Genomic DNA, 129,651 nt, shown 5'->3' with positions numbered 1-129,651 from the left:
CGTTTTCATTATTTATGCTTTGTAACCTGGAAACTGTCGTCTGTATTTCGTGATTTTTACGTATCAAATCAAACAGAGACTTCGGTAAATCAAACAGTTACGTTAACTGTTTACCTGCGCAAATTAAGCAAAATCTGATGTAGGAGTACTGAAATACAATTCATTCTATCGGTAATTCGGCATTATTTTTTGCGTAATGGTAGATTAATGCAATAGGTTTTTGTTGAGATGCTCGGCATTTTCTCTAGTTTATTCAGTTTAAATAGAGTTTGATATCGCTTACGGAAATATGTAGGTATATACATGTATATATATGATTCATTTCGAAAAAATAAATAGTGTTCTTTATTTGTTATACATGAAGTGCATGTTTCTTGTGTTTAATTGTTAACAATTTCTATTTACTAACCATTTTTGAGTGTTTGCTTCGAATTATAAGCAAGATACAGAGATTTGCTAACAATTCTATGTTTGTACACAGATCTTAAAAGCTAAAGATTAAATCAAAGTACTGATAGTACTGAAAAGCGCTAACCCAGCTTCTGTATGTATATAACAGATATATGTATATAGCATTTCAGCTTCTGTATACGCACTATATTTCCTCATCACTGCATGACAGTCCCTGCAATGATGTATGTAAGCCCAGTACATTAATTTCACAATAACCCGTAAATTAGATTCACAATAGCCCGTGCAGTTATGTGCATAAACCCCTGAAACTGGTTCCCTAACCAGTTTAAATGATGTATACTTTTGCTTAGAGGGGGCGGTTATTCGATGCACCGGAAGTTGAAGTCTAACGACAATAAAGGGCTGAGCTATGCTTAGCGCTTTAAAAAGTAAAAAAATTGTCAATATTTATTACGAAAATTTTCAAAATCTGTTCTTCCAGAAACCAACTTATTGAATTGTAAACTTAACCTTTTTAGCTCACCTGAGAATGCGGCCACAATGGGGGGTCGAAGTTTAACAAATGAATATATAGAGTAAATCTTTAGAAATCCTCTTCTCAGAAACTAATTGGCACGGAAAGCTGAAACTTGTGTGGAAGCATCCTCAGGTAGTGTAGATTCAAAGATGTGAAAATCATGACCCCTGGGGATAGGGTGGGGCCACAATGGAGGGTCGAAGTTTAACATATGAATATAAAAAGTAAATCTTTAAAAATCTTCTTCTCAGAAACTAATTGGCCAGGAAAGCTGACACTTGTGTGGATGCATCCTTATGTAGTGAAGATTCAAATTTGTGAAAATCATGACCCCCGGGGGTAGGTTTGGGCCACAATGGGAGATCGACGTTTTACATAGGAATATACACAGTTAATCTTTAAAATAAAAATCTTCTTCTCAGAAACTAATCAGCCAGGAAAGCTGACACTGGTGTGGATGCATCCACAGGTAGTGTAAATTCAAAGTTGTAAAAATCATGATCCCCGGGGGTAGGGTTGGGCCACAATTGGGGATCGAAGTTTAACATAGGAATATATACAGTAAATCTTTAAAAATATCTTCTTCTCAGTAACTAATTCGAAGGCAAAGCTGGAACTTGTGTGGAAGCATCCTCAGGTAGTGAAGATTCAAAGTTGTGAAAATCATGACCCCTGGGGTAGGTTGGGGCCACAATGGGGGATTGAAGTTAAACATATGATTATATACAGTAAATCTTTAAAAATCTTCTTCTCAGAAACTAATTAGCCAGGAAAGCTAAAACTTGTGTGGAAGCATCCTCAGTTAGTGTAGATTCAAATTTGTGAAAAGCATGACCCCTGGGGGTAGGTTTGGGCCACAATGGGAGGTCGATGTTTTATATAGGAATAAACAGAGTCATCTTTAAAAATCTTCTTCTCAGAAACTAATCAGCCAGGAAAGCTGGAACTTGTGTGAAAGCATCCTCAGGTAGTGTAGATTCAAAGTTGTGAAAATAATGATCCCCAGGGGTAGGGTGGGGCCACAATGGGGGGGGGGTCAAAGTTTAACAAAGGAATTTATAGGGTAAATCTTTAAAAATCTTCTCAGAAACTAATCAGCCAGATGATTCTTTATAATTGTTAAGACTTTGGCCCCAGGACAATTCTTTGGCCTCACGAGAAGGTTGAGAGTTTACTGTACGTTTATATCCCATATATAAACTATTGTTAGGGATCTTTTTGAGAACTGCAATACTCAACACATGATATGACTATAAAAACATCCTGTTAGAAAAGGGACTAATGATTATAAACATAAGAATATCCAGGGGAAAATGGATTTTATTTATACAGGATTTACATGAATTATTGTATATTGTCCAGATAGTTTGTATTATGACTCCATTGAGCTGATTTTATCATACCTATTGTTCCTCAGGTGAGCGATGTGGCCCATGGGCCTCTTGTTTTTATATAATCATTGAAATCTTTTCGTTTAGGGAAAGAAAATAACCGAGAGTTGTATTTTAGGTTGTTAAATTGAATGTGTAATTTTTTATCATATACATGTATATATATGTGCTTTATATTCTATGTATTTTTACATGCATTGTTGTCTGTAACACTTGTGTTATGCATAATCAAAACTAAATGAACTGTTAATGTTAGTCTTTCAACTTTTTAAAAATATTGTTAAAACTTTCTGAATATGCAGTGCTTTGACATTTCATGTGGTGATAACTTGCATTGAGAATAAAAAATATGAAAATGTAAAGCAACTTTACTACTATTCTTGAATAAAATATTTTACTAAATAAACTGTTTGAACTTGATGTTTTGCTTTTTAATACTATTGATTCTCGATGTAACTTAACCTATGCTGGAAGGTCAAATGAGTTTATGCATATGGCCATTTGTAATCTGGAGTCATTTTCCCCCAAAATATGTGATGTAACTATACAAACTTCACCTTTTTAGTGTAGACATTGTGTCCGGTCCATATGAGAGATGCATTTTTTTCTTATAGAGAAAATTCTTTAATAGTTTGATTCTCAAGAACTACATTGCTTCAGAATAAAGTTTTTATACAAAAATGTAACGAGCAGACCCTTCTAAATTTGTCATATTGTGAATCTTTATCTGAAGAAGAAATAATTGACAGAATGTGTATATAGAGTTCACGCAAAGAAAATGTGTTGCTAATAAACTAGAAGTAAGGGAGAGGTCTATTCCACAATAGTTGATTCCGTATAAAATGGGGGAGAAATTTAAATCAACATGTTTAGTATGATATCATGATGCAAATTCCTCCCCAGGAACTTTTTAAACACTAGATTGAAAAACATTACCCTTGCCTTTTGAACTGCCTGCTGACTGGTTTTTTTATTTGCCATTTTATAGACTACATGTATTTTAACCTACTGGGAAAAGAGGTATGTATAAAGATAAAGGAACTAAAAATGTCAACTTCACTTAGAGAACTTGAAGAATTGTGTACTTTAGTCTAAAGATGGCCGATCATTACTACTTAGTTATTTAGAATTTACCGTTCGCCCATTCCAACTATCACTTATTACTATCAACACAACATTTTTATTTGAGAGTTAAGAGAATGCATATCATATCAAATCAAATCAATAAAAAATGTATTAACAGTTTCCTTTAGATGAAGATCGAGCTTTGTATAAAGCTTTTTAAAAGCAACCAAATTTTAAAGTTTTCTGTTTTAGTTAGAAGTTAATAACTTAAAAATTCACATTCAAAATTTTATGAAGATCTGGTGAAAATTTTTTGACAACATTTGATTATTCAGCCTCTTTAAAGTGTAATTCGTACAAAACTCTTAACTTTTATTAATTATTAATCTATATACATCACACCAACTGTCAATATCAACCAGCAAGCATACAGACACACAACAAATGGGCGATTCTTTACCGGCAATTGCAATTCACTGCAGTGGTACATTATCATACATTGCAAAAATTTCACAACCTATTGTAAAGATAACTCTTTTTTTTTTCTTTTTTTTTTTTTTACAGTTTTCAGGATAGGGAATTTTTGTTCGCCAGATCAATTGTACATATATCAGAGATGTGCATGTTATTTTAATTTTGATAATTTCTGCAAAAAAAAAAAAACCAGCTGTTGAAATTTAAAATATTTTTTGGGCTAAATATTGCATATAGAGTACTCCATTTCTCTGGACAGGTATTGTTTATCAATTCAGGGATGACAAATGGTCCATGAATACTGTTCATTTAAAAGAAAACCCGGTTTACTGCCACACTGACAGCTTTTCTCTTGTTTAATATTTTTATGTAGCAATTTCAGGTCCAAACGTCATTTAAAAAAAAAACAAAAAACATGCAGATATATGTGATATTCAAAAATTCCAATCTGTTGTGTATATTATCAACAGGTACGTAGCATCGTTTTTGAAAAGGGGGAGGGTGGACTGACAACCCCGAAATTTAAAAAATAATAATCATACACTACAGATTAATCGTAAAGAAAAATATTTTATGGCTGGTTGTTATGCATTGTTGATTTTTCATATAATATAGGTCTGGGCAAAAATAAAGAGCTATAGCAAATATTGAGAACAAACATTCCGCGAAATCCTGAGACGTTTTGCTATTTTCTATAGCTATGGAGTATTTATAGTAAAATATATACAAACGGTTTTGGGTTGTTTTCCTTTAATAAATCAAATAGATCGATTTGCAAGCATTCAAATAATCTTTCATAAATTATTGGAAAATGGTCAAAATTTAATTTGTTATAAAAAGGCCATTGTAAATCATTACAACAAGTGGTACTAATCACATTTAAAGTTTTGTGGAACAAAATGAAATTGCAGGTATGACTTTGACTTTAGTACCCCGAACATACTTTTTGGAAATCGCAAACATTATTCGCTACCTTTTTTGAAGTATTCTAAAGCATCCATAATGCAAAATTACAACCCTGGGTGGGTTAAGTTAACATCTGATGGTTAAAGGTTGTAAAACGATACCAAGTTAAAGTCAAAATTTAAATATGTTGATATCCAACCTTCTCATATGGAAATACTTCTCAAGCCATTGTAGTTAATAGTACAATTATGTCTGAGTTTTCTACGTATGATATGGAAGTAATAAAACATGTTTTAGATTAATCAATTATTGCTTTTTAAACTTGTTAACGGGTAATTAATTATTTTTAATGATTAAGCATAAATTATTACAATAACTGAGCATTTCAGGAATGAACAAATTCTATTTACGTTTTAATTCTACGTTTTGCAATGGTATAGTCCTGTCGATTGCGTAAACTGTTATTTTATTGTATTTTATTCATAATAAAGAAAAGTGGTTTTTTTTAAAAAGTCCTGTACCAAATCATTATTGTTTTATACAGGCATTGTACCAAATTTTGTTATCTCCCCCCGATGAGAGAAGTATCCAGCCGGTTTCTAAATGAAAAAAACTTTTAAAGATAATATTATGGGTGGATCAGTATTGATTCTTACTGCATAACTTTGGACTTTTTTCAATTTTTCGACTCTTGTTAAAACAGTCCATAAAAGAAACGTATTTAATTAAAGACAGAATATTAAATAGGCATAATCCTTGGTACTCATTTTCAACAATATAACTCAGTATTAATTATATTTATATTAAACAGCGAAGTTTTTTTTACCATGCATGTAGGTCTTGCAGAATATGAAAATCTTCTTTTCAACGTACAGTTTTTCCAAAATAGATTCGGTCGGTTTTATGGCGCACAAAATTCACAAAGTTGAACTAAACATAGTTATAACCTATATAATAGTTTACGAACCGTAAACTTTAGCATTTATCTGTAAAATCATATTTAAGTATTTAACCGTTTTAAAATGTATAGTTTACGAAAGCAAACTTTTGTTTATTTGTCTGTACATAAATGTTAAAATAGGCTTTGCTGATAAATATTATAGATTTAGGTCTGTAAACTATTATTTACATACGTTAGTTGTTTGTTTCAAATCGTGAAATTTATGGAAAAATTATAAAATACAAACGAAAATTATATAATACAAATGGAAAATTAAAGAATACAAATTTAAGAATTATAGAATACAAATAAAAAATCATACAATACAAATGAATATTTATACAATACAAACGGAAAATTATACAATACAAATGAATATTTATACAAATCAAATGGAAAAGATCGAATATTGCAACGATGACATGCCATACGTATGAAATGGTTTGTTTGTTTTTTAGGGGGGGGGGTCAATGTTTGTGTGTGTGTGTTTAGGGCTTGTTTGTGTTTTTCTACATCTCTTATTCAAAATTTTATTCTTAATATTTCCTATCTTTTTAAATACTCTGTCAGAGTTATACCGCTTTACTACCTAGACTGATTGGAACGCAAGGTAGCGCTTTCCGGAACTTACCTGTGTCACGTGACTTAAACATTGATGGAGGAGATTTAGTTCGTTTACGAAAGTTTGTAATAAGTTTTGTCATGGATAACGTAAGTATCATTCACCTATGCATTATAAATTTAGGTAAAGCAATTATGTATTGAGATACCTGGCTTGGCAAGCAATCGTCAATAATAAAGTTTCGCAAAATCAAATCAACAAATAAAATAAAACCAGTCCTTGTCTATCAAAGTAAATATTTTATTGTGACATCCGAATTACTGTGCTGGTTGTTTCGTTAAAAGATATAAAAGAATACTAACGTTAAGATACAATATTGTTGCCTTGCATTTTTTCATAACATAATACTGTTGTAATTGGTATAAATGACAGACATCCAGTACTCGATTGCAACCTTGTACATGTTATGTACAGTCATGATTTAGCCATTGAACCTGTGGTTGGGTCCCCTCTCAAAATAACCACTCCCTCTCCCCCTCCAAACAGTCACACATGTGCCACTTTTTGCAGTATGTTCTTTAACGATGGTTAGAGAGTATTACTGCCCAATCAAATCTAAATTGTCTTTAATTAGGTAAAACAAATTACGAAGAAGGGTACAGATGAAAAAAACAATACAAATTATAGTTATAAGTTTTGTGTATGTTTGCAACCTGTACATGTATCCATTACATATATAAGAATGGTGTAATCTCCTTGCTGGTCAAATAAGTTTGAAAAAAATAAAGGCAAGCTGATGTACGTGTTTTTCAAAATGTGAGATAGCTAGTATAGGGAATGGCTGTTTTTGTTTGTAATAATATTCAATTCATTGGAATTTAGGATGCATGCAGACAAAATCATGTTCTTAAATTTTTAGATACTTTTTGGTTAATTTTTGATTATTAAATATATATATACCAGCTAGTATATATATTTGAGAGATATACTCATTAGTTTCAAAGACCATGCAAGGATTAATTGTTTGGCTCATTTGTTGAACAATTATAAGGATTAACAAGTTTTAAAGTTAATAAAAAAAAAGGTACATAGAATATTAAGGATCGAATTATGATTTTCAATAGATATAAAAAAGCTAGGGATAAGAGTCTGGCATATATGTAGACAAGCAACAAAGGCTATAATGATTATTTATATAAATAAATGTTGTGTATGTGTGGGCCAATGTACAGTAAGTATTTTAAATTTGCTTTTTTCAGAATTGTGTTCCATTGGAGATAGGTACTGCAAAATAGTGGAGGGCATTGCAAAAGTCTTAATTTAAAAAAATTTCATTGATTGAATAATGTTAATATCGATCCCATGTTCCAATGTTACCATTTGTCATCTTGGTATTAATTCTGAAGTTCCTTAGAAATGCATGTTTAAATAAATAAGACATATTTATTTCATAAACATTTTATGCATACATGTTGCTAATGAAACACGTCAATGTCATTGCTATTTCAAAGTTTGTTATGATTAAGAGATGGACTTATCGTGTCGGAGATCAAATAAATCTCCCAAATACAGTACATATATTCTTTAACCTCCATATTTTTTATGATTTGAAAGAGCATGATACTATATAATATGGCCTGTTATATTTTCATTCTTTTTACAAAATGATGAAATAATTAAATTTTATTGACACAGAAAGCTAAAATAATGTTGATAAATGTGTATAATTTTACTATCAGTAAATTCCAAAGGAATTGTGATAACACATGTATACTGTTTAAATTTTAACTTTGATCCCCTGTTTACCATGTTTATTGCTATATTCAGCCTCTTCAGCCCCCTAAATTATTGGATCTCAGTGTTTTACACCTTCATAAAAACATGAAATGTTTTCCCCATGATACAAGTAACATCAGACCCTATTTTTGTCGTGACAGGTAATGTCTTGTCATAGAGAGAAACAGAAGTGCCCTGAATAAGGATATTTAAATATTCGGGGGATATTTAATCAAGAAATTATCTAGTTAAATCCTCTGCGTTCTCTCTGAACAAATAAACCTCCAAGGTGGGGGGAACTTCTAGATGTGTTATAAGTAAACAAAGGAAATGTATCCAAAAAAAGGAAAAATCTGTTCCTGCCAACACAACATTACAATGATTTGGCTCAGTGATTTAGGTCTCATTTGCATAGGAATTGTTACACTAGCTGTGGTATGCATGTTTCATCAGTGCTATGTTTACCATTAGTAAGGGCCCCGGATCTTCAGGTGTTTAGATTGAGAAAGTACATGCGACAGACTTAATGAATGTGTTACTTTGAAAGATCAAGGAATATAGATTTTGTGTGAGCTTTGCATGGCGCGACAAAGGTAGAGTGTGTATATTTATGTATATGCAGCTATTTACTGGTATAGACACTGCATTCCAAGAAAATCTGATAAGAAGACGGTTTCTTTTTAACAAGGAGCACCTGCTGTGGGTGTATTATAGTGTTAATTGTGTAATTACTGAGGATATAATCATGTAACATTTTGATCTATGTGAGCTCGGCTGAGAGTTGATGTAAGATTACCGCTTGATGGACGGACCCTGATAGCTGATCCATAATCAAACGTCTTCAGTGCCTGGGGCTGTATACAGCAGGAGTTTGGTGTGACTAAGTTTTCTTTGCTCGACCAGGACAGAAAGTTCCTAATCTTAAATCCCGGTGTTTGTTTTTGTTACTTTTCCTGAAGAGATTTGCTATCCTTTGTTAATAGGATTTTTTTTAAAGACCTCGTTTCATTTCATTTGGTAAGTACATGTATGGAAAATTGGACGACAGAATTGAATTGTGGATTTAGACTGATTGAATATCTTTTTGACCTGTGCTGCTCAATTTGTGCAAGGTTTTTAGGGTGACAGATGTATCGTGTATGCTGCATGGGTTTTTCTGGCAAACACCATCATTGCATTAACAATAGGCCAAGCCTTGCATTTAAAATGGATAAGTGAAGTATTTCTTTGTCAGTAAGATGAGATCCCTCACATCCGTTGGTTTGGTATGGATTTATAAATTAGATTTTTGTACTTTTTCCTGTGGAGAGATTTATCTCCGATGCTTCATGTTGTGATTAAGGGAGAGAAAGAGACAACCTGAGCTAGGCATTCTCTCAGCAGTGTACTGATAGTGAGGCCACATGTTCAATATCTATGCAAACCAAATTAATGTTCGAAAGATGTGTTTCCACAACTGTCATTTCTATACTTTCAGGATTCTTGAAATTGTGTGTCCTCAAGTAATACAAGGAACAACAAACCATTTAAAGGTATGTAAATTAGTAATAATAACCTAACTTGTCTGGGTATATTTATTTGTTGGCATGAATTGATGTTTTTCTGTGTCCTAGTGTGAATGGATGATAGTGGCAAGATATTGTCTGTTTTTCCTGGCTAGGTTATACAACACAGCCCTGAGTGTGAAGTGACAGTCAGAATCTGTTAGAAACAGGCAATATTTGAAGTATGGATGGAGCTGTCTTTTGCAAGATGGCGATATTATGACATATACAAAGATCAGATTTCTCCACCCCCAGGCACCTATAGAACTAGACTGGGTGGTCATAAAGTCATCAGGGACAAACTGGGCCATCCCAGTGAAAATATTCATCAGGCAGTATTAGCCAATTTGTTTGTTTTGAGGGTTGACAGCTGGAGATTTGCTGGAGATTTTTATCTTTGGTGTTTGAGGAATCCATTGACCGGCTCTGTCTGTGTACTAAATGCCAGGGTCACTCTGTCCTCAGCGGCCACTAAACATGAGAGACCCTGACAAGAATTAATTGCAGTTCTGTCAAAATCACCCAAGTAAACACATTATGTGTCTGTTTCTTAACAAGCCTGGCTAACATGCTGTGTTTGTACACACACTGGACATATATGGCACTAATTAACGTGTTCACTTAATATGCATGTAGTTGTTGGGACATTATTTCCTAGGGGTGGGGTTGGGAGATGGTCTAGGCAGTGTAATCTTTGAACAGTGACATATATACTCTAATAAAAACAAAGAATTCAATATAATTACATGCCTATGTATATCCATCTTTACAGACATTCTTTCTTTTCTTCACTGATTCAGTTTATAGTTTCCATCATCAAAGATTTTTGATGGGAATTCACACTAACACTGGTTATTATGTTTGGGCCCTAGCCATTGTTATCAGGGTTTGGCAAGTTGTAGGGCCCCACATACCCTTTGATCCTTATCACCGATGTGTCAATATCAATATAATCAACTGTGAAAAGAATTGACCCACTGTGTTAAATCTCACCCGTAAAAAGTGATATAGGTCTCTTTTGTGTTGCTGGTATTTGACTGACTCTGTCTGTTAACACAGTGAGGTGTTAGAGCAGATAGTTGGGCTTGATACAGGAGGTTAAATGTTTATGGTGTCTTCTAAGGCCGAGATGTTAGGTGATGACTGTTGCCTATTTATGTTCACACTTAGCTGTAAGGTTACTTAAGGGTATACATACTATGTATAAAGCTATCTAAGTGCACTTTGATGTACCTGGTAAGTTGGCTACATGTATTTCCAGTATACATGTACATGTGGTATATATGTGAATTACTGATATGAACATGTATATATACAACAGTACCATACAAATTATACATGGTTGAAAATCATTTAATTTTCCACATGAGAAGAAATCCTGTTATTTTCTGGAAATTGTTGCATATATAACACATACACACACATCTCTAGATGGCTGAGGGGACTACAAGCATGACAAGTGTTTTAGTTGTGGTTGTAACGTTACAGCAGGGTCAGCCAACACTTGACTGGACGCAGTGCGGTCATGTATCAGGATGTGTGATCACATCCCAGGACGTCCCCCCAGGTTGTCAGCAGTCACATTAGATAAAACTCTGTCAAACCATGTCTTATATCTGAACTGCATACTTACTAGTCACTGGTGTGCATGTATTTAAATGTACTAACTGGATATTTGTTATGGCTTGATTACTTCTTGTGGTCTAGCTGCATCCCGGAGTTAAAAGTTTTTGTTGCTGTGACCGACAAAGCTTTTAAATTTTTGTTTTCATTTTGGGTATGTTGCCATTATTTTGCAGCTGCTTGAATTTGTTTGAAAAATACATAATGGAATCTGATTATTATAACATTTTTTTTGTGTGCAATTACTTCAGATATTCCTGTTTGCCTTTTTACTTCAGATATTCCTGTTTGTTTTGTTTTTTTATGATGCTTTAATTTACCCCAGACATCTTGTATCAGCTGCTGGAACTGGTAGATAAATCCAAAGTGTGCATGCATTCTCAGTATTATCAAAGTAAATGGAAGAAAATTCAGAGTTATCATGGAATCTTCTAAGATTTGGAATCATTTTATAGATTAGAGCACAATGCCTCTATTGTTTCTTGAATATTTTGACAATGGGTCATTTGAATGCAGTATATCAAGGGTATTAGAAATATTTACTGAAAATCATTTCAATTTCAATATATATATCCGTGAAAAATGTTTACAATTTTTGGCATAGTAAAAAAAGATCAACAATTTATGCATTATCCTCATAGCAATCTGGAGTAGTGTATGGGTTGTGCAATATTTTTATGTTTGTATCAGAATCATTACTGAGAGATCTTCTGTTACAAAGTTTATCCAGTTCTTTTGGAAAATTCCTGAACTTCAGCCGAAAAATTCCTAATGGAAAGTGCCTAATGAAATGTTTATTGTTTGTAAATATATTGATTTCAGTTACTTCTTGAAGTGGTGAACAAAAATTTGATAGTAATACTAGACTTGTAGTCGGCCTCATGTTTTGTATAACATGGTATCTTTTTACACCAGGATGGTAGAAATAGATATTGATTGTGTTTTTCCACTGTGCAGATCAGCTCATTATGCTGTACATATATATATGTGATGCAGGCATTCAAAATTAATAAACACCAGTACAGCAATATGTAATTATGTTGAATTATTATTTGTCAGTGAATAATGCAGAGATTTCTCATTTCAGATTCCATACCAGATGTAGAATTTGTGAGAAAAATAAAGGACTGAAGACTTAACAAGTATAAGGAGAGAAAAGTTGAAAAAAAAAAATGATAAGCAGCTTTCCACAGTGGACTACATCAGTCAATTTTTAAGGAAAACATCAGGTGTAATAATACAGCTGGAATGGAAAGCCCTGCTGGAGAGTGAAAGCGTCGGGAAGTGGGAGTTGCTATTCCAGCCATGATGGAATACAGGCGTTTATTTTAATCATTGAAAAAAAAATTTATCTTCTCCAAAACACATGTTGCACGCTTAAAAACAAGAGGAGGTTTGGAACAGGAATGATCTCTAGTTGGAAAAAAGTAGAGTTCTGAAAAGCAGACGTTTAGTGTTTTAATGTGATAAAGTGAGCCGATAGTGAATGGATATTTGTATGAAAATTTAATTCAGTGGAATTTAGGATGCACGTGGACCAGAATCGTGTTCTTTTTAGATATTTTTTAAATTTTTATCTGTGATGTGATGATCCTGAATGGAGCATATTGAATTATTAATGGGATGATTAGATTTTGATGAGCCACCTCTTAGTTACTTATGGATACATTAATATAGATGGGCATCAGAGAAATGTACTATATTTGTGGGGGAAATGTTATGTTGATGTATTGAGATTAAAAGAATTGTTGAAATAGTTCAAATAGCAGGAGCACCATGGCCAACCCTGAGCGTGTTCCTTTGGAAACTATAAGGAAAAGATCTGAAAGAGCAGTAGAGTACTACAGAAACTGTGTGGTCCCTGCTTACACAGGAAAAGGCTCTCCAGGCAAGCAAGGTTACGACTCCATGGAAAATATCAATGGAATATACACCTCACACAATGGTAATTCGGAGCAAGAGAGAGGGTCGAAAGGAGGTGTGACTTTCAATGATTCCTCAGGAACATCGAATAGCACTGTGAAACACAATGACAGTTTTACCCGTGGAGGCCACAGAGCCACATTTCATGGAGTTCATTCTTCTAAATGGAAATCTGGAAAATCTCGATCAAAAGAGAAATCTAAGTCTCCAGAATCGGACAGTGATAGTAAAAGAAATAGTCGAGGATTGAGTAGAAGTAATAGCAACCTGGAAATGGACAGCATTGACTTTGATGATGCGGCTGATTTTCATAATAGTTCCATGCGAAGGGATTATGGAAGTACATCGTCACTGGATGTACTTAGCAATAGTGGGGATACTAGCTTCTTTGCTATGATCAAAGACTATGGACCAAGAAATATAGACCAGAGAAGCCCTGCGCCTGCCCAAATGCATGAGTTTCTGAGGGGTAGGATTGACAGTAACAAGGACAGGGTTGGAGCCCGGAGTGAGAGGTTTACGAATGGATCGCCTGTTGTGGATAAAGGAGGTGGAGATGAGCTGGACGGAAGTCCAAGATCAAAGAGCATGAAAGTCAAAAGCGGAAAAGAACGGAAAACAAGGTCAAAGTCCATAACTAACGACTCCAGATCAGGAAACATTCTGAACAAAATCCGAGGGAAGCAAGAAGGAGAAATTAGTACAAAAATGACAGACTCTATCAATTCTGACATCAATGTAGAGGAGAGACTGAGGAAAAAGGCATTTGTACATTATGATTGTCAAAGTTTGGGTTTTGATGCACAGACTGTGATAAATAAAAAGTCTGAGGCAAATGTGTCTAAAAATACCTCAACTGGTGCATCTGCAGCATCTGGTCAAGTGCGAAGCAGTATGGCAAGAGAAAAAGACACTCCAGACATTTCCGCTGACACAGATGACGGTGATGGCAAATCCAACGCACTTCTTTTATCGTGTCCGTTCTTTAGAAACGAACTAGGTGGTGAGGAGGAAAGAACTATCAGTTCGGGTCGAACCGCAACCAACAAATCATCCAACAGAAACAATAACAATACTCTCCCAGGAACTAGTGCAATAACACTTACAAGGTCCCCCGCATGTTGTGGACTGTCCATCTTAGATTCTCTCCCCACCCCCACAGGGCTCATCCTCTCCCATGTGGTGTTACACAGGGGCCATGTTATTGAGTATGTTGACCATGGAGCCAGCTACTACCGACATTTCTTCTATGGATATGGTAGGTTCATGTTGCCATCAGAATATCAAAATGTGTTCTTCGATACATATATATATATGTAGTGAAGTGCTCATCTTTGCTAACCAAGGGTATGATTCATTTACTCTCATCTAAGCAATAAAATTAACAAAACATACACTGGGCTAGGATATTTGTAAGCATTTAACAGCATGTCATTTTTAAAAACAAAGAATATTTGGTCATCTCTTTGAAATTTGTAATCAGAGAGAGAGAGAGAGAGGGAGAGGAGAGAGAGGGTAGTGTTGTATGCTTAGCAAAATGGACAATTAATGTGTGTTGTACATATTTGCAATTGTCAGCACCAAACACCTACTCTCCCGTACTGATGTCTAAACATGTGGGTGACATGCAAAGAATGTTTCTTTACATAAATGCGTCATGCAAATGTTGTAAAGCGGTGATGAATGAAGTATTTGGGGTCTTTTTCATGTCCAATTTAGAGAACAATACTGTTCATTAATGAAAGCCACACATCACGCCCTGTTTGAGGCGGGTTTTATGAAGTACATGTAGGCAGGTATAATGTTTCTCACCTGGGCCTTTTATTTCATTCATAAACCGTGATAACCACCAGCTCCTGGTGTCGTTAATATAGCGTTAATATAGTGAACAGCCTGATCTGAGCAGAGATAAAATTCACAATATCAAACTGTTTTACATGCAACTATGTGAAAATACCTACAATCTGACATGCAATATATATGTAAATCTGTGATACTTATTGCTGTAGAAGCATTTAGTGAAAGTACTACAGTGTAGGAAAAAATTCTTAAAGCATCTGAACTACTGGATTCTTTGGGGGGTATATTATACTAATATTCCTCTGCTGTAGGTTGGATGTATATATATGAAAAACACAAAACTCCCTGCTCAGACAGAATTGCCTGTTTTTTAAGTAAACACTGATGCCGTATTTTTTCCACCTGTTTGTCAGACTCCGATGGGGAGGGGCAGACAACTTGTAGGGGGGCACCTGCTGATCTAATTATAGTAACAGTCTTGAAGCGTGTGCTTACTGTATGTTACACCAAGTTCAAGGACAAATTTATTGACAACATCATGTAATCTGTACATTTTTTTACAGCAATAAATACACAATTATGATTTATATCCTGTAGTTAATGTGAGTACCGGTAATTTATTTTTTGAATTGCCATTTATTGGGGAAATCAGATCTATGTAGATTTGATATATGCAGTAATGCACAATAGGTGTCTTCAGGTAGACAGATTCAATCGATAGTAAGTACAAAATATGTGAGGAATGCCAGAGATGTGACACATCTGCTGCTCAGAGAGTCAGGCCACACTATAAATCCATTAGCTTCCACAAAATGGAGAAGAGAGTGCCTTGATCTGAAGCATTAGCTTAGTAAAAAATCATGAAGGGGAAAAAATCTTGGGATTGAATATTCTCCTTATTTTTAGGGGAGTTGACAAACGTGTGAATGCTGTACAGTGTACATGTACTTGTTTACTTGAGAGAATACTGATAAAAATAAAAAATATTTATTGGAAGAATATTAACAGTCCATTTTTTTTTTAAGTTTGAATCTTCCTATTCTTTGCTAATACTGCAGTATTGTTGTTTACTTTCTTAAAAACCATGTTTTTGTGCAGTGTGTAAATTGACAAATCACCTGAAATATCTAGATGACAAGTTACAAGTTCATTTGAAAGGGCCATATCATTGTTAACAGTCAAACTGATTGATTGAAGTTGTACTTTTACATTATTAAAGAGCCATCAGCATTTCTTCAATTTCCCCCTAGCCATGCCCTGGTACAGCTGATCTAATTTTGTGATCAATTAATATAAAAATTGTCAGTAAACATAAAAATGAATGAAAGTAGTTTTCAAGCTTGATTCAAGGTGGTCCACCCTTTTACATTTATTTAAGGAACTATTCTTAATCATCTACAAAATTTGGATTTTGGGTTTATTTTGAATGAAATTTGTGAGCTGAAAATTAATGGTGATGCTAGATCAGAATGTCATTAAACATATTAAAAAAAGTAATGAATTTTATCTGAAAATTTTCACATGAATGATGAATTACCGGGAATTACTACAACAAAAACCTTCTTCAGATCAGGTGACCTAGATGTCGCAAGCATTGACTGGGGAAATGGTTATCATGTTTATTGTGTCAAAACCACATATTCAAAATTAAACAGTGTACCGGTAGTACCATATTATATTCTCGAAGATCAATCTAGTTAACAACAGAATTCTATTCAGTCCAAGCATTTCGGAAGTGAATAATCAAACTATTTTACAAATACTTTATCATGGGATATAGAAATGTGTCATATTTTCTTTTATAATGCCATGCTATGACACATCACCTATCTTAACCCAATAATAGAAAACCTTGTCCCCTATTAAGTTACTAACAGTCCTTGGTTTCACAATTTTTAGAGTAATTCTACATTTTTCTTTAAGGTTTCCTTATTCTTGTCCATTCGTGATCTCATAAATGTATCTTAGTATTTTGGTACCAGCATCACAGTATGTGTAAATTTACTGTTATTAACTTATTGTAGAAAAACTATTTCTTCTCTCTCAAACACTGTCTCAGACCAAGAGGAAATTTTAATCAAGGTTACTGGAATACAGTGAAATACAAATATGTACATGCCAAGTATGTACATGTAAGTAGGTTGAGTTTTACTCAATACCTAGCAATCTGGCAGATATCTTAGCCAGAGACTTCATCAGAAGAATGTGAGGTGTATTTTATTAGCCCACCAAACAGCTTATGTACACGATAACCCCACAAAGACATTTCTGGTAGGATATATTTACATCCAGTTTATGAGGTTGAAACTAAGGTGAACATTTCAGAGAGAAAAGGAAATTAAGCTAGTTAACTTATTTTTTAGACTTCAAACCTGGAATTCCAAGGAAAAAATTATAATGTATGGCATCTTTATACTGGTATATTTTCTTTTCTTTTTTTATAGTTTACATAAAAGTTTATGTTTATATAGGTCAATGTCATATTGCCAAATTATGAATCAACATTATTGTTATTTATAGTGTCAATACTCATTCAATGACAGCTTTTAATTGTTGTCAATTAACCATGAGATTAAGCAGTTTAAATTTGCCTTATTAGTAATTTTGTTTTCAAACATTTACACACATTACTTCGTATTAGTTATTACATGTACAATGCACTATTTTAAAAAGGGCATTAAAACCTAGCTAGCTTTAATAGTTCTACATGTCAAGCAGACAGATTTCTAAGTCGTAGCTCAAGACAAACACAATGGAAAGGGATTAAGTTCATTCAAGAACAACTGTTTTCTATGACACAATGCTGATCACAAGGCTTTTGGGAGACAAGGCTTGTGAAGGGCCCCAATACAAATCAACCGCAATCACAAATGAAAGATCAGGGGCTATCAGATTAATACACAATCTCTGACACTGGACAATCCCCCAACAAAAATGTCTTTCATTCATAACTAGCCATTAAGGACTTTTAGTGAATTTTAAGGATTTTCTCCTTTCTTTTTGTAATATACATGTGTGTGGGTACTATCAAAATACTTGTGTGACTTTCTTCAGGCAATAGTTGTGCCCTACTACCGGTATTTACAGGTGTAGATGAAATCCCAATTTAAATATTTATACTATATCTGATTCTCAAGTGATAGAACTATAAATTCCAGCATATCAAGGGATCATATAGACTTATTGCATAATACTGAGATAAGGAAGACATTTTTCTTAAATTTTAAGAGTGAAATGTTTTTTGTAAGTACATGTATCAACAGTAGTATATAGTTATTGCCTTTTTTTTGGGGGGGGGGGGGAGGTAACAAAAGAATATTGTTTCAAGTCATGATATATTTTTATTACCAGGGTATTGAGGTAATATAGGATACAGATTATATTAGTCAGGATAACATTGTCAATTAACACAAAGAACAAAATGATACCATGAACAACACAAACAAATTAAGACATTTGTTCTTGTCATTGTAGACCACCAGAATTACTTTGGAATTGATGATGCCCTGGGTCCTGTGGCCATCAGCATCAGGAAGGAGAAGGTGGATGATCGCGAAAACAACCTTGGAAGGGCAGATTATGGATTCAACCAATTCAGAGTCATTGTTAGAACTAGCGAAGTAAGAAACAAATTCAACGAACCAGTAAATACAATTCGTTTCTAATAAATCCCTACTACAGTGTTAAATTTCTTGAAGCCTTTTTATTTTTCTGCGAGATTTAATTCTTGTGACTGATTTCACAGCTCACCACGCTGCGCGGCGTCATCTTGGAGGAAGCCATTCCTGCCGCTGCCAGTAGACTCGGTGGCTCCCGCACCACCACCGTCAAGGACGTGATTGAATATGTGTGCCCCGACCTCCAGACATCCTGTCTGAAGCTAGCCTCGTCCAATCAGAAAACCCTGGACCAACTCCTTAAAGTTGACCAACAGGGGGTAGGTTCAATTCCTGCAACCACTAAATACATACAATTTATTATATCAAGGACTTTGAAACTTAGTTGGAAACAAAAAAAAACTATAAAACACATAAGTGGTTGTAGTACACTAATCTCTTTTTCAAAGTGAAAAGATGCATTGATTTAGTGCATCCAGACTGAATGGATACATTTCCAAAATAGTTCTTGCAGATTAATGCATTGTAAACATACTACATGTATTGATGCCTTCATGAATTTTTATAGGTGAATCAGACATACAAAGTTGGCATCATGTATTGCAAGGCTAACCAGTCCTCAGAAGAAGACATGTATAATAATGGTGAGTTCTGCTCTGCAAACATGAAGTGCACTCATTTAGTTGTTTATATGCATAGAAATATGTAGTGCAATCTGAGTACTTTGGAATGATTACAATTCGTGGGGGCCAATTTTCGTGTATTGCTTTAGTTTTACAGGTCCGTGGGGACGTAATTTCGTGTATTCTATTAACCTACAAAGGGAGATATGACTTTATAACCCTAATTTAATAATTGGTGGGAGGTGTTAACTCATGGATGAGAGGTACCCACGAATTCCATGAAAATTAAGCAACCACGAAATCTAATGATTCCACAGTAAGCAAGATAATAGTATTCTGATAGTGTTTCTACATTGTTTATTTATCATCTATTTTCACAAACAATTTAAGCCAGTTAAATAATGTAGAGAATCAGCTAGTCTATTTCCTGGTTGTTCTATAGTTATGAACAGAAAGCAATTATCTCTGTCCCTTGCAAGCTTCTGCTGCCTATGACAGGATGTACACTACAGTGACTACATTGGACTTATTGACACAGTCCTCTCAATTATTAGATTGATTACTGAGCAGTTTGTTCCATAATTAGATTGGCTGATTAGAATTAGTGACCTCTGGAGATTTCTGTGTTTGTTTCATGTCCTTTGTCTCTTTCTATTGCTCTCTGTTGCTCTGCCATCTGTACTCCCAGTGAACAAGCCCCTCGATCTTTCCTTGTGTCACTGACAACAAGCAGGTGCTTGGAAGCAGTCCCCGCCTAAAACAATATTTCTGTTCTGTTTAAACCTTCTCTGTCATAAACCCTGTAATTTGGAAGTGACAAATAATATCATTAATATCCTACTTGGTATTTAGCCTATTTTCTCCCCCCGAAATTGCAGTTTTTATCTAATTTTTGAAAGGCGTGCAGGGATACTTCTCCTGACTGAGAAATTCAATGCCCTTTAATGATGGGTTTAGTGAAGCATGAAATGGCCAGTGTTTTGTCAAGTGATGGGTTGTCCTAATTGCCCAGAGGTACTTTTCAGCGATCTATGATGAATACACCCTGATGTGTTTACTGATAGAAACATGAAACACAGATGTTAATAATTGATTTTATAGTTTTCATTTCAAATTACAAAACCCTGTTTCTCCATTATTGTTAGCCCATTTTGATTAAAGATTATTTTACAAGAAAGTTATATATTCATTGAATTAATATTATTTTAACATCATATTTGAGTATTTCAACAAATTTCCTTTAAGTTGTCTATTATCCAAAATACCTTACAAAACTTATCTGTAATTTTTATGTTAAACAAAGAGAAAAAAGATAACTTTTAAAGATATGGCTTGGGAATGGGCAAAATTGCATATTGAACATTTCTGAACTGCATAAGGAAATCGTTAGTACAATGCATCATTATCTAGAGTAAAGTGCTACTTAAGCATTATGCCTTGTTTGCATGTCTTCCCTCATTTTTCAAACCATTAGAGTATTATATCAATAGCTGTTGTAGGCTTCAAGTCTACTTTATGCCTTTATCATAAAGGGATAGTGATCTTGTCTAACCATTTGCTTCATGGAATAGTATAGAATCTTGAGTCATATGAATATATGTACAAGAAGCAATCTGGCATTCTTTACGTCATATAACGTTCGAGTTTTGAAGGAATATATCTTTTAGCTGGCGTATTTGTACAGGCTTTTTAAATTAATGAATGTGAATCATATTTGTCAATGTGAATCATATTTGTCAATGTGAATGATATTTGTCAATGTAGACATGTACCTAAGAGAAAAAGACTAGATTTATAAGGATATAGGTGAGGGAAGGGAGCTAGTGCATCCTTTTCAACTTAGCTATGCCCCATTGGCTTGTATGATGAATTGGTAATGTGCGATTATTTCTTGAGAGGAAATTTCCCTCAGCAGTTCAGGGTCTGTTACAGAGATAAAGATGCCTTTACAGATCTTTACAGATCTTACTTCTTCAAAAATAAGAAAATAATGGAGTTTTTGCAGACAAGAGGAAAAGTACCCTAATGAAAATGGATTAAGTCGGTAGATGTGATACTTAAAACTATAGATAGATAAGACGTTAGATATACACTCAACATACGATCCTGTTGGTAATCTATTATTTTAATCATTTAGTGTTGGGCCTCTGTAGGAATAAAGTCTGTATCAATTATGGGTTTGAGGCATGACTGAAAGGTCAAATATTTTATGCTTTTCAAGACCTTGCTATGAAATTCTAAGTTCTAAACAGATATGTTCTTTCATTGTGCCAGTGTCTGGCTGTTTTCCAATTGATGCTGATGATTATGTATTCTTTATGAAAAGTTCTTGCTCAAAGCATCCCAAGAAAATAAGACAAGTTATCTATTTAGATAGCATTACATAATCACACTACTTCCAATTTTGCCACATTTTTCGAATGTCTTTGCTATTCTTTGTGTTTGTATGTTGTGAAGCCAAATATCCCCATAGAGAAATGAATCATTCAAAGACTGAAATTCCTCAGAACATTCAATCCTTCCCTGTGTTATTAATAAGATTTTTATCCTCAAGATCTTTGAGGTGGCTTATCAGATAATTGAGGTAATTATAAGGCTATTCTCAAAGCAACAGTTATTAAATGAGTCTGTACTTTGCCAAGATTTGAGGAATTAGCTCCCTTTGGTGAGGTTTCTCTGGGCTTATTTTGATTAGGCCAGGCTTGTTGTTAAACAAACTTTTATGAGACATTTTTCCTCAGCATTCAGAACAATAAAAGCCACATGTCTGACTTGAGAGATGGCCACACAGCCTTTGAATTCAAAACTATTTCATACATCAAATTCATTAAGATTTTTTTTTTCAGAACACTCTGGACCAGCATTTGAGGAGTTTTTGAGCTGTATTGGACAGAAAGTTAGACTAAAAGGTTTTGAGAAATACAGAGCACAACTTGATAATAAAAGTAAGCAGTGCTGTTTGCTAAACTGTAACTCATACTTTACATCTATTAAATATATTTTGTAGCTTAATTATTAACAGTATCTATCTTTGTCATTTCTCACTACCATAATTAAGTCAGAGCAAAGAATGGCCGAATGGCCAATAAATACCTGTACATCTAAGCTATAATTAGCACAACAAAAGTGATGTATATGATATTAACATTGACCTGGCATTATGTTGTGAAAAAGTACTAAAGTACAGATTGATTGCCGTTTATCCTTCAGCTGACTCCACTGGTCAACAGTCGGTGTACACCACCTTTAACAACTGTGAAATCATGTTCCATGTGTCCACTATGCTGCCTTATACTCCCAACAACACCCAACAGGTATCTGTCAATTTTTGATATGAAAAATAAGACAGGATTCATCACAATTATACAGAGAATACACAGAAAACAGAATGTTGACAATTTATACAGAGTAGTGTGCTGTTCATTTGTTAGCCTTATCATTCACATTGTTTTCATATTTGAGTGCAGTTTAATATATTGTACCCATGTTATTACAGTTACTACGCAAGCGACACATCGGGAATGATATTGTAACCATAGTCTTTCAAGAGCCGGGTGCTCTGCCATTCACACCCAAAACCGTTCGATCCCAGTTTCAGCATGTCTTCATCATTGTCAAGGTCCATAATCCATGCACAGATAATGTTCACTACAGGTGGGTTATTTATAATGGCTACTTGTTTTGTGTAACTTGTAACTTTAAAGAACCAAAAAATTAGAGGCGTAATTCTTGTATATGTTTGTACATTAAATATTTTAAGAAAGTGTTGATTGATAAACTAATACAGATATACAATTTTCAATAATGGCTGAAATGTGGTTCTCTTTACAGTATTGCTGTCACAAGATCAAAAGATGTCCCTCCATTTGGTCCCCATATCCCTGAGAATGCCATGTTTCCAAGATCAGACCAATTTGCTGAATTTCTTCTTGCCAAAAGTAACTGCTATTTCACCTGGTTTGATGCAGAAAAAATTTCCAACAAACGTGATAGAATTACAAATTGACTAATAAGGTGTCTGACATATTTTAATTTATTTTTCCTCATTTGTAGTAATCAATGCCGAAAATGCAGCTCACAGATGTGAAAAGTTTATTGCTATGGCAACTCGCACCAGAACCGAATACCTCAAAGATCTGGCTCAGAACCATGTCACAACAACAACATTAGACTCTGGTTCAAAACTTAGTATGTTGAAAAACTATGTCTTATGATTTTTATACTATTTCAACACCCTTTCTTCATATTTCACTACTTTACCTATCTCTTTCACTGAATTCAAAATTTCCCCTCACCCAAGAAAAAACAAAACAATAGCCAAAAAAGAAAACAATAAGCAGGTATGACATGTATTAGTATTGATGTTTACCTGTAGGTAAATTTTCCCTTGGAAGTGGTCGAAAGAAAGACAAGGCGAAACAGAAGGTTGTTCCTGATATGTATGCATCAGGTGCCATTGTTTGGAATGTACGGGTATGTCAAAGTTTATAACTTCTATGCAAAATTTTTATGGGTTCTTATGGATAAAAAAAACTTTTTGCTCTATGAAAATTGCAGAAGATTGTATTAAAAACTACAGAGGATTCCGTGAAATTTATAATTTACCTGCCTTAATGTTGATTACAGGTGGAGGACTTTGGGTCAGGGTCCCAGGTAGAGGCTGCGTTGGCGATCTCTTCGGAAGTGCTGGTCATTCAGGAGGAAAGTTCCAAGAGTGTCATCTTCACCGTTCACTGTGGGGCCATAATAGGCTGGACAGCTACAGCTAACAGGTTCAACATTTATTATGCATTTGTATTTATTCAAATTTGAATTAAAAAGTTAATCGGAAAGTTCTTAAAGGCAGGGTTTTCTGCTTGCAAATATATTTATTGATTAAATGTGGCTGAAAGGTGCAACATTGCACATTACTGGTAGTTATTTCTTGATATTGATTTTGAAAATTATTGATGATAATTTCAAAATGATAAGGATTTCTGCCTCCAGATGTGTTTATGTATAAATCTTTTGGCTTTTGTTTTTCAGCATTAAGATTTTTTTTAATCAAGAGGAGAGTATTTTGATCCGTCCCCTGAGTGGAGAGATGGAGGAGACGGACGAGATCTGTCAGAGGCTCCGGGCAGTTACGCCAGGCTGTCCTGTAAGAATCAAATTGAATTTGAAATCCAGCTAATCATAACATCATTTTTATCCATCCATTGAAGGAATGTCATGAATAGGAAAGAAATCATACTAATGTGTATTTTAAATAATAAAGACAATATGGTTCAATGAAATTTCTACTTCTAGTCTGAAGAGAAAACCTTGAGAAGAAACGGCATGGGTCAGTTGGGCTTCCACATTAATGGTGATGCCATAGTGACTGATGTGGAGAAGAACAGCTTTGCCCATGAAGTGGGGCTCCTGAAAGGGAGCCGCCTGGTGGAGATCTGTAAGGTGGCCTCCATCAATCTGAGCCATGAGGACATGGTGGATTTACTGCGAACCTCACAGACTGTCAAAGTTACTCTCATACCACCTCTTGAAGATGGGACTCCTAGGTAGGCCATTTTCATTCCTGTGTTAGTTTTTTTGTTTCGTTTTTGTTTTTGGATTTGATGAAAATTTCACTAAGATTAAGTGGTTTTCTATTTCATTGAAACACCATGCATTTTGATACATTCTTATATTTACTAATGAAATCATACATATGTCTCACAAATTCTAAAAACATGTTAAGAAGCTTAGTATGTAGACCATTGAAGTATGCCCTTGAGATTTGTTTACAATTTAACATGCGGATGAGAAAGATTGGGAAGGTGATGTGGTTGAACTTGTTGATGTGAAGATATGATGTGAAATTTCTAATGTGATCTTTCTTTTTCTTTTTTTATCCTATTCATCCATCATCAGTAGTGTAGCTAGAATGCACAGTTAATATTCTTTTTTTATTATGAAAAATTCAATCATTTCATTATTTTTTTTTTATCAATTTTTAAAATAATGTATACAAATGCACAAAGGATTTCTTTGTAGAGTAGATGATATTAACTCTTCATAAATTTTTTTTCCCCATTTTATCTTTGAAGTTCATCTCATCCATCAACATAGTTCACTATGCATGCTGGTACAAATGCCATAGAATCATCAAGTCATCATTAACCATATTTATTTTGTACAAGCCATCATTCATATATTCCACAATATTATGTATTTCATGTCATGTGTTGTGTGTCAGAGAGATGTTGACCTTTAACCTCTGAGTTTGGAGGTTTTGAGATGCGATGAATTCTGTGTGCACAGGGTTGTGTATTTGGTATTGATTGCTTTTGGCAGGGGTGTCACCACATTACTCACTAACTGCAGATATACGTCATTAAATACCCTCAAGGCGGCCTGCAAGGCCACGCAAAATGTCCAACAGAGGCAAAAGGAGGCTTTGATGGGTCAGAAGTCTGTCCCTCTTGGATCACTGAACGGTTCCCATCACAGTCTATGTAAGACTTCCTCGGATTCCTCTGAGTATTCATACCAAAGACATCAGACAGACGTAAACACATCAATGGAGACGCTGAGTATGGAGTTCTTGCGCACTGAGTTTGCCAGTATATTCGCAGGTTCCAATGAGAACCTGTATTCACCTGAAGAGCAGCCATCTCAGCTGTCGAGCAGCTCCAGTGAGCAGTCGTTCCATTTGCGAGACTCGTTGAACTCGAACTCGAGTCTGAGAATTGATATCCGAGACTCGAGGTTGTCCTCAAGCTCCAGTGAGTTTACCACAAGCCCCACCCAGAAGGATCCCCCCAGAGCTGAATCCCCGAGTCACAGGGGGTCTCAGACCCTCCCTCACCACAGAAAGCCTTCAACCCCCACTAGGTACCAGTTTATCTGCATGCTATGTCTGCTTAGTGGCTGTGGGACTAAGAACTCTTGCATGATCATTAATTTGCATGCTTTGTTAACCATCTTGCTTGCATGTTTAGATTTCTAACCATGGCCTTTTAATTTTTTTCGAGATTTCTCTTGCAGCCATTCTGATTTTATTTTACAGCATCTTTTCTTCCAACATTGGTTTTCAGTTATATTTCATTTTACTCCATTTCATTTTCATTTATGAATGCCTTATCAAAATCCTCCTTTTGTTCTTTTGTGTAAATGTTGACCATAGGATAGACTAGCTATGACTGTGTTAATAGGTCTTAGATGGTGACAATGGCTTCATTTTAGGTTTGTTTTGGTTATCATTATACCTAGCATTTTCTAAAGCTATTAAATTATGGGAATGAATTTTCTTTTGCTCATTAAAATTTTTCTCTAGCTATTGTATAGAATGCACATTTAAGTGGACAGGGGGTATTTCATTTTTAATTTGATTTTGAAAAAAAAAAAATCATTTATGAAAAGAGGACGTAATTTATATTTTTTAAAGATATGTATTATTTTATTCTCTGAACTGTTCACTACCTTGTAATTTTCTTGTTTATTGGAAATATCTCCACTTGTAAGACCCAGGCATGATATGCTAACATTTCCACAACTTAATATCACTGAGAAAAATTTTACCACCACAGAACATAATTAATATGCCGAATGGCATAACTTTATGTATCCCCATTAAGACTTTAACTTAATATAGATCATGACTCACAGAGAATATTGAGTACAATTTAAAATTTAATAAGTACTGCAGTCACAAAAACAAACTTTTAATATGTATTCTTCGCTTTCAATACACGTGTGAGTTTCATGGTATATTGGACTATGTAATAAACTGTGTGTATGGTTAATTGCTTATAGGGGAGAAGTACAGTCTCCTGGGAAGAGCCTCCTTCCGGGTTATCGCCCCCTGGCTACATCTAGTCTCCAGAGAGGGGCCGGACTCCATCACGCCTACACGGACACTGCCCTCTCCTCTAAGGGCTCCAGTATGTATGATGAGGGCTACACCTCACGTCCCACGGACAGTCTGAGATCAGACGACGGGAAGCACGAGAGGTCGGGCTCCAGAGACTCGAGGGACAGTGGGGACTACCAGTATCTCAGTGGGGGTAAGGGATACAACCTTCATATAATATATGTGTAATAGTAATAGTTGAAGTGACTAACAGTATCTCAGGGAAGGTAGGGACTCTGACCTTGATAGAATATCTATATATAAGGATCAGATTCAGGATTACCAATACCTCAGTGGAGGTAGGGATGCTGACCTGTATAGAATGTATGTGTTTAAGTAGTAGGAAGTACCACTATCTTAGTGGTTTTAGGGACACTGACCTTTGGTGATAATTGTATGTAACAGTAGTTATTATACCCCCGCAAACGAAGTTTAGGGGGGTATATTGGTTTCACCCTGTCCGTCTGTCCGTCTGTCTGTCCGTCCGTCTGTCCGTCTGTCCGTCTGTCTGTAGACGCAACTTTGTCCCCCCTATAGAATTTTTTATTACTGCATGGAACAGTTTGAAAATTTGTACATATGTTGAACACCATCTGAAGATGTGCACCTGCAATTTTTTTTAAGATCAGACAAGATTTAATGATTTTATGACAGTTTTCATTTTCCTTATTCTATATATTGTATAGTAATGTTGAAAAGTAAGGGAGGTAATCCTTACAGATTTTATTAATTAATTAATAGAAAACACTCTAAAATATATTTATATAAATACATCCAGATGGAGTTTTTTGTCTTTATGTCTTAATTTATAAAAAAAAAAATATTTTTTATAAGTATTCTATCAACTGACAATGCAAAGTTTTTGTTTGTCAATGATAAATTCTTAGGAGCTAATGAGAACATCAAAGACAAGTGTGGCTGAATTCATTTGTCCCAAGGGAGCCATTATCTGAGCCATGGTTCAGATGGAGCATGTGTTTAGAGGAAATTGATAATCTGTAAAATGGGTGATGGTTTTGGGGCTATTTTAAAACTGTTTCATGTAAACCAAAAGGTCTATCATTATAAGGAAATAAATAATATAATTATTAATAAAGAAGTTAAACTATTTTTAGAGGTTGTTTAAATTTATTTGTCAAGTAATTTGATGAAGTGACCCTATTGGGCATTAATTTAAATGAAATTCAAAATTACTGATATGATTGTAGTGTTTTGGCAATTTTAAAATTGTTTGTAATATTAAATTTTCTTTTTTACATAGTATGGTAATTATGGTAATGTTTTGGGAGTTTATTAAATTTAACAAGCTCATCAAAGAAAATCATAGTCCTATGGGATCAATTTTCTGATATGGAGTTCAATTGTGCCATAGGAGAAAGTGAGGAAAATTTGAAACAACTAATTGCATCTGTCAAGACTCTTATTAGAAAGATATTGAAAGTTTTATCAACAGAAGAGCATTGCTTGGCTACCGGTATTTCTATTCACTGCAAAGGGAGGGGTTATTGTCATTTTGTTGGTTTTTCTTTAAATCAATTAAATGAAAAAAATATATCATCAAATACATACATTTGTAAATGTATTACTGTTATAGATATGTATTTACAGTGAAATTCTGACAATTTTGATTTTAATTTTTCTTTGTTAACTATTTTTTTTTTTTTTTACAATTCTAGAATTTTTTTTGGTATGTGTTCCAAACCTTAATTATTATTCAATTCAATTATTTGTCCCATTTGAAATTAGCCTAGCGGGGGTATTAGTCCCATTAGGACAGTTCTAGTTGGGACTGCCAGTATCTCGGTCCATAGTATGGACTATGATGTTTATGGTATTTATGTGTAACAGGGCTACCAGTATCTAGATCATTTGTAGAATGAATGTTTTGTGAAAGTACTGTAGATTCCTTATTTTACGCAAGTACTAAAGAACTGCGTACACTAACGCTCGTTTCCCGCCTACATTTTACATCCAAATATTTTGGAATTTCTGTCAGATATTCAAAAACTAAGTTTTCTACTAAAAAGTATAATCAAATCCTAATCAATTTTAAACAAAAGAAAATTTGTAATCAAATTATTTATTCTTAAACAAAAGTTTTGCTAACGCAAAGTCTTAAAAAAATTTCATTGAAATCGGTCTCTATGAGTGAGGAAAATATTATTTAGCGGCCAATATGTGCATAAAAACTTAATTTATAAAGCAAAATTCTTTTTTTGGAATGTATTTTGGTCTGTAGACATAAAATGACTTTTAGTTAGGCGGCTAGACAATGCTATCGTTCGCAGTCCTTTTGGATTCAACCGTACATTTTGTATCAAATCGTGAAAGTATAAAATTGTGAACACCAATTTTATCATAGTTTCATTTGATTAATGACAAATAAAAGCGAGATTTTGAAATCAGCAAGATGTCCACGATTTTATGTGGATATTAATTCTTTGCTTTTAATTAGAAATCTACAGTAATGGGGACAATTGGTATCTCAGTGGAAGTAGGAACACTGACCTTTGTGATGTACATGTAACTGTAACATTGACAATGATGGTAGTAGTACATGTTATAGTGACTTCCAAAATCTCAAGTGGAAATAGGTGTACCAACTTGCACTTACTTTGATAGTATGCATAATATTTATATGGAAAAATCAGGCTATGGATAATTCACTTACGCTGTAGTTTTAGATCAGGGAGTACAGTGCTTAGACTTGGATACATTATCAACTATCCCCATAGTTAATTTCAATCTTTTTCCTCTTGGAGGAGAAAAGGTATGAAATGACAGTGGAATATTTTCTATAAGTATTTCAAAGATGAGCTGGTATGATATGTATTAATGTGCATTTACAGGCTGATTTGTGGTAAAAGTAATGATGCATCAATCCATATTTATTTAGACAATAAATGCATAGTATCTTAGCAAGTATATTTTCTGCACCAGGTTGTAGCATTTATAGATATAATAATGAGAATATGATAAGATTTTTCTGTTTAATTAGATTATGCTTGAATGAACAAGGTTCTAGTGTCTCTGCTCAGAGTATGATTATGGAATGACTATATGCAAAAATCATGCATTTCAAGGGCCCGTGACACTGTTGACAAAGTCTGCCAAAGTTAAATGGCCTGCTTCTTAAGGTTTAATTACCATAATGTCGTGAATCATAACAGTGTCAAGTTCTACCATTTGGATCGCATTAGAACCATGCATTGATAGTAGTGACAAGCTGTTTGATGCTGAATATTAAAAAAATGCTTGCCTCCTTTTAAGCTCTGAAAATGTTGGTATGTTGCAAGCAATCAAGTAACTGAGGCATAGAGAGTAAATGTTGCAGATCAGTCTAGGGTTAAGAATTCCAGTGGGCTCTAACTGCTCTTATAATGGACAGAAAATGGAAAGCTTTTTAAAATTCATTTCAAGTATAATTGAAAACCCTTGTTTAAACTTCTGTAGCTGTATAGAAGGGAATGTTCATTTGGCCCGATTTTGAGTCACCTATTTTTAGAATTGTGTAAAGAAATTTCTTGATCCCATGACTGATAAGAATGAATTAGTTCAATTAACAATCATGAGTAGTTAAGAGTATACATGTACATGGTCAATGTGAAGCGAGTTGGATTGATTGTGTGTTTTGTGTGAGTTAGGGGTTTACTTTGTTGTGCTTATAAATAGCTAAGGGAATATGGCTATAGAACATGCAGTGATTTAATTACAGAAAAATTTATGAATATTAAAACTTTGCACCACAGCTTTTCACACGTCGAACAAATGTCTAGCTGTCGGTACAGGCTGTATATATTTTTGGTAGGCAGTGTGTGTGTGTATCATTTGAGCCTGCCTACTGTTCTGCAGAGGTTAATGGGGATATTGACATTTCTGGCATTGTTTTATGATAAGGCACCAACTTTAAAGAATCTTAGTGGGGATAAATCTTGATTGGATTATGTTCCGCCAAGCAAGTAATTTCCGTTTTTCTTCTTATCAGGTCAAACATCTCTGTTTTGTGGATTGTTGATTTATTTTCCATATGTTTTAGACAGCATGTAGAGTTTTGTGCAAACTTTGGAATTGTTGTTGGAATAACTTTACCACATTTTCAGGTTGTGTTGGATGTAGTATACAAATTGTTCTTAAAATTCTTGGCTTAGTGTTTTATTATGTTATGTAAATCATGACATATACAGCTTTCAAGAGTGTGATAATTTCGTTTTTGTTTTTCAGCTCCAAGACCTTGGAGTAGCACTCGTGCTACATACAATCAGGTAAGCACTATTTTGAGAATCACTTGCAGTATCTGTTCCCAAAATAATGGCGAGTACTGTTATGTTAAATCAATCCACCACATAAGATCAAGTGTTGTAAATTGTTAAAAAATCTTCAATGAAAATTCTTGACATTAAAAATATTTGACATGTCATTTGTTTTAATACAATAATTTTAAGGACATTTTTGCCTGTCTGTATCTACAGATAAGGAGACAGGACCCTGCTAATTCCAGTGGAGACTCTGGATCTTACGGCAGTGCTGTCCATCAGTCGGAAAGTGTTCCTTCAGGGATGTCCACCACACAGTCCAGTAACTTCTCATCACGGAAATACTCTGCCCCAGGGGGAGACTACTCTGCCGTCCAGCATGGCAACATCTCACTGGAATTAATGAAACAGACTCAGAACTCTAAGTACTTGTTAAGTCAGGGTCAGGATGTGGTGGGGGTCAAGAGTACCAGTTCTAGTGTGAATCTCAGTGACACTTCATTCTCTAGTGGATCATCTCATAACTCAGGAGCATTGCCAGGACAACGGGGTTACCATAGCAACAGCTCCAGAGGTAGGTCATTTTCATGCCCTTTGTAAAGTAAGGATAACAAATTTAATGCGATCTTTTACCAAAAATATAACATATTAGACAGTGTTTTGATTGATATTAGTATGCTTATTAATCTCATTAATTATCAGTTATGTAGAACTTGTAAGAATCATTGGAGAAAATTCCTCATCAAAAAAAATTCAGTGAAACAATCATTTAACTAATTGATTTGCTGGGAACAATTTAGTTGATTTATTTTTTCTTTTAATCAGATGATTTAACTAATGTTGGTAAGAAGCGAGCTGATCCGACCTCTGCTAACAATAAAGGTCGGCCCGGGGGTCACAGAAGGACGCACCTGTCAGAGATCTCTCCCCTCAGCAGTGAAAATGGCAGTCCAAGATCATCCCAAAAGTAGGTTGTCCAGACTGCATGATTGTTTAGTTCTTTGTTGTCTTGACACACTTTTGTGAAACATACAAAGTCCTGTTACTCTAAACTAGAAATCCTGTGGGTCAGATGTATTCAAAATTTTTATGGTGCAATATTTTTTTCCACTGGCATTCATTTAAATCTCTTTATGTGTTATAAATTTCGGTTCAAAATTAAAGAGTAGACTCTTGTTTCACGAAATATTGTTTATAACTCCCACAGTCCTTGTTGATTCTAAAGTTCTGAAATTTATCAACAAAACTTGCAAAAGTCTTGGAGTATTATTTTCACATTCCTTTCATATTTGATTCCGAAAAAAAAAATAATTGAGGCAGAGATGTCAGAAACAAATAAAAAATAGTGGTAGCTTGATTATAGGATGTAAATAGAGTTTGTCAGGTGAAATACAGGAGATATTTTTAGGCTCATACATTGAGCAGATCTTTAGACTTGATACACTGCAGCCAAGAAAGATGAGATGCATTGGCAATTTCCCCAGAAACAAGCTTGTGAAATTCGCTAAAGAGGAAAAGATTAAGTAGTCCATAAATATATGTACCTGATATGTATTAAAATAACAATTAAAAGTAGTCAGGGTTTTTTTTAACATTTAGAATTCAAATGTTAAAATATGCATAACTGTCAACCTTGTCAGCTAGATTATTCACAAAAAATATTACCGGTAAAGTCTGGGTTGGATCGTTTTATGATATGAGGAAGTTAAAATTGGAAATGTAAAGGTTTAAATCCTTTTAGACAATACACATAATTATAAACTGGTATTTTGTTTTAGTATTTTTAATAAATTCTTCAATATAAGTTGCGTTTGATTTGTTGTGACTAGATATAATTAGATTAATAAAATATCAAGTCATTTGCTTTAAAATTTGGGCATCATATGCATCTGTTTGATGGCTTTAAAGCAGATAAGGTTTGATGATAAAAATCTAAAAAGTGTGTAATTTAAACTAGTGATATATTATTCAAACTGATGTATGATGATCATGAATCTATTTTGCGTGTCATGTTCTAAACCTCAGTTTTATCCAACATGCTTTAATTCAAGTGCTACACTATATCAATAGTGCCTGTTTGGGAGGGTAACAGTTGAAATTGACACTCCAAGAAAGCCATTGTCAACCAACGCATTGCGTCGGTTGACAATGGTTTTTGAGGTGTGTCAATATCAACTGTTGCCATCCCAAACAGGCACTATTTATTTTATTATACTGAATGTCTTTATTTTAAAGAAAATTTACCGGTACTGCTTTTAAATTTTTTGATGTGAATTCTACAGCGTACCATACGCGCATCATTTACATGCATGTAACAATTCGTTGTGTTACTGATTGCCAAGTGTGTTGCTATTGCTAAGGGTAATAGAACGTATTATAAACTGCGTGTAAACCAATCAGATTTCAGTTTCTAACATGAAAGTATAATAAAAGTAATTATTGTACAGTGCTAAACCATAAAGTTGTCCATTAAGATTTTGAAATATTGTATGTGACCTCAGATTAAAAAAGAATTTCTCAGATATTCTTTTAAATGAATTTTTGTTCATCTTGATTTTATTAATAGGTTTGGCTTAGGAAAATGCAATCAAATTGAAATTAAAATGCAATTTACCTATTTATGGAAACTCAGTAGGAAATGAATTGTGTTCTGTCATGAAAGTCTAGTTTTTATTATCCATATGAATTTAATTTTATTTATGATCTTGTATAGAAACCTAAGTGGAATGTCATCAGAGGAATCATTAAATAGTCGCCTCCGCCCAGGTGTGCATGGCAAGCACTCAAAATCCCAGTCCAATGAATTTCAAGAGGACCTCAAACGCTTGATTGACATGGACATAAAAAACAGTGACCTCAGAGGAATTTTGGTAAGAAAAACCCTTAAAAAAATGCATTTCTGATTTAGCTGTTGCAGTTAGAAATTAGAGGCAATAAAAATTGTGACAGATTTCTTTTCCCACCTTAACTGAGTAACACTGAGAATGTGAGGTTGATACAGAATAGTTATCTTTAAAATTGAAGATGGGAGGTTCTGCTTGACAAGATATAGGTTGAGTTGTTAATTGTTTTTATGTATGAAGCATAAATGAGCAAATATATATGTGTAAGCTTATCTAGTTTTGTACTACACGGTATCTATACTGATGGCGATAAAGATGAATGAGATCTGGATGGCTTGTAAAAAGATAGACCGGTCCATGTCATTAGCTGTTTAATCATCACTGACATTTCACAGTCTGGCAGTGATAAGAGATATTGCTTACACCACAATCATGTTTTAAGAATGTGACTTCAATTTAGCAGGCCAACTCCACCACGGAGCGACCAGGCTTTTACCTCAAAAGGACAATGTCTGATGAGAGTATCCACAGTCAGAAGGGGGCCACCGTATCCCCCTCCAGGGACGCTACGATGGCTGACCTCATTTTCTCCACAGCCCCTCCCGTCCCCGCCCTCCCCAAAGAAGTACTGGGGGATGCTAGGTATGTTGTGTTATGCACCTGTATGACTACATTTTTAATTTAAAAATTAAATAAGGTTTAAATGATGCACATGAAAATTTAACCAGCCATGTTATTAATATTTTTTTATATATTCAAATAACATCAAGTTACTACTTGTATTCCCATTGTCAGACAGTATTTTTTTTAAAAACATATTTTTTCTAATGACCATGTTTACTGTCAGGCAATAATTAGAGAATGCACAAACAATTTGATCTGGCTGAATAGATAATTAATGATGTAATGATATTGTTAAACGATATTTTTAGATGTATTAATATTTTAACATCATAACTAAATTCAGTAAAATTTTTGGCTGTGTACCAGTGAGGAAGTGTTTTACCTGAAGCTAAAAGGAAATTAATCTGTATTTCTCAGGACAATGTAAAACTGATTTCATTTGTCAATTGTCTAAAAAAAATTATTGTAAAGTGTTCAACATTTTTATTGCCATGTTGTCAACGACCTCCTACCTTTACAGGTTGTCGCCACGAGCCATGTTAGACAGTGCAATGGCTGCCAAAGCCCGCCAGGTACTGAGTCGTAACGCAGCTGCATCCCAACCCAAGACAACCCCCCAGCAGCAGAACCCTGTCCCCCTCCCCGAGTCTGCTGCCAGTCTCGACTGGTCAAACTTGGTCAACGTAGCCACAAAGGCCATTGAAAGTAAGTAGACAGCCTCTGTTAACTTTGATTTATTTTTATGTAGATGCCTTATATTCTATGATTTTCTTTGTAATTTAAATAAAGCTTAGGTTATTAAATACAAGTATTTTACATCTGAAGACAGGATGATAGCAAGTACATTAAATGTGTTCTTCTTGAAATGGTCAGTACCATGAATAACCTGCATTGCCCCCATACTGATTTGTGTTTTGAATTGATTTGGTTGTTTTTATCAAGTTAGAAAAAACTCAAGGTTATAGCATATATATTGTTACTTCATACATTTAGATATTGCTGCAAATTGTGCTGAACTACTGAAATGTCATTTAGAAATTAGATCAAGTTACTTGACATTGATAGAATTTCTGACATTGAATTGGGTAGTGAAGAAAGAGGTTGAGAATTAATATTTTTGTAAATTAGTTTCTGAATTAAGATTTAAACATAACTATTGTATGTGTTATTCTCCATTCTTGATCCAACCCAGGTTAAGGTAGACATCCATTTATGTTAAACCTAAGTAAGCTAAGACTAATGGGAAGTTGTTTATTTGAGCAAAAAATTAATGCACCAAAATGGCTGAAAGCCTAAATATACTGCAAGTTAATATATAAATTGTATTTGAGAGCAATTCATTAGATTGCACAACAACCACATTTGATATATATAGATTGCTTTTTCAAGGTCTGTTAGGTTTGCACATAACAATCAGTTATCTCTCTCCATCACTGATGTCTCAGGTGTGGCACACGATACAGATGATGTTAGAGCTCTTAATGAAATAATCAATATCTAGTTAGACAGAGTACAATAGAAATAGGTGATGATGTCTGCTAGAAGGGGTAAGTCTAGTACTGAGTTTGAAAGGTTCTGAAACTGAAGTCTTTATGCATTATCAGGAATCTATGCATTGTATCAAAAGATATGATAAGTACTAAAGGGGTAATAAGATGAGTGGATGCCATTACTTGTCTTTAATTCTTATGCAACAGTAATCATCTCGGGAGAAAAAAAAAATCAATATATGTTAAGCTGTCGTCACACAGTGTTTGTATATGTTTTATTTCTTGGTGACTTGTCCTTTATCGGTATCCCTGCATTTTTGTCTGTAGGTACTGACAACACTAAAGCTCCGGGTCCATCTGTAAGGGATCCAAAGGACAGAGCTCTGCCCCCAGAACCAAGTAAAACTGGAGTCAGCAGAACTACTACTGGTAGTAGCTATACAAAACCTCCAACGAGTCAATCTCAGGGGTAAGCTGTCAATTGTTGCAGATGCGCACCTTTTCAATTTGTCGTCAGATTTGGTAAAATGAAAAACTTTAAAATCGCAATGTTAATAGTAATCTTGACCCTTGTTTTGATAGATCTGTGTGGAGGTCAACTGTATCCAATCCTCAACAGAGAATCCAGGAGCTGGAGGCTAAAGTAGAACAGCTGGAGATAGATCTAGATAAGGTACAGTAGATATTGAGGGATAGGAAGTGTCATGTACACTGTACATGTAAATGTACCGGTACATGTATACTCAATTAGGTACTTCACAACACTGAGCTCACCTTAATTCTTTTTTTTTTCGCTTTTAGGAAAGAAAAGAAAATGCAGATTTGGAGGCAGAAGTTCAGTCTTTGAGGAGAGATAACATTCGTCTCCAGGAGGAGTCCCAGACTGCTGCAGCTCAGCTTCGGAAGTTTACAGAGTGGTTTTTCCAGACAATAGATAGGCAGTGATCATCTGTGACTAAGCATTGCTCTGAAAAGGGAAATCACTCTGTAAAATGCCAGTGAAGTTCTTCAGTGATATTTTATGTGATAATGTTTTGTTATGAAGTTTTGAAATCCATGACTCATTGAGATACTTGCAGTTTGTATCCCATTGTGATCAAATGTGTTTTCCAACAAGAGAGGAGCATTACTGTTTCTTGAGTGTTCATTTATATTAATCATGTACAACCAGTTTGTTGGATCTTTTATTGTGGTGCATCAATTCTGAATATCCCCTTGTTTTGTATTATTAGTTTATCCTATATGAATAGTTAATAGAGATTCACCAGTAGCTGGTGGTTTGTTGACATTTCTTAAGCATTACTGTTGAATACTCTTATTGTGGTATCACTTTGTTAATGAAATTAAATTATTTCTGATTTGATCAATATCATATATTGCATATCACAGATGGCGAATTTAGATTCACTTACATATAAATGGTTGTGCACTGCAAGTGATATTTTGTAATGAAGCAAAAACCAAATTTTGCTCTCCATATTAAAGATATTTGTAATATTTACATTTTTTGTGAATGTACATTTTAAAAAGTCTTTGTATTGATTGAAAAAAGTTTCACTCGAGGTAATTTTTTATTCGTCGGGTCATTATTCCTCTAAACTTTAAAAAAAATATGATTTGTGTAGAGTTACTTTTGTCAATTCGTACACGACTAATTTCTATGTTTTAATTATGAAATGTCTATCAGTATTTTCAATGTATCCAATGAAACACACCATCAAGAAATACCCAGGTTACGATTTGTAAATAATAACGAAATATCTAGTCAGCTGATTATCACCAATTCATTGTGGACTACTGTTTCACATTTTACGTATATTTATGATGATTTCACCACTATAGTCTTGTGATGCTTGCACAAGTGTGCACCATTCCATGTCACCACATTACAAGTGTCCTTCCAAAACATGTCAACCATTTCTCTTGTACTATATAGCCATATTTATTTTCATTTTTAAATATGTTTTATCATGTACGGTATCTATATTTTGTATATATATATATTATGTAAATGTTTATCTCCTTAAAAAGAAAAAATTATAATAAATTATTATGATAAAAACATTTATACATTGATCTGTTTTATTTTTGTGGATAAAGGTGAGCTTAATTTAAAGATTCGTATATAACTGTGAGGAAGATGAATTTTCATATTGATACATTTTTAACCGGGTTTTCCAACGGAAAAATCCGGTTATTAAAATGGTGAAAATGGCGGGCGGGCGGGCGGCTGCCAAAAGGGTACCCTCATTGTACGGGTAACTCCTCCTACAGTTTTCAAGATAGGAAGTTGTTCTTTTGCAGATCAATTGTACATATATCAGAGGTGTGCATATTGCTAGGATTTTGATTTCCGATAATTTATTGAAAAAATACCAGCTTTTGAACTTAGTCATTTTTTTTGGCAAAATGTTGCATATAGGGTACCCTCATTGTACGGATGACTCCTCCTACAGTTCTCAAGATAGGAAGTTATTATACCCCCGCAAACGAAGTTTAGGGGGGTATATTGGTTTCACCCTGTCCGTCTGTCCGTCTGTCCGTCTGTCTGTCCGTCCGTCTGTCTGTAGACGCAACTTTGTCCCCCCTATAGAATTTTTTATTACTGCATGGAACAGTTTGAAAATTTGTACATATGTTGAACACCATCTGAAGATGTGCACCTGCAATTTTTTTTAAGATCAGACAAGATTTAATGATTTTATGACAGTTTTCATTTTCCTTATTCTATATATTGTACACTAATGTTGAAAAGTAAGGGAGGTAATCATTACAGATTTTATTGATTAATTAATAGAAAACACTCTAAAATATATTTATATAAATACATCCAGATGGAGTTTTTTGTCTTTATGTCTTAATTAATAAAAAAAAAATTATTTTTTATAAGTATTCTATCAACTGACAATGCAAAGTTTTTGTTTGTCAATGATAAATTCTTAGGAGCTAATGAGAACATCAAAGACAAGTGTGGCTGAATTCATTCGTCCCAAGGGAGCCATTATCTGAGCCATGGCTCAGATGGAGCATGTGTTTAGGGGAAATTGATAATCTGTAAAATGGGTGATGGTTTTGAGGCTATTTTAAAACTGTTTCATGTAAACCAAAAGGTCTATCATTATAAGGAAATAAATAATATAATTATTAATAAAGAAGTTAAACTATTTTTAGCGGTTGTTTAAATTTATTTGTCAAGTAATTTTATGAAGTGACCCTATTGGGCATCAATTTAAATGAAATTCAAAATTACTGATATGATTGTAGTGTTTTGGCAATTTTAAAATTGTTTGTAATATTGAATTTTCTTTTTTACATATTTTTACATAGTATGGTAATTATGGTAATGTTTTGGGAGTTTATTAAACTTAACAAGCTCACCAAAGAAAATCATAGTCCTATGGGATCAATTTTCTGATATGGAGTTCAATTGTGCCATAGGAGAAAGTGAGGAAAATTTGAAACAACTAATTGCATCTGTCAAGACTCTTATTAGAAAGATATTGAAAGTTTTATCAACAGAAGAGCATTGCTTGGCTACCGGTATTTCTATTCACTGCAAAGGGAGGGGTTATTGTCATTTTGTTGGTTTTTCTTTAAATCAATTAAATTAAAAAAAAAAATATCATCAAATACATACATTTGTAAATGTATTACTGTTATAGATATGTATTTACAGTGAAATTCTGACAATTTTGATTTTAATTTTTCTTTGTTAACTATTTTTTTTTTTTTTTTACAATTCTAGAATTTTTTTTTTGTATGTGTTCCAAACCTTAATTATTATTCAATTCAATTATTTGTCCCATTTGAAATTAGCCTAGCGGGGGTATTAGTCCCATTAGGACAGTTCTAGTTCTTTTGCAGATCAATTGTACATATATCAGAGGTGTGCATATTGCTAGGATTTTGATTTCCGATAATTTATCGAAAAAATACCAGCTTTTGAACTTCAAGTCATTTTTTGGCAAAATGTTGCATATACATGTAGGGTACTCCATTTCACTGGATAAGGGTTGACATGGATTATGGATACAGTTTACATAAAAGAAAACCCGGTTTGCTGTCACATTGACAGCTTTTCACTTGTTTATCTTGTCTGTCATAAAATGAAATTATTCTTCAAGTAGAAATTTGAATATCACAGCAGATAATGAAAATATCAATTGAAATTGCTTGTACCGTTTTAAGTTTTTTTTCTCAAACTCTTGGAAGACGTCGAGGAAGTGAGATTTGTCTGTATCTTCCTTGATTTCATTAAAATATTTGTGGACATCAATATTTTAATTATTAATCTTGTAAAAATAAACACTTTCAAGGATACATTAATTTGTATCCAATCAATACAATATGTTGCATTTTAATGAAAATTATTATGATTAAAGTTCATCGATCAACCCAATGAAAATATCCAGGAAAGTACCGGTAGCTTTTTTATGAATTTTCATGAATCCACAGTAAACAGTGCAGTTAATCCTAACTGTGATCAGGGCTGAAATAAATTGTTTGTATGGAATTGCCTCCCAACTCATTGAAATATCCACTGTTGATAAAAAAAAAATTTTGATTTTTATTTTTGACCGATTTCTTGCTTGAAAAAAAATTTCCCTCCCCCCTGGGCCCCCCAAATACCAGGTAGCAATTCCAAACAAACATTTTTTTTTAAGGATGGCCCAGTATTGAGTGATTTAATTAGTACTCTAAGAATGCTCTCAGATTAAAGATTTTCTCATGATAGCTAAAGTACAGCATAGAAAAGGGAAGGGTCATGTTTGTATACCAGTATACATGTATTCCGGCATCTACTCCTGCCAGTCCTGGAATCGTATTCAACACCCATACCCTAGAATTGACTATTTTTCACACCGGATTTAATGGGTTTATTTTTTTTTTTCACAACAAACAGGACAATTCTTGTCTTAACCTAGTCTATATGTTGAAATTAATGGAAACTATTTCTTTTTTTTTGGGGGGGGGGGGGGGGGGTTGGCTTAATTTAATGGCCTTTGTTCGTTTTGATCAGCAGATTTATGAAGAATATAATGAAATATTTATTCCAGTGTGTGGAGGTTATAGTTTTCTACCAGGTTTTGTATTCCACCATTCAATTTTAGCTTGGTCATAGCTGCTCAGGTGAGCAATTAGACCCTAGGCAATTGTTTTTTTGCATTGAAATTAGAGTTATCTTTCCTTTTCGTGATCTTCAATTTAAGAGGCAAAATAAACCAATGGTAAATACACAGACAGACAAACAGCTGTTACTTTTATAGTGCCTTTGTTCACCAAAGCCTAGAATGTAATTGTCATTAACATAATATCTTAAGTTTTGATTTATTTATTTTTCAAAAGAAACCCCCGTCCGCGCCGATAACAAAAGCAAGATAGATCTCCGGAGAGCCAAGGGTCGTAAGCAGGTCATGTGATGTTTATGTTATTGAACTATAAACAAGGATAAAGATTTGGTGTCATTCACGTAAATCTCGTGGAAGGCGCAGAACTTTTTTGAAAACTGTTAGCAGGTATGTTCATTACCTTACTTGTAAGTAATGTCGTTTTTGCGTGATAGATAACAATGAAAACTTTATATATTGAATTGCTGCATAAACATATTTTTGGATTTTTTTTGGGGGGGGGGGTCAGGGGAGGGGAAAAGATTGTTTTGTGTGATTATATTCTACATGAAATTGCTTTAAAGTAATCTGCGCTTTACATGGTACATGTAATAAAGGTATATGTATGATGAATAAGAATTGCACTGTGAGCACTTCGAGTCTACATGCAATAGAATTAAATTTCTTATCACTGTTCTGTCAGCTTAAATAACAAGTTTATACACATGAACAACAAGCAGCTAAAGTTATGCATGAGAAAGAATTTCTAGATATGGATAATAAAGGTCTGTCTCATAAAGATTGGGTGAAGAAGTCAGTCCAAAATTCAGAGGTTATAAAACTGTCATAAAGTATTATTTAGTATTATATTATATGCTTATTCTCTTTTGAGAAGTGGACAGGCATAGCCTACATCCACTTCTCTTCGCAAGCCCTCATATTTTGCGGTCATACTAAAACACGCCTGCCGACGCCTGCCGGGGAAAACACGCCTGCCGAGAGAAAACCACACGCCTGCCGTTTACCTGATGGATTATTTTAATATTTTCTTTGATATTTTATTTAACTTAACTAAATTAAGTATCATAATAACAAAAAGTTGACTTTATATTGATTATTTAGCACAAAATTAGCAAAAATGTTCAATGTTGGTAAAGACAGATAACTCGTACGTAGAATTCATACGCCTGCCGAGGAAATCTAGACGCCTGCCGTTTATTTGATGGATTATTATACTTTTTTCTTTGATATTTTATTTCTTTTAACTAAATAGATGATAATAGAAATCAAAAGTTGATTTTATATTAATTAATTAACACAAAATAAGTAAAAATCGAGTAAGCTGATAGCTCTTGCGAAGAAATCATACGCCTGCCAAGAAAATGTATACGCCTGCCGTTTATTTAATGGATTATTTTGATTTTTTCTTTGATATTTTAGTTTACTTAGCTTCATAAACGATAATAGAAATAAACACTTGACTTTAAATTCGTTAATTAACACAAAATTGGTAAAAATATGTAAAATAGATAACTCTTACGCAGAATGCATACGCCTGCCGAGAAAATCTATACGCCTGCCGTTTATCTGATAATTTTTTTTTTTGGATATTTTATGTTTCCTTACTAAATACATGATCAAAGAAATAAAAGGTTATTTTGTATTCGCTGTTTAATGAAAAATATTATTAAAAATGTTCAAAGTCTGTAAAGAAGACAAAGAGTTCTTACCCTGCTTACGCCTGCCGAGACACTGAGTTGTAAGCCTGCTGATTTAATCATTTATCCATGTCTTTTATTTTTATTTCTTGAAAAACTTCAGCTTTTTACATAGTTATCGTTATTATACCGTATTAGTGTTTTCATACCCTTATTCTTTTGTTGCAATTAATAAAAGATATATTACAAACTCAAATCAGGGACATATGTATTGTTATATACATGTACATAACTTTTGTATGTCTCTGCTCGAATTTTAAGATTAAAGATGGTCTCTAGTTTTTCGAAGAACCCTTAAAATATGCATGTATTTTACGTAAAATCAAAATATTTTATGTTATATATTCATACGATCTAAAAGTGGTGTCTGAAATAAGAAGGAAAGTATACTGATGTGAATATATTTAATTAATGCACTGTTATACTAAGTTCAGAAATACGTATGGAGTCAAACTGTAAATACTGTGTTGGGTGAGCATGTAAATACAAAATTCAAGACATGTAATGGAAATTAATATTTACACCAACTCAATCAATTCAAAAGATGCAATTCGACTATTTCATTTCTTTAGAGAACTGGACTGGCATAACCTTTATCCGTGTATGAGGGCTATATAATGTATTTCTTAAACAAACAGGCTAGCGTACTTAAATTGTGTAAACATTCCAGATTTTATAAATATTTATGTACCTAAATTATTAATTCTAGTAAATGTATATGGGGAAAGGTTAGACTTTTTAAGCAAAGTGCATTTACATTTTCGTACACAATTAGTTCTGTACAATGTTTGTAACTGTTTACATCTTAAAAACTTTTTCATCTCAAGACTTTCACTGCCTTGTTCACCAAACTATATCTAAATCTCTAGATTCTGATTCTGTTTCGCTGCGTTTTTAAAATCAAATATTTACATGTACAGGACATTCATAAGCCTGTAGCAAAATTTTACATTGCATGATATCAGTGTAGCGGATAATTATTCCATTCAAGGGAAAGAGGGGTATGGGGGTATCAGTTTGAATACTTAAAAAAACCCGTCTTTTTCTAACAAGAAAATCTAACATAGACTCAATCATACCCCACTATAGACTTTTGAAACCCAATACACGCTTAACCTTCCAGTGATGACTTATTCTGTTCGTAGAAGAAAAAAAGCAGACTTATAGAGCATGCAATTACCAAATCAAAGCAGAACTCTGTAGGTTGATTCAATATTCAACACAATCAATATACTGGTATAATTATTGCAGCTACATGTTCAGTAAATGCTTTATTTTGAGGCTATCATTCAGTATTAAGTTCGTTTAATTTTCTCAAGCTGATGAAAATGTGATCGGGTTATGGTCTCAGTTTTTAATGGAGAAAAAAAAGAACCCTGGTTTAACGTTGTAAAGTGATTCAAATCATGTCAATATTCTTGGTTATAAGCCTGGACTGTCTCGTAAATAATAATGAATGATAATTTCCCCTACAAAATAAGTTTTGTTTTTCTGTATATTTTATAAGCTTCTCGAGATATATAGTAACACAAATATTTCAATGTTTTCGGTTATGAATGGACTATACACGTTTTATGAAGAGACGTAAGTCTGACCAATTAAAAACTGTTAGCTTATTAATCAGAAATGGTTTTTTTTATTAAGTGCTTGTACATGATATATACATATATAAGGATAAAATAGTATTATTCTTCAATTTCATATAGATACATAAAAAATACAAATATAAGAGTCAGAAACCATGATATGGCGACCTTGCTCTATCAATTGGAATATAATTAAAGTGGACTACAAGGTTTTAATAATACTTTTGGGTTAATAATTAGGTGTAAATTCAAAGGCTATACATAGTATCCTAAGACATACTTAGGTAGATCAACTCGTTCATAACTATTTTTCTCAGTCACCTAAAACACATGAGAGAGAGAGAGAGAGAGAGAGAGAGAGAGAGAGAGAGAGAGAGAGAGAGAGAGAGAGAGAGAGAGAGAGAGAGAGAGAGAGAGAGAGAGAGAGAGAGAGAGAGAGAGAGAAGGGGGCTTGTGTACAAGGTGTGTGCTTCATGGTCATCTTCCAATATACAGGTAGGTAAGGTCTATTGTTTCTTAAGAGACAAAGACCCGTCCAATTCACACAGAATACACAAGAAACTAACACGTGTATGTATATACACACTCACGTGTATCAATCAGTAGAGCAACGATCATTAGTTATCTTTGGATATGTAGCCCCAACCCCGATTCGCCCAAAATATTATAGCAAAGAACATAATGAGTAAATTATTTTGTTATTCGTACATGATTTGTAATAAAATGAGATAAAAATACATCAATCTGTATGTGCATGTTCAGATTGTGGTCCAGTTTTTTCATTTACAAAACTGTGAGTGTAACCGTTTGAGGGGTAGTGAAGTGAATGATATTGTAAACCGTATGGTATGATTATATACATTGAAGAATCAATAATTACGAATGCATGCATTATTCTTTCTAAACTAATCCTCTAAAATCTTGACAAGGTAGAAAAATAAACCTAAATCATGAAAATCCTAATCCGTAGGGGGGGGGGGGCTATTATACCTGTGACGTGACTCCAACATCTCAATATTCCAATATTTCCATCTTTTAATTGTTAATTTCGCAAAAATTCTCTTTTTTGCGAGAAAAAGTGGGGGGGGGGGGGGGAGGGGGGGCTGTGAACCCTCTAATGATGCTTTGTTCCCATTGGTTAGATCTAACTTAGCAAAAAAAGGGGGGGGGGGGGGCTCAGCCCCCCCCCCCCCCCTAGCCCCCCCCCTCCCTCCCCCGGTTCCGACGCCTATGTATAGGAAACCACTGGTATCACGATTTCTGTTGGTTTACATTTTTAAAACACGATTTTTTATCCAGTATTTAGAAAATCTTTAAACAGGATTGGTCTATAGACCATACTTGATCGTGGAACAGTATCATAGATCGGTCCTTGTGATCAGTAAGCTGTCGTAGATTAGGATATTTCAATATCAATGTTCTTGCTAACAATAACAATGTTAGTATTACTCATTAACATCCATCAAATATTTATATCAGTCACCATTCATTAATTTTTGGGGGGTAGATCTAAGAATTTTTTTTTGGCTTTGTAAATGATTTACACTCATTCTTTTCATTAATGGATTTACTCGGGGGGGGAGGTGGGTAGAGTTACCCCCCCCCCCCCCGGTAAAACTCAAATTTCTTGCGGAAGTGGGGGTGATGGAGTCCCCACCTCCCTTGGAAATTTTTTTTATTACATACTAGTAAAATCACCAAAAATTTGCCTCGACACCCCCCCCCCCGTACAAACCTAAATGCTACCCCCCCCCCCCCCCCCCCCGGGAAAAAAATATACTGGATGCACACATTTTAATATCATTGAAATCTAATTGTTATGTCTTTATTCATTTACTTGGTAAAGTTAAATGAAATATGAAATATTGTTTGAAAATACAAAATTATCAATTTTTGCGTTAGGCGAAAAGTTATGATATTGATTAATAGTATCCCTCTTTACAACACAGAAAGTTTTATTTCATTCTTATTCTATGATCATGTACACAGCTGACTGAGGAAAAAAATTAATGAAAAAAATAATATCATGCAATAATATAGGTATTCGACAAGCGTAAAAGCCTACATATGTATGTTCCTTGGGCGTTTCGTATCTATAGACGTGTTGATAAATCTTACCCTGTATTTCTATCATAATAAGCTTCTGTGACAGGCGTAATTGAATCAAAATATTAAATTCTAATAGAAAACAAACCTTTGTCAGTCAAACTTAAAAGGGATGACATACATATTATATCATACTCGTATCACCCGACTTCATATAATATGATGAATCAATAGCAGCAATAAGTAAAGTTCTGAGCATAATTATAAGGCAAAATGTTAGTCTATATATAGCATAAATTAGTTTATACAAATAAAAATGACATAAATAAAATGGCAAGCGTGCATATTAAATCGACAGTCGTAAGATTTCTACATAAGAGTTTTCCCTTTATTTTTAAGCCCTTCGCAATTTTTTCCTTTTTATCTATATTTAGTACAGTAAAATAAAATACTAACGTAAGAAAAATATTAAATCATCTTCAGGTAAACGGCAGGCGTATGGATCCGCGTATATTTACCCCCACGGTTTTTCTCATGTTGTGTTAATTAAAAAATGTGGTAAATTTTTAATTAATCTGATCATTTATCAAGTTAGAAAACATTAATATAAAAAAAAAATATTTAAAATCATCCACCAGGTAAAGCGGCAGGCGTGTACTCTTCTCGGCGGGCGTATGCATTCTGCGTAAGAGTTATCTACTTTCCCGATTTTCACTAATTTTGTGTTAATTGATGAATTTAAAGTCAAGTTTTTATTTCTATTATCGTTTATTAAGCTAAGTAAACTAAAATATCAAAGAAAAAATCAAAATAATCCATTAAATAAACGGCAGGCGTATACATTTTCTTGGCAGGCGTATGATTTCTTCGCAAGAGCTATCAGCTTACTCGATTTTTACTTATTTTGTGTTAATTAATTAATATAAAATCAACTTTTGATTTCTATTATCATCTATTTAGTTAAAAGAAATAAAATATCAAAGAAAAAAGTATAATAATCCATCAAATAAACGGCAGGCGTCTAGATTTCCTCGGCAGGCGTATGAATTCTACGTACGAGTTATCTGTCTTTACCAACATTGAACATTTTTGCTAATTTTGTGCTAAATAATCAATATAAAGTCAACTTTTTGTTATTATGATACTTAATTTAGTTAAGTTAAATAAAATATCAAAGAAAATATTAAAATAATCCATCAGGTAAACGGCAGGCGTGTGGTTTTCTCTCGGCAGGCGTGTTTTCCCCGGCAGGCGTCGGCAGGCGTGTTTTAGTATGACCGCAAAATATGAGGGCTTGCGAAGAGAAGTGGATGTAGGCTATGCCTGTCCACTTCTCAAAAGAGAATATTATATGCTTAGCTGCTATTGGTTTTTTTTCCAGATATCAGGTTGATATGATGGACTTTTGTCAAATGTTGGCCATTTTTCTCTTTTGCCTGATGAGCATGTAAGTAAAATATGACATTGCATATATATATGTTCCATGCATGCCAGATGTTCTTTACAAGCCAGTATATATTGAAATTGTCAATAAAGCAATAAACTGAACAATAATAACTATTTGCTTTGAACATGCAATATTTTGAATTGGAAAAGCTGGATTTAACTTGTAAATTGATGACTACATTAATTTTGATTGATAAATCCATAATTAATTTCAATCTGGACTGAAAATGATTTATTGGATGTAATTTCAAAGTAACTTTCTTTTTGTTTCAGATGTTCTGCAAAGGACTGGAACTATTTCACATTTGCCCAGCAGTGGCCAATAGCTGTATGCGCAGAGGTACATCATACAACTCTTTTATGTATTACACTGAAACCATTTATTGTTACATACATCATTTGGCTTTCACTTTAAAAATAGGATGAGAATTCTTAATTTGAATACCAAAGAAACTAGAATACATGTACAATTATCCCCTTTGTGGTTTTAAAGTACTAGTAAGAAGTTTTTGATACCCCCCCCCCCCTTCCAGTGAAGATAAAAATGAAAGAGAATCTTTTATCATTTTCCTCCTACTTTTTTATTTTATTTTATTCACTTGTGTTTCGTTGTTTAATTTATAACAATTGTTGACAAACTAAAAGAATGCATGGAGAATGACTGGTGATGCAAGGAGACTTTATATTACAGTGTAACCTTAGTAATACAGAAAATGACAAGCCAATCAAGATATATGATTTGATGTAATCATAATTAAGTAACAATAATCTAGCTAATAAAGATATTGCATCAGAATATGACTAAATTGATGCTTAAATAGCAAAAATATAGTAGGAAAATTAATAAATAGTACACCTCAAACTTGCTTTTTAATTCAATATCTTTTCTTTTTTTTTATTTTGGCAGCACAAATCATGCTTCATACCAGATTCTGTAGTGGGATGGGGGATACATGGTTTATGGTAAGTACATTTATATAGGTAGTAGTAGTGTTCTGAAGCTTGTATATTTGGGTGAGAGAGAGTTATTTCCATGCAAGTGTATTCATACAGTGATTATGGAATTGAATATGAAAAAAACCATGGGGAGAGGAATCATTATCAGTTGCACTTTTAAAAACATGTCAGAAAATGTGTGAAGTAATCTCTCTCTCTCTCTCTCTCTCTCTCTCTCTCTTATCAGCAGTTTACTCTGATTTAAGTTTCTACATGAATAAATGTGCATTGTATTTATTAAATGATAGGCAGAAATTCTTCCCTAGAGATATCATGATTTGATAATAGTGTACTAGTAATCTCTGTTGTACAGAAACTGTTGTTACATAAATAAACATACTTCTTAAGTTAAAATGTTCAGAGCATGTCTACTTTCATATATGTTACAATGTTGTATTTATAAAGTGTTGAAAGGAGACAGATAAGGTTCACTGTGAAGTGTTCTTAGTCTTTGTACTTAGTACAATATACAGGGATGTTGATCGCTTGCCAACACTTGAGGCTAAATGATACATGTACTTTGTCTAAGTACCTAATTTGTTGTTCACAGTTCAAACTAAACCAGTTAGATAAGTCTCAAGTAAACAGGAGTCAAATGTATCAGGAAATTTTTTATGATCTGTTATCTAAATTTAAAAAAAGGAAGTTATTAATGCCGTTAATAATTTTCTCTGTAAATGAGAAAAAAAAACCCTCACCTTTATTTATTATTTTTTTTTTTTTGATAAGGTTGGGGGAGGGTTGTTACATTGTGAGGCCTACAAAAAAAAAAATTTATCCTCATTAAACTATTTAATTTAACTACTGAGGATTAAATTTTCTGGTCCATTAAGAATATGGGATACTGTGTTAGTTGATGTACACCATTCCCATTCCCCCTTCCACACGAATAACTGGGACTGGCACTTTATGCATATACATACAAGTACAGATTTTCATATTTTGTCACAAGTATGTACTTTCAGTTTCACACTTAGCTCAACCTTCTCAGATTTCCATTCTGTCTCCTTTCATATGTTTTTTCATCTTTATGTATATTGTATTTCATTTTGAACTGTGTTCTGATTTTAACCCAGATTTAGTAAATCTTACTCTAGTGGATGTGTGATTAAATCAAGTGGATGTGTGATTAAATCAAATTGAATTTAAATATGGCAAAAAGGAGCCATATTGTAATACACATGTAGGTTGTCCTACAGATTTTCCAATCAAATTTTGCTTGACTGACGTAAAACTTGGTACACTGGTAAGCCATAGAGAGTAAGTGACCTCCATTGATTTTGAGGTTATGAGATCAAGGGTAAAATGTCAACTTTGCAGAATGTTCATCAACCTGTAGAGTCATGCAGACTAAGTTTTTTCTATTGTCAAAAACTTTATATCTTTTTAGTCTATAGATATCAAAACTTAGTACACAGATATCAAGTCTTCCAAAGTGTTGATTTGCAGGTCATGAGGGCAAAGGTCAAGGGTAAACTTCTCTAGACACAGGAAAATATTTTTGCACAATATCTTTTAAACCCTTTGCCCCACAGACTTCATATCTGGTGGGTATCCTGTTAAGATGAAATTACCCCAAGGCCAATTGATTTGCGCAGTTTAATTATGAGATCAGGTCATTAGAGTATATTGGTCTCCAAATTATTTTTGTATTTTGTTTGTGTCATAGATATCAAACTCGAATTGGTGCACTGGTTATCAATAAATATATATTTGGAACTACAATTTAAGAGTATTTTGATTGGCCAATTATTTGCGAAAACCTTGGAGATATAATCGTCAGCTCGATATCTTAATAATCCTTTGCATATTAGCCCAGTGCCCATTTGATGAAGTTTATACAAGTAATTTTCAATTTTGTCCCAAGGGTTGCATGTGCTTTTTTTTAGGACTTTTTTTTTATCCTTTCAGGCCATCATCAGACACTGAATCAAAAGGACCAGAGAACTGCAATGGATCATGGCCTTTTGATATCAATAATGTGATGGTGAGTTAAGAATCATTATCATTCTCTTGTTTCAAAGATGATATTGTTAGAATGACAAGAATGTAAAGGTATGTTGTAGTGATCCACCTGCATGCAGACATGAATAAAGAGAAACCATTTCAATTTTCTTTCTGGTTGGTTTTATTACTTACCCAGCTGTATAGCTAAATATACATATTCCAGTAATAGGTACCATACTTACCGTTACAAGTTTTAATTTAGAGGACATTAAGTTTAGTAGTTTGTGAGGTAGTTTTTACTGAAACTGCTTCATAACCATAGGATAAGAAATTTGATAGGGATACATGATGTATTTGTATAAATTCAACCTATACTAGAAAGAGAACGTGCATGCAGTTTTGTAGTATTCATAATGAAGTTCAAAGTAATCTATAGGTGTCTAAATAACAGTTGTTGTAATTTTTTTTCAAATTTCAGCCACTGGTACCAGAGTTGAAGAAGTATTGGCCAAATCTATATCCAGATACCAAAGCAAACAGTTTCTGGTAGGTTTTAAAGCCATAAAAAGGACTAAAGTTTTAATATATATAATTATAATGACAGAAATTGAGTAAATGTATATAAAATTCTTAATTGGTTTAGATTAGGATTTTGCATGAGTATTGAATTGAATCAAGTTAATATTCTTTTCTTAGAATAAAGAAAACCTTTGTCTTGTAGGGAACATGAATGGAGTAAACATGGCACTTGTGCTACCTCCCTCCCTGCTACCTCCAACGAACTGAAATACTTTGGCATGGGACTCAAGCTGCATGCAAAGTACAACATTTCAAGGTAAGATAGAAAATAAACGAGCTTAGTTACTGGTAGTTTAACTGGATTATGTTGATCTTTCGTATTAATATTGCCATGCTAACTGTTCTTGTGCAAAAATTTTCTTGATTTTTAAGGATTCTTGTGAATCAAGGGATTTTACCCAGTAAAACAGCAGGATATATGGTAAGTAGACATTTTGATTATGAATACAGCACATCTGTCCAACCTTAAAGTTTCAAATCCAACTCCAAGCAAAATATTTTATTTTTGTCCAGGTTATAATGAGATAGCCCAAGTATTATGTAGTCATTGTGTTAACTGACATTAACTTGTCAATCATAACAGTTTTCAGAATATTTTGCTGTCTTTGCTAACATTATACACTATACATTTGCTGTGTGTAACACCCTTACATTGATAACTTCAAATAAGTCATTCAAATGTACGTACTCTAAATCAGTTTACACTTTTACAATTAAAATGTATTAAGATTCTGATTTGATGAAGTAAAACTTCTGATTTGTTTTCAGATCAACGAAACAGAGGCAGCAGTGAAGAGGGAACTGGGGGTGGATGCAGTGATCGAGTGTGTCTATGACAAGGTAAATGTATGTGAACATCATAGCTGGAAACACCTTGTCAGATTCACTGGCCTCTCTTTATACAAGATCTCTGTACATGTGTAATGTTAAAGAAAGTCACCACATTTCAGTTTAATGATTTTGACCCTTCTGTCAGTCAGTCATTCCGTCCATCAGTCCTGTTTTTTGTTAGCGCAACTCCTCTTTAAAAACAGCTGCACGGAATTTCCAAAAACTTTGTAGGTATCTAGAATACAGTGTGTTCAAGAGTTATGCTCTTTATCAAATTATTTTGTGTACTGGTATTTAATGCATACCCTGCCATTCATTATGTGTATCATTGTCAAGTAAAAGGAAAGAGTGGGGAATATGTGAGCTTGCTCATTTTTTCTCTCATTTAATGGGCTTTTGGACACGTTTACTTGAAACCCAGTGGTGAGAATTTTTTTAAATTAATGTTTTTAAAAGATTAATGGCAAGTTCAAAATGTTGTTGAAAATTTTACATCTAACCCACCAGGAAGTTTCAAATTCCATTGTATATAGATAGGCTCTTGAGGACAATTTTGATGGCATTTTCTACTGCACGTCCAACTTGAAACTTCAACGAAACAGAATCATATTTGCTTACGTGTGACTTGCCACTTTTGTTTGAGACGTCCGCAAATCATGTTTTGAAATACATGTGCTTATGTCTTGTATTCAATTTTCAGGAAAAAACAAAGAAGCAACTACTGTATGAAATATCCATCTGTCTCACCAAGGAATTTGAATTGATTTCCTGCAACAAAAAGGAAGTCTCAGAGACCACGTGCCCGAGGAAGGAACCGTTCTTCTACCCTCCTGTCCATGATAACTTCCCCCAGATTGACATCTCCGTAATCTGATTGGCATATCTACCTTTTTGTGTTCATTGCAACTCGAAGATCTGATAATTTCTTACCTGTGATAGCAGCCAGCACCTGATGCATGCACTCTGTATGTATCACTGCAATAATATAACTGCTCAAGTGTTCTATCATTTTCATTTTTGGAAACTAATTTGTACGATAATTTTCTTTTGGGTGTACTGGATATATTATTTTCTCACCTTTAAAACCAAATTGTTTGTGTAAATAATATTTGATATTAGTTTAATTTTGAAAATGTCTTTTAGTTTTTGAAGGACTTTGCAATTTATTAGCAATATTTTTAATATGATGTATATGATTGTGCCCATGTGTGACAATATTTACACTGTATTATAATGTATATAGAGTTGGTGCATAGATATTAATCTTATGAAAAAAATTACTCGGTACCTTGAAATAATGTTTAACTATTTATCTACATACACTGATATTATTTGATATTTACAATAAACTAAATTAAATCATATATTATTTCATCCAATTGACAAGTGTATACTATACATGTATTTTATGAAAATTCCATAATTTAACAGCATTGTCTAATTTCTTAAAGAATTACTTAGTACCTAATGTATGATTATTTTGTGTATTATATTCCAGGGGGGTTAAAGCTGCAGAAAAATTTATGTTGACATACATTTAGTGTTGTTGTGTTAAGTTGTACTCAAGATGATTGATGGAAGAGTTTTGAGTTATTAAATTTCCAAGAAGGATTAATTAGTTAAGTTATTGTTAATGTTAAGCACATTTTACAATTAATTAACATGGTATGTGTACTGATGTTTATCTCAGGGCATTAATATCATGACTGTTAAACCCCCAATCAATTCATTTATGTCATATCATTTTGAATTTCTGAATGAAAAATCTTTAAAAAAAGAAGAAAATTTTGTTGTTTTTTCTAAACAGCTCAAGCTGCAAAACGGAAGGTTATTCTATAAACCAAACATACTGCATAGAAACATGAAAATATTTTTGTGATTGAGAGCTACTGTGACTGTTTCCACATCGAGTTTGATTTTCTGCTGATCTGAGAAAATATATTTAGGTGTAGTGAGCCACCCTCAGATACCATAACTAAATATCAATGATACAGAGCCAGGTTTGTAACTTTGTAAATCATATTCCAATTCTATTGACCTGAGCAGCAATTGCCATCTGAAATTACAGAACTAGTAATTTGGTGCAAGATGTGACAAAGGCTTAAGAAAGACAAAAGTCTACAAATTTAGAAAACAAATTTTGGTCTTTTTACATCACCTTTAATCAAGCACATGAAAAATAAATATTGCCTATAAATAATTTAAACCTGCAATAGATTACAAATTAACTCTCAAGATTTTTGGTTAAAATTGATATACATTAATGTTGAGTATTTATTCTCATTAAATTTCAGCTTCTTGTCTTATTTTTTCCATTTTAAGTGGCAGCAGTGCCACCATCTCCTCGCAAACTTCCAGTTCAGCGCGCATGCACTCGGCAGCTTTGTGATGCCTCTTACAATAGTCTATAATATACTGGTAACATGCCTCAGTTTTCTTGATGTTGTCCAGCCTCTCTCTTACATTTAATGGTAGAATCTTTGAATATAGTCTTCCCATGCAGAACCAGGCTACAAGTATCGGCCTGGTATCAAGTTCTGGGTATTCATCTGGAAGATCTGGTTTGTTGTCCTTGAAAGAATCAATATATGCTTGGTATTTTTGAATGCTCTGAAGAGCCAAGCTGTTAATCTTCTTTATTGCATGGATTGAAGGTTGTCCCCCCTCTTCCTTCAAAATCATGTATTTAATGTCCATTATTCCACTGTAAATTTCTGCCAATTCATAAATTAGCTGGCGGACTATCAGCAAATAATGCTGAGGGTTTAGTTCATTGCACACCTCCAACAACATGTCTGCTCTTCTCTTGTGCATCTTGCACTGACGATCCAGATTAAGTTCAAAGAATGCCAGAAGCTTAAAAGCTTTGCTGTGATCTTGAACAAGCTCTATATAATCTGTACATCGGCCATCAAATACATAAAACTCTTTTGCTCCACTTATCCAAGTTTGCACTCGTAAGAACACATTCCTTGCTTCTTCAAAATCTCGAACTGGTTTGCAAGTGATTTGCTCTTCACGTGAAGTAACTTCAAGGTTAAATTTCTCAAATTCTTTTTCAGATTCATCAGGATCTAAGGGAGTATCTTCCTCTGTTGCTTTTAAGAGGCGATCTTTAGAGAACTCCAGCAATGCAAGTCCATACTTGGCCCAACATCTCTGTATGTCTGCTTTACCCTGTTGAACTTTTTCCTTTTCATCTTCTGAAACATTTTCGTTTTCACTAAATTGTATCTCCTGCAAAAAAAAAAAAAATATTATAAAAAATGCAGATTATATGCTGTAAAGTTATACACTTTTCTCAATAGGCAGGCAGTTTAAGAAAAAATTTATACATCTGCAATATTCTATACTGTAAACCAACATGATAAGTTTACTACTTCTTTTTGTGATTGTGATTATTGTGATTTGGCTACCGATAAAATGATTCAATGACCAATTTTCATGATATCAAGGCAATGTTTAGAATTTTAAGAATTAAGATGTGTTTATTACATGGAATTCGGTTTGTTGTTACACAAATATAAATTATATATCTTTCCATTTTTTAATATACCATGCGTAAGATCAACTGACAGTGACAGTTTTGAAAAAATTAATGTTAATATCCGAAAACCAAAAAACATTGATAATTGATAAGTATTCTTAAACCATCACCTCAAATATAACCTCTGCACATGCTAGACAATGCCGAGCCTGAGGATATTCATCTTTTGTTACAAAATATTGAGAGAGTGTTGCAGCATTTATTGCCCAATCTAATGGAGTGTATTTGTGGGCATCCAGCTGTCTCTGTAAGGTTTTATGACAGCATAGGGCAGATTTCTCACTCTCGTCTAGCTTTGCATAAACCTGAGCCATATAGTACAGGGTATGGGTGTAGGAGTTTTCAAAGTTTGCATTTCTCAGATGCTCTAACTTTTCTTTTTCATCTTCAGCAGATTTCAAATATTCAGCCACAAACTTAGGTGGTCCGTCAACTTCTTTTTTATATTGGAAGTAGAGTTCTTCAGCTTTCAGCAAATAAGAAAGGGCTTTTTCAGGATTCCTTCTCCCAAACCACAGTATTCCTAGGTTGTTTAAGGCATGCAAATATATGTCAGCAGCGTTTTTGTCAAGTTTGTATTTTTCAGTACACTCTATAACTTTTATTAGGTATTCCTCTCCTGAATGCAGTTCTTCTGTGTCGATGTAGTTAACGCCTAGTCTCAGATCAATGACACAGTCAAGAAATACAAGTTCCTGGTCTTGTTCTCGAAACTTCTCTAGGTGGGGTTTTAGCTTTTCTTTAACTTCCAAGAGAATTTCTCTAGATCTATATTTCGATCTAAATGGGTCATCTTCTGGATCATCTTTTGAATCTTCGTCTGAGAGACGCATTGCCTCTTTAAACTTTTCATATCCTTCTTCCTCGAGAAAACGTTTCCACTCGGACGCCATATTGACTCATTACAGACTCGGAGTTCATAATTTTACCGAAGATAAATTATGAAAATATCCCGGCATTTTTGGGGCATTTGATGACCAAATTATGAAAAACTTTAAATGAAAAATATTTTAAGATATCAAAACTCAATGCATTTGATAGAAACGTTTATATTTTTTGAAGGATGACGTCATATTCACTGCAGACATGTAAACATTTTTGTACATGACTTGGAAACCATAAAACTAAAAGTATTGGATTAAATAAAGATCATAATGTCTAAAGGGTAAGAATGTTGAAATTATGATAATCCCATATTGGTAAGCATTGTTGATGAAAATGTTGTTTATCTGTACGTTGTTTTCGAGGACAATGTTTTTCATCCTCAACTTTTCATCTTGAGGAAATTCGGAAAGAATCTTTCATTTAGAAAACTGACATCAATCATCAGACTCTTTCTTTCAACAGATTTGGCGAAAGACTTCTATGGGACGTAGCTATTGACCAAGCCCAAGAAACGGGTATGTTTTATTTAAACTATAAAAAGACAACCAGAAATTAATGTAGAATGTATACAGTATATGTTATAATCTAAAAAAAAAAATAAAAGGTTGACAAATTTGACATATATGATTTTGTGACATTTAAATTACTTTGCTGGTGGTGTACTAGTAAAGCATTATTGATAGAGTACCTCACTAGAGGTTCAGCAGGTCCAGTACAATCTCTTGATTTAGCTATATAGCTTGAAAAAGCTATATAGCTTTATAAAGCTATTCAAAATAGCTTAATAAAGCTATTTATATGCAGTTTTTTAAGAAAATATTTATTGTAAGAAATGGACGAAAAATCGCAATTAACTCGCCACTCATATTTGCGCCATTGACCATTATAAACTTGACCCAAATTAAAGATAGATTTAACACTGCAGCTTTTAAACACTTTAAAGCAAAAAATATATTTCCATTGTTTGGGTAACTGTTCACCACTTTGTTTGCAATGAGGCGTGGATAAGTATGATTTCTTCTCCTTGTGATAAATTATTACCAATCAATTATCTTGTTCACCATAACTGGCCTCCTTTATATTTCATTCAAGAAGTAACTGTGTGGTCATGAATCAGTTGCCCCAAATCTTTTAGTGCAAAGTCTCTTAAGGAGATGCAAACTTATGAGTAATCTTTACATGCATTGTTTTCAGAACAGTTCAAAGTTGAAAATTATCACTGCAATTAAATGCGATTTTTTATACATACTGAAAAAATTACACATTTAAGAAAAATGTATGACAAAATAGCTAAATGAAGCTACTCTGAATAGCTTAATAAAGCTATTTTAGCTTATTCAAGCTATATAGCTAAATCTGGAGATTGTACTGGACCTGTTCAGGGGCCTGCCTCTCTGGTTTAAACATTGTTTGGTCTTTCATTATTTCTCCCAAACCTTAACCATGTTAATATTTAATGCAACACGTAACTAATTCCATAAACTAACTGCCATAGAACAATAATTTTACAGATGATGGACCAAAAAGCGAAGATGCAGCTCTTTTTTTTATTGGAAGTAAAAATTCAGTAAGTGCATCCAGGCAATATTTGTTTGGTAATATATTCCAAAAACTTCTGGCGTTTCATCATCTGACTACGAATTAAGAGTCAATATATATGTCAAGGAATAATATCAATTTTATTAATTTTATCATACTAATATTTTTAGAGTTTATCAGCTAGATCTTTATAAAAACAATATGCATGGCCATTTTATATGTTTGTGCATTGAGCTAAACATTAATAATTGACCAAATCTAAAAGTCCCAAGTGCATTTGTCTTGCAAAATAATTCAAAATTGAGACACACTGTATTCATTATAATACACATAAAGAAAACATTCTTAAAAAAGAAAGAAGATTAATAGCATTACATATTCTTTGTACCGGTAATCATTGTTGGCTTTTCATGTTTTATATTTTAAGATTTTTCTTCTTTTTATTTTAGGGAAAAACATCAATAATTCTGAGGTTTTTGGACAGGTATAAAGAACATACATGTATTCAGTTGCCTAAAAAATACGAAAACCTAGTATATTACTGTAAACCAACTCTAGATCTTGTTTGTGATTTATGGGATTCTGATTTTTGGTGTCTAATTTTTTGGCTAGAAAAAAAAAACAAAAAATGCTGCAACGATACTCTTACAAACCTTGCGAACATTTCTCTCACTTGAATAAAAGTTGGTTTTATCACAGTATCTTAAAAAGTTTCTTAAATTTTGAAAGATTTATTATATAATACAGAACCATATTTTAACACCCCTAGTATTGTTAACCAAAAAAATATAGCCTAATCATTGTTATCAAGCTTGTCACAATGTTATAACTGATCTGATTGGATGATTTCTGAACTGTTTCAGAGATGAAGCACCAAAACCTACTGTAGCATTGGAATACACATTTGGTAGGAGAGCCAAAGGTCATAATATTGTAAGTTTTTGTCATTAAAGTCTTTTGTTCTACATTCAAGGTTAAAGAATAAATTAAGGCATATGTTGACCAACTACATTGTACATGTTTCATTTATTCGTGTATTTGTGTAATATGGTGTTTTAATTTTCCCTCTAAACTTGCATAATTTGCATGTTATGCTGTGATCATTCCATTTATGCTAATTACTGCAGCAGTCATTTCCTCTTAACTTCCCCAAAAGATTGTATAAAATCTTGATATTTTTGATACATAGGCTAAAGATGTTGGTCATATTTGGGAACTAGGAGGAGGCACTTGGCTGTCTAAGCTGATGGAAGTACCACTGAATCCAGACACATTACAGTATGTAGAAAGAAATTCATTTCTTTTATAGCAGCACTTATGATCGATGGAGCAATCTATAAATTTCAACTGCCAAATTACAGAGACTTCTAGCATGTAAACTCTTCATATATAAACACAAACATTGACTATTAAAGTTACCATAATTCTGAATTCAGGAAAAATTGCTGTGAATGCACTTAATTCAGTTATCATATTTGTGTACCTTGCCCACTGTTGCTTGTCATCCTTGCATATGATTAAAGCAAATTTGCCTGCAAGACACTAATTTATGATAATTACACTAAACGGTTGAAAAGTAAGATTACCGTAATAATTATTGTGCTAATTCATCAATTTACCATATCATCTGATTAGTCTTCTTGTGTTTCACACTTTCAGACATACCACACTAGCCATTGTTGTAGATTTGTCCAAACCCTCGGAGATCTGGTTTACCCTGGAGACCCTGCTAGCAGCGGCCAAGGCGAGGGTAGAGAACATTCTGACAGAGATGAAGCAGGAGTACCCCGGACTGAAGGAGAAATTACACAAGAAAGCTTGGGAGAGAGTAGGGGAGGAACACTCAGTAAGCATAACAGATTGCATTCAGAGACTTCAAATGTTAAACTTTTAGCTATACATTTACATGTACTAGTTATATTTAGTGTACTGTGAATTTGTATTTATAGTTTCAGCACACAGTTCTGACTTCTTTTTCATACTTATATGTTGATTTCTTTATGATTCAGTGATGATGAAATGAACCTTGAAATAGATCTTTGTGTAGCACCGACTAGATGAAAAACTAAACTGAACATTTTGTTTAACTCTCTGTAGGACAAGGCAATGATAGACCCTTTCCTCATTCCGTTGATAATCATTGGAGGAAAATATGATGTGTTCCAAGTAAGTTCTGAGTTCAAAGCTAGGGAACATGGGTTTTCTTTTCTAGATGAGTGAAATGATTTTTTTCTGCTCTCCTTTGAAAAAAGGGGGACTACTTGTTTTGGTTTGCTTACATGATTAGACCAAATATCTCTCTATCCTGAGAAGCATTAGTCTTCAATAGTATGCTTGTATCTTTACCTGATAGAGATCAAAATTAACTTTGTGGTTGGCATGGCTTGCTGATAACATTTTTTTTTACTGCCATATATTACATTCCATATTTTAACCTGTTCTTTTGCAACTTTAAATTTAGATTGCCTGCAAAGATATTGAAAAATACAATTTCTCGAACTGAACAAGTGCAAGTAGAAATCTGTCCCGGAAGAAATTGTCTAAACTTCCTGTAATAAGTCTTTTATATTCATTGTCGTTTTAGGACTTTGATTCTGAAAAGAGAAAGGTTATATGCAAGACTCTAAGATTCATTGCTCACACAAATGGCGCAACATTACAGGTAATTAGAGATTTTATATATTTTTTATTTAACTTATTTTATTCAATGGTAAGAGAATGGAAAATTTTCATACTTTTCTGTTTTATTAACAGTTCTGTGGACTTAAACAAGAGCAGCTTGTAATGAGGATGAGAGGTCTTATCAGCCACCATTTGTTTGGGACGACCATGGGGTAAAGAAAGAAAATCATCAAAATAACTTACAATTTGCAAAAATAATTCCTACTCCCCACATCCTTACCCCCACCCTGGCTAGCCTAAAAGAATTCTATCTTTGTTTCAGAATATAATGTGAATGCCATAAAAACATATTCTTCTTTATTTGAATAATTTGTAACAGTTTTTAAAAATTTGTAAATTTTAATGTTACAGAAAATCTCTCCAAGTGGATCACAATAAACCTCTAATGGTGGCAGCAGGCCATGACTCCTTACAACAAATAGGTGGGTGTCTGGTTCTATCTGTGTTACTTTGTACCTGTGGGAATGGGAAAAAAATTTAAAAAGAGCTTTTTTTTTTCTTTTACTGTTTGTCATAAATTCAAAGTTAATTTATGGAAAGACAATTAAGAGCATATATACCGGTACATGTACCATAAATACATGTATTAGAAATGATATGAATGTTAGTCAGGTGCCAGTTCATATTGACGTAAATACTTTTCTGCATATTTAGTTTGATTGTGCATCTGTTCCACTTAATACACACATGTATTTTTATTTTTTTACATTTATGGTTTATTTGTACTCTAGCTAGCTGAGAAATATTTATGCAAGCATATGTATATATGTAGATCATGTAATGTACATGTATTTGTAACATAATTATGATTGTTCTAGGCACTCCTCCTTTATCAGAACAAGACATTGGTAGAGTCCATGCAAAGTAAGTGTTTCCTGTCCAATAGAAGTTTGATCCTGTCTAAAAATACAGGTTCAAAGTAATAACATGCGCTTCCATAATCTTTGTCTTCGGATTCCATGCTACATTGATTAAAAGCTGTTCTGTACAATAGGGTGTTTCATACATTCTCCATACAAACTCGAATCTTTGATATAATCTAGGAAAAAAATGGAAAATACATTAAATTTTATGAACTGTATTACCAGCTACTGTATACAAGGTAATTTTCGCCCCGTGTAATTTTCGCCCTTCTACACTTCAAACAGTTTCGCCATGTCTTGAATTTGCCCAGACACAGTTGGTTTTGATAGAAATAATTGACACAATGGAATTCGCCCAGTCTTAAATTCGCCCAATGACAACAAAGGTGAAAGGGGCAAAAACAAAACGGGGGCGAATATTTCCCTGTATACATTATGTTAAAGGGACCTAGACATGATTTGGGATGAAAAATTTTATTTTAAATTTAATGTATAAAATTGTTCACTTGTGTGTTTTGAATGATTTACCAAAATTTCAAAAATAGAAGTTTTAAAGTCACAAGGGAGATACAGAGGAAAGAAGTCTGTGTTATGTAAACAAAGCTCGAGTCTTATATTTCTTTACAAATAATGTAAAGTAAAGAAAAAACCCATTTCTTTGACAAAATAACTTGTGGTGTTTATGTTGTTTAAAACAATATAAACTGATTCAACGTGACCATAAATAATTTTATCAACAACAAAAAACAACATTAGATTGAAACTTATACCAATACAACACATGTGTAAACAATAACAGGGCTAGAGCTTTGTTTACAAAACAAAGAATTCTAACCTCTGTAACTCGCTTGTAACTCGATATTTGACTTTCAAATTTTTAAAAACATATATATTGACCATTTTGGACATTAAAAGTGAAAAAATAAATTTTTAAAAATTTGAGCTCAAATCGTGTCCAAGTTCCTTTAAGTTTACAGATGTTAACTCATTCCACTCTGCATATTAAGTATTTCATACTTAAATGAAATATTTTATATGGTATATAGCATAATATGTAAATTTCATGTTGGCAGACATATAAAAGAGTATATATATTTAAGCCTGGTACTACTGTACATGTATAAATTAAAGTGAAGTTTTTCTTAACATGTCTGTTGTTTTTTGACAGGAACCCCATGCAGTTGTGGAAACATGCATTTACAGGATTTTTCCCACAAGATGTAAGTTTATGTAATTTCTTATTTTTTCATAAATGTATTTAAGTTTTGTAAGCACTTTTATGTATATTTAAAATAATAATTTTTGCTCACAAGAACATGCATTGTACGGTACCTCGCACATGTATATAAATAATGCTGATGTTTTATTTCCTGTACACAGGACATATCAAATCCTGCCCTGGTTGATGACCCCTCCAAGGATCCCCAGTATCAGGAGGCGGCCATCGATTCACTCAGATCTCAAAAAGATGAGGTATGTGACACAAAATGGACAACAGAACAAATTTCTTACAGAGATTTATGATGGGAAATGTTGACATCTTTTCTCCATTCGAATGTCATACGGGATACCTTGCACAATATTTTGATGTTAACATCCGGGTACTTCCCGCAGACTCCTTTATTTTTAGCTGTGTATTAAAACTTAAAGCAATATGAGCTGCAATTTTCATGATAAAATTTTTTTAACAAATATGTTATTTTCTACTAAAATGACAAAAATATCATGCTTTTTAAATTTACTTTCCTAAAATTTTTGTGAAAAGGGCCGTTAAAGAGCCTTAATTGGAGCGAAATTAATTAATTGAATTATTGTCGTCCTGTACAAAAATTGATTTGCTATATGTTCCTTAGAAGAGATATCTTTCCTCTGACAAAAATTATGATTTTTCCAACCTTATTTATCATAAAAGTTTAAGTTACATGCAGTCTTAGCATACTAGCAGGTTTTTACAGCAATATAACATTCTGAAAAATACAGCTCATATTGCTTTAAAAAGGTAGATGGGGAGCATTTCAAATGGAATTTTTCATACTTTTGAATGAACATTGTTTGAACCCAGGTATTTATGATTATTGAGTACAGTAGTTAAGTAAAATGTGAATCGAGGATATCTTGGGACAGAATATAATTAGAAATTTTGCTTTATTACCATTTTCATAAAATTCTGTATTTTTTGTGAATGTAGGAATTGGAGAGATATCGCAGGTTGTGTGAAAGAAGAAGTAAAGAGGCCCAGAGAGCTGCCCAGACAGCGTACTGATTAATCACTCTGGTAAATGTCTATTCATACTTTCAATGTCAAGGTTTTTGCAATTCTTGGCAATTTAATACATTGCATGACACAAGTACATAACTGTCATATAGTTAGAATTGATTAAAGATAAACTCAGATACCGTATATCCTGTATTTTTTGTGATGATCTAATTTTCGCTTTATTCGCAATGTCGTTTAAATCGCAAATTATTGAATATACAGAAATAATATTCTGCATTATTTTCATTTAGAAACTTTTTAAATCGCAAAAAATGACTGGCGCAAATTAATTTTAAAATGCTACACATTTTCCCCATTCGCAAATTTTGTGAAACGCAAAAAAAAATGGATATACGGTATGCACACCTAAATTTCAAATGCTGAAAACATGTTTATTATTTTTGACATTTCTACAAAATGATTACTGTGTAATTATAAGGAAAAAAGGAGCTGAGGATTTATTTATTCTTTGAAAAATAAGGATTGAATAACTAAAACTATTTTATTAATGTGAAGCAAACTTAGATATATTTCTGATGGTAATTTTTTTTTCTTTTATTCACAGAACTTGTTGATTACAGAGTCTAGAAAATCCACTCATCGTCAGATGCTGGACACCTGCATAAACCAATTTTTAATTCAAATACTAGTATACTGCCTCAGACTGATCAGTGAAACAGAGAACTTATGTGAAATTAGACCATCACATGTTCTTTCTCATAGTCGAATCCGTCCTTTTTTCAAAGACTTGTTTTATCTACTTGTACATTGTATATTTATATTGATATGTAGCTATTTGCAGTTTGCAAATAAATTCTCTAAATCAGAAAATAATCAATTGTTTATAGATTGGAAATTTTACAAATGAAGGTACTTGCACATTTCATTTGTCATCTTTGAGTTGATTAGGGTATAATATTAATTTTCATTCACTGTGTATTTTCACCTTTATTTCTTAAGCAAACCAATTGTAATTCACAGCTTTGTATAAACTAACAAAACTGAAATTCACACAATGTCATCCAGTTTTAAACTTTTATCAATTGGTCAAAACCTTTAGCAACCTTAGGAAAATCACGGACTGCACGAAATAATCACGATGATGCCAGACTGAAATTCCCATATAAGACGCCTTGGCTATTTCTTTTATCTAACCAACTTACTTTTACCTACTATTAATGATTACCGTAATTCAATAATTTATTGCAAGAAACAATAACATGCTATCTTTGACGATTTATGTGGACTATGATGGTAGAGTTCATTGTAGAAAAAAATTGTATAACTTGCTAACTCAGATTAAGCATTCTTCTCTGCAGTGTCGCTACCTTCAGTGATTCATGTGGGTTAAGAAGGTGGGGACATTGCAGAAGAAATAGCGGCTTATGTAAATTTTTTCTGCAATGACCGCTACTTTCATAACCCGCATGGATATTTATCATCAAAGAAACCATTTTATTGTTAATTTTCACATTCCGTTACCATATTCATTCTTATTTTTGTGAATTTAAAGAGGTACAATCGATTAAACAATTGAAATCAATTCAATTTGATATCTTGGCTGAATTTTTCCCCTATCGCTTACCCCCCCCCCCCCCCCTTACACTCCTGATTTGTTCCCATTTCGCCTTAACTTTGATAAAATTTGGTATTGACTCGTTTTGCCTTACTATTCATTCTCATCTATCCCGTTTAGTGTAGAAACCTGTGTCATTAGAGGAAAGAATTCAAACTTGTAAAATTTTTAAGTAATATAACCAAAATTGCCCCCCCCCCACCCACCCTTTCGGAAAAATTCTATGGATCCACGCTTGTGTTAACATCAGAATTTAATGCATCACGCTATCTTCATTCTTCTCCTTTTTGATTTTTTTGCGATCCGAAAGGATAAATAAGGCTGATTTCAAGTTGCATTTTCCAGATATTTTATTTCAATTTGATCAGATCAATGAATTTAGGTCAGCTATTAAAAAAATAAATGAACAACTTAAATTTTGCATCAGTGAGTTCTCCATTTAAATTGGTGAACAAAGTCTACCCCCTCTACAGGTAAGATATAGGTAGCATATAAAACAAGAAAGTGTATCGGTATAGTAGTTCAGATTCTCTGTGAAATATTTTGTTAATAAATGTGACACCAATTTATTCGTCGTCTCATTAGAAACGCCCTGTTTTAAAAAACTAACTATTGAAAATGATTTATTGATCAAATAATCAGACAAATTATTCTAAATTATAAGTATATTTGTACATGACACAAGGGCTATTCTCATGTCTCGGCACTAAAAATCGTGTGTATGCGGAAAGAAACAAAATCCTTGACATTGTGGAGAAGACCATGCAAAAGCCGTCCATTCTCTTAATTTCCTGTAACCTATTTAACCTCTACCAGGATGTGAAGTTAAATTGGTATTCTTTAAGTATAAAGCATATCTATTCAACTCGTTGTCGATCGAACCAATACATTTGGTTTTTGTTTTTCCTCTTCCCAATCAACCTTGTACAGTTGTACTACTAGTGTGTCTCCTCAATTATTCTCACACTGGTCTTCCTCCTCTAATGGTTATTCAGAATTGACGTATTACCCCTCTAAAGCCCCTTTCACAAATTCGCGCACGAGCACTTTACAGTACTTTGCGAACTGGATGTTTTTGCTTCGCACGAGCTATCGCACACGTTGCACGATCTCTCGCATTAATCGATGCATGCGTTTTAATTTGTGGTCGCATCAAGTCTCCTTAAAATATTGGACATGCATGCACACTATTCAGACGCAACCAAATGCGATCGAAATTATTGCAATGCAACGCACAAACATTTATAGTACGAACTTTTTACAAAGTTTTGTGTACTCGCAAGAGCGATGTACGATTTTTAAGGATCGTAAGATAAATTGCAGCTGTTTATGCGTGTGTTGTGCGACCATGAGACTGTTACTCAACGAGTCGCATGTAATCTTGCAATGATTAGCTATCATTGCAGGATTTATTGGTTTCAGTTTCCAAGGTTTGATACAAGTATATACTAGATACGGGGTTTATTTCGCTCCTTGGTATTTTCGCTTAGAACTACTTACGGTTATGGCTCGTCCTAAATTCGCCCCAACATGCATGTATATGTTGTGTTAAAAGAGAGATAATATGAGACATTGGAGTTCGCCAGATCTTAATCCCTTAACTGCAAAATAGATCGAGCGAAATGAGCAAAAATATAACGGGGTCCAAATAATTCCCCATCTTCGCTAGCCAAGGATCCGCACCGCTTCTCACAAACCTTTGGGTCCGTGAGGAGCGGTGCGGATCAGAAACCGTTGGCTAGCGAAGGCGATAGTTCCCTTATACAGTATTCACTGTATTTATAAGCATATCTGTTTCGGGCCACAATAGACCTTGATTTTGGCTATTGCTTTTGTCATCTTCTTGGGCGGTATCCTCTCTTGCATACAACTATTTCTACTGAAGAGCGTCGGGAACTGGCGGTATATGTACCCCGTCTGACTCCTACGAGAATTCGTACAATGAAATGCATGATCGAACGAGCGCCGCTCGCCCTATCGCAGTGGCGCACGTTCAATCGTCCGATCATCTGGTCATTCGTGCGATCCTATCACATTATCTTACGACACTCGCTTTCATTGTACAACAGACATTCGCATATAGACGCTAGATAAATCGCAATTAAGATATTCAATGTATTTACATCGAACAAAGGTCGCTCTGAATCGTGCGTCGAGTTTCGTACTAGTACTTTTTCATATGCGATTATTTTTGCATATATAGGTTACGAACCACATCTATTTTCTTCGTCGCTTCTGTTCGCGCGCCAATATTGAAAGGGGCTTAAAAGAACAGCCAAATCGTGCAGTCCGTGATTTTTCTTAGGTTGATGAAGATTTCTACCAATCGATAAACGGGGCGTGTATATAGATTTCAGTCTTCTTAGTTTTGAAAGAGCTATGAACTACAATTCAGTTTTCGTAAGAAATAGAGAGAATCATACTTAATTGGTCGATGTAAATATATTTTTTTAAAACACCACTTTACAATTACTCTCCTCTTTTCTGTGGCATAGTATTGACATGAAGCTTTATCGGTTTCACAAAACACATTTGGTCTGAAATGTAAAAAAACATTAATAATAATTTTAGTATATCCCTTTTCTTTTAGCTCACATGAACCAAATGTTGAAGTGAACTTTTCTGAACACCTGTTGCCCGTCGTCCGTCCGTACTTCCGTATATCATTCCGTCCGTCTGTCTGTCTTTAAACTTTTCACGTTTTTGACTCCTCTAGAACAATTAAGCCAAATTTAAGAAAACTTCTGTAGTACAAGGCATCCGTATGAGAAGGGGATTCTCAATTGTTAAAACAAAGGACAAACTCCTGCTTAAAGGGGAGATTATTGCAAATCAGTGAAAATACGGTGTGTGTGTGTGTGTGCGCGTCTTAAAAAATCTTCTTTCGAACCACTGCACCAGATATGCCATTACTTAAAGACTAAAACTTTCAAATACGTTCAAAGTTCAACAAAAAAAATATATAGAGAAGACATCATATTATTTTCTTCTTGATAAGAACTACTATGCTACAATTTGTGAGATTACTACGCAAGCAATGTTAATTCTAAATTGTAAAAATCCTGACCCCCAGACCAATACTTCGGGGTTCAAAGTTCAACATGTCGATATATAGAGACAACATGTTTTTAAAAAATCTTATTCTAAAGAAAAATTATGCTACAGTTTGTGAGATTAAGTGCAAGCATCCTAAGATAAAGAATATATTTTTTTTTATATCAGAAAATACGCAGAAATATAATATTATAATAATAACCTTCAAATAAAAAAGACAAATTTTAAACAAGAAATTGGGCTCAGTAGAGCGATTTTCTTAAAGTCAGGGAAGTATAATTGATTATGTAAAATGTCTTAATTTTCTGATATCAGAAAATATATTTTGTGATATCCAAAATTCAGTTTGAACTTCTGATCTCAAACCATCAATTTTAATATCAAAAATTCGTTCTTTGAAATCAGAAAATAGACGATATATTTGTTGCTGATTTTCAATTCTAGACCCGCACAGTATCTCATTTTATAATTCTCTTGAACAAATATAATTTAAGTATAAATTAGGCAGAAATGGTCCATTAGAATTTCAGACCCGCTACATTATGGACTTTACCTTGGCGAGGGTAGAAAAATATGGACTTACTCAAGGGGGTATTGATTTTAAGGATTTCTGATAAAGAAACATTTTTTGATATCAGAAAATACGCGGTAATTATTGCCAAAAAACTTATCATTTTCTGATAATCATTATACAATTTTATTTAAAAAAAAAAATGAATTATACAAACTTAAAAGGTGTGAAAATGAAGGTGACATTTTTTATTTAAAAATTCAATTGTAGACGTTACAAGTGCAAACTTCAAAAATATTTTAAAATTAATATCAGGTAACAGAATTGAAATGCACAAAGATTTTAATCTCATAATACCATAAAGGCATTTTAAAATTGACATGCATGCCTACAAAATGATGAAATGGCGCCTCATATAAACCCACCTTTTATACGAAATATGATTTTATTTTTCTTTATTATGCCAGTGTTAAAGATGAAAAAAATATATTCTATCAAATTTAATGACACGAATCAAAGGGATGAGTTGAAATCCAACCATGTCACATGTCGACCAATAATGATTCTAAAGCATTGATTTATACTCCTAAAGTGTCTCCGTATTTTTCGTTCTAATTAATTTCCGGTGCGCATGCTCAGAAGATTTTCGTACCTGTCGAAGTTGAAGTGGTTCTTCCGCTGTGGTTATCAACGATACTATTTACACAGCTTATTAAGTTTTTTAACAATTGTTTATAAAACGATTTTAAGAATATTTTACAACCATAAGATAAAACAAATACGCCATCTGTCCGCTGTGCATAATGTTTGTTGGATTACAATGGAAATAAGGGCACAGAAATGACATAATTCGCTATAAAATCATGTGTTTTTGAAATTACCTTGGATGAAAAGCACATACATCGTTCAATAGTCTTGATTTTAAGGTAAGATATATACTTGATAACTTGATATTTGGGGGCAAAAATGCCACACTTTGCACATGGTCTCAATGAAACAAGGTAAACATGATGAATGAATCGTGTGAAAAAATGGCTGCCGAAACTGATAGAGGAATTCCAGTGGGTGGTTTCTGTTTAAAATGAAGGTTTACAGCATTGACTGGGTTTGTGTATCGATATATGGTTTTTATGAGCTTTTCCAATGTATTTATTATTGAAAGTATTGCGATTATGGAAATGACTTCATAATAGATTGTGAAAAGTCAGTGAGGCGTGACAAATTGTCCTATGGCATGTTATGATACTGAGGACTAACCTGGCCAGCTCACGGTGATTTGGAGTTTAACGACTGTAACACATATAATTTATGTAAAACTTAAGGAAATAGAAAGTCCCAGAGTCTGTCCACTAAGTTTAAAACCTCTACAACACTCTTAGGTAAACCTGTGCAGGTTGGGTTCATTCTATTCTCTTTCATCCAAAGGAATAATAATTGTCTTTTGGGGATAAATTGCCACATTACTATTTTTTTACAATATATTTTGGAATTCTTTGTTATTTTTTAATATATTTTTTTTGTAATATAAACTTTATGCATAAATTTTTGCTATAAAAGATGGATTTGAGTTTTCTGTTAACCTACAATTCTTGAGAATGATCTAAAAGAAGTTTGGATCTGTTGAAGAATCAATCTTTCAGAATGCAGGGTTGCAACACCTCTATTGAGAGGTCTACTGAGAGGTGCTACTTTTCATGTATTTTTCTAAATTACAATCATAATTGCCATTTTTGGTTTTTTTCTTGTAAATTTTAAATACCATTTCATTTTGGGACATTATATTCTAAAGGTCATCTAGCTGTTTACGGTTTGCAAATTCATCATAACATTGCATTAAGTTGTTTTGGGAATCTGTCGATATTAATGTGGATTAAAGTGCATTATAATTAAAATACTTTCACCAGTCTAGAATTTTCAAATTTTACAATATTTAATAAAAAAAAACAACCCAGCTTTTAAAAATATTTGGAGGGGTAAAAATTGTAAAACCCTGGGCAGGATTCGAACTCATGACTTACAGATTCATTGTAAACCCTCTACGCTACACTCTTAGGTGACATTATAGGGAAAGAAACTGCTTATATAATTACACTTCATTTTATTGTTTATTTCGATAAACAATATGTCACAACATGGAAGTGTTCCATACCACCTTAATATTGCTATTGGTTTATAAATTCTTCTTTCCAGGCTTTGAGGGCTCTTTTTTGTGACATAACATAATACCTCTTTTTCACGATTAATTTCATTAATAAATTGAAATTCTTATTTATTTGATATAGCCTATGAAACATCTGTATATATGAATTGAAATACATGTATTACCATAGCTTGTAAAATACAATATATAATTTGCAAAGACAGGAAGGAAATGTAAACTTGTGAAATGTGCCCTTGTTTTCCGACTATGAGTGATACATAAGCCATGAGATGGTCTTTATAATCATGTTAATTTATCTGTAATTCTGAAAACCGGACATATATACACAGTTTTAATATTAAATTGCAGAAAGAGATATAAGCAGCATGATCATAATAATCATGGAATGGCCTTTTTAGTTTAACAACTGGCATGAAATTATTTTTGCCCATGATAAAGTACATTGTACATGTTGTATAAGAGCTGCACTGTAGTATTGCAGTGCAGTTACTGAATAAGGGAGATGAAAAATGCATTTTATGTTTATATAACTTTAGAACTAGAATTGCATGAAAATCATTAAGACATATCTCTGATGTATTAGCAAGTGGTCACATCAATAGGCTATTAGTTGAAAGCACAGGTGAGAGAGAAACTTTGATTATACGTCATCAAAGGCCCACGCTGAATCTGAGTAATCACTAATGCATAGATTAGTCACTGCGCAGAGAAAGTCCACGGATTCTCCAGTGTGTTTTGAACAATGCAGTGTTGTACAGGGCTATTCATTAACTGTTGATTGATTTCGTTGGAACTTCTTTACCTGCCATAATCTGACCCCAGGGAAGTTTACAAAAGTTTATCTTGACATTGAACAATGACAGTAAGTAGGCCAAGAGATTGTTTATATACTCGCTAGGTCATATGTAGTGTCTTTTGCTGGTGTACACCATCACAGGACATTTCAATGTTGAGATGTATCCTTTTTCAGTGCATGACATGTATCACATTCAAGATTTTACTGTTCACTTGTTTAATAGAATGTGTACCAGTTGACTCTGCATGGGCTAACATGCATATAAAAGTATTCAAGTTAGGAATCATACCAGTTCATGGGAAATGTTATGCTAATATAATCTGAAACTCTCAAGCCTGTATTAAAGTGAGGCTAGAAATCATACAATGCTTTATTAATGTGTGCAAGTGTGTGAGTGTGACTGACTGTTTGACATTCCTTTTACAATAAACAATCCCCATCTATATTTAAAACTGGAGGATGTGAATGAATTAGAAATTTTATAAAATCAAAGTCAGTCTGTTTGAAATTCCTTTTACAATAAACAATCCCCATCTATTTTTAAAACTGGAGGATGTGAATGAATTAGAAATTTTATAAAATCAAAGTCAGTCTGAAGCGCACATTTACATTTATATAATGTCAAAATGGGAGACAACAATCACATCAAACTTAAAATTTTTTATTTTGATTAAAAAATTGATTTTAAACTCCCATTCAATGTTTGTGATCAGTAGTACAACAAAAGCTGGGTTATTGAAATGATAAAGTATGCAACTACACATATATATTAATATCCCTGTGTATTTACATTGAATTGACAATGGGTACAATGTTCAGACATGCCCAATCTGATTTAAGACCCCCAAATTCCAATGGTACAATGTTTTCTATGGCCTTAAAATCTACCGATAAAGTTTATTGATTGGTAGTCTGACGCGGTTTGGTGTTGGACTAATGGTCATTAGTGTATTACAGTCATGGGGAAACATAGGATGTAGTTTTATAGGGATTTGGACAGTTTATAGGAAGGGCAATGGAATAATGATGTGAGTAATTTATTGTCCAGGTGTGAGTGTGACTATGGGCAGGAGTTTTTGTTTTGGACTTTATTTATTGTATGAAATCAATGTAGATTATTTTTAACACTGATGTTTCCTGTGAACTGTTAAATGCCATTATTGGATTTTGTGTTTATTTTGTGCTGAACTTCAGACATAGCATTGAGTCTGGGACAATGACCTAAATGTCTGCAGTTGTGAATAGCTGAAATGATATCCAATAGCACTTTGGGTTTTTAATGTTTATAAACATTGCAGCCATGAATTAAAAATGGTGTCATTTTTTGAAGATTAAAATGTTCTAGTTTTGGTTATAGGCTAGCCAATTCATAGATCACAGACTTTAAATAAAGAAGGAAATAGATTTTATACATAAAGTGTTAATGGCCAGATTTTTGTCACTTTAACACATTTTCAGAGACCTGCAGGGCTAAAAATAATTCATTTTTCTGCTGGTCACATGGGCTTTTAGCTGTTATATTTACTGCTCTGTTGAAAATGGTCATTGTCCCATTGGATCAATGTTTAAAGAAAAGACTTAGAATACACTGTCATGAGCTCAATGGACAAGTGCTTTTGATAGAAAGCACTTGCCCAAATCCTAACTTTTCTGGTTCCAGACCATCAAGCTGTCATTAATATTGAGTCCTGACCAGAATGTTAAGTGATTGTTGTATGAACTGATCACTTTAATGATTATATCTGCAGTTGGAATGATTAATGAATATAAAATGATGTGTACCAGTAGATTCTAAACAGAATTTTTTGTCAGTTTATCCCAATCTTTTACTTGATTTTCAAAGATGTATTCCATGTTTCTTGAGATAAAACTCATACAGATCAAAACTTTACATGTGCACATTCAGATCCTTCAGTGATGATGTACACCTTTATCTTTGAAGGCTGGCATGGAAAGCCTCAAGAGGCGCCTAAGTTTTCGCAAGAAGAAGAACCACGTCCCGGAATGTTCGAAGCCTCATCAATGGCAGGAGGATGAGAAGAAAGTCCGGGATGGCACCTGCAGCTTCCAAGTCCGGGTAAAAAACATGACAGATACATCTCTAAACTATTGCTCTGTAAAACAGAACAATTTGCGCATGAGCCTGTACTTTATTGAGTGCACTTTGCATGTATGGTTTTATCCTCAGTGTACTTAATGTGCCATAAGCCTAGCATACTTCAATCAATTCAGAAATTCATCGTGTGAGTTTGCAGTGTTTATCACCAAAGGTGGTGTATACTAAAGCATACATATCCAACTGATACTTATATATACTGGTCTATCCTAGTGTATTAAGGGTAATCAACCTGCTATCTCTGTAATGCATTCAGATACTGCTTTCGTTGAATATAGAAGAGAAACTGATACCTACAGAAGATAAGCTCACTTATTAAATACATGTAGTCAGGAAACTGTTCATTCCTTTGCCAATCATCAGCAATTTTGGATCTATAATAAGTACATGTTTGTGTACCAATTAACACGATTCTCTGACTTACTTTGTCCGTGATACATTGTATCTGTAATTTATTCATCAACACACTTTACATTTTTCCAGCCATATTTTGTGCAAAATATGTTTAAAGCAGATGCACCATTGATATTTTTTTTGGTGAAACAAATCCCACATTAACACCCACAGTTTTGAAAATTTTAACTTGATAACCCAAATTCCATTTCTGAATCTCGATTATACAAATTTTGATCAATATTCTTGTCCTACATGTAAGGAAGTCTCTTTGGAGGCAATTATTTGCCTAAAATACTGATCATTGTATTGTTATCATAGTCATTCAGAAAACAGGTTGCTTTGAAAGAAAATCCAAATGAAAACAGGAAATGGTTGTTTTTTTCCCCCTCTTGCAATCTCATCTGACTCCCTCTGCAATAAATTTGTTAGATATCTTAAGTGACTGGTAATCAAAGTAAAAGGGATGCGTGTGTTGATTCAATATCATATATCACAAGATCTAGCTGCAATTTAGATTAAGAAAAGTGAACTATATTTAGGTTCTGAACATTGAATTGAAGTTTAAAGAAAGTAAAATGATATTCATACTTGATTAAGGTCAGATTTGATTGTTAAGGAGTGGATTCAAGGGTGTTAACAAATTACTGCAAATTTTTTTTTTTGTAAATGTGTTTTTGTAAAATTTTGCACTTATAATCCTCTGTTAGCTTCTAGATGTTCATGTATATATACTATGAATTTCCTGTAACAAAGGTCTTTAAACAGAGCTATGATGTTCACCCACCATATTTTTCAGTACCTTGGTTGTGTTGAAGTGTTTGAGTCCAGAGGCATGCAAGTGTGTGAGGAGGCCGTCAAAACGCTGAAATCAGTGAGTAGTGAAATCTAACTTGATAAACTTCAAACAGCATTAACAATTAAATTGAAAATTCAAGGAATTGATTCTGATTGAAATCCTTTTTTCTTTGGAAATTGTTGAAACATTCATCATGGATATACAGAGTTTAAATAATCTTAACACCTAAGACCCCAGCCAAATCATAAATGACCGGTAATTTATTTATAATAATAATTACCAATTAAAGATTACCGGTACTTATATTCGTTTTAAAAATTGGTTCCCATTATCATGATTATAACACATTCAATGGGTGATGTGACCATATTACAACTCTTCTTGTATACACGTATTATTGATAAAAACGTTAAAACTCTCTTGTTAGATTTCAGAAATATAATTAAATTGAAAACATTGGGGAAAGTTTTGAACAAGGAGGATCTAGATGAAAATAACTTTTTTTTTCTATTTGTAGCAATGTAAAGGTAAATACCAGAGGGCGGTGCTGTATGTCTCTGGGGACGCGTTACGAGTCGTAGATGAGATCAGTAAGGTAGGTAATATACTGACTGTGTAATCTGATATAGCTGTGATATAACTGTACAGTGTTGTCATGGTTATCTATAATATAATATAAGGAATCACAATATAAACATAATAAAATTAATCTCTTTTTGCATGTACTGTAAACCAACTTTTATTCGCGTGCGAGAAAATTTTGCGAGCTTCGCGAGAGTATTGTCATCGTGAATATTTCCTGTCGCAAACCATTCCATGTCACATGGTTGGTATAACAAGATGGGTCTGGAGAAGGCTTGGTCGCGAACATTAGTTGTCGCAAACCAAGTTGTCTGGATCCATTCTACTATTGATTTAAGATTGTAGTGGTATTATGAGACAAATTTTATGGTGATATTTCGTACAAGACAAGCAGTTTGTTTGAATTTTGGTGAATCTGCCTGGGTTCTTTTTGAAATGTCTTGAGTGTATAAATAGAGATCTCCTCAACAGCCATGGCATTAAATCAATAGACAGATACGGGGCTGGAATTTGTAGAAGTCCGTGTGATGTGATTAGATTTAGAATCAATCACCAAAATGTTTACATTAACTCTCTTGCTCTTCGAGTTCTAAATCATTCATCCTCACACTGGAACATCTTACCAAAATGTGATATCTAGTTGTAAAAACTGCAGCGGTGTTGTGTGCTGTCATGTACTTATATATATATGTTTTTTTATTCCCCAAATGCTTTGATATTGAAATAAGATGAAAACAGGAATCAATACAGTGGCACATACATTGTATGGCAAGGCATGTAATGAAATTCTGCTGTTATTGCTTTGTATCAGGAAATAATCATAAAATCAGCTGGCTAATGCAAACTGGTGGCAAATTCAAAGAAACATCACAAACTAAAAGTACTGATCCAATTTACAGAATTACTTTTTTTTAAATCAATATAATGATTGAGTGAAAGTGTGCCCTTGACTGTTGTCATGCAAATAACCTTGACATGACTTTGATCTGGCACATAACAAAGTTACTCAGCAAATGAGAATATTAAGGAAAGAAATAACTTCAAAAGATAGAAAATGCAGCCATTTGTAACTACAGCTAATAATTGATTTTCTTGAAAAACAGGAGGAATGAAAAGATCTGATGTCCAGTGTTGCTCTTATTTTTTGTAGAGTATGATTGTTGACCAAACTATAGAGAAAGTGTCCTTCTGTGCACCAGACAGGAACCACGAGAAGGGATTTGCCTACATCTGCCGGGACGGAACCACCAGACGATGGATGTGTCACGGCTTCCTGGCCGTCAAAGAGTCCGTAAGTGTCAGTATAATTTATTACGATTTTTCTTTGTCCCGACGCACAGCTGCCGAGATGTGTTTGATGAGCCGGTTGCTGTCAAAACAACCAGTCCTCTATATAACATCTCCAAATGATGGTATACTAGTAAATGACAATAGGTTGGGTAACTGTTATATTTGTTAATTATATTTTTTTTTTGAAATTTTGTTTTCCGTTATTTTTGGCATGATTTTGTTTTTGAACTAATTGTACAAGTTTGGCATGATAAATGTGTAGAATACGTGTTGGTAATAAATATATATTGATATATAAATGCAGATGTGAAAAATAAATATAAGTACACCTGCTTTAACCATTTGGATGTTTTTCAACTTGTCTCAGGTTACTTTGAATTTGATCAGTGGGTAATGATAAATTTTGAAAAGAACATTTTGGTGCTCATTATCTTGTGCAAACTTGTTGAGATTAAAAGGAATGGAATTGAATACTGCAAAAGTTTTCGATTGTTTACATGTAAAAAAAAATAATAATACATCGGATTCCGTGTTTTCTTACATTGAAATTTCAATGGACAATTTTTGTATTATCTAGTTTCTGCTCTACAGAAATCAATTAAAAATCTATTAATACACGTTTAAGTAGTTTACCACCCTTGCAGAAGTCATGATGATTATTAAGCAATTTATAACTTGTTTATTAGTAAGATAAACTTTCGACCCAGAAAATTGAATCAATGCCTTATCTGAGTATCCCTGAATAGCTATCCCCTATTGTATGCTGTTACTAAGGCTGGTCAGTTTGAGAGCAGACGTTTTATCCACCCACCTCGGCAGTTTCTCGTAGTGTCTGCGTGGCTTTCATCTTTGCACCTAGTGTCGGGATTTTTTTCTCTCTTTTGCTTTTTCTGTGTTTAACGTATATTTTTTTTCCCTTTAATCACATTATCAGTAGTCATTCTATGTAAATTGATGCATTAAAAAAGCATGGAGTGAATCTTTTAATGTGTAACAGAAATTAGCTTCAACAGTTTCTGTCTGAAATAAAATATGCTTTTGATTGGTTCATTTGTTTGACTTGACATAGATGTGAGTAATCTTTATTTGTCACTAAAACCAAAACACATATAAACTTCATTTAAGCATGCAAGTTCATGTCAGTTTTAAAGTAAATGTAATTGCTCTTTTTGTTTCTTAATATTGAATGAAGTCTATGTGAATGCTGAATGACTGTTTTTATAAGTTCGCCAACTTGTTTGTTTTTCTCACAAAGTGGTATTTCAAGGGCCGGAACCGCCGCTCCGTGAGTAGTCCAGCTCGGCTCTAGTGTAGCCTTGTTTTTTTGCGTTCTAGTATTATTCACACTGTTTGCATGAAGCTAGTTTTATAAACCAGACTGTATTACTTTCATAGCAGCATATACTCAAGAATACCTACCGATCTATGTAGGCTTTGTTATAGTGTGTGCTGTTATACCAACTATGATGGCAGATTTCTACTAGGTTTGCGAAACCAATCTAAAAAGAGAAGAGAATAAAGATGACCTGCATATATTTGATGCAGAATGATTCATGAGATGGCTTGATCAATAGAGGAAAGGGGGATATTCCTTTGGGATCAACTGAGTGAAATTAACTCAATGAATTTAGAGTTGGTCTGTAAGCTGGTGTTATTGACTGAATACAAAAAGCTTTGTAGTTTGGTTGTTTCGGCACCTGGAAAGGGATTTGCCATCATTAACATGCCACATTTTTTTTTCTGGTTCACCATGTATAACTATAACTATGTTTCTGTGTAGACAGGAATGGGCCCATATACATACACCTGTGTATGTAGTACATGTACTTATATTAGGAGGTCATGTATAACACATATTTTTACTATGATATACCTGTAATCTCAGAATATATATTGAAATTTACAACATATGTTTGAGCCATCAAAGTAATTAATATATTTTATAGCAATTTTCACCTCTATAAATAAATGCACCTCTATACATGATTAAATATGCTTAGTAAATCACTAGCGTAAATTGAAGTTTTGTTTAAAAATATTTAGCAGGTAGAAGCATAAATCCTTTATTAAACACTGAAAACAAGCATTGTTAGCCTTCCAAACAGCATGTTTGCATGCATATAATGAATACTCTGTACAACTAAAATCAATACCGTTTTTCCAGAATAACAGAACTTTTTCTCTTTTACGTTGGTGAATCAGATGGAAGCAGCTTGCAATTAACACATGTTTCAGTGGTGAAGGTGTGCAAGCAGTGTAGAGTAAAACTCATAGCACCATGTACTTGTGTCTACGGTTATTTTCTTTCTTCTATTTCAGTATAAATTAATTTATATGATATATTTGTCACTGCCTTAAGTTATAAGTTAAATGCCATTATCTTCCAATGCTGAAAGTGTATTTCCTTTATTCAGAAAAATTAGATTATCACATGTGCTTGATAATGAAAGAAAAAAGAATCCAGTATGGTATCATAAATGAAATTTTGCTGGATTATTTCTCATTCCATTTTATTTTAATATAATAGATAGGGCTATGATAGAAATGTTTCCCTGTGATAATCACTTCTTATTTCCTCTCTTTCTTCATGGCTATGATTTCCCATGGGAAAAATTGTAGAGTTTTTGAAATATAAATGAAGCATTTTGCTGTGACCATGACATAAAACTTGTACTATAAGACATCGTATTTGGATTTTGTTACTCATGTTAATATAGTACACTGTTCACTGTAAATGGATTCAGCTTCAGAATGCAATGATGTAATTTATAAATTTTATATAATGGATTCACTAACGAGCAAGATGGATGAAAAATGAACGAATCATTGGGTTTATTTTCTGCTGTCATTAGTCTCAGACATTTGTGAGCCGATCAAGCGCGGCTGCGTTTATGGTGGTCTTGACGTTGAAGTTGGTGATTACAGGGGGAACGTCTGAGCCATGCTGTAGGCTGCGCTTTCGCCATCTGCCTAGAGCGCAAACAGAAGCGGGACAAGGACTCCAGTACCGGCGTGGAGGTCACATTCTCTCAGGACAAGACCAGCTTCACCAGGATGGGATCCTTCAGACAGACCACCCTCACAGAGAGAATCACTGACCCACAGAGTGCCATACTGGCTGGTAAGAAGTCACATTCAGATTCAAACTTTATTTATTGTATGATAATTAATACACAAGTTCAGTAACTTGTATTGATATCTCGTGTCGGCACGGATGTAGGTGCAAGGGTCTCGCATATGATAAATTGTAAATGTGGATGTGTCATGACATTTTGATTAATGAATGATTCTTTAAGTAGGTAAGTAAAATTAATGTTATTGTGAATACAAAACAGTAATGGTAGAATTTACTAAGATTCTGATATGCCATGTGTGCAATTGATAGATATGTGGTAATACATACCAGTATATATGTTGCTCAAATTGCAAAGTTAGCTTTATATACATGTACTTTCAGAACCTGTTCCTGTCAGGAAAGTGGATAACCCCTTTGCAGTGGAGCGACCAAAAGCTACCCCCTCCATGCTGGTCAGACAAGGATCATTTCGAGGCTTTGAGAATTTACAGAAAGATTCATCTCCATTCAAGCGATCTGTTTCTCTGCGACTCAGTGACCTTCCATCTACCTTACAGAGACAAGGGGCAATAACAGAGAGCTCACCACCAAAGCAAACAGGTAACCACAGTTTACATTAATTACATAGGAAATGTAAATGTTACCTATGCAAATTTTATTGAGTTGTGCAAGTTTAGATAGTAGAGTTCTGGTAGTGGATTGGAAAATTTTTTTCTTCTTAAGATGTTAGTTGTGGTAGTGGATTACTAAACTTTTCTTCTCTTTAGATGTTAGTGCTCCTATTCAAGAGATGTCCCCATCAAAAGAACAAGAAGATTCAATATCTCACATGTGCCAGCAGTTGACCATGGGATTATCACAGCTCAGCTCTGATGATGCATTTGGCACCACCCAGAGAGTGGAGTCCACACCACCTCACAATCTCACCTCACCGGCATTCCAAGCACCAAGCCCTAGGCACACCAATGAAACAAGTAAGCAGGATTAAAATGACAAATGAGGGAAGATATTATTTTTTCCTTCATGAAACCAATTTCCCCACAAAATAATTTTTTAAAAATAATATTTTAAAATAATGTTAGTATTTTAATATTTGATTGTATTTGCTGACAATTGATTAAATTGTCAAAAATGGAATTGTGCGATTAATTATTCACTGTGTCAACTCAAAAATAACAGAAAGTCCTAAAATTCAAATCTCATTTACCATGTTTACACATCTCAGTTAAATATCAGCCTAATTCATGACATACATTGTTAAAGTGTAGAACGATGGTTTAAACATCACTTAACAGAAAATTATTTATCCCAATATCTAAAAGGAATTTTGTCTAAAGTTGAAGAAAATAAACTCATTAGGAAGTGGAAATTTAACACACATATTACTAGATTCAATATTTTTAATATCTACTTATTTTTATATTGCAGATATTCCTTCACACCCAGCAGCCCCTGTTCAGCAGACCAATCCATGGGCCTCTTCCAGTGCTAGCCCTGCCCATACTGCCACATCAGCCACTAACTGGCCATCACCAAAGGCCACAAACCCTTTCGCCAATGCTCCACCCATTAGTGGAGCATCAGTCAGCAATGGTGGTGCGTCAGTCAGCAATGGTGGTGCATTTGGACAGTTTCCACAACAACCTCAACCTCCCTTACGTTCACAACCGCCCCACTTGCAGCACGTACGGAGTCATTCCATAGACACTGGTGAACTGTCAACGAATCAGTGGCAAAGTCATTCGCGTCAACAAGCTCGGCCGACTCTTATGGATATGGCTCAACAGAGAAGCTTTCAGGTGAATGGCAGTGCTTGGGGAGAATCGGCATCTGGGGTCTCAACAAAGCCCACAGGACCCAATGTTGACCCCTTTGATGTGGCTTGGGCTGCAAAGTCGGCCAACAAGCCGACAGCATCGAACAATAACCCATTTAACAGTGCCCGGGGTGCTCAGAAAACGTTCGAGGTCAAATTATAGAGGTGTGGGCGGATAATGGTCATCATTCAATATTCAGGTATATAACGATACTTACAGAAATGGGGACAGTACATAAACCAATGAAGAAGTCAGTGCAGGCCCACGACAGAGAAAAGCTTGTGTCATATGTTGGGGAATAGGACATTACACCAGTTACATTATTAGGTGTAGCACTTGCACCATACATTTTCAACTTGTAATGCTTTTACACTTCTGTAAAACTGCAGATTGTTGTTTAAATGGAAATTTTTTTGTTTTAAGTTTACAACTGTTTTATGTCAAAAATTATTTTATGTTTCAAAACAATTTATTCCTCCTTCCAACTTTAAAACTGTTTATATGTTTTATTATTCAGTAGCCTTTCATGTTGCAGTCATATCATTTTTTATGTAGATTTCACATATATATGTTGGACATCTATTTTTACACCCAGTTATCTTTTTTTGTTTTATTTGACTGTATAATCATTATACTGTATGTAAATGCATATACTGTAATATATTGTACGAGAAATGTAAACGTGGACCTGATCAAATTTTATACCCAGAGGTATTCATGTTTCAATACTTCTAAAGATTTCATGTATATATTTTGATGCAGATTGCTACTATTGAGGATAAATTCATTTTTTTAAAAGAAATATTAGACATAGAATTAAAAACAGATATTAATGAAGTAGACTAACATTTTTTGTACTTTTTATTCTTATATGTAACAGTAATATTTAACAGATTTGGAATCGGAGGATGGCCAATCCAAAAACATACACCAGTTCTGAATTTCCTGAATCTTAAGAATTTGATCAGGGACACACTACTTACGTATATTAATATTTAAGAGTAGTGTTAAACATATCTAAGGAGGATTAAAAAAAGTTGTGAATTCTAGGCTGTGATTTTGACATTGCATTGTGTTTTTATAAAACACATCAATCTGATTGTAATTTTAGAAAACAAGCCCTTTTTGCCACACTGTCATATCTCAGTAAATATTGGTATACTTATTGCCTTGTACAAAGGGCAAAGTTTATGTACATCTATTATAAACATGTATAGTTTTATAGTACCAGTTTTAAGGAAAAAATATAATTCTAAGGACTATTATTTTACAGAATATTTTTAACATATTCTGGAGAAAACAAAACTGGTTTTCTGTATGAAGAATATTGGATATAGCATTTAATTTGACCAACAAAAAAAAAATAACGGGGCAACAAATTAAGTTTGAAGCAAAATGCATGGCTATTATTATATCTAATGGTGTACTTTTCAGTGAAACAGAGTAAACCCTAATGATATATTTTAAGATGAAAGTGCTTGGCAGTTAGTTTTAATAATTTTTTTTTTTTAACTTTAACATGGCAGATGTTGTGTAGGTGCTTTTTAAAATGCCTGCTTTATGTGGCATTAGGGTCTGAAAAAATTGGAATCAAGGGCTCGGAACTATGAAAAATAATAATTATTGAATATTTTACCAGGCTGCATGGTTATTGCAATTTTCATGTTATGTTTATATTTTAAACATAAATTTGCATTAATAAAATCTCATTATAGATAATACATGTATAAGTAGTTTGTTTATTTGTTCAGGGAAAGAGACAGCTTGAATATCTGGAACATCCGCTACAATACAGAAGGGTTTACAGTACATTTAAAAAATAAATAAATCAGAAATCTGTTTTAGTATCAGTGTTTACTTGCATGCTTTGCAGATTTCATACACATGTATTACTAAGTATCTTCTGTACATGCCCCACCCACCTCTTACCAAAACGAATATAGATTATAAAAAATATAGAAAATTCCAAAGCAAGAACGGTTCAAGAAGTGAGACTTCAGTGTCTTTAGCTTTGACATCCCTAGTCTCTTTTGCGCAGATTTTTTATTACCCCCATCTTCTGTCCTGGTTTTTTGTTTTTTGCTGGTGATTTGTTTTCGTCCAGTCAACGGAATGGTCGCTAAACAGTAATGTCAAAATTATTTGAATTAGAACGATTTCTCACGCGCTGAGCCCTGTGCTGTATATCGTTCAAATAAAAAATTGTTCTCTAAATAATACTTTAATCAATGAAGATTTTACTAGTATATTTCTGCAAACATTACAGAAGTAATTTGCGTTACAAAGACATGATGAAAAGATATTCAGAATACCAAAACATTTACCACAAGAACCCCATCCACTTAAACTATCACCCCATGTACCATGCAAACGCACCAAAACCCAACCCAACGTTTTTAGCTCACCTGAGCTGAAAGCTCAAGTGAGCTATTCTGATCACATTTTGTCTGTCGTCTGTCTGTCCGTCTGTCCGTCCGTCCGTAAACTTTTCACATTTTCAACATCTTATCAAGAACTACTAGGCCAATTTCAACCAAACTTGGCACAAATCATCCTTAGGCAAAGGGGATTCAAAGTTGTGAAAATTAAGGGCCACACCCGTTTTCAAGGGGAGATAATTAGAAATTAATGAAAAATTTCGAGAAATTTTCAAAAATCTTCTTCTCAAGAACCAAAAAGCCAGGAAAGCTGAAACTTGTGTGGAAGCATCCTCAGGTAGTGTAGATACAAAGTTGTGAAATTCATGACCCCCGGGGGTAGGGTGGGGCCACAATGGGGGGTCGAAGTTTTACATAGGAATATATAGAGTAAATCTTTAAAAATCTTCTTCTCAGAAACTAAACAGCCAGGAAAGCTGAAACTTGTGTGGAAGCATCCTCAGGTAGTGTAGATTCAAAGTTGTGAAATTCATGACCCCCGGGGGTAGGGTGGGGCCACAATGGGGGGTCGAAGTTTTACATAGGAATATATAGAGTAAATCTTTAAAAATCTTCTTCTCTGAAACTAAACAGCCAGGAAAGCTGAAACTTGTGTGGAAGCATCCTCCGGTAGTATAAATTCAAAGTTGTGAAATTCATGACCCCCGGGGTAGGGTGGGGCCACAATGGGGGGTCGAAGTTTTACATAGGAATATATAGAGTAAATCTTTAAAAATCATCTGCTCAGAAACTAAACAGCCAGGAAAGCTGAAACTTGTGTGGAAGCATCCTCAGGAAGTGTAGATTCAAAGTTGTGAAATTCATGACCCCCGGGGGTAGGGTGGGGCCACAATGGGGGGTCGAAGTTTTACATAGGAATATATTGAGTAAATCTTTAAAAATCTTCTTCTCAGAAACTAAACAGCCAGGAAAGCTGAAACTTGTGTGGAAGCATCCTCAGGTAGTGTAGATTCAAAGTTGTGAAATTCATGACCCCGGGGTAGGGTGGGGCCACAATGGGGGGGTCGAAGTTTTACATAGGAATATATAGAGTAAATCTTTAAAAATCATCTGCTCAGAAACTAAACAGCCAGGAAAGCTGAAACTTGTGTGGAAGCATCCTCATGTAGTGTAGATTCAAAGTTGTGAAATTCATGACTCGGGGTAGGGTGGGGCCACAATGGGGGGGGGGGGGGTCGAAGTTTTACATAGGAATATATAGAGTAAATCTTTAAAAATCATCTGCTCAGAAACTAAACAGCCAGGAAAGCTGAAACTTGTGTGGAAGCATCCTCAGGTAGTGTAGATTCAAAGTTGTGAAAATCATGATCCCTGGGGGTAGGGTGAGGCCACATTGGGGGGGGGGGTGTTAAAATTTTACATAGAAATATATAGAGTAAATCTTTGAAAATCTTCTTATCAGAAACTAATCAGCCAGGAAAGGTGAAACTGTTGTGGAAGCATCCTCAGGTTGTGTAGATTCAAAGTTGTGAAAATCATGATCCCTGGGGGTAGGGTGGGGCACAATGGGGGGGGGGGGTCGAAGTTTTACATAGGAATATATAGAGTAAATCTTTAAAAATCTTCTTCTCAGAAACTAAACAGCCAGGAAAGCTGAAACTTGTGTGGAAGCATCCTCAGGTAGTGTAGATTCAAAGTTGTGAAATTCATGACCCCCGGGGGTAGGGTGGGGCACAATGGGGGGGGGGGGTCGAAGTTTTACATAGGAATATATAGAGTAAATCTTTAAAAATCATCTGCTCAGAAACTAAACAGCCAGGAAAGCTGAAACTTGTGTGGAAGCATCCTCAGGTAGTGTAGATTCAAAGTTGTGAAAATCATGATCCCTGGGGGTAGGGTGAGGCCACATGGGGGGGGGGGGGTGTTAAAGTTTTACATAGGAATATATAAAGTAAATCTTTAAAAATCTTCTTCTCAGAAACTAATCAGCCAGGAAAGGTGAAACTGTTGTGGAAGCATACTCAGGTAGTGTGGATTCAAAGTTGTGAAAATCATGATCCCTGGGGGTAGGGTGAGGCCACATTGGGGGGGGGGGGTGTTAAAATTTTACATAGAAATATATAGAGTAAATCTTTGAAAATCTTCTTATCAGAAACTAATCAGCCAGGAAAGGTGAAACTGTTGTGGAAGCATCCTCAGGTTGTGTAGATTCAAAGTTGTGAAAATCATGATCCCTGGGGGTAGGGTGGGGCACAATGGGGGGGTCGAAGTTTTACATAGGAATATATAGAGTAAATCTTTAAAAATCTTCTTCTCAGAAACTAAACAGCCAGGAAAGCTGAAACTTGTGTGGAAGCATCCTCAGGTAGTGTAGATTCAAAGTTGTGAAATTCATGACCCCCGGGGGTAGGGTGGGGCACAATGGGGGGGGGGGGGTCGAAGTTTTACATAGGAATATATAGAGTAAATCTTTAAAAATCATCTGCTCAGAAACTAAACAGCCAGGAAAGCTGAAACTTGTGTGGAAGCATCCTCAGGTAGTGTAGATTCAAAGTTGTGAAAATCATGATCCCTGGGGGTAGGGTGAGGCCACATGGGGGGGGGGGGGTGTTAAAGTTTTACATAGGAATATATAAAGTAAATCTTTAAAAATCTTCTTCTCAGAAACTAATCAGCCAGGAAAGGTGAAACTGTTGTGGAAGCATACTCAGGTAGTGTGGATTCAAAGTTGTGAAAATCATGATCCCTGGGGGTAGGGTGGGGCACAATGGGGGGTCGAAGTTTTACATAGGAATATATAGAGTAAATCTTTAAAAATCTTCTTCTCAGAAACTAATCAGCCAGGAAAGCTGAAACTTGTGTGGAAGTATCCTCAGGTAGTGTAGATTCAAAGTTGTGAAAATCATGATCCCTGGGGGTAGGGTGAGGCCACATGGGGGGGGGGGGGTGTTAAAGTTTTACATAGGAATATATAAAGTAAATCTTTAAAAATCTTCTTCTCAGAAACTAATCAGCAAGATGATTCTTTATAATTGTTAAAATTTGGCTCCAGGACAATTCTTCGGCCTCACAAGAAGGTTCAGAGTTTGATGTAGCTAAATATCCCATATATAAACAATTGTAAAGGATCTTTTTGAGAACTGCAATACTCAACATGTGATATGACTATAAAATTGAAGCAGGCAGCTATTTTTTCATTAGAATCTTTTTGTATTACTGTATTGAGCTATTGCCCTTGATTTATTGATTCTTGATTATTTTAATTAATGCATCCACTGTTAACCAATTATTGTGATGATTATTTTTATACAATAATAAATATTCAATGTATATAAGTTGTTCTGCATAAGAAGTTTTGGGTAAGGCCAGATTAGTTTGTTTATTTTTGATTTCCAATTCTTAGATACTATGAATTATTTTAGGTTGGAACATATATAGGGACAGTGTCTATTGCATTTTGATGAGCGACTGTTTGGGGTTAAACTTGAACAGGTATGGATAGATTGAGTGTGTGAACATCCTTGCTCTATTAAATCTACGTGTTTTCTTACCTTTGATACAAATTGTGCGGTCATTCCTGCCCTGTATCGCATTAATACAAGTGTGCAGTCATATCTGCTTGTATTGGTGGTGGTTGTGGCGGAGCACAAATGTATGGTCATCCCTGCTGGTGTTCAGGCCTTTCTAGCGCAAGTGTGCGGCACTCCCTGCTTGCGTTAGGTTGAGCTGTTTGCGCAAGTGTGCGGTCATCCCTGCTTGCGTAAACGTTGGTACCTGTTGAGTTGCGTAGGTGTGCGGTCATCCCTGCCTGCGTAACATTGAGTCCCTATATATGTGCAGGAGCGGTGATTAAAGTCTGCTCTTGTAAATATTGGCAGCAATCAGGGCTATCCAAGTTCCAAGGGGGAAAAATGGATTTTATTTATACAGGATCTACATGTATTATTGTACATTGTCCAGATTGTTTGTATTATGACTCCATTAAGCTGACTTTATCATACCTATTGTTCCTCAGGTGAGCGATGTGGCCCATGGGCCTCTTGTTTGTTTTTTGTTTTTTACATTACATTGTATTTTTTTTCCAATGGACTGTAGAAAAAAGATTGTAAACTAATGTAATATTTTTCTACTATTTAAATATAACGAAAACAATACAGGTGTATAAGAGTAAACCAGACATACACAAATCCAGAGACGATTAACCTCTTAAAAATATTGGTTACATGAAATTGATATTATCCATATCATTATTTAGAAATAATGAGAGGTAGGGCGATCCGAGGGACAACGAATCCTTAGAACTCCACCACTTTTCGGAGTCTCCGAGCTTTTCGAAATCAAATGTGATTGTGCGTGTTTTGCATATCAAAGAAAAATAAAATTGTAATTAAATGTCGCAACGATCAAGTTGATGAACTTCAAGGTTTAAAGAAAAAAAAACAGAATTAACTACAACCAGTTCAAACTATTTTATTTGAAATCGGTGATCTCTTTTTCCTTGGCGCATGCACACAAATACCGACTTGTTTGTTGAATACACCTCATTTTTAGAGAAGTCAGTGCAAAAGATGGAACATGAAAAAGGACATTTATTGAATGATGATAACAATACATGATGAAAAAAATTGTGACATTTTCTTCAAACATTAATTCACCCTGATATATATAAAAAAGAAAATACAACCGGTCTCATTTTGAAAAAAAAATTGAATTTATACCTGTAATGTTTATACATGACAAGTTTTTAGAATATACATGTATACCAGAATTTTACAAAGCAGATATATTTATAATGATATAGAATTTTAATATTGATAATCATTCATATTATTAACATTTTTTTGGCACTTCTGTATAAGGAACATTTTTTAAGCAACATTTTTCTAAACAAAAAATTCAAAGTACACTCGTGCACTCTACCCCCATTAACTAACAGTTTTAACATACAGGTATTCCCAGTCTTGCATGAATATTGCTGGATGGACGGATTGGCTTTTTGAGGTTAAAATACAGAGTATTCATGAATAGATTAAATGATTCCGCTTTCAATATAGCGGTTTTGCAAACAGCTGGCATTTCCAATATTATTCAATAATTGGTTAAAATATATTTAAAAAAACCGCAAATTACACAAATACCATGTTAAAATTGTCTCACACAACATCATTAAAATCTTAAGGTTTTATTGGGGGATATATAGGAACATAGTCAGTATGCAATAAAAAGTTGGATATTCTGACTATTTTAACCACTTTAAAACCAAAGAAATCCAACTAATTTATGTTCTACAGGTATTAAAGTACACGTTTATATTGAATTAGTTTTTTGTTTAACTTGGTCTTTGTACTGAAAATCAGACAAATATTTCAGTTAGTGACTTTTTTAATACAATCATGTATATAGCCACAATATTAAAACACTTCATATCAAAGCCTAAAGGTGACGCAAGGGTCTACATGTATTTGATTTTGCGGTCTCTGGATGTATTCCAGCAAGTTGTAAGTATTTAAAAAAATTCTTGTTATTTAACACATGATAAGAATAGAGAGTTTCGATGATATGTATCTAATCTGCTGGATTTTATCTTCAATTTCTCTTTTAATTCTGAGTATAAGCATATCCAATATAAACAGATCTCTTCACTGAAACTATACTCTATTTACACAAATACATCCATTGCTTATAGCTAGACGTTATCACAGTTCAGAATATCAACTGACTTATACGAAGAGTTCTATAAAATATATTTTTTTATTTCTCGATGCAGGTTTCTCGAATTTCTGACAAATCAGCTGTTACAGACACCATTATAAAATCAGTACCCAGCTTGCGAAAACCATATCACAACAGGTAAATATATCTATTTTAAGCAACAGGTACTTTCCTTTCAAACACGTGTTGGCATAATAATGGGAAAAGACGCTTTACCTCTTTAAAACTGACGTACATGTATGCAAATATTACTGCAAACTAAATGCATAGCCATGTACAATTCAAAGCAAATCTAGTACTAATCAGTCATGTGGATTTAATTGTGTTATTTCTCTAAATTAAAATACTAGTAAGTAGAAGACAATAAACCTAAGGTTTGGGTGCAATGTGTCTTCAAAAGCCAATGTCATTTGGTCTCTTGTCTTGCAAAGAAGCATTGTTACAATATATGACGACAACTATAAATGTAAATATACATAATTGTTAAAGCAATATGAGCTGTATTTTTTAGAATTTTATTTTGATGCAAAAACCTGCTAGTATGATAAGTCTGTATATATATATAACTTAAACTTTTATAGATTTGAAAAAAAATCATTAATTTTTGTCAAAGGAAATATTTCTAAGGAATATATATTTATTAGCAAATCAATTTTTGTACAGGACGACAATAATTCAATTTTGCTCCAAATAAGGCTTCTTAACGGCGTTTTCCACAAAAATATGGCCAACAGAAATTTAAAAACCATGATATTTTTATCATTATAGTAGAAAAGAACATATTAGTAAAAAAAAAAATTTCAACATGACAAATGTAGCTCATATCGCTTTAAAGTTTCATTTCATTATACCAAGTATGTTGACATTCAAAGCTGTATTAATTACTAAGAAGAGTTCACGCAAAAAGTAATGGCACCAATCCAAGCCCTATGCCACTTTAGTTATTATGATATTTCAACATGGTTGATCATTGAAATCCAGACTGGATTTTGATTTCCATAGCTCTTGGTATCGGTTAGAAGTAGGTGGCACATTCTGGATCTCAACAGGTTTGACCATGCTTAGACTTGCCCAGCTTCCCTTTAGTGCACTGGCTTCACGTTCTAGACGTCTAAATCGATTTCTGTACACGTAAAATGTTAGATTATTAATGAGAAAAATTTATTGTAACATCTCTCTTAATTTCAGAAATGTTTCATAAAAAATAACATAACTGATTAATCTACAAGAGCAAAAGCCGTTTAAAAACTTCATCATCACTTGCCTTTTTATCTGTTTACACACTAAAATAACAACTACTGCGGAGGACACAATAAGGGTCAATACTGCTAAAACTGCAACTATGATAGGTAGAACACTGTTGTTTTCTGTAAAAGCACAACTTACAATAAGAGATGCATATTGTTTGAAGTACTGTAGCTAAATAGGTTATGCCTTACGAGATAGGATGAATAATTGCTTAACTGTTATTACCTTTTTAAAAACAGAAATTTCAAATATCAGAATTCCAAATACAATAACATCTAGTCTTGTTAACCATTGCCTTGTTTTCACGAGCCATCTTTTAGATGTTTACCTTTACGTTTCTTGGGAGGTGATGCAGTCGCTGGTTCCGTTACTGTATTTGCAAGACCGGAAGTAGACCCAGGGGACGTAGGTGACGTAGTGGACGTGGATGACGTCATGGTAACAGTGGTAGAGGTACTGTTTTCTGTTTCATACATATAAGTATGCAAGATCAAACAAATGATTATGCAAGAAACGAACATTTTTAAAAGAAAGATACCCACTCCAATTTGACATTTAAATTTGATTTGTTACATGAGTAAATGGAAGGAAAAACTACAGATGCATAAAACAACCAAAAGCAAAATAGCGTTTTCAGATAGATTTTATATATTTTTTCTCTTTTATGCTTAATCTAAAGAAGATTTATTGTGATACCTTATAATTGTTCGTTAAAATCTATCAAAGGTTAGTTGAAAGAAAATGTTCGCGATAACCGAAATAAGTGAAAAAACATAAAACGATTATCATTCTTTGTGAAGTAACGTTCTTTGATTCACAAAACTGCTTTACCTGAGCAATCCGTAATATTCTGACTTCCTTCATATTTCGTGGTCAGACCGCCGGGACAAGACTTACATGAGGACTGACCAGATTCATCTTGATAGGTACCGATAGAGCATGCCACACATACCCCAGATTCTGAATATGTACCTCGCGGACAATCAACTGTAAGAAGATAAGGTAAACAATGTTATAGCGCCAGGAATTAAGATGACATAACAATGAATATATATTCAAACATATATTTATATGACTATATTTAGTATGATTTAGTAAAAAATGACATGTTTATTAGCTATAAGAATTGAAATGCAATCCTGTTTGGATCGCAAATAAATTTGAACAAGAACAAGAAATAGCGAGTTATAAATTCTTACTGCACAAAGCTTCGCTTCTTCCTTGACCAGGGGAACACTCTACCAAAGAATTTGTGGTCACCGCCGTCGATGTGTACTGAGTGCCACTGATCTCAAACTGTAGAATACTGTGAGTACTATTGATCTGTATTGCCGAAGCCTCTAAACTGGAAATACCCACCAGCAAATCATATAAGGGTTGGCTTACTGGAATAAAATAAAAACAAATCAAAACCTAAATTGAGATAAATGGTACAAATATCATATGGATTCTACCTTATCTACTAGTTCAGAATAATATAAAAAAACACACTAACCGCTCTGAGAATTTTCATATGCTTCTAAATCAAGATTGTCGCCCGAGGTCAGAGTCTGGGTAAGAGTGATTGTTTGTGATGACGCGGATCTTCGGCGCCTCCCCGAAGCAGAACAACCTGCAAACCACAAACAATGATATATTTTCTTCATCAGAAGTAATTTATTTGTTAGAATCTAGCTATGAATTAAATGAATCATTGATGTACCTGGTGTGGATACAGTGATTGAACAAGAGCCGTTCACAGAACATGGTAAAGAGGATTCCAAGTTCGTCGTTAGTTTGGAGGATGCCAGGGCGGCATCTATACAGGGAATTCCAGGTGTGTACTGGACAGAGGAAACAACGGAAATACTTCTAGGAGAATTTGCACCTGTAGATAAGTTACAATTCACCTCTCTTTTGAATAAATATCAATACTTTCATTCAATGTTGTTTAAAAAGTCATAAATAATGCTAGCAGCTTACGTCCACAGGAAGGTGGCACCCCATTCCATGTGTATGAGGTGTTAGGGCCACACACGTACACTGATAGTGGTTTTTTATCAGCTGGGAATGCATATCCTGGACGACAGGATACTAAGCAAACTTCATGACCATCAGAAAAAGTTGTGCAATTTGCTTTGTTTCCAAAACCCTTTCTCAAAGGTAGACAACCTTCAACAGACATTAATTGATTTTTCATTATTCGTTACAGTTTTTATGCGGCTGATTGTATGCAGTTTTTTCTCTGTTCGTACATGAACAACTTACTTGGACACGTGTCCGTGTTACAAAACACTGTTTCATTAGCACCAGTTGAATCACAAGGTAAACCATCGGGATCAGGCTTCGGGCTATTGCAAAGCCGGAATCGTGATTTGATACCACCACCACAAGAAGCAGAACATTCAGAAAATGGTGTCCATGGGCTCCAACCTCCATTTACTTAACAAATAAAATGATTGTTTACTATACAAAGCAAACAAGAAAATGAATTAAACCTTTTGAAAAAACAACATTTTTGTCCCTCGTAAAAATAAAAATAAAATACCTATTTGAAATTGACATTGGTCTCCTTTATACCCAATCAGACACGTGCATGAAAAATTGCCCGCCGAGTTAAAACATGTTCCATTGTTTTTACAAGGACCGTCTTTGCAATAATCAGGCTCATTTTGACATCTTTCACCAGAGTAGCCATTATTGCATTGACATTTGTATGCATTCACTTTGTCTACACATGTGTGTCCGTTGCATGGATTAGGATCACATTGATTGATATCTTTAAAAATTAGATAACATGAATTAAACATTTCATCACAAAGTACCAACTAATTTCAATAAAGAGTTTAAAAATTCTTTTGCATACTGTCACAGACACTGGGAGACAAAAATGTTGTGGTTGGTTGAACTTGTGACAAATTTGCAATGGTATCCATTGAAATAAAGGCACTTTGTCTAAAGATATGGCATGAGCTGGAAAGAGTGGCAACTTCAGCTCCAGATAACGTTGTAAATTCAACATGGTATCCACTAATAGTGTATCCTGCATAATGTCAAACATATTATACAATTATAACCTTCTGATGAGATCAGTACATGGTTTTATAGACCTGATGAGATTTCGAGCGAGGACGAATTCCGAGGTTGATATATTCTAATCATGTCTATAATGACCGATATCAAAAGGCTATAATTGTTTTATCATAATAAGTCAAAAACTAATTCTCTTCAAGAGTATACATGTAACAGTAAAGTTTTTAGTTTAAAATGTATAAGCGTCAATTTTGCTATTATGACGTCAAAATGTCTCACATGCCAAAACCAGTGTTTTGACATGAAAATGTGTTTATAGTATGGTGACATTCATAAATTTTCTATTTTTACGATAGTAAGGTTTATAACAGAATTAATAGCATGGCCATGTGACAGCAATCGAACAATCATATACTTGGGAACAATTTGATTTTATAATAAAATAGCGTATGATAAAAATGTGGTACATTTAAATGACATAGAGATTAAGACTATCGTTTCAATTTTTACCTGAGATGGATTCTTCATTAAGTATTACGGACATTCTTGAAGTTGGAGTTATCAGGAAAGATGATAAAGGTATTGAACCAGAGACCGAGGAGGAAAAGACTCGAGTTCCGTCTACATAAACGACGACGGTCTGACTACCAGAATCTAGTTGTATTGTAACATGTGACCAGGTCTCTCTTGGTAGAATAACTCCTGTAGACATTGACTGGCTACAATCGTGTTAAAAATGAAATTCAATGTATACTATAACAGATAGAAAAAGTTGAAAGATCTTAAAATAAGAAAAGAATTCTTTGTTAAGGTAAATGTACCTATTGATTTCAATGACTAAAGAATCAAGGTATTGAAATTCAATTTTGACGGATGATGATTCTATAAGAAGTAGAGAAAAATTCGCCATGGTCTTCGGAAGAGCAATCCAAGTAGACAAAGAAAGTTTATATTGATTAGTTGTTGGTGGATCAAAATAAATCTGTTGTTGAGCCTTCGTAAATTGTACATCAAAGTCTGTAAATATAAGAATTGTATGAAAAAGATTTTTGGAGGATCGATGAATCAGAATATCTAGCATAATTAAAATGTTATGACAAAAACATTGTTCATTGATTATGATAAAATAACTACATGAGCAGTTGTTTGTATCAGTAGCTCCAGAATAAGCCGTCGTTTTTCCAAATGGACATGACATACACGATGTCGACATCTCTTTACTCTGGTAAAAGGACCTGGGACACAAATGGCACGGTTCCAATCCAGTTTTGGAAAATTGACCTGGACTGCATTTTTCTGATTAAAAAAAATTGTGTTGTTACTCTTATGAAAATAGCAAAGGGGTTTCATATTTTTAGTTCTCAACGTAAAAAAACCCCCATGCAACTTTAACGCATGAATAAGTAAAGAAAGAACAATATAAAGACGACTTACTGAGACAGTCTGTGCTGTTTATTGTCCCTGTATTTTCTGTCGATGTTCCTGGTGGACATGAAGTACACGCGAGGTCATCTGGACTATCTTTGTATGTTCCCACTGGACAGTCTCTGCAATGAGGTTTCATTGGATCTGATGTATCCAGAAATGAACCCTCTGAGCAAGGAACTACCAAAACAAATATCATAAGCTGTGATGAATGCTAGTATGTCAGTACAAAGAATAAAGGACGCAAGATAAGATTTTTTGAAAGTAAAGCTAAATACGAACTTTTTAATGCACGAAATATTTATGATATTGACTCACTACCAGTGTATTCAAAGTTTACGGCATGAAAATGTTAAAATAATTTAGAAAGGATAATTTAGGACGATCAAGATGTTTCTTACCACATCCAAGCGAAGACCAACGAACAAACGTTCCTTGGGGACAATCAGGATCGCTGTATCCCAATGCAAAACTACTAATGTCAGGACTCAAGCCGCTGACAGTCAAATTTCCAGCTGTCGCAGACGATTTCATTACTTCAAATACTTTTTTCTGGACTTCCTCAAGAAAATAAAACGTTGAACCACCGGTAGAGTTGAAATCGTACCAGGTTGTCGCCAGTTTAACCTCAACTCTTATTTCATGTGTACTTCTTTTGGATATAACGTGTTCCATAACATAATTGATATCTCTTTTCTTTTTGCCACTCACTGGACCACACGTTACTTCTGTATTATTTACATTACAGTCAATTTGTGAGGGACACACGCCATTCCAGCCTTGGGACTCAAGGAGTTGCATCTGGTTAATGAAGTTGTTTTTAATCTCCACAAGGACAGTGGGATCGTTGCAATCTCCAGTATAATAAAAGAATTCACCCAGGACCGTTGTCATTCTTGGTCGACGAAGTTCTGCAATTATATACCTAGTTATTGCATCTATCATTAAGTTAATATGCTAAATTGATTTCTTGTTTACTAGTATACAAATAGACAAATTTTCCATACGTGTACACCCTGGAACTGTATTTGATGGAGTGTATTCCCCTGATGATTCAGAACAGGTGAATAAACCCGTAAAAGGAACTCCATTTGAACCAACTGTACCAAATGGGATGTCATACTGTTTAGAGCATTGCATCTGACACTGCATCCCAAACAACCACGTTGCACACGACATGGCTCCATTTTCAGGCGCAGGAAGTGTATCACAAGGGTTTTCTGAAAGTGTCCAAAACAACGTTGAAAGTAAAATAAAATACATAATTTTAAGCTGATAAATTCCTATAAGGGAAAATAAAGAATACGTCTTACTCAAGCAGTAAGGCTGAAACTCTCCTATATCCCAATATCCACGTGGTGGAGTAAAGCTGTCGTTTCTCTCACAAGTGATTGTTTCATTGCCAATCAATGGAAAGCTACCCATACACTTCAGCTGGCATGTAGAGCCATACGTGTAGCCATCCGGACATTGATAGAAAAGATACTTGTCCGCAATCAGAGGTGGATCACAGACTATTTCTACAATGTAGTATATGCTGTTATTACTCAAGGGCAGTTTGTAAAAAAAAAGAAAGAAATGATCGATGAATTGATAAAAATACCTTCAACACTGACGAAGAAAATGCACTCGGGAGATTGGTTGCCGTTTGCATCAATGGCTTTGTATCGTATTTCTGTCAGTCCTAGTTGAAAACTGGATCCCGGAGCAGCTCCCTTTGTTTGGGAAACTGTTACTGGTCCAGAGTTGTCTGTTGCCGTTGGCGTTTGCCATGTTACCGAGGCGGTTTGACTCATCTTATCTGTATAGGCGTATATTGTTTGAGGGCAGTTCAATATTTCAGGTACTTCCGTATCTAATAGGAAAAGAAAATTAAAAATTAATTCTCTTTGGGTTTTTTTTCCAAAAAAAATTATGCTTTTACACGACGTTTGAAAATGATGAAATGATGGATTCGAACAATCACTCAGCCATCTACAAAACACAAGGAATCACGAAAGCTACCATATTCGGTAAGACAAGATATGCAATAAGAGAAATGAAATATGCATTTTGAAATATAAATTGCCTACCTTTACAATCTGGGAGGTTTGTAGACCATGTCTTATCTTCTTGACAAGTAGAAAATACGATACCAGAGGATAAACTGTATCCACTTTCACACTGAGTCACACATGAACTGTCATACTTATGGTTGCTGTGGGTGCACACTGGTGATCCATTGTCCACATTAAGTTCCGTTGCATTGATAGGGCATGTTATGGCTATAAATTCAAAGAACAGTTACTGGAATTACCAATGTTGATAGGATTAATGTATGCTTCAATGTTTCTGATCAGCTTTCTTAATTAAACTTAGAAGAAAACAATACCTCATTGTTAACTTCATTTTACCTAATTCTTGTGTAATTAGTTTCTCAGTTAAAATGATTTTAAAGAAATGTGATAACATCAGGAGTGTTAACCTTTACAAGTTGGGACGGCTCTGTCTAAAATTGCTTTGTTATTGCTAGATTTGTCACACATGATTTGGTATGGAACAGATGATGGTTGGGGTTCCATTTCGTAGCCTTCAAAACATCCGACTGTACATTTTGATCCGTACATAAACTCTGATTTGTCACATCGAACGTATCCATGTAATGGCCACTGGATAGGGTCACAGGTCAAAACTAGAAGTAAAATTATGAGATTCGCCACTTAAAAACAAGATATGCAGTATGATATCATGGATAAAGTGGGAACATTTATAAACCAAACATTGTTATAAGCAATGTTACTACACTTACCAATTATTTTGAAAGAAAAGGAACAGTACGTGCTTGCCCCTGTATTGTCGGAGGCAGTGTATACAATTGTGTGTGAGCCTCGGTCAAAGTGCGTCCCTGGAGCACCTCCTTGAGCTAAATTGGCTCTAAAAATTTAGTCAGTAACAATGGAATAACATTATGGAATACCCTATATTCGCACCAACCATATTTTAAAATATTTGAAAAAAAATTATTTTAATGACCATAGATAAATATTCAATATAAGCCATGTTTAAGAACTAAAAGAACGAAAAAGGGAACGAATCGATTGTAGAAATAAAGACTGCCATTCAAAATAATGGGTTTTGTGTTCATTAAACATGATACCTTTGTACATGATTTCCTAATCTAAATAGTTATTGAAAATTGTATAAATAAAATGACCCCATCTTATTGTTATTTACTTAATATGTTCCCTTAATGTTCTAGCAATTGATATGTACATTTCAATTACTAAGCTGAAACTTATGAGTGCATTCATTTGGGATCATTTGATCAGGTATTACCATTAATCACTCATTGATCCGATGGTTTTTGTTTTTACTACATTGTTATATCCTGCATCTCTTTAATAAGAATTCGTCTTTAGCAATGATTAACAATTCTGTATTATTACATGTCCTGTAAAAACACATTTTCACAGAAACATGGCACATTTTTTACATGACCGATTTTATACAAAAATGAGCAATACATTATTGTATGAAACGATTGAAAACAAATAATAGTATTTAGAAAAAAATATACTAGTATAAGAGTATCTAATCTTTCAATAAGTTGAATTAAGAATTTCTCAAGCATTATATATTACTGAAATCTTTTGACGAAACATATTTGTATATTTGTAAAATAAAAAAAAATATAAAAAATAAATAAAAGAGATTGTACAATAATAAGAGTGAATAAAGAGATTACGAAAAAAAAATATATATATATTTACATTTTCCAGTGTCTTTGCCTGTGATAACACTACGTATCGATTTTGTACTATATAACCCATAATACAAATGACGCCAAAATGAAGCGCCAGCGGGGATTGCTTATTTTTATTTAAGTATTTAATCGTACGATGGCTAAAATTATATAAATATAAGTAATAAGGAATCATTCTTTGAATATTATTTCGGTCGGGGCGTGATCAAATCTATCTTAAAGCCCTTCGGGCCTTATTGGATTTGATCACGCCCCGACCAAAATTATCACCTCATAATACTCAAAGAATGAGTCCTTATTCCTTATATAAAGCTGCATAAACTTTTTGTGACCCTTTTGCACTTAAAGTAGACACTTTCTTTGATACTTATAATTTGATTTGAAATTAAAGCCTTTTTAAATATCAGAAATTCTTTAAATCATATTCAGTTTTCAAAAACACTTTTTATAGATATTCTAGTCCGAATTTCCTCTATCAGTTTTCAAATTCCACCCATTTTTGATTCAATATATCAAAAAACTGAATGATGATAATGCTAAAACATTTATAGTATTAAACAAAGTATATTGACCTCTCTCTGCTGGCATAAAATTTATATAAGGTCAATGATCAAAATTTTGAGATATGGTGTCTTTTATCATTTTTAAGCATTTTTCAATATTTTTGTTGCCTGTGCTATACAGTTATCTAAACGAAAAAGCAAGATAAAACCAACAGAAAATATGCAAAATTATGTTGACTAACAAATAAAATCTTAACTTTAAATATTATTGTACTTCCAAAAAAATTTCAGTGGAAAACGAATTCTGAAAAATTTAGTCCGAATTTCCTCTGTTTTGCTAAAAGTCAAACTGTGTCAGAGCCTAATTCCATAATTTAGTAAAAATAACAATTGTTATGTCAATAATAATTCATTTCATCAAAACGTTTTGTTTTTAAAACAAATTTTACTAATGAAATTGAACTTTTTAACAATCCGGATTTGAGAACTCAATCCCTGAGTAAACAACGTCCTTAATAATCGCCCGCTCGAAAAAAAATCATCCTCCCCAAAAATGCTGTGTTTATTCAATGGATCTGATTGATTTATCAGATCCATTAGAGCCCCATATTCAATGAAACTGGTATAATACGCAATATACCAACATCTACTTGTAAATAAATTTCATGTTTAAGTATCATTATGAAAGAGCAGAATGTGTCCATATACATGATATTTTGATATTCTTGACGAGTTCCCCCTTCCCCCGCTCCCTCTTTGCTTTTAATCTAAAAAAATCAATTCTAAAATAATTATCCGGTTTTTATAATTTATTTTTTTATAAATAAAATAATAATATCCGGTTTTTCAATTAGTTTTACTATTCCTAATCAATAAATTTATTTTTTTTACCAAAGCATTTATGGGTATTCTTTGTTTTTATTTTTTTATTTTCAAAAATTTGCTTGTCCCCACAGACCTTAATGCAATATTTATTACATGTAATTTATCACTACTTAGGTAATAACATTTTTAAAAATTTCTCTTGGTAAATCCTTTTTTGTAGTGAATACAAGATGAATATTCAAGGTTGGAAAATATGGTCTAATTTGGATTGGATGCCTTTATTCAAATGGGTTTTTCTTCAAATATATTGTGTAATTATGAAACAATAATCTTTCTAATAAAATAAACGCATTTTAATTATAATAGTCATGTGTGAAATTAATTAAAACGTGAAGAGCAAGATACCTTAATGGCACCAATAAACAATACAAAAATTGACAACGTACGTTAAAGGTCCGTCCTCAGGATCGCTAGCGGTCGGAGCGTTCCACGTCACAATGGCGGTTGTTTTCCCTAGGTCTGCAAAAAATTCCTTACTATTTGGACCGACGCAAGTAAGTGACGGCGGTCGATTTGGTGTCTCGTCTGCAATTACGATTTTCAACGCTCAAAATTGTCTTTGATAGGTTACAGTTAATCAACAATTATGTATAAAGTGTTGATGTCAAAACGCTTTTTTAACAAAGCCCAGTATGTTATTTAAAAACAAAAGGCCCATGGGCCACATTGTTCACCTGAACAGCAGTTCCTTGTAACATTACATTTCGTAGCATATGCTTTTTCTGTTTTAAACATTGAACCTCTTTCTGGGGCCCAAGTATTGGTCCGAGGTTTATGGTTGGCTTGAACAACATAAATAGTAACATAGGAAGGAAATGTGTAGCACTGCAGTTGGACCGCACGTACACAGCCTGAAAAACTGAACGTAGAAGAGTTCCACTTCAAGAGGAATAACTCTCAGACTGTACAGAACATCAAGAAAGATAACTTTGGTTCCACTACATTAGAGTTTACACAATTTGAGGATCCTTGCATAGTAATCTCACAAACTGTAGCATTATAGTTCTCGAGAAAAACTTTTTAAAAACATTTACAATATATCTTTCTATGTTAAACTTTGAACCCCTCTTGGGGCCACAGTATTAGTCCAGTGCCAAATCTTTAATGGTTTGGAATCTACATTATTTAAGGATGCTTTCATAGTAATCTCACAAGCTGAAGCATTATAGTTTTATAGAAAAAGATTTTTCATCATTTTCCCTCTATATTTCTATAATAAACACCTCTTGGGGCCCCAGTATTAGATCGAGGATCACGGCTTTTATAACTTCGAATCTACACTATTTGAGGATGCTTACGTAGTTATCTGACAAATTGATGCAATGTAGTTCTCGAGAAGAAGATTTTAAAATATTTTCCATATATACTTCTACATTTAACTTTTAAACCATCTTGGGTCCCCAGTATTAATCCAGGGGTCACTTTTTTAAAACTGTCGAACCTTCATTATCCAAGGTTATATGCATGATAGTAATCTCACAGATTGAAGCATTGTAGTTCTCGAGAAGAAGATTTTTTCACATGTTATAATTACCTTTATATTCTATAATAAACTTTAACCCCCTCTTTGGGCCCCAGTATTGGTCCGGGGGTCACGATTTTACCAATTAAGAATCTACATAAGCTAGGGATGCATGCATAGAAATTCCACAAACTATAGCATTGTAGTTCTTGAGAAGAAAATTTTTAAACGTTTCCTTTATGTCTATTAAAATGTTTAAATTTTGAACCCCTCTTGGTGCCCCATCAATTGTCCGGGAGTTTTTACAAATTAGAATCTACATTATTTAAGGATGTACATGTATGCATAGTAATATCCAAACAGTTGCATTATAGTTCTTGAGAAGATTTTAAAACATTTTCCTATATATGTTAAAATTTAAACCCCTCATGGGGCCCCCTTTTTGTCCGGGGTCACTATTTTTACAATTTAGAATCTTCACTATATTTACAATCTTTTTTGTAAATATTTGCATTTTTGGTGCAGTAGTTCTTGAGAAGAAAATTTTCAACATTTTTCCTATGTAGTTCTATGTTAAACTTTGAACCCCGCCTGGGGCTGCAGTTTTGGTCCGAGGGTCACGATTTCTACAATTTAGAATCTTTATTATACATATCAAAGGCCTTAATATAAGTATCATTAATTTAAATTTCTGTACCAATAGTCGTATATCAAATAATTTCAGAATAAAAATATTTTTTGTAACTTAATTCGTACATATTATAGTATTTATTGCCAAGCAGACAACATACAAATACACATAAAACATGGGTTCATCAACAAGATTTCACAATTGCCTTCGCCATGCACCAGGACACATCCGTCCTCGACCTGGGAGCCCGCGAGATAGAGATCCGTGCATGCGCTGTCTGAGTTAGGTCGTACGTACAATAATTCCATAAATACCACAATATGCAACTATATTTAAATATGCAATTTTAACATCACTATGTGATTGTATACTCAGTTTATTTCCTTATAAAATACGTAGTGATGCATTTGTAATACAATGAATCATAACTAATCATGGTTACAAAAATCGAAGAAATTTCAAAGTTCAAAAATAAATTATCTTCTTTCTGTTTTAAACACTCTTTGAGCAAATTTTACGGGTTGATCATATGCACACGAGGGAAACACATTAACAGGCTTTCCCTAATTATAATAAAACATACTTTTTAAAAATTTTTTATTCCCGTGTGAAACAAGATTATCTATTATATGGTTGTTTATAAATAAATCCACACCACGTGCGTTGATCTGCCGTATCTTATAATGCTCAACCAAACTAGCTGCAATATTGCAAGAAAATCACAAGATAAATTTATCGCTTACATTTTTTTTGGAGACCGTGCCCGTTAGCAAAAAATTTACATATTAATTTTTATTTTTATCGGGCACGGAATCCAAATAAAATGTAAGCGATAAACTAAAATGATATTTAGTGAATGTTTACACCTTATCGTACTCATCCGTCATTTCTTGATTAAACAACCTTATATAATTAAGCAATGAGTTGTCAATAATTAAGGAGACACAGCTGTGTTTTTGGTGCACAATTTAGTTGAATAAATGGAACAAAAGTCATGTAAACATTTTTCCGATGTTTTTCTATGTTAAACTTTGAACCCCGCCTGGGGCCCCAGTTTTGGTCCGGGGGTCACGATTTTTACAATTTAGAAGCATCACTATATATTCAAGCTTTTATCTTAATATTGGCATTTGTGGTGCAGTGGTTCTTGAGAAGACGATTTTTACAATTTAGAATCATCACTATATATTCAAGCTTTTATCTTAATATTGGCATTTGTGGTGCAGTGGTTCTTGAGAAGAAGATTTTTAAACATTTTCCTATGTATTTCTATGTTACACTTTGAACCCCGCCTGGGGCCCCAGTTTTGGTCCGAGGGTCACTATTTTTACAACTTAAAATCTTCACTATATATTCAAGCTTTTGTGTAAAAATTGGCATTTCTGGTGCAGTGGTTCCTGAGAAAAAGATTTTTATGGACACGCACCCTATACTAACTGTTTCGCAATTATCTCCCTTTTGAAAAGGACTGTGCCCTTTATTTTAACAATTTATAATCCCCTTACCATAAGGATGCTTTGTATCAAGTTTGGTTAAATTTGGCCCAGTGGTTTTTGAGAAGAAGTCGAAAATGTGAAAAGTTTACAGACGGACGGACGGACGGACGACGGACAACGGGTGATCAGACAAGAGGCCCATGGGCCACATCGCTCACCTGAGGAACAATAGGTATGATAAAATCAGCTAAATGGAGTCATAATGCAAACTATCTGGACAATGTACAATAATACATGTAGATCCTGTATAAATAAAATCCATTTTCCCCTGGATATTCTTATGTTTATAATCATAAGTCCCTTATCTAACAGGATGATTTTATAGCCATATCATATGTTGAGTATTGCAGTTCTCAAAAAGATCCTTAACAATAGTTTATATATGGGATATAAACGTACATCAAACTCTGAACCTTCTCGTGAGGCCAAAGAATTGTCCTGGGGCCAAAGTCTTAACAATTATAAAGAATCATCTGGCTGATTAGTTTTTGAGAAGATTTTTAAAGATTTACCCTATATATTCCTTTGTTAAACTTTGACCCCCCATTGTGGCCCCACCCTACCCCTGAGGATCATGATTTTCACAGCCTTGAATCTACACTACATGAGGATGCTTTCACACAAGTTTCAGCTTTCCTGGCTGATTAGTTTCTGAGAAGAAGATTTTTAAAGATTTACTCTGTTTATTCCTATGTAAAACATCGACCTCCCATTGTGGCCCAAACCTACCCCCAGGGGTCATGATTTTCACAAATTTTAATCTACACTACCTGAGGATGCTTCCACACAAGTTTCAGCTTTCCTGGCTGATTCGTTTCTGAGAAGAAGATTTTTAAAGATTTACTCTTTATATTCCTATGTAAAACTTCGATCTTCCATTGTGGCCCCAACTTACCCCCGGGGGTCATGATTTTTACAAATTTGAATCTACATTACCTGATGATGCTTTCACACAAGTTTCAGCTTTCCTGGCTGATTAATTTCTGAGAAGAAGACTTTTAAAGATTTACTCTATATATTCATTTGTTAAACTGTGACCCCCCATTGTGGCCCCACCCTCAGGTGAGCTAAAAAGATTAAGTTTACAATACAATAAGTTTTTTAAGTTGATTTCTGGAAAAACAGACTTTGAAAATTTTCTTAATAAATATTGAGAAATTTTTTACTTTTTTAATCTTTAGTTTTTACGATCTGTGTACAAACATAGAATTGTGAGCAAATCTTTGTATCTTGCTTATAATTCGAAGCTTAACACTCAAATATGGTTAGTAATAAATAGAAATTGTAAACAATTAAACACAAGAAACATGCACTACATTTATAACAAATAAAGAACACAATTTATTTTTTCGAAATGAATCATATATATACATGTATATACCTACATATTTCCGACAGCGATATCAAACTCTATTTAAATTGAATAAACTCGAGAAAATGTCGAGCATCTCAATAAAACCAATTGCATTAATTTACCATTACGCAAAAGATAATGCCGAATTACCGATAGAATGAATTGTATTTCAGTACCCCTACATCAGATTTTGCTTAATTTGCGCAGGTAAACAGTTAACTGTTTGATTTACCGAAGTATCTGTTTGATTTGACACGTAAAAATCACGAAATACAGACGATAGTTTCCAGGTTACAAAGCGTAAATAGTGAAAACGAAACGAAAATCAGAACAAGCTAACACCAACGTCATGTGTGAAAACTGTCAACGCATTGAAATATTTAGCCTCAATTTACTTCACAAAATCGGCACCAATATATTTTGCATGTTTCAAAATTTCCCTTCATACGCGAACTGTTGCACAACAAGCAGATTCATCATAGTCAGATCGACCCTTTTTCGTATAATGTCATGGCTGCTTTAAACAAAGAACCTCGTTTTGGTAAAATGGGTATGCAAACCCGGGCCGTAGCAAAATAAAAGCCGGGGCAGATCGGCAATCGTCAATTCCAAATACGCATTATTTTGCAGCAATATTTACAGCGAATACAAATATACTAGTCCATCAAATATCCTGAAATTTTAATGAGATTGGCAGATTAATAACTGCCAATCTTTTGTTTTGCCCAGGCGGAGTCTTGCCTACCCATTTTACTGGATGCCGAACCCGAAGCTATTAAACTGATTGAAACACGCCTTTCCGTTATCATTATTTTCGTAATAACTCAGATTTGAAACAGAATTACCCCTTAATTTTTGCAATTTATATTTTCCTTCCCATAAGGATAATTTATGCTAAACAACGTTGAATTTGCCTCGGTAGTTCTTGAGAAGAAGATTTTTAAAAATGCACCCCTCTTTTTCTACAGTTTCAAGGTTTTCTCCGCTTTGAATACAGATCGGACTTTTATTTCTGCAATTTATATTTGCCCTCCCATAAGGATGCTTTGTGCAAAATTTGGTTGAAATTGGATAAGCGGTTTTAGAGAAGAAGTTCAAAATGTAAAAAGTTTACAGACGGACAGACAGACGGACAGACGGACGTACAGACGGACGACGGACAAAATGTGATCAGAATAGCTCACTTGAGCTTTCAGCTCAGGTGAGCTAAAAAGCTCACTTGAACCTTCGGTTCAGGTGAGCTAAAAAGTATGATAAACACAACTTTGTACTCAATAAATTACACGATTCTTGAGAACAACAAAAAAGCTAAGTACCTTCGCAGAACAGAATGCACAAAAGTCCACCGCCAATTCCCCCTATAATGGTACCCACTGGTCCAAAAATTGAACCAACTGCGGCTCCTTTCCAAAGACCGTCTTCAAATTTTTCAGAATCTGAACTCCGTTTAATTATGTGATGTTGATTAGACACTACCAAATCCTGATCTATAATTCATTTCAAATGTTTCATGTAAATGATTTAAAACTGAGTATTTATTTTGACTGAATTTCATGACCAATCACCTTTTCTAGGAGTTAAAGATCTTGGACCAACCAATTCCAATGACGTGTTGCTATTTTGGACAAGATTGGGTTTTTCATCAATCTAAAAGGGATAACAGGATTTTAAAAAAAGGTCAACTTTTTTAAAGTTATAATATGCATTAAAACTTGTGACTCATGATCAGAATTTAAAAAGACTATAAATTTGGAAAAAGGAAGAACAAAATTACCCTCAAATTATGCAGAGCAATGAGCCCAAACAGGTTCAACAAAAGAAATATTTGAAAACCAAAGTTCATTGTTGTGGTATAATTTTCTCTTCCTGAAAATAAATGTTAAAATGAAAAACCCCGATTTTTGTCAATATCAAAAATAATAAAAATATGTACCTGCAGATTTTGATCAACAAAAGATATACAAATAAAATGTGAAAAAAATTATACTCTGTCCCAAGATATCCTGGATTTACATTTTGCTTAATTGCATGATACTTATAAATACCCCAGGGTTCAAACGGTGTTCATTCAAAATTATGATTTTTTAAAAAGATTTCTCAGTCGAAACGTTCCTGTTAGCTTATCAGGTTTCAATATAATGCTAAGAAATGTGATGTCTACGGGGATTTGGTATTGCAGGAAGCCCGTATGATAACGTTGTAAAATTGTGCGATGTATTCCGAGTGTATTATGAATGGGGAAAAGATGTAAACATTCCCCATTATAAATATCTGTAGGAATCTTTCGTCGTTCCTGTGAATTTCATCGAGTGAAAGATGATAAAGGGTCAATGGAATTATCTTGGAAATTATCCATTTCAACTATTTCAAATGCACTTCTTTCACAGGTATGTGTATTTTTATTAAAAATCGTCCGAATGTGCTGCATAAATATCTTGGGACAGACTAGAAGATAAATTTCCATGTAAGAATCAATGATTTATAAAAGAGTCTGGCCATGCATAGTAACCGATTTTCTTTATATTATATACATGGACACACCTACGTGTTAAACGCTAAAATACACTAATGGTTGGGTGCTCGGGGAAACCGTTGCCATGGTAACCGAGGCTAAAGATGGAAAAATAGCAAAACTTACCTAATTTAAAGCCATATTAGAAGGTTTTGCCCACTAATGTAAACTATTGGAGACATTAAACAATCTTTGTTCTATTGTTAATTCTTATTTCATAGAAGAAAACTGATGGAGAAACCAATACTTTTGAAATGTTACCATGGAAACCGTTTGGAATTTTCGAAATAGGTCTTTTGTATTTTTTTATAAGCTGAAATGTTAAATTATTTTTTAAATCCTTATCAATGTCCATGCAATTAATATACATTTTATTTATGAAAACTGACACCCGTTGCTATGGAAACAAGGCCAAGAAACAGAAAAAAACTGAAAAATTGAAGATGATTTTGATATGTAATTTCTGGTTTGAGAAATTTTCAGCAATTGTTTTTGTTGGAACTTGTAAAAATATGTTTTAATTGTATACCACATAAAACTTTGTAATTCAAAACAGAAATGTTATTGCTAAGGAAATTAAAGTTGCGTAGAAAATCACAAAGAAATCTTACTGTTTGAAAAGTCCATAGCAACGACAATATTTTTTTTAGCAAATGCAAGGTTTTTTTTTAAGTTGCAAGATTTTTTAAAAGTTGCTTTCAAGTTCAGGACATACTTGATATTTTCTCACCCATTGATTAAGTTATCTGTACTTTTTATACGAATAATCAGGATTATTTGTTTTTATATCAAATAGTCTGTATTAATTTTGAGACACACTGTATATTCGGAAAAAACTCGGTACGAGCTAACCATTGGCTTATCCGGAAGCCCCTGCAAAAACCCCATAGTTTTCTTCAAATTTTGGCAAGGAGCACGTGTTGCCTTTTTAAAGCAGTTTTTACACCAATTTTTATACGTATTTGCCTTGCAACTCCCAGCAAGTGTTGGAAAGAATCCACCGTTCGCGATGCCCCCAAAACGCAAAGCAGTGCCAGCAAAGCGTAAAGCACCCTCAGGGACTCCAGCCCGAGCGCCAGGGAGAAAAGTTCCCCGCCATTGCAGAACAGGCACAGGCCCCGCTGCGGACCCGCCACAGGCCCCAGTGGAGGTTTTACCACCACCCCAGGCTCGGGCTCAAGACCAGTCAGTGGTTAGAATGGGGGTTTCATTCCTCCAAGCTAGACCCCCGAGAAAACCCACTTTATTTGTTCACATTGATGGCTCACCAGTTACACGTTCCCAATTTCAGGCAGTTTTGGACAAGTCACTCTCTTTTTTACAGGTCAAAGGTCACTACAAGTCTCACAGTTTTCGCATAGGCATGGCTACTGAAATGGCAAATCAGGGTTTTTCTAATGAAAAAATTCAAGAATTGGGGAGATGGACATCTAATTCCTTTCTTACTTACATCCGCCCTCATAACTCACATTAGGTTTCCAGTTACATTCCCAATTTATCTAGCACCACTGTATTTTGGATAACACTACATACACACAATGAATACATACATCAGTAGGACTCAACACTAATTTTAACAAAGCCTTTTTAGATTTATCAGCCTGGATTGTGGGGTCCTCAATCCCCTATTGGGCTGAAATTGCAGCAGCGGATAGACCGGGGGGGAAAAACCTTAACCTGCAACCACCTGTAACCATTCAGTGGAAAGGTATCCGTGGACTACAATGGGAAGATTTCGACAAGACGGTAACATCAATGTCAAAATACCAGACTCCACCAGATTTTTTCATCATTCACCTCGGTTCAAATGACCTAACCAAAGATCAAATGACTTCCAAATTGTTTTCTGAAAATGCACAATGTTCATTGTATAGATTGCATGCTCTATGGCCAAAAACAACCCTCATCTGGTCTGCCATCCTACCTAGAAGATATTGGCATTTTGCCCCTTTGGGTCTGGGAAACAAAATCAATAAAAAGCGGGTCAGAATTAACAAGTGCATGAAAAATTTCATGGCTGACCAGGTAATGGGTTGTTACATCGGCCATGACCACAACATCAAGGCAACCGAGCTTGAGTTGTTTCGATCAGATGGTACACACCTGTCGAACACTGGTAACAACATATATCTCAACAATATTCAATGCGCTCTACAATATTTCATTGATGGACAAGGGAACCAGTATCCAGTGGTTAACTAAAAAGCAACTGTTCACAATCCCATGCTTCACATATGTACAATTTTTATGTTAGTAATCAGAAAGTTCTGATGCTTGCCTTGCGCCCATGATAGGACCAATGTTTTGGCCCAAAATTTTATTTTACTTCAAAGCATAATGTGCTGCCATACTTGGTTTGGCCTTTGTTTCATGCTCTTTTAATTTCATGTACAACCTAAGGCAAATATAAATATTAACCGTCTCTGACAATTTTGCTTCTTTATTTACCAGCATCTACACAAATTATTGCATGTATATGTATTAGTTTTACATATATAATATTAATTTTATCAAGGGTTTTGTGGGGGACATTGTCCCAATGTCTGTGGCGGGACTGGGGAGTCCGCAGTGGTATGTGTTGACACTTTCTGCTCCAAAACCTGGGTGTCTCCCCCCATTTGCTTTCAAAGCTAGGGGATAGTATATAAATTAAATCATTCAATATGGTTTATAAAAGGCAAAGTTATTACAGTTAACTGCGCCATGTGGTTACAATTTAAAATTGGGTTTATTGTATAGTGGGGCCTACACTGGGTATAGGTGGGGCCACATCCACCTCACTCCAGTGAGGGGATGCTACAGGCTGGTGCATGTAATAATTGGTTGATAAAGTAGCCTTTGTCATGCAAAGTTCTAAACCAGGTAGCACTGCAGGAGACAGGGTGAGAAGGGCAGGTCTCACTACCCTCCTTAGAACGCTGGGGATCGTTCAGGTTCGGGCACTGATGTTTCATACTCGGGCCCACAGTGTGTCCCTACATGGGTAGTTAAACTGGCACACTGGTCGGCTCCCCAGTTACCCCACAAAAAATCATTATGCGGCCAACATCCACCAATTGTTTGTAATAGCGGAGTAATAAATATTTCTCATACTATTTATTGTTAAGTTCTATTTCATTATTCCCGAATGTTGCCAGGCTCTGTGTCTTTCAAGCGAATATAATGTATAGTGCTGGGTTAGCTTGGTGAATTCAATAATTAATCAGGATTATTTGTTTTTATATCAAATAGTCTGTATTAATTTTGAGACACACTGTATATTCGGAAAAAACTCGGTACGAGCTAACCATTGGCTTATCCGGAAGCCCCTGCAAAAACCCCATAGTTTTCTTCAAATTTTGGCACCCACCCCCCCCAGCCCCCAATTTTTTTTTTTTTTTTTTTTTTTTTTTAACTATTTCAAACTTAAATATTGATATCTATATTTGTGCTTTTGGTTTCTTTCTCGTTTTTCTTTTCTTTATTTTGACAGGTCATTGAGTAGCAAATTGAGAGCAGACTGGAAATCCACTAGTAGACCAGAAAAAACAGCCAGACAGGATGACAAGCAGCTCGGTGTCATCTGGACTCGTGTTCAACAGTTTATCTTTTTTCAATAGACTTTCATTTTTTTATACTTGTACATGGACCTTTTTCTTGTCGCATCACAATTTTAGGGGGGATGGGGACTGGGGAGTCCGCAGTGGTATGTGTTGACACTTTCTGCTCCAAAACCTGGGTGTCTCCCCCCACTTGCTTTCAAAGCTAGGGGATAGTATATAAATTAAATCATTCAATATGGTTTATAAAAGGCAAAGTATTACAGTTAACTGCGCCATGTGGTTACAATTTAAAATTGGGTTTATTGTATAGTGGGGCCTACACTGGGTATAGGTGGGGCCACATCCACCTCACTCCAGTGAGGGGATGCTACAGGCTGGTGCATGTAATAATTGGTTGATAAAGTAGCCTTTGTCATGCAAAGTTCTAAACCAGGTAGCACTGCAGGAGACAGGGTGAGAAGGGCAGGTCTCACTACCCTCCTTAGAACGCTGGGGATCGTTCAGGTTCGGGCACTGATGTTTCATACTCGGGCCCACAGTGTGTCCCTACATGGGTAGTTAAACTGGCACACTGGTCGGCTCCCCAGTTACCCCACAAAAAATCATTATGCGGCCAACATCCACCAATTGTTTGTAATAGCGGAGTAATAAATATTTCTCATACTATTTATTGTTAAGTTCTATTTCATTATTCCCGAATGTTGCCAGGCCCTGTGTCTTTCAAGCGAATATAATGTATAGTGCTGGGTTAGCTTGGTGAATTCAATAATTAATACGAATAATACCCATTCAAATATACCTCAAAATATTATGATATACCTTATTTTTTAGCTTGTTACCATAGCAACGGTTCTCAAATTTTATTTATAAATTCATAATTGAACAACCATTATAGTGTATACCAAAAAGTTTAAGATTTGCATTTTTAATCTAAATTGAATGAAGAAATATTATTTTGAAATTTTTCTTTAGTTACCATGGAAACACTTTAAATATATGTGTTTCTCCATAAATGTTTTTCTTTTTCTTGACAAATGACAATTTTGTTTAATAATATATTCTACCATAAAGGCCCCAAGTTCTGCACATTACTTACAATATGTTCTCAAATAAGCATTACATTTTTACATTTTTACATTCTGCTTCCATGGCAACGGGACCACATAGTAACAAATAAATGGTGTTAACCTTTTTTACTCATCAAAATCTATCAAATTGTAAAGTATAGTGAAAATCTGTGACTATGCGTGTCCACCGAATTTTTATTCTTACATAGAATTGATCTTAAAAATCTCAAGTATTATTAATTTCTTGTATGTATAAATCAAAATTCGACTAAATGATATTTGATTCTTTCCAAAAAGAAAAAAAATGTTATTAATTTCTAACCTTGTCTGTGTGCGTTATCCGTATTTTATTGCAACTGGTTTACGATAAAGCGTTCACTTCAATTTAAGTCTATTGGAAAAACCAACCAATGCTTGGGAATTTTTATTGTAGCGCACATATATATAGCATTCGTTTTTCTCGTCATTTAAATACCCATGTTCTGTCTTCCAAAAATAACGACTGCTCATTACTGAACGCAACACCCGATAAATAAATGGCTTATGAAAAGATAAAAAAAGAGATTAGACTAAATGACATATAAATAAATGCAATACGTTGATAAATGACGAAATGGATTCTCAAAATCAAAAAGAAGAGAAGGTTTAATTAGAATTATTATACACAAGGGGCAAAATGAATGAATATCTACTATTTATTTAATGCAAAAACATTTATCCGTTAAGACCAAATATATCAACTTTCGCTTCGTTTGAAGTAGATAATTAGTTCTTGCTACTACCCGGAAGGTCTTTAACTTTAACCGACTTAGCATTAACTTTTTAAAGACCTTCAAAAAAATTATCGAAATAAATGCTCGACCTCCCAAAATTACCATCAAATTTAAATGAACTAGGAAGTAAATACTAAAAAGACCATTACTTCGAAAGCGCCAGCATTGGTGTACACTAAAAATAGACACTAGAACAAATATGAATAATTATCCTCCATAAAATTTTGTGTAACAAATGTGTTAGCGACTTCTACTGATGCTTCTAAATTTATATATATATATATATATATATATATATATATATATATATATATATATATATATATATATATATATATATATATATATATATATATATTAAAACTAGACGGGTTGACATTGCATATGATATCGGACATTTACGAAATAGATACACCGTATTGGTGACATTTATATAACCAAGCTTTAAGCCTACAATAATGCTATTAAGTTTATTACACTCTGCTTAGTTAGAATAATCTAACAGTGTCTCGGGACAGGCCTTCACGACAGTTCAAATACATCCAATATACCCGTAATGTTGCAAAAAATTGCAGAATCGCTTCGACACGATTTTGGAAACAATTAACGCAGCTGCATTGAAAATTACAGTTAAATTATTCAAAACAAACCATTTTGAAGCTGTAAATACCTCTCATCTAAAAATTTAATTCATATACAACCCCTTTTCACCGACGTTTTTACTCGCTTCGAATTAACACACCATGTTGATATTCGGAACTCTCGGGATATTTCATATTATTAGAGTTAGAGTTATCTCCTGTATTTCCTTTGATAAACAGGATATATGACAACATTTTTAATGAAAATTTGCACGTATTTGTAATATCGTTTCTGAGTTTATCTATACAAATGTGATATTGTGGAAACATAAACTAAAGGGCCTTCCGTGATTTAGTGTGAATGCAATGCGCATGCGCAAGATTGTAATATAAAAAAAATCCATATGATTTCCGGATTCTTTACAGGAATTTTCGTTGATTACTAATTAGCAAAGCTTGATTAAGAAAAAATAAAAACAAATTGGTAATCTTCGAATACCAATGCTGTTTAAAATATATAAACCAAAAGACAGTACTCATCCGATTTCTCGGTATTAAAGCCCAAAAATTCGAGTCTATTATTTTAATATAGTAGTATAGATATGTTTTATGGTATCACTAAATATTTGTTATCTGTCATTGGACAGCGTTCCGTGTGTTTTACCTGTAATTCTAAAAAGTAATGGAGTGGTACAATATAGAACATTACGAAAAAAATACAAAATCTTACAGAGGGAGATTATCTTCATTCTTTTGAGTTAATTGAATCTGGTTCAGCCGACTTATCGAATATTATTGTCCATACAGCTGTCATATTCTAAAAATAGCAATATAACTCACAACAACATAAAGAAAACTGTCAAATATGGTTTGATTCTTTCATGTATTTGAATATTCAACGAAGATAAATTTACTTGACTTTGGAAAGATATACTCAAAATATCCGAAAGACTCCCTTGCTAAAAATCACTTTTAGAAACTATACAGAGAAGAAATCTAGAAAATACAAATGTTGTTAGTTTAAACAATATATTCTTAAAACGATGGTAACCCTACATGAAGAAAATATTAACTCTTATTGAAAACTGATATACAAGCTGGGAGACATTGAAAGAGATAACGTCTCGGAAGCAGTTAACCCACCAACCTAGGTCTCCCACTTCCAAAATTTAAACAAACCGAAACCCATATTTACCCATCGTTAAAACAGCTAAAAAATATTCTTACAAAACTGGAAAAAGAAAAATGTTTTCATAAACTTGATATATGAATGAAGTCAATACTTTGATAAATGACGGTATAAATTATAAAAATCAGAAGTAAGAGAAAGTTTAAATAGAATCATCATACATAAGTGCGCAAAATTAATGAATATCTACTATTTGTGTAATGGTAAAACAAAATCCCTGTAAGTTAACGGTAAGTATATCAACTTTCGTTTCACCTGAAGAAGATGTTTAGTTCTTGATACTACCCGAATTACTCTTATTGATTTAGTATGAAGCATTTAAAGGTCTTCAGCAAATCATCGAAGACATTGCCAATTTACCACCAAGTTGAAATGAACTAGGAAGTAAAGATTTCAAAAGAGAATTACTTCGAAAGCACCAGCATTAGTGTACACTAAAAATAGATACTAGGACAAAATAATTTCATGACAATTATCTTCCTCAAAACTTTGTGTTACAAGTTTGTTACCGACTGCTACTTATGCTTCTTTATTTAATACCCATTGTTCTGACTTACAGGCTGTGCCGATCTATGTAATAGATTAAGTAAATATATATTTAATTATGTTTAATAGTATTACTATAAACGTGTTAACCATCATCTGGAATTCACAAATAAATCATTTATCTGTATTCACAAAGGGTAGAAAACAATAACTTATACATACTATTATGTAGAGCTTAAAAAAAAATCACTTTTGAATGACTTAAACATCAATTTGATATAGAAAAAAGCATAACTAAAGCATAACTAAATCTCAATATAAATATCAACACGACATTAGTTTTTGTCTTATGTATGAAAATTGTGTTATACAGGCATTGTTCATTATGATTAACTCTTGTTACGAGAAACCCCCACACTTTTTGGCGACATACATACATGTATTATGGTGCGACCTGACAAAGGATGACTGCACTTAAGGACATTTAAACATTGCGACAAAATAAATGTGAAAAATGGGAATATTTCTTTTAACTGTAGGAATTGCCAATGTCTTAACTGCAACTTTATGTAATTACATCAATATAAAGTTCATATATACAAAAAACGAAGTCGTTTTCATAGGTAGGAGTCATTACATTTTCTTGAATTTCCATAGAATAATGAGGACGCCCACTTTTTTACTGACTTAAAGGGGCATGCTCACAATTTTGGTTATATTCAATTTTTATTTACAATGCTTTAGAAATGCATTTCTAATGATCAAGTTGAATTTGAGAGTTAGTTGTAGAGTTATAAGCAAGATACTGGATTCACAATTCTTTGTTTTTGTTTACATAGGTTCAATATACCAGTAAAAAATCTTTTTCAAGTTGATTTGTCTATCTACTTATTTATGTTCAGAATATATAAACAGTTCTTAACGTTTAACACATTCATTTTAAGTCTTCAACTGAAATTTTTACTTCAACATCCTTAATGTAAACAAAAGCTTTGTTTACAAAGCAAAGAAATACAAGCTCTGTAAATCGCTTATAATTCAACAAATGACATTCAAATTTTGGTTGACTATTAGAAATGCCATAGTAAAGCATTGTAAACATTAAAAATGGGAAAACAATTTTTGACCAAAATCGTGACCATGCCCATTTAATACATAGTCAGCGCTTGTATATCTATTGTTCTCCTTTCAATGGTAGTTGTATATGTTTAAATATAAGCTTACGTTAAAAGGAGAGTAAGAGACAAACATTCGCTCATGGTAAATCAGACAAAATATTGTTTCTTTTTGCGTTCACGTTCTCTGTTTTAAAAGGACTTTGACGTGTAGAATATCATAATTCACCACGTGATTTCCAACCCCAGGTAATAGAGAGAGAGAGAGAGAGAGAGAGAGAGAGAGAGAGAGAGAGAGAGAGAGATGTTCAATTATAGTATCGCTAGTCTAATCTTAGGCTACTCCTTACGAAAGTAGATCCACCCTCCATGCATATTAATAAGTCTTATCATCAATCAAGTACAAATAAGTCTAAATTCGAAATTGTTGCAGAGTAGCGAGGGTAAGAAAAAAACGAGTTATTTTATTTAAACGCAGTTTAAAACCATTATGACAATTTTTCGATTGTAAATTGACCAAACAATATAACATATGACTTGAAGTAAAATTGAGCAAGCAATAAACATAACAATAGTGACCGAAAAAGGGCCCAAAATACGGCTTTAAGTTCAGAAATCCTTTATTGTCCTGCCACAGTTCACCCCTCTTGATAGGATTGTTTAATTAATTAGTAGTTTACTTTGACACTTTTGACATATCATATACATCAGTAACCTGAACACTTTATACACAAATAGTTTCATTTTTTTCATCCAATTGTCCATTTTAATATCTCAACATGGTTGATCACTAATACTCAAAATAGATTTCGATTTCCTAAGGTCTTTGTAAACATTTGATGTTGGGGGTACGGCGCGTACCACGTTAGGGTTAACCATATTCAAACTGGCCCAGCTTCCCTTGAGTGTACTTTGCTCACGGTTTAGACGTCCAAATCGTAATCTTTAAAACAAAAAACAAAAAAACAATTAAAAACGTGATGACGATACATAAATTCAGAACTGATTAAGAAAATGTAATTCTGGTTTTTTCCTTAAACTAAACATAAGAAACTTTTATAAGCTTTTACCTTTTTATCTTTTTAAATACTATGAAACCAACAATTGCAACAAACAACACAAGAGTCAAAACAGCTATAACTCCAATGACAATGGGCATAACGTCGGGGTTATCTGTAAAAATATTAATAACATTTTTTCAAACGTGTATAATATACAGAAGTCATCACACTAAACAAGATAAGTATAACTAAGCATGGAAAGAAATAAAAAAAAATATAAAGAATTAACCAATCTGCATCCTTTATATGGATAAAAAGACATATTGAAAATAAATTGTTTAACACACTCGCTGTTAAACGCATTTATTTAGAGTTCCGATGCTGATAACGAGTTCAATATTTGCTCCGCCCCCGTTGAACAACGATTATATAAACTCTCATTAAAAGACTCATATTTTTAAATTGTGAATAAAATTATACGATAATACTCGAAATATTTAAAATAAGGTACATGTAACCAATACTAGGGCGGGTGAGTTACTGCTTGATTAAAAATTACCCTTCTGCTTTTTGGATGTTGAGAAAGGAGATGCAGCTGCAGACGGACTCGTGGATGTTTTCGTCACTGAAGTCGAAGGAAGGGAGGAAGACGTTGAAGACAAAGGTGATGTCGAGGTAACAGTTGAAGAATTATCATTTTCTGTAAGAGAATAAAACTGTTCAATCAACAATTAACCAAAGCAACATTTGGTGAAAAATTCAAATGCAAACTAATGGACTTCAATCAATTACTCGTACGAATGATCTCACGGTTTACAAATAGCTTTGATATAACTTTTAAGACATTTTGCCAGCAGCCATACACATGATACAGGCTCTAGTTGTATTTTTTTTAAATATCCAGAGATAAAGACATTGCACGTTACTAAAATCATGCAAGTGAGAAACATTCAACTCTTTTTAATGTTTGATCGTTGTCTAAAATAAGAATAATGCTTTTCTATTGAATTCAAGTGGTTTTTTTTTCAAAAGGTATAAATCAAATGTCATCGATGATATGTCAAAAGCAAACGTTTTCAATACACGTAAACATGACACAAAACAAAATACACAAATGCACGTTTAGTTTAAAATAATCACAAAACTGTCCTACCTGAGCAATCAGTCATATTCTGACTTCCTTCATGTTTCGTGGTCAGACCGCTAGGACAAGACTTACATGAGGACTGACCAGATTCATCTTGATAGGTACCGACAGAACACGCCACACACACTCCAGATTCTGAATATGTACCCGGCGGACAATCAACTGGAATTTTAAGTAATTTTAAAAACTCACTGTATACATATCGTCTAAGTAGACTGGTTGGTCAACATATTAATCATCAGATCTACCCAAAAAATCTAAGATATAGTGTTAAGCTATAAACAATTTTTAAATAAAGAAAAAATCTACATATTTTATAATAATTTTCCGACATGAATGTGTTCGCGACCCCCCCCCCCCCAAAAAAAATAGAATATTGCGAAAATAACCAAGTATACAAATGGTACATAAATGGTGATGTTTACTATACATTATTTTGTTTAAAGCTGACATGAGTTCATCAATACGCAATATTTCCTTTTTAACTCTGATTACCGCCATATTAGTTGTCAATTTCTATTGTTTTACTCGATCATCTCTTCTCACCCCAAGGCCGAGAGCACAATTCATGCTTCACTGCATTAATGTATTTCATTCACTCGAGTGGACGGAAAGATTTATAGAAACGAATTTTGAACAAGAAGAATATGACCCACTGCACTAGTAAGGAATATCAAATGAAATAAGAAACAAAACGGACTGAAATCCAGGCACACATACTTCAAAAATCCTAGATCATTATAGAACGTTTTCCTCTATCGAACTGTTATGGCATCGCACATGCGCAATCCACACACTGTAGGAAATCGTGCAGTAACAACATGAACTTTTGAAAACGGAGTGTTTTCTAGAAACTTATAAAAACGATGTTACGTTGTTACTTTCTTAGATTTACTATTACTTATCTACTTTATGCCTGCCTGCTCACTTCTATACTATTACATACAAAACTCAACCTTTCGTAAAGAATAAAACAGGTCTGGAGTGTACAATAATATGTAAGCGTCGTGCACTCTGCATGAACAACACACGCGTTCGATGTGCACACTTTCAGTGCAAGATAATACAGATACCTCGCAAATTCTTTCAAAGAATAAACCTCTTTTGTTTTGATTGTAGTTTACCTTATTCTTTTTTGACTAAATAAATATATTTCTACAACATGTAGTTCTATCATTTAGAAGTCTGTGCAACCTGAATGCCTTGATCGGAAAGCAAGCGATCGAAACTAATATGTCGATTATATGTTTTTATGGGTTCATGTCAGCTTTAAATATCACAGTTAAACACATAACAACATTTGATCGGTACAGTGGTCCATTCAATAAACAATTTAGTGGAATGTTGTATTTGTAACTTTAGGATTCAAAATATTACGTTTTCCAAATTAAGATAAAATAATCTGAAATCTGCTTTGTACGGGTACTTAATTGGGATTGTAGCACTGTATTTAACATGGATATATATTTTTTTTAGAATTTAGCTTTTATTCTTGAAATACAAATATTAAATCCAAAAGCAATTTTAAGACAAGTAATGTAAAAAAGGGTCTTTTATTCTAAAGAGGGCATGTACAATTTTACAATGTTTTGATAAAAAAAAAATCCGTGGTTTTAAACTTGAATAAGGACGAAAAGATTAAGGTAACTTTATGTTCTTACTGCAAAATGCTTTGTTTCTTCCTTGACCAGCGGAACACTCTACCAAAGAATTTGTGGTCACAGCTGTCGATGAGTACTGAGTGCCACTGATCTCAAACTGTAGAATACTGTGAGTACTATTGATCTGGATTGCCGAAGCCTCTAAACTGGAAATACCCACCAGCAAATCATATAAGGGTTGGCTGACTGGAATAAAAACACAAATGGGCTAGCATATTGTAGTGATTCTGAGTAAAAGACAAGCACATTACCTAATTAGAACTTACCATTCTGTGATTTTTCAAAAGCCTCCAGATCTAGATTGTCGCCCGAGGTCAAAGTTTGAGTAAGAGTGATGGTTTGTGATGACGCGGATCTTCGGCGCCGTCCAGTAACTGAACAACCTGTAATTCACAAACAATGATATTTATTTTTCGTTATACAATCATAAAATGTTTTTTGTATATGTTGAAAATTAAATCAAACGTTTATGTACCTGGTGTTGATACATTGATGGAACAAGAACCGTTTACAGAGCACGGCAAAGAAGATTCCAAGTTAGTTTTCAGTTGGGATGACGCTATCACAGCGTCTACACAGGGAATCCCGGGTGTGTACTGAACAGAGGAAACAATAGAAATACTTTTTGGAGAATTTGCACCTGTTAAAGAGAAGGGAGTCTTCTTATATATTGATAACCAATATTTCAGATTACTGCAATTTTAAACACAATGTCTGTCCTCTTCGATAACTTACGTCCACAAGACGGCGGATTTCCGTTCCATGTGTAGGAGGTGTTAGGACCACATACGTATACTGGAAGTGGTTTATGGTCTTCTGAAAACGCATATCCATGACGACAGGACACTAAACAAACTTTATGACCGTCAGAAAAAGTTGAACAATTAACAATGTTCCCAAATCCCTTTTTCAGTGGAAGACAACCTTAAATTGAATTAAAAAATATATCTATAAATATTGTACACGAAATTTTATTTATTTCTATGTTTTCAAAATGTTTAACGTAGACTACTTACTTGGACACGTGTCCGTGTTACAAAACACTGTTTCATTAGCACCAGTTGAATCACAAGGTAAACCATCGGGATCAGGCTTCGGGCTATTGCATAGCCGATATCGTGATTTGATACCACCACCACAAGAAGCAGAACATTCAGAAAATGATGTCCATGGGCTCCAACCGCCATTTACTTAACGATTAAAACAATTGATTACAAAATAAAACAAACTCTGTATTTGATTATATTTCTGAGAGAAAATAAAGTTTTATACGGGTAAGAATTAAAAAAAAAATTAACAGAAGTACCTATTTGAAATTGACACCGGTCTCCTTTATACCCAATCTGGCACGTGCAAGAAAAATTGCCTGCTGAGTTAAAACATGTTCCATTGTTTTGACAGGGACTGTTTTTACAATAATCGGGCTCTATTTGACACCTTTCTCCAGAGTATCCGTCTTTGCATTGACATTTGTAAGCATTCACCTTGTCTACACATGTGTGTCCGTTGCATGGATTCGAATCACATTGATTGATATCTTTTAAAAGAAAAAAAGAGATTTATATGAATTTTACCACTCATGATACATTAGTATTCATAAAGAAATTAGCAATTCTATTACATACTGTCACAGATACTAGGAGATAGAAATGTTGTTGTTGGTTGAACTTGTGACAAATTTGCAATGGTATCCATTGAAAAAAAGGCATTCTGTCTATATGTATGGCATGCGTTGGAAATAGTGGCAACCTCAGTATCAGATAAAGTTGTGAATTCCACATGGTATCCAGAAATGATGTATCCTGTTAAAGGCAAACTGTGGTGTCTTTCATATGATCAGCGGAACGATTTATGGTAGAAAAACTGTATATTTTATGCTAAAAGACATAGAAAACGTCACTCTCTTAGTTTTACCTGATAAGGATTCTTCATTTAGCATTATGAACATTCTTGAAGATCGAGTTGTCAGGGAAGATGATAAAGGTATTGAACCAGAGACCGAGGAGGAAAAGACTCGAGTTCCGTCAACATAAACGACGACGGTCTGACTAGCAGAATCTAGTTGTATTGTAACATGTGACCAGGTCTCTCTTGGTAGAGTAACTCCTGTAGACATAAACTGGCTACAATCAAAGTAAAATCCCTTCATGTGTCTTTTATATTCATTGAATTCAGGGTGAAGTGTAAATATAGAAAATAAACAACAAAATGTTGTACAAAATGTTATGAAATACACTGAGCATGTTAACGTACCGATTGATTTGAACAAATAAAGAATCATGGTATTGAAATTCAATTTTGACGAATGAGGAATCAATACGAAGAAGGGAAAAATTCGCCATGGTCTTTGGGAGAGCAATCCAAGTAGACACAGAAAGTTGTTTTTGATCTGTTGTTGGTGGATCAAAATAAATCTGTTGTTGGGCCTTCGTAAATTGAACATCAAAGTCTGTAAAACAAAGACTTTGGGTGAGAGAAAGTTTTTTTTGAAAGAAAATAATTAATGATATTTACTAGCAAGTGAATTAAATTATTAATGAAAGATTAATATTAATTGATTATCATAAAATAAGTACATGAGCAGTTGGTTGTATCAGTAGCTCCAGGATAAGCCGTCGTTTTTCCGAATGGGCATGACATACACGATGTCGACATCTCTTTACTCTGGTAAAAGGACCTGGGACACAAATGGCACGGCTCCAGTCCAGTTTTGGAAAACTCACCCGGAGCGCACTTCTCTGGAAAAAAAAGAAATTTGTTTGAATTAACCAAACAATCCCTGCCACACAATGTTATCATTAAAAATATGTAAGGTGATTTTACCGTTTTAGTTATCAGCTTAAGATTTTTTGTTCTTGATAAAAAAATAGAACAAATTGACCAAAATAATCACTTAGACAGTTGGTGGTATTCATTGACCCAGGTTTTTCCGTTGATGTTCCGGGTGGACAAGAGGTACACGTGAGATCATCTGGACTTTCTTTGTATGTTCCCACCGGACAGTCTCTGCATCGGGGATTCATTGGATATGATGTATCCAGAAATGAACCCTCTGAGCAAGGAACTACAAGAAGTTTTGTATTAAGGAATATACCAGAATCATGATTGAACCTTACTTAATGTTTAAACAAGGTTTTAATATGCCTCAGGTATTTATATCATTAAGATCCCTGAAAGTTTGAATTAAAAAAAAAAGATTCTTGCACTATAAGCAAAGTTTTAATCATACAAAATATTACCACATGTAAGCGTGGACCAACGAATGATATTCCCCACAGGACAATCTGGATCGCTGTATCCCAATGCAAAACTACTAATGTCAGGACTCAAGCCGCTAACAGTTAAATTTCCAGCTGTCGCAGACGATTTCATTACTTCAAATAATTTTTTCTGGATTTCCTCAAGAAAATAAAACGTTGAGCCACCGGTAGAGTTGAAATCGTACCAGGTTGTCGCCAGTTTCACTTCAACTCTTATTTCATGTGTACTTCTTTTGGACAGAACGTGTTCCAAAACAAAATTGACATCTCTTTTCCTTCTTTTGCCACTCACTGGACCACAAGTGACTTCTGTATTATTTACATTGCAGTCAATTTGTGAGGGACACACGCCATTCCAGCCTTGGGACTCAAGGAGTTGCATCTGGTTAATGAAGTTGTTTTTAATCTCCACAAGGACTGTGGGATCGTTGCAGTCCCCAGTATAATAAAAGAATTCACCCAGGACAGTTGTCATTCTTGGTCGACGAAGTTCTGCAATTATATATCAAGCAAATGCATCTAAGGTTTGATTACATTGCTAAATTAATTTTATTTAATATTCTTTATTCATAAAAATTGCATACGTGTACATCCGGGAACTGTATTTGATGGAGTGTATTCTCCCAGTGATTCAGAGCAGGTAAATTGGCCCGTGAAAGGAGCTCCATTTGAGCCCACTGTTCCAAACGGGATATCATATTGACCAGAACATTGCATCTGACACTGCATCCCAAACAACCACGTTGCGCATGACATGGCTCCATTTTCGGGCGCCAGAAGCGTATTGCAAGGGTTTTCTGAAAGATTTCAAAACAACATTGATAGTTTTGAAAGTAGAATATACATATTTTTAGTCGATAAAAATCTAATAAAGGAAAACAAAGAATGCGGCTTACTTGAGCAGTATGGTTGTAACCCTCCCATATCCCAATATCCACGTGGTGGGGTAAAGCTGTCGTTTCTTTCACAAGTTATTGTTTCATTGCCAATCAATGGAAAGCTACCCATACATTTCAGCTGGCATGTAGAGCCATACATGTAGCCATCCGGACATTGATAGAAAAGATACTTATCCGCAATCAGAGGTGGATCACAAACAATCTCTACAATGTCGTATATGCTGTTATATAACAAGGGCAGTTTGTAAAAAAGGAAAAAAATAGTCGATGAATTGATAAAAATACCTTCAACATTTACGAAGAAAATGCACTCAGGAGATCGGTTGCCGTTTGCATCAATGGCTTTATATCGTATTTCTGTCAGTCCTAGTTGAAAACTGGATCCCGGAGCAGCTCCCTTTGTTTGGGAAACTGTTACTGTTCCAGAGTTGTCTGTTGCCGTTGGCGTTTGCCATGCTACTGAGGCGGTTTGACTCATCTTATCCGTATAGGCGTATATTGTTTGAGGACAATTCAATATTTCAGGTGCTTCCTCATCTAATTATAAATTTCAAGAATGCTAAATTATTTCTTTTTGATAAGCTTTGTTGCATAGAAGTATGCAATGAAATGATGTGCAAATAAAACTATATTCAGTATAGTACAAAGTATGCAATAAGACAGATCGTAAATGTGTACAGTTTGGGATAAAAATAAACTACCTTCACAATCTGGGAGATTTGTAGACCATGTCTTATCTTCTTGACATGTAGAAAATATGATTCCAGAAGATAAACTATACCCACTTTCACACTGAGTCACACAAGAACTGTCATACTTATGGTTGCTGTGAGTACACAATGGCGATCCGTTGTCCACATCAAGTTCTGTTGCATTGATAGGGCATGTGATAGCTGTGAACAAAAAGAATAATTTCTACGCAACTGTATGGAGCAGCATTTGATAGTATCAATGTATGTTTCCCTTTGTTTTTACAAAACAGTTATAATATAGTTATAATATCAGACATTATAATAAAACATAACAAATGTTACATACACCAAATTAGTGTTGCCATAATTCTTCTGTGTGATTATGTTCCCAATAAAAATCGATTTTAAAGAAATATGATATCAAGTGTTTCAACCTGCACAAGATGGGACAGCCTTGTCTAAAATTGCTTTGTTGTCGCTAGATTTGTCACACATGATTTGGTATGGAACAGATGATGGTAGGGGTTCCATTTCGTAGCCTTCAAAACATCCGACTGTACATTTTGATCCGTACATAAACTCTGATCTGTCACATCGAACGTACCCATGTAACGGCCACTGGATAGGGTCACAGGTCAAAACTAGAAGTAAATATCTGAATTTCATCATTTACGAAAAGGGTCTTAACTTTTAGTTTATTGAATAAATTGAATTTATTGATAAAATTTAACAATACACCAAATACTTTAAAAAATAATTGTAGTCACCTGTTATTCTGAATGAAAAATAACAATATGTTGTGGCCCCTTTTCTGTCGGAGGCGGTGTATATTATTGTGTGGGAACCTCTGCCAAACTGCGTTCCTGAAGCACCACCTTGAACCTGATGGGCCCTAAAACAGACGAAAAGAGAAAGAATCCTTTAACTATTGTATTTTTCACACTAATAATAAAAACTCATATCGGGATCGTAAAAAGGTGAATTATAGCACTACGGTTTGATAACTTGCGCCAACTAGATAGACAGTTATTTTAATTCATTTATATATAATATTATATATATTTTTTACAAACTTGGTACCTTGTTACGTAAAATTAATGACTGATATTAGAACCATACGTATGCATACGTTAAAGATCCGTCCTCAGGGTCGCTAGCGGTGGGGGTGTTCCACGTCACGGTGGTTGTTGTTGTCCCCAGGTCTGCAAAGTATTCCTCATTAGCTGGACCGACGCATGATGAAAAAGATGGGGGCCGATTTGGTTTCTCCTCTGTAGTTACATATTTCATTTCAAAATTAGATTATTTTATTAATGGTTTAAATCGTCTTTGACAGGTTATAATAAATAAAGGTTGGGGGAAATATTTTCCCCCAACGTTTATGTTTTACAAAAGCCTAGCCTGTTACATGTTTAATACAATATTTACACTAGTTTGCAGTCAATAAATTACACCTATTTCTGTTCTGGAGACTAACAACACAATTTTACGTACCTTTGCAGAAAAATACACAGATAATTCCTCCAACAACTCCTCCAATAACTGCTCCAATAACGGTTCCCTTAGGTCCAAAGATTGAGCCTATTTTACCTCCAATGGCGGATCCTGGCCCAAATCCCTTTACAAATTTGTCGAAACCTGAACTCCTTTTGGTTATGTGATGTGGACTATTAACTACCAAATTCTGATCTAAAATGCATGTTAAATTTTTCATGTGAATGATTTAAAAGCGTCTATATTTATTCTGACTTGTGAAAAAATTCAATAACAAACTTTAAATCACCTTTTTTAGGAGTAAAAGATCTTCGGCCAACCAATTCCAATGACATGTTACTTTTTTGGTCAACATTTGGATTATTTCCAATCTAAAAAGAATTTCCGGAATTTAAAAAAGCTCAATTCATTTTTAATTGTGACATGTATTAAAACGTATTATAACTCAAAAGTTTATTAGAATATGATTTAGTTTATATAGATTGGGAAAAGATATTAAAAAAAAAATACCTTCAAATGCTGAAGAGCCGTAAATCCGAATAGATTCAACACAAGAAACGCTTGGAAAATCAGGTTCATTGTCGAGCTATGATTTCCTCTGAAAATGTCATATGATAAAATGTGTTTACACATGTATTATTAATGTTAATGAAACAAACACCTTGTTTAAACATGAATTACAACACAAAAGAAACAGGATTTAAAAGATAAAGAAAAAAAGGTTGTACAAGGTTTAGATGCTTGAATGTTGGTGTGAATGGAAAAAGGGTGCAAAAGCAATTCTGCTTACATTATTAAATGAAATTATGTTTGATTTATTTTTCACTATGTTTTAAAAAAGAAAATGCAAAACAGGGGAAGAAAAAACCCTACAAACTAATTAACAATTAGATTTTTTCTTCTAAAAACTATAAAAAGAACAAGGAATATTTTTACATAATACCGTTAAAAACTTTTGATCTTCACAAAATGAAAATTGATTCATTTATTACAGAAATTTTGAAATAATAAATTCTAACCTTTTTCCGGCGTGTTATACACTCAACGTCCTGGTTGCAATTGATATTGATCAGGCCTTTTTAATACTTATGTATGATGGATAAACAAATCAATTAGTTCAAGGAAATTTAAATTCTTAATACTCTTTTACAGCGGGTTTCCCAATCATTTAAATATAGACATTGCTTCCCTACGTTCATATTGATTGATAAATATTACATGCAAAATATTAAAATACATATATTTATTTTATTGATATAACGTTTGAAAACAAAAAATAGAGAATGCAAAAATTATGATTTCAAAATTACATTTAAATGACTGGTTAAAAAAAAACAATCATGAAAAAATTTATCATTAGAAAAAAAGACAGCCGTATAAACAAACCATTAAAAGAAAAGACAAAATAATGTGTAAATTTATGATCAATTAAGTAATCTTGATTTATCATGATAGAAATGCTAGATTGACTGGAGTAGGGCATCCTTAGAGGATTGATCAAGTACAATATACTTAATTGTACCATGTAAGTTGAAATCTCTGTGATCTTTTTAACATTGTATATTAATTGTATTTATTTCTGATAAAGCCAGACTAATTGAGAGCATGCACATTACCATGTTTTATTGTACATAACAATATAAGTGTAGTAGTCAAACCGGAAGCTCGCATAATATAAGTCGGCACGTAAATCATCTTAACACGTTAAACAAATTAACACGTTAGTTTCGTATAAAGTAAAACGTGGGCAATATTGTTCTGATAAAAATAACGCACTTTTATAGTTTTTATAAAACTATTATTTTTATTTATGAACTGTCTTATAGATACAAACTTTTACTCATCCCACAACGTTAGTATTGACGGTCGGAGGGGAGGCAGTCTGAAATTGCTTAGGGTTTCAAAGAGTTCTTGGAAAAAAGATC

The 129,651-nt window shown here is 33.9% G+C and overlaps 7 protein-coding genes across 20 annotated transcripts; 4 read left to right on the top strand and 3 right to left on the bottom strand.

The window, feature by feature from the left end:
* The first annotated feature begins 6,300 nt into the window (after window positions 1–6,300).
* On the top strand, window positions 6,301–38,322 carry LOC105349070 (signal-induced proliferation-associated 1-like protein 2). 5 transcript variants are annotated; one of them, XM_011458757.4, is made up of 26 exons: window positions 6,301–6,418; window positions 9,523–9,577; window positions 12,300–14,393; window positions 18,410–18,555; window positions 18,681–18,872; window positions 19,121–19,196; window positions 22,022–22,120; window positions 22,386–22,489; window positions 22,672–22,829; window positions 23,007–23,113; window positions 23,229–23,363; window positions 23,551–23,648; window positions 23,802–23,947; window positions 24,201–24,315; window positions 24,465–24,715; window positions 25,491–26,030; window positions 26,952–27,202; window positions 31,270–31,310; window positions 31,518–31,875; window positions 32,127–32,268; window positions 34,015–34,171; window positions 34,608–34,786; window positions 35,289–35,473; window positions 36,586–36,727; window positions 36,841–36,931; window positions 37,060–38,322. In XM_011458757.4, exons 3-26 carry the CDS (start codon window positions 12,989–12,991, stop codon window positions 37,201–37,203), a joined length of 5,262 nt encoding a protein of 1,753 aa, XP_011457059.3. In that variant the 5' UTR covers window positions 6,301–6,418; window positions 9,523–9,577; window positions 12,300–12,988; the 3' UTR covers window positions 37,204–38,322. The 5 variants fall into 5 exon arrangements, with proteins under 5 accessions (XP_011457059.3, XP_011457044.3, XP_011457065.3 ...); XM_011458742.4 differs by having other exon boundaries at window positions 34,605–34,786; XM_011458749.4 differs by lacking the exon at window positions 6,301–6,418 and adding an exon at window positions 8,700–9,062 and having other exon boundaries at window positions 34,605–34,786.
* Window positions 38,323–41,644: 3,322 nt separating this feature from the next.
* LOC105331699 (ribonuclease Oy) lies at window positions 41,645–53,584 on the top strand. The gene is made up of 10 exons (XM_066087311.1): window positions 41,645–41,669; window positions 48,098–48,163; window positions 48,436–48,502; window positions 49,070–49,125; window positions 51,070–51,145; window positions 51,584–51,651; window positions 51,827–51,940; window positions 52,057–52,105; window positions 52,453–52,524; window positions 53,216–53,584. The coding sequence occupies exons 2-10, from the start codon at window positions 48,111–48,113 to the stop codon at window positions 53,387–53,389; spliced, it is 729 nt and encodes a 242-aa protein (XP_065943383.1). The 5' UTR covers window positions 41,645–41,669; window positions 48,098–48,110; the 3' UTR covers window positions 53,390–53,584.
* A 1,069-nt stretch (window positions 53,585–54,653) lies between these two features.
* LOC105320363 (KIF-binding protein) lies at window positions 54,654–56,987 on the bottom strand. The gene is made up of 2 exons (XM_011418277.4): window positions 56,173–56,987; window positions 54,654–55,752 (listed from the first exon to the last, which is right to left on the bottom strand). Exons 1-2 carry the CDS (start codon window positions 56,953–56,955, stop codon window positions 54,799–54,801), a joined length of 1,737 nt encoding a protein of 578 aa, XP_011416579.3. The 5' UTR covers window positions 56,956–56,987; the 3' UTR covers window positions 54,654–54,798.
* Window positions 56,988–57,093: 106 nt separating this feature from the next.
* Window positions 57,094–65,170, top strand: LOC105320366 (cytoplasmic dynein 2 light intermediate chain 1). Of its 2 annotated transcripts, none has more exons than XM_020064112.3 (16): window positions 57,094–57,227; window positions 57,410–57,462; window positions 58,459–58,514; window positions 58,936–58,970; window positions 59,350–59,419; window positions 59,676–59,764; window positions 60,146–60,332; window positions 60,584–60,652; window positions 61,071–61,148; window positions 61,241–61,320; window positions 61,520–61,590; window positions 61,987–62,032; window positions 63,200–63,251; window positions 63,412–63,504; window positions 64,220–64,306; window positions 64,854–65,170. In XM_020064112.3, the coding sequence occupies exons 1-15, from the start codon at window positions 57,217–57,219 to the stop codon at window positions 64,292–64,294; spliced, it is 1,065 nt and encodes a 354-aa protein (XP_019919671.3). In that variant the 5' UTR covers window positions 57,094–57,216; the 3' UTR covers window positions 64,295–64,306; window positions 64,854–65,170. The 2 variants fall into 2 exon arrangements, with proteins under 2 accessions (XP_019919671.3, XP_034325180.2); XM_034469289.2 differs by having other exon boundaries at window positions 64,870–64,965.
* Window positions 65,171–70,063: 4,893 nt separating this feature from the next.
* Window positions 70,064–84,189, top strand: LOC105320364 (protein numb). Of its 9 annotated transcripts, none has more exons than XM_011418282.4 (10): window positions 70,064–70,355; window positions 74,329–74,463; window positions 75,695–75,769; window positions 76,212–76,289; window positions 77,427–77,567; window positions 78,822–78,851; window positions 80,492–80,687; window positions 81,024–81,242; window positions 81,410–81,616; window positions 82,071–84,189. In XM_011418282.4, the coding sequence occupies exons 2-10, from the start codon at window positions 74,335–74,337 to the stop codon at window positions 82,619–82,621; spliced, it is 1,626 nt and encodes a 541-aa protein (XP_011416584.2). In that variant the 5' UTR covers window positions 70,064–70,355; window positions 74,329–74,334; the 3' UTR covers window positions 82,622–84,189. The 9 variants fall into 9 exon arrangements, with proteins under 9 accessions (XP_011416584.2, XP_011416583.2, XP_011416587.2 ...); XM_011418281.4 differs by having other exon boundaries at window positions 77,427–77,573; XM_020064113.3 differs by lacking the exon at window positions 70,064–70,355 and adding an exon at window positions 70,496–70,516 and having other exon boundaries at window positions 77,427–77,573.
* Window positions 84,190–89,291: 5,102 nt separating this feature from the next.
* Window positions 89,292–113,901, bottom strand: LOC117689190 (sushi, von Willebrand factor type A, EGF and pentraxin domain-containing protein 1). Its single transcript, XM_066087309.1, has 27 exons — window positions 113,751–113,901; window positions 108,082–108,173; window positions 107,873–107,954; window positions 107,624–107,794; window positions 101,751–101,889; window positions 99,023–99,147; window positions 98,699–98,905; window positions 98,307–98,498; window positions 97,838–98,089; window positions 97,548–97,754; window positions 97,242–97,454; window positions 96,636–97,145; window positions 96,244–96,414; window positions 95,944–96,105; window positions 95,631–95,826; window positions 95,320–95,528; window positions 94,643–94,819; window positions 94,325–94,555; window positions 94,045–94,218; window positions 93,760–93,948; window positions 93,500–93,664; window positions 93,293–93,409; window positions 92,997–93,182; window positions 92,629–92,784; window positions 92,126–92,260; window positions 91,814–91,916; window positions 89,292–91,672 (listed from the first exon to the last, which is right to left on the bottom strand). The coding sequence occupies exons 2-27, from the start codon at window positions 108,148–108,150 to the stop codon at window positions 91,504–91,506; spliced, it is 4,707 nt and encodes a 1,568-aa protein (XP_065943381.1). The 5' UTR covers window positions 108,151–108,173; window positions 113,751–113,901; the 3' UTR covers window positions 89,292–91,503.
* A 2,989-nt stretch (window positions 113,902–116,890) lies between these two features.
* On the bottom strand, window positions 116,891–128,803 carry LOC117689189 (sushi, von Willebrand factor type A, EGF and pentraxin domain-containing protein 1-like). Its single transcript, XM_034469297.2, has 27 exons — window positions 128,746–128,803; window positions 128,237–128,324; window positions 128,016–128,097; window positions 127,727–127,921; window positions 127,362–127,503; window positions 127,000–127,124; window positions 126,667–126,873; window positions 126,242–126,433; window positions 125,826–126,077; window positions 125,538–125,744; window positions 125,226–125,438; window positions 124,621–125,133; window positions 124,275–124,445; window positions 123,958–124,119; window positions 123,635–123,830; window positions 123,296–123,504; window positions 123,007–123,183; window positions 122,688–122,918; window positions 122,398–122,571; window positions 122,117–122,305; window positions 121,857–122,021; window positions 121,648–121,764; window positions 121,382–121,567; window positions 119,727–119,882; window positions 119,133–119,273; window positions 118,643–118,745; window positions 116,891–118,515 (listed from the first exon to the last, which is right to left on the bottom strand). Exons 2-27 carry the CDS (start codon window positions 128,303–128,305, stop codon window positions 118,347–118,349), a joined length of 4,743 nt encoding a protein of 1,580 aa, XP_034325188.2. The 5' UTR covers window positions 128,306–128,324; window positions 128,746–128,803; the 3' UTR covers window positions 116,891–118,346.
* Window positions 128,804–129,651: the final 848 nt, after the last annotated feature.

This window comes from Magallana gigas, chromosome 6 (genome assembly GCF_963853765.1).
Source record: "Magallana gigas chromosome 6, xbMagGiga1.1, whole genome shotgun sequence".
Taxonomy (NCBI): domain Eukaryota; kingdom Metazoa; phylum Mollusca; class Bivalvia; order Ostreida; family Ostreidae; genus Magallana; species Magallana gigas.
This window is presented reverse-complemented; position numbering and strand designations above follow the sequence as displayed.

Excerpts from the sequence above, each read along its gene's own strand:
- LOC105349070 (XM_011458742.4), top strand. The coding sequence starts at position 12,989 with ATGGCCAACCCTGAGCGTGTTCCTTTGGAAACTATAAGGAAAAGATCT. Across the intron at positions 22,121-22,385 it reads AGCACAACTTGATAATAAAA|CTGACTCCACTGGTCAACAG; the intron begins GTAAGCAGTGCT and ends TTTATCCTTCAG. Across the intron at positions 23,364-23,550 it reads AGACTCTGGTTCAAAACTTA|GTAAATTTTCCCTTGGAAGT; the intron begins GTATGTTGAAAA and ends GTTTACCTGTAG.
- LOC105331699 (XM_066087311.1), top strand. The coding sequence starts at position 48,111 with ATGATGGACTTTTGTCAAATGTTGGCCATTTTTCTCTTTTGCCTGATG. Across the intron at positions 48,164-48,435 it reads CTCTTTTGCCTGATGAGCAT|ATGTTCTGCAAAGGACTGGA; the intron begins GTAAGTAAAATA and ends TTTTTGTTTCAG. Across the intron at positions 51,652-51,826 it reads ACCAAAGCAAACAGTTTCTG|GGAACATGAATGGAGTAAAC; the intron begins GTAGGTTTTAAA and ends TTTGTCTTGTAG.
- LOC105320363 (XM_011418277.4), bottom strand. The coding sequence starts at position 56,955 with ATGGCGTCCGAGTGGAAACGTTTTCTCGAGGAAGAAGGATATGAAAAG. Across the intron at positions 55,753-56,172 it reads GTGCAGAGGTTATATTTGAG|GAGATACAATTTAGTGAAAA; the intron begins GTGATGGTTTAA and ends TTTTTTTTGCAG.
- LOC105320366 (XM_020064112.3), top strand. Across the intron at positions 61,591-61,986 it reads TGACTCCTTACAACAAATAG|GCACTCCTCCTTTATCAGAA; the intron begins GTGGGTGTCTGG and ends TGATTGTTCTAG. Across the intron at positions 63,252-63,411 it reads CAGGATTTTTCCCACAAGAT|GACATATCAAATCCTGCCCT; the intron begins GTAAGTTTATGT and ends TCCTGTACACAG.
- LOC105320364 (XM_020064113.3), top strand. Across the intron at positions 76,290-77,426 it reads TCGTAGATGAGATCAGTAAG|AGTATGATTGTTGACCAAAC; the intron begins GTAGGTAATATA and ends TATTTTTTGTAG. Across the intron at positions 78,852-80,491 it reads AGGGCCGGAACCGCCGCTCC|GGGGAACGTCTGAGCCATGC; the intron begins GTGAGTAGTCCA and ends TGGTGATTACAG.
- LOC117689190 (XM_066087309.1), bottom strand. The coding sequence starts at position 108,150 with ATGAACTTTGGTTTTCAAATATTTCTTTTGTTGAACCTGTTTGGGCTC. Across the intron at positions 93,183-93,292 it reads ATATGAAAATTCTCAGAGCG|TAAGCCAACCCTTATATGAT; the intron begins GTTAGTGTGTTT and ends ATTTTATTCCAG. Across the intron at positions 91,917-92,125 it reads ACCTCCCAAGAAACGTAAAG|AAAACAACAGTGTTCTACCT; the intron begins GTAAACATCTAA and ends GTGCTTTTACAG.
- LOC117689189 (XM_034469297.2), bottom strand. The coding sequence starts at position 128,305 with ATGAACCTGATTTTCCAAGCGTTTCTTGTGTTGAATCTATTCGGATTT. Across the intron at positions 125,134-125,225 it reads TACAGTTCCCGGATGTACAC|AACTTCGTCGACCAAGAATG; the intron begins GTATGCAATTTT and ends ATATAATTGCAG. Across the intron at positions 123,831-123,957 it reads TGATACAACCAACTGCTCAT|ACTTTGATGTTCAATTTACG; the intron begins GTACTTATTTTA and ends TTTGTTTTACAG.